At 42.3% G+C, this 144179-nt stretch overlaps 2 protein-coding genes across 2 annotated transcripts; one reads left to right on the top strand and one right to left on the bottom strand.

Annotated features, from left to right (window-relative positions):
• The first annotated feature begins 30677 nt into the window (after positions 1-30677).
• DLD (dihydrolipoamide dehydrogenase) lies at positions 30678-55149 on the top strand. Its single transcript, XM_056118025.1, has 14 exons — positions 30678-30788; positions 32387-32465; positions 38466-38545; positions 39228-39296; positions 40480-40549; positions 42505-42605; positions 43099-43242; positions 43645-43746; positions 50013-50203; positions 51193-51363; positions 52248-52437; positions 53198-53335; positions 54250-54339; positions 54432-55149. Exons 1-14 carry the CDS (start codon positions 30750-30752, stop codon positions 54495-54497), a joined length of 1530 nt encoding a protein of 509 aa, XP_055974000.1. The 5' UTR covers positions 30678-30749; the 3' UTR covers positions 54498-55149.
• A 1924-nt stretch (positions 55150-57073) lies between these two features.
• LAMB1 (laminin subunit beta 1) lies at positions 57074-143820 on the bottom strand. Its single transcript, XM_056118024.1, has 34 exons — positions 143754-143820; positions 143478-143610; positions 142164-142339; positions 138823-138958; positions 135357-135430; positions 127846-128034; positions 127688-127751; positions 123723-123925; positions 121595-121715; positions 119645-119833; positions 119218-119397; positions 118975-119087; positions 116812-116891; positions 103031-103166; positions 101254-101412; positions 100467-100594; positions 100131-100254; positions 99366-99570; positions 98400-98543; positions 97616-97847; positions 93302-93465; positions 91492-91716; positions 90265-90479; positions 89353-89449; positions 76844-77213; positions 73582-73766; positions 72028-72269; positions 68078-68281; positions 67345-67489; positions 64828-65035; positions 64381-64522; positions 59004-59180; positions 57514-57673; positions 57074-57372 (listed from the first exon to the last, which is right to left on the bottom strand). The coding sequence occupies exons 2-34, from the start codon at positions 143518-143520 to the stop codon at positions 57236-57238; spliced, it is 5367 nt and encodes a 1788-aa protein (XP_055973999.1). The 5' UTR covers positions 143521-143610; positions 143754-143820; the 3' UTR covers positions 57074-57235.
• Positions 143821-144179: the final 359 nt, after the last annotated feature.

Here is a 144179-nt window from a genome sequence, read left to right as displayed (position 1 = left end):
TACCGAAAGTAGTGATAGTGATAGTGATAGTGATAGTGATAGTGATAGTGATAGTGATAGTGATAGTGGTAGAAGAGCCCCCAGTATGCCATCAGGCTACACTAGCACGTGACAGGGACAAATGGAGACGTTACTGGTGCCCGCTAGAGCAAATCGATGAACAACAGGATGACAGTGATCCAGTGATCAAAGATTAAATGTTCATATATTTGAGGGTGTGTGTCAGTATATTCAACCTTATTCCATTGGTCTGCAGGTCTACTTCTATTCCAATGCCATGTTGTTTTAATTATCACCGTTTCGTAGTACAGTTTGAAGTTGGAAAAAGTTATGCCTCCTATCTTCTTTTTTCCAAGGATTGCTTTAGTATACATCTTGGATACATATTCGTGGTATATATTTTCATGGGGGTTTATTGTAAAGGGATATATCGGATAAACTTTCAGTATCTGTACTGCAAACCACAGTGTCCAAAAGGAAAGAGAAAGAGGGAGAGAGAGAGAGAGAGAGAGAGAGAGAGAAGGAAGGAAGGAGGGAGAGAGAGAGACAGAAGAAGGGAGGGAGGGAGAGAGAGAGAAAGAGAAAGTGAGAGGAAAACTGCCTGCCATAGAGGCAGGATGGGAGGGTGATGGAAGGGAAACTGGGAAACTGGTGCTGGGAAATGTACACTGGTAGAGGAATGGGTGTTGGAACACTGTATGACTGAAACCTAATTATGAACAACTTTGTAAAGATCTATCTCACAATGATTCAATAATAAAATCAAAATATTAGAAAAAGAAAAAGAAAAAAGAATAAAATAAAATAAAAGAGTTATTCCATATCATTCTTTTTTCCATGATTTTGCAACTTCCCCAACTCCATTTATTGAAGAGACTGTCATTTCCCTGTTGTATATTTCTTGGTACCTTTGTTGTAAATTGGTGTAGATTAATTTCTTGACTCTCAATTGTATTTAATTGATCTTTGTTTTTGACTCAAACCTATACTGCTGTAGCTTTGAACAGTGAACACATATGTATTGAAATACATGTAAGTCATGTGTTAGAAATAATTCTAGCGCAGTGTCTTAACTGATAGTGTATTTTCCACATTCCTAACCTATTGTTGTAATTATTTTTATTCATTAAAATTGATTTTATTCATTGAAATTACTTTTATTCACTAATAGACTTCATGTTTTTCTACATTTTTAGTTGTTGATTTGGTATAATTATAAAAAAAGTATGTATTGAGTCTGAAGATTATATTTTGAAATAACTGTATAAATAAATATAAATAACTCCTCTTTTCTATTTTGAAATACTCAGTAAAAGAAACAAGCACATTAAAAAGATACATATTGTCAAAAAAAACCCTCACAGATGGCTTGGTCTCTAAATTGCTCCAAATTTTACACAGAATATTTCATTTGAGAGGAGCTATTTGGACACTTATGGAACCAAAAAGTTCCAATAGTTTTATTTTAGCACTGTAGCACTGTCCTCCCATTCATTGATTTGCTCAAGCGGGCCCACTAATGTCTCCATTGTGAGACTTGTTGTTACTGTGTTTGGCATATTGAATATGTCACAGGTAGCTTGCCAGGCTTTGCCGTGCGGGCAAAATACTCTTAGTAGCTTGCCTGGCTCTCCAAGAGGGGTGGAGGAATTGAACTGGGCTCAGATTTATAAATTAAAAAATTAAATAAAAAATAAAAATGAAAAAAGTTTTATTTTAAATATTTAAAAATTTTATTATAGTTTAGGAGGTCTGCCGGGCTGCTGGGAGCAGGCAGAGGATCTCTGTTCCTGGGTCCGTTGAGCCTGGAGTCCAAGGTCACAGAGTTCTGCTTTCCTGGTTCTGTGGGGCTTCACTCGTGTGTGAGTCTCGGCCCGAGTGTCAGGAAAGCGTCCTGGAGCCTGATCCTCTGCCTGTTCCTAGCAGCCCGGCAGACCTCCACCACCTCCATTATCTCCACTACCCAGCCGCCACCACTCTCAAGGACGCTTTCCGGATCAAGTACGACATCATTGGTCTGACCGAGACAAGATTCCTCCGCCCCTCTTGGAGAGCCCGGCAAGCTACCGAGAGTATCTCGCCCACACGGCAGAGCCTGGCAAGCTCCCCGTGACGTATTTGATATGCCAGACACAGTAACAACAAAGTCTCCAATGGAGACGTTACTGGGCCCGCTCGAGCAAATCGACTGAGACAAGAAGGCATCAATAACATCACGCTGTTTTTGACACTGGAGAACTGTTCCTCGGAACATGCAACAAGTTCTACATGGAGCTGGAGAAGTTCTATAAAGAGGACCACACCTTCTACAAGATCATTGTCAGTGATTTTAATGCCAAGATAGGACTGAGAAGATCAGCCAAAGAACTCCACATCGGGACCCATGGCCTTAGAATGGAATGAACAGAGTGAGAGACTGAGTTCGTCGTGTTGACCAAGACCATCCATGGTAACTCACAATTCCAGAAGGCCGAATCTAAATGTTGGACATGGGAGTCTCCTAGTGGATGGTTCCACAATGAAATTGACCACATCATATTCAATCAATGTCTTGCCTGACCGACGTCGCTGTTGCTCCAAAATTCCAAACGGGATCGGACCACCATCTCCTTCATTCAAAATTCTGCTTCACAGAATGGGGAGAAAGGACTGCAAAGTTTAAGAAGTGAACTCCCAGAACGACCACCAACTGGGAGCTCTTTGGCACTATTGCAGCAACATGGGAAGATGCCGTCATTGACAACATTGACAAGGAATACGATCGACTGGTTCAACACCTCCCTGATTGTGTGAAGAACACCGAGAGAGAGATAGCCACAAAAGACACCTGTCTTCGAAAACTCTCAAGCTCATTTATCAACGTGGCTTGGCACAAGCCTCAGGCAACCACAAGTGAATGTCTGAGCTTGCAAAGCAGTGCAGAGAAGCAATAAAGGAAGACCTCAAAGAGAGAAGAGCAGCAGTGCTGGCAGATGCGGCAGAAGCTGGGAAAAACATTTGCAATGCCTGCCTGTCCTTTGCCAACTACAAGACCAAGATGACTTCCCTCCGATGTCCTGATGGATCTATCACATCTTCCAGAAGGGCAATGGAGAAGATTATCCATGACTTCTACTAGGATCTCTTCGATAGCCATGTCCACCTGCCCACATACCAAATTCCGCAGGATGGATATGTCATTCCCAATGTTCTCCCTTCCGAAATCTGACGTGCCATTTCATCAGTAAAGAAGCGAACAGCACCCGGCCCAGACAAGGTCAGACCCGAACACCTGCCTGCCATCAGTACTCATCAATACACTGGCTCGGCTCCTCACACGCTACCTGTCTGAATGCAAGTTTTCGTCCCAGTGGAAAATCAGCAGGACTGTACTACTGTACAAGAAGGGAGACATCCATGACATTGGCAACTATCGCCTGATCTGCCTGTTGTCTGCCATCTACAAGCTGTTCACTTGAGTCATGCTAGGATTGGCAGAACACTAGATGAAGGACAACCATGCGAGCAAGCTGACTTCCAAAAAGGATTCAGCACAATCGACCATATCCACACAATAACCAAGCTCATTGAGGTTTCTCGGGAGTTCAAGATGCCGATCTGTCTAACATTCATTGATTTAAAGAAGGCCTTTGATTCTGTTGAGACTGAAGTGGTCATTGAAGCCCTAGTCAAACAGGGCATTCAAACTCAATACATCAGGATCCTCCATATTGCAGATTCACTACCAGGATCTCACCATTCTACGGGGAGGTGATCATTGATGTCAAGAGAGGAGTTTGGCAGGGTGATACCATTTCACCAAAACTCTTCAGTGCCACCCTGGAGAACGTCATGCCACGACTGGAATGTGAAGGAATGGGAGTGAAGATAGATGGTCGGCAACTACTCCACCTCCGCTTTGCTGATGACATCGTTCTAATAACACCAAACATCAGCCAAGCAGCACAAATGCTAGCCGACTTCAACCATGAATGTGGAAAGGTCAGACTACAGCTAAATCTCACAAAGATAATGTTTATGAGAAACGATCTCGTTTCTGATGTTCCATTCGCTCTCAACGAGATGAACATCTCCAAACGCAACAGTTATGTGTACTTAGGTCGAGAAGTCAACATGACGAATGACCTGGCACCTTAGTTGCGTGGGAGGAAGAGAGCGGCTTGGAATACCTTCAAGAGCACCGAAGAAATAGCTAAGAGGATGAAGAACCTCCAGCTCCAGGCACATCTCTTTGACTCTACTGTTCTTCCTGCATTAACATACGCCTCAGAGACTTAGGCCCTGCAAAAACAGGATGAGAATGCTATCCAGGTCTCCCATAGAAGAATCGAAAGAGCTATGCTTGGAGTATATCACTTCACTCAAATGAGAGAATCCGGAGTTCCGACCTCCATCAACTATCAGAAATCAGGGATGCTGTCTTATTTGCCAAGACATCGAAAATCAGATGGGCTGGACATGTAATGAGATTGGGAGACAACCACTGGACTAGAGCCATTACCAACTGGATTCCACGGGACGTCAAAAGATCACGTGGCTGCCAACTTATGAGATGGTCAGACTTCTTCGTCAAGACCCTGAATGATCAGTTTGAGGTTGTTTGTTTTCCTAGAATGAGCAGATGCCATTGGGCTACACTAGCATGCAACAGGGACAAATGGAGACATTACTGGCTCCCGCTCGAGCAAGTCAATGACTAACAGGATGTCAAGTGATCAAGTGATTATAGTTTAGATAACATGATTACAGCAGTGTTTTCATTTCTGGTTTTGATGTACAAACTTACTGCACCTTTACCAGCACTAAGTCGCACAAGAACCTCCACCAATGCCTCTTATTTATTTATTTTTTTAAAATAGACTTGTGGACTGCTATGCCCTGCCCATCCCTAGGGTGACAGCATCCCTCCACCATTATCCCAACGTCCCTTCCCTTTCTTCCCCTCTGCACCCTTAGGTCACAGTTCTGTTGGCCATATTTCAGGGTTCTTTCCATTGGGGATTGTATAATTCCTTGCTGTAACTAGACCAATAGTTCTCTACTCCATTTTCTCTTTTTGCTTATACATCTTTCTCTGTGAACGTCCTGAACCCTACATAGATTTTTCTTTTGCTTTGGCCATGGTTTCTCTCACACCTCCACCACCCTCCCCCCCACCCCCCCACACACGGCAGTGCATGATGAGGAGAGAAAAACCTGTGGACAACTCTTCATTTTCTATCCCCATCCTCCACTTTCCTGCCACTTGACTGAATGTACATAGAACTGAAAAATGATCTTTGACATGCCATTGCCCCAATTCAGGATGACATCCTGTCCAACAGGTGTAGTGAGTATCAGAACAGAAAGTCTAAGGTGAGCTAAAGATGCTTAGGTCAGTTATAAACCCACCCTAAGACAAGACCAAATGAGCAAACAAAAAAACAGGGGAAAGATGGAGACAAGGGAAACCAGAGAGAGTCCCTCAGTTAATTTACTTCTTCGAGGCTGACCTGGCTGTCCATCGGGAATATGGAGTTAGAGTCATCCGGTTGCTTATTTCAAAATTATATATGCCATAGGTAATATTTCCTCATGTTCTGTCAAGTGAGATCTTTTCAGGGAAAACTGGTTTGGGCTAGAATAAATGGAGGTCTTATGTTGATTAAAATAACCCTCAGATGATATTCTCACAAAGCATGAAATATCTTCCAATGCCTTCCAGAGTAGAGAATGTAGAAACAAAACAAAACAAAACAAAACTGAAGACCATAGACATTGTGATTGTTCTGGTAATCTTTCACTTTAGCCAGAGGCTCACTGTGCTTCTGACTCATTTTCAAAATCCTATAGCCAGGTCTCAAAGAGTAGTCGTGGAAGGGGCTGATCAGGTATGGTCTCTCAGCAAGTCTCCTCTTTCTTGTTCTACTTTGGAATCTAACTCACATATACAGAATTGAGGGGCCCTATGAGTGACTTTAGACTACATGCTCTATATTCATTGCCTGATTCCCATGGCCCAAAGCAGACTTGGGTTAGTAAGCTGCCATTGGAGTCATTTTTTTCAGTGACTTTGTGAATCAAAATAATTATCTCACTGGAGATTATTTTGACCCCCTGTGTCTAGAACCACTTTACCTGTACAGATTAATCACAGATTTACCTTAGAAGATATAGAGTATCAAGTTTTTCTTCTATTTATTTTTGCATTACAGGTTTTAAGATCATAGCTTTTAAAAATAAATATTCACAACTTGATCACTTGATCACTTGACTTCCCATTAATCATCGATTTGCTCGAGTGGGTGCCAGTAATGTCTCCATTTGTCCCTGTTGTGTGCTAGTGTAGTCCAATGGCATCTGTTCGTTCTAGGAACACGAAGAGCCTCAAACCAATCATTCAGGGTCTTGATGAAGAAGTCTAACTATCTTGTAGGTGGGCGGCCACGCGGTCTTTTGATGTCCCTTGGAATCCAGCTGGTAACCCTGCCCTTGGTAAATTCTGGTTCAAACTCCCTACACCATACATGGTCTCCCAATCACTGACAAAAGTAATTCCTGAGAACATAACAAAGGAGTAAGTACTGAGCACTGCTGACTGTGGGCCCCAAAACCAAAACCCAAAAAGTAAATAAAAATAAACTCAATTAAAATTTAATAATTCAATTCAGTTAAAAGTCCAGCTTGGTCTCAAACTAGAAATCAGGGAATACACTTCCAGATACTTCTTTGTTGTTTTCACCTCCTAAACACCAGGTATCCATTTCCCCTGACTATCACTCTTGATGTATAACTGGTTTACCTATTTCCTCTTCACCTCTCTCCCTCAGGCTGTGTCACATAAAGATGAAGAACTCTGGAGTCAACCACACAGGTCCAAATCTCAGCTTTGTCCCTTCATAGGTTTACAACCTCGATCAAGTTGCATAATTTCTGTATTCATGTTTCTTCAAATGTAAATTGGGGACAATGGCAGTTCCTACCTCAAGGAATTATTATGGAGATGAGAAGCACTATATAAGCACTTAGAACAGTCCTAGCTCAGAACTTGTGATTAGCGCTACACAGTATGGGCTTGCTAAATAAGTCTAACTCGCAGCTTCTTTTGGAATTATCCCACTAGTATTTAAATAGGACCTTACCTACCACTTGGAGGAACCAGGCCCACCAGCCTAAGTTCTTTCACCCCTTCGCTAGCCTCCTCTGACAGCCCAGCCCAAGATGGAACTGGTTCCCTCTTGTTCCTTGTACTAACCCTTTTTATTACACCAGCTTATTGTGTTATAATTATTTAGTTAGATTTGTTTTCTCTCCAAGTCTGTGAATTCTTGGAAATCAGATAGGTACCTATCTGATTTATGTTTGCCCAGCACCTAAATGTCAAAAGGAGGTGATTAAATAAGACATTTTTGGATTGAGTGAAATGAACAAAATAGTCATGTCCTGTTCAATAAACAAAATAGAGGCTATAGTCTTCAAATGTACAGTAATTTTATTTAAAATCTAAACGCTGGTATTGCTCTGGCTATTCTTTTTATTAACATACCATAAAAATGTTAGGCCATAATATGAAGTGTTACCTCTGTAGTGCCATTTGATGGAAATCTAAAGGAATGGAGAGTAGGTGTGGCATCATCTGGTTAGCACCATGCAAAGGATGGAACACAAGAATCTAGACAAGTTGATTCACATGGACCTTGAACTTTGACTATGGTTTCAGTCAGACCCTGGGGAACAGACAGTTCCAGACTGTATTCCGAAGCAGGACCTAAAGTATAAAAATGCTGTTATTGATTGAAATAGGCCCATCATTGAAACTGCAGTCTTGCCAGCGAGTAAATTTATAACTTCTTGGGAAAAAAAAGAAAATGACTTGAATTCTTTCCTGAACGAGGAATTCTTTTCTTCTCACTTTACCCCAGGACATAATGAGAGGACACAGGCAAGGCTAGTGTTTTATTAAGAGGCTGCTTGGGGTTTGATTAAATACCTGAGCAAGTTCTTAGCTGGAGACCCAAAGTTCAGCATCACTGATCATGAGCGAAAGGTGCTGGCACCACCAAAGAGCATTTAAGACCCTCAATAAAGCTGGTGAGAAATGTTTGCTCTAGGAAAACAAGCTCCATCTTGATAGACACAGGAGGTACCAGTGGATAAATGCAGCCCAAGATAATGTAAACTTATTAGTATTGCATCACTGCACAGATTAAAACAAGTATCAATATCCAGATACTGGGTCAAACTCTTTGGTGCATAACTCTCTGGAGTTGACTCAAGATACCACTGTTTCTAAAAAGCTGTTTCTTTCGATGATTCCAATATATAAGCAGGATTGAAAATCTCCAGTGAGAGGGAAGGAAGAGTCCTCTTTCCTTCTGATTGTGACAGAGAGCTCTCTACCCAGTTCATTAAAAAAAAAAAAATTGACTCAAGTTATATAAGTCAACATGGAAGAGGGTGGTCCTGGACATTTGGGGGCTGTCCTGTTTTATATCATTGAAGGAGAATTCTCTCTATCAGGAATCTATCCTCACTTTGCTGTTTCTGGCAATACTATAACTCATAGTATTGGCTTATAAGAAGTAACAATTGTCTTGGATCGGTCCGTGGATTTTGGCTTAGGCTCAGCATTGCCTTTCCAATGGAAATCATGAGAAAGAAGGAAAGGGTGATTAGTCCCAGCAATGCTCCTGACTCTGCCCTCAGGAAATTTCTCCTGGCAGTGCCTGAGGGACCAAATGGGATGCCGGGGAAGGAACCCAGGTCTGCTGCAAGCAAGGCAAATATCCTACCTGCTGTATTGTCACTCTGTCCCTACAAGATAAATTCCATTAGATTTTTTATTTCTTCTTTTTTTTTTTTTTTTTTTTTTTTTTTGCTTTTTGGGTCACACCCAGAAATGCTCACGGGTTACTCCTGGCTCATGTACTTAGGAATTACTCTTGGTGGTACTCAGGGGACCATATGGGATGCTGAGAATCGAACCCAGGTTGGCTGGGTGCAAGGCAAACCCCCGACCCACTGTGCTATCACTTCAGCCCCTTTGATTAGATCTTAAGGTTCAAGAACAATACTCCTTGACTTTGGTTCAATGCTCTGTTTTCCAGGTCCACAGGGTGGCAAATGCACCCCCAGGGCTCTGCAGAGCAGACAGGTTCCTTCTTGACCCTGCCCATGCACTCACTGCCGTGGCCTCACCCCCTGAGAGTGGGATTCTACCTCGCCCACTAGGACTGTGTGGGAGAGGAAGGTCCTCTGATCTGTTTCCATTTACTTCTTCCTTTCCTTTCCTCTCCTTTTTTGTGTGCATGTGGCAGTAGTGCGGGGCAGGGCAGGGCTTAACACATGCAAGGCCTGTGCTCAGGCCACTCAGGCCACACCCCTGCCTGCATTCTTCCTTTTCCTTGCAGGGTAACTTGCTTACAGCTCTCAGTGTATCTGCTGATAGGTTTCTATCTCTGTTCTTAGCATTTGCTGTGGTGGCTGATTAGATCTGTGGTTTACATTTGTGTTGTTTGTTTATTTTTTTGTCACACCTGGTATTGCTCTGGGTTACTCCTGTCTCTGCACTCAGGAATTACTCCTGGTGGTGCTTGTGTGTGTGTGTTGTGTGTGTGTGTGGGGGGGAGGCATATGGAATGCCGGGCATGGAACCTGAGTTAGCCCTGTGCAAGGTAAGCACCCTATCCAACTGTGCTATCTCTCCAGGCCCTGTGTTAGCTTTATTAAACAATTGTTTAGCAGGACCCTTTGTCTTCTCTTAACAAGTTCTCTCTCTGTCTCTGTCTCTGTCTCTCTCTTTCTCTCAAGAATAAGCCAGGAATTTTCCACAGTGTGCCTCTCTTTCCATTCATGTGGTCCCGTGGCCTGCAGGCCTCTAGTTCCCCTCTCCAGGGCATGCCCTTGGTAAAAGCTTTGAGATAACAGCCGAGTAAAGTTAAATTCCTGCTATGACTCCTGCAGACACTCTCTCCATGCTCAGGCCTTCTGCTTGTGCACCTTTCACTAAGACGTTTCCCAATGTCTAGGGGATAATGAAATGTTTATGCATGCTAGACCTGTGTCCCACACCCCAGTTGATCCCCCGCACCACTCAGTTTTCTTAGAGCATTGCCAGGTTCAGCTCTAGGGGCCTGCAGGCCCCAGTAACACTGGGCTCAGCAGCATACGTCCCTGGTCCTTTGCATTGAACTACCTGCTTGACTGACCCTTTGCACTGAACTACCTGCTTGACTGGCCATAAATCCACAGTGGGGGACCTCCTGAGCATGATTTGAGAAGCCAAAGAAGATTTAAAAGTCCCACAAAGTTTTCCCAACCCCTTGCTCTGTTTTGGTAAGAATTGATCAATTGGCTCTTCGCCCAGGAACCTCAGTAATACAAGGCAGCTTTGTTGGCACTTAAAGGCAGTGCCCAGTCCCACAGCACTCCTGCCCTGACCTCCCCACATGCTCTTTGAGCTGTGCCCTGTGCCTCCTCCAAGGCCACTGAGAAATACATTTCTGATTTCACTTTCTGTTGAAATATTCTGTGGTATTGTGGTTCACCCTGTGATACCTGGGGCTCGACTAAACAAATAAGAGTTCAATAAAATCACAACATCCTCTTTTTCACACATCTCTCTCCTTTAGTATTTCACTCTGGATGATTTCAGGAAGCAAGTTGCTCCTTCAGCAGGGGACTTAGAATTGTCCTCAGTTGCCACTTCCTTACTCACAATTTTATTTTTATTTATTTATTGCTCTTTGGGTCATACCTGGCGATGCTCAGGGGCTACTCCTGGCTCTGCACTCAGGAATTACCGCTGGCGGTGCTCGGGGACCATATGGAATGCTGGGAATCAAACCCGGGTCGGCTGCGTGCAAGGCAAATGCCCTACCTGCTGTGCTATCGCCCCAGCCCCTGTTGCTCACAGTTTTAATCTTCAATACAATACTCCAACGCAGCTCAATCCTTTGCTGCTTTATAACAAGTGTTATTTTAACCTCAGTTTTTAATAACCTGTTCCTTATTTCCACCTTGGACCTCATGAGTACCAGAGCTACTATTTTAGCATGCACCTGAGAACTCTTCAAGCAGTTACGCATTATCCCATGTCAAAGCAGCATCCACACACTTAGGTATTTGTGACAGTAGCACCCTACTGTTAGTAGCAGAATGTGTCTTAGTGGTCTTGGGTTGTCATAATAAAATAGCAGAGGGGCGGGGCGGGGCTTACACAATAGAAACTAAGTCTATCACACTTCTAGAGGCAGGAAGTCCAGGGGTCCAGGGTCCAGCTGACAGAGTTCCAGAGAGAACTTTTTTCTGACTTGTAGATTGCCGTCTCTTCTCAGTGTTCCTACATGGTTGGGAAGAGAGAGAAAACGAGAAAGCTATATCAAGGAAAGCTTGATGACATTTGGGCTGAGACTAAAAGAACCAGGTTTTTCTTCTGAATTTTATACACCCAACCCTAAGAACAGTTCCAGGCCCAAAGTTTGTATGTCTTAGGAATGAGTGAATGAGACAAGAAAATGAAGTAGAGTGGGGAAAATAGTATTCTAGGCACAAGAACCTATGATGCAAAGATTTCACAGGAGGAAAGTCTTGAGTCTGATCCACAAACTCTGGTTTGTGGATCAGAAAGAGGGCATGGATGGCCTGATGTTCCTTAGAGATCTATATTTCAGTATAATGTGGTGTTAAGAGTTGAAAGCAGAGCACCGGGATTCAAATTCCTACTCCATTACTTTTGTTATGACCTCTGACAAACTGGTCAGTCTCTCAATGCCTGTTGATAGAAATAATTTCAGGGGCTGGAGCGATAGCACAGCAGGGAGGGCATTTTCCTTGCATGAGGCCGACCCAGGTTCGATCCCTGGCATCCCATATAGTCCCCCAGCACTGCCAGGAGTAATTCCTGAATGCAGAGCCAGGAGTAACCCCTGAGCATTGCTGGGTGTGACCCAAAAAGCAAAGCAAAAAGAAAGAAAGAAAGAAAGAAAGAAAGAAAGAAAGAAAGAAAGAAAGAATATCAAATACAATAAATATAAAAAATAAAATAATAGGCACATTTTGAGGACTAGAGAATGCAACTTAAAGATTGACTAAAATGTCTCCAATAATTCTTCTAAAATATTTTTTTATTTTTATTATAGGTTAGGTAACATGGTTACAATAGTGTTAACATTTGTGGTTTTGATGTATAAAGTTACTGCATTTTCAGTAGGTGGAACTTTTTATGGGGTTTATAAATGGATAGAAGACTTAATGTTCTTTTCTTCCCTTTGTATTCCATCATCCACGAATTATCTTTTTTGTAATTATTCATCAATTCATTTGTTGGAATTTTATGGTTTTTCAAAACTCTTTTCTAAGCATCCTTTAAAATGTTGCATTTTTGAAAATATTTCCTTACTTTTATTTGCCTTTTCATAGTATTTTCTGGTTGTAATTTATCCAGAAATCTCAAAGGTTTACATAAACACTTAGATTTTGAAAAGTTTAGTTTTTAATCGCACAGGCATGAGAAAAATTTCACAATGCACCTATATTTCTTCTAATATGGGTTTACATTATTGGAGCTCAATTTTGTTTCAGTAACATTTTTTAAAAAAAGGTTATATAGAGGTATTATCACTGCTGGCATTTCAGTAAACAATCTTTCCAATGATATCTTTCAATGAATGCTCACAGATATATGCATATAATTTTAAGTGTGATCAGAGGAGGCATAAACATTCTTATTTCTATCCAGCAACCACATTACCATGCTATTCCTCCTTTAAATATGGAATATCAGGGACATGGAGAGATTTATTGTAGAGCAGGAACCAGCAGTTCTTAGCCTTCTGATAATTTTATTCTTCAATTTATTAGAAAGGTTCTTCTCTGCCTCATTCCCCATGTGCTGAGTTTCTCTAAGTGGGTCTCATGAGTAGGGACCATATATCTCTCTTTGTGATGCCGGAGATGGAACCAAGGACCTCAGACATACAGATCATGCCCCTAATCATTAAAATACATCCCAATTCAGAAAACTTACCATCTCTTTGGTCTTTTATTGGATATCAGTAGAGTACCACACACAAGTCCACTCTAATGTTATTGTGAGTGAGGTGTTAGTTAAACATCTTAGGAAAACTTGATAGGTATTCCTGAGGGTGAGGGATTTCTTGTGTTGTGGAGACTAGGGTCCAATTGCCCAGAGGCTTAATGGAGTGTCCTATTGGGAATAGCAAGAAGCAATGACCTCCAGTGAGACTGGAAGAAGATTAGGGCATCCTCACCTCTGTGTCTTGTGGCTCTTGGTGAGGGCAGAAATGACCTAGCTCATTTAATCATGCCTTCACCCCATACCCTATCATATCTGCTCTCTCTAATGTATCCCTAGAGGAAAAAAGCAAAACCATAAACCAAGTGTCCCAAACTCAAGAAATGGAGGCACATTCTCCCACTCTTTTGGGGAGACAAGTCTCTCTCTTGCTTTTTCTCCCTGACCTCTAGTCAACCACAGCCATCTGTGCATTATTCCCATTGCTTCAGTCACTCCTCTCCATCTCTGTCAACATACTTCAGACACGAATCCATTATTGTTCTGGTTACTTTAAGAGACTGTCTTGTAGGATGAGGAAGGCCCAGACATAAAGCATATACACTCTTGTTTGTGAGAAGTCTCCTGCTTCAGGCTGACCCCAAAGGGCTCCGAAGTGAGAATATTCCAGTTCTCTCCAAACCTAATCAAAACAAAATACAGGCAAATCGAAAGTGCACTTCCGTTGTCTATTCTTCACTTGAGCAGACCATGATCTTTCTTTTTCACACAAAATACCATTTTTATTTCTTTACCACTCAGATTTAAGTCTGTTGAATTGTGGCTTTCACTTTCATTTGATTGAAATTCACTTGTTTTATTTAAGGAAAATCAGTGTCAAACAATAAGGTATGATAATTAGAAATTTTTCTGTTACGAATAATAGAAATTCAGAGAGAGAGAGAGTGAGAGAGAGAGAGACTATATTAGCTTAGACTTTTAAAACAGGTCACTTAAGGGATAGAACTAATTATAGGCATAGATACCTTTATGTAGGATTCCCAAAACATCATCAAAGGGCATTTCTCTTCTTGAATTGGCTCTAAGCGCTTGGTGTTTGCGCCATCTTGGGGCCTTGCATGGGAATAGTTAACAATGTCTCTGACATCTTTAAGAAATAGTGTGGCTTACTTTCTAGTTGTGTGCTAAGTTCCTGAACCAAGTGCTGTGGGCACTAGAATGTATCACTCTGATTGGTCAACCTTGATTCCTTTTTGTTCGACTTCTAGTAATGGATAGAGCTGATCGATATAAATATAATGAAACCCACAAATATAAGACACAGATGTAAGCCTCAAAATATAATTTTAAATGTTCTAGTAATGACATTGAAAAAATGTAAAGAGAAACAGAAGAAATTAAATATAAAGATAAATTTTATTTAATTATAGCCCAAGTAATATCATTTCAACATTATCCAATTACAAATAAAATATTTTATGCTCTTTTATTATGAGTTTTGAAAATCCCTTTTTAATAAGGCTTCCAAGTGATGATAATGAAAGGATGGCAGCAATTGATTGTCTATGGAAGATACTGTGAGAAACTGTCCTATGCTCTCTTTAATTTCTCCTAAATAAAATAATTTCTTATTATGTCACTGTCACTGTCCTCCCATTGTTCATTGATTTGCTCGAGCGGGCTCAGTTACAATGTGAGACTTGTTACTGTATTTGGCATATCAAATACGTCACGAGTAGCTTGCCAGGCTTTGCCGTGCAGGCGAGATACTCTTGGTAGCTTGCTGGGCTCTCTGAGAGGGGCGAAGGAATCAAACTCAGGTTGGCCAGGTTGACAGCGTACAAGGCAAACGCCCTACACAGTAACAACAAGTCTCACAATGGAGACGTTACTGGGCCCACTCGAGCAAATTTCTTATAATAAAAATATTAAATTTTATTTGCTCCCCAATTTTTCCTTCATCATAATTGGATGTTGGTGCATAGACAACGAAGGTAGAAACTGCCTGCAGTGAGCCACATCTATTCAAATGTAAACGTCCAATTCGGATTGTTAGGTATTCGAATGAATCAATGCTCATGGCCAAGTTCGTGTTGACAAGGAAACCGACACCTCTGACACCTCTTTTATCACGTTCCGAGGAACAATTCTTCTCCAGTGTCGAAAACGGCATGATGAGATTGGTGCCTTCTTGCCTCAGCCAGACCAATGATGTCGTACTTGATCTTTTGTGCTTGTACCATCAGGTCCTTGATGGATGCATCTGATGCTAGCGTACGTGCATTGAAAATGCAGACGATCATTTTTGTCTTCCTTCGTTGTGGCAGCCTAGTTTGGCCTTGAGATTTTATCGGCCTCTCCTTTCTCATTCTTCTTAATGCTGCCATATTGGTGATGCCTTCAGGGTCAGGGGAACGAGACCCATTGTAATTGCTGGTTTTGGCATATCGAATACACAACGAATAGCTTGCGAGGTTCTGCCGTGCAGGCGGAATACTCTCGGTAGCTTGCCAGGCTCTCCGAGAGGGATAGAGGCTTTTGGGGTGGCCTTTAATCACCCTTGTTCCCATGGTTCAAACCATATTTGAACCTTATCAAATATGGTACGGCAATTCGGGAAGATGGGTATTTAGTGTCTTATAAAGTGTCGCGTGGCTGCTTTGCAGCCAAGCAGTCCGGAAAGCGTCCTGGAGCGTGGTGGCGGCTGGGTAGTGGAGGTAGTGGATGAAGGACAAATTGAGAAGTTCTACATGGAGCTGGAGAAGTTCTATAAAGAAGACCACACCTTCTACAAGATCATTGTGGGTGATTTTAATGCCAAGATAGGACCGAGAAGATCAACTGAAGAACTCCACATCGGGACCCATGGCCAAGAATGGAACGAACAGGGTGAGAGACTGTCTGAGTTCATCGTGTCGACCAAGACCATTCATGGTAACTCAAGGTTCCAGAAGGCAGAATCTAAACGATGGACATGGGAGTCTCCTGGTGGACGGTTCCACAATGAAATAGACCACATCATACTCAATTGATGATTTTGTCTGACCGATGTCGCTGTTGTCCCAAAATTCCAAATGGGATCGGACCACCGTCTCCTTCATGCAAAATTCTACTTCACAGAGCGAGGAGAAAGGGCTGCAAAGTTTAAGAAGAGACCTCGCAGAACGACCACCAACTGGGAGCTCTTTGGCACTATTGCTGCAACATGGGAAGACACCTTTGTTGACAACATTGACGAGGAGTATGATCAACTGGTTCAGCACCTCCATGATTATGCCAGGAACACCAAGAGAGAGATAGCCACAAAAAAAAGCCTGTCTTCAAAAACTCTTGAGCTTATTCGCCAACATGGTTTGGCGCATGCCTCAGGCAACCGCAAGTGAATGTCCGAGCTCGCAAAGCAGTGCAGAGATGCGATCAAGGAAGACCTCAAAGAGAGAAGAGCAGAAGTGCTGGTAGAGGCGGCAGAAGCTGGGAAAAGTATTCGTAACGCCCGCCTGTCCTTCGCCAACTACAAGACCAAGATGACTGCCCTCCAATGTCCTGATGGATCTATCACATCTTCCAGAAGGGTAATGGAGAAGATTGTCCATGACTTCTACTCAAATCTCTTCTATAGCCATGTACACCTGCCGACATACCAAATTCCACAGGATGGATATGTCATTCCCAATGTTCTCCCTTCCCAAATCCAACACGCATTTTGTAAGTAAAGAAACGAACAGCACCTGGCCCAGACAAGGTCAGATCTGAACACCTGAAGAACCTGCCATCAGTAATCAACAATACGCTGGCTCGGCTCTTTACACACTACCTGTCTGAATGCAAGGTTCCTTCCCAGTGGAAAACCAGCAAGACTGTACTACTGTACAAGAAGGGAGACATCCACGACATTGGCAACTATAGCCCGATCTGCCTATTGTCTGTCATCTACAAGTTGTTCACTCGAGTCATCCTAAATAGGATTGGCAGAACACTAGATGAAGAACAACCATGCGAGCAAGCCGGGTTCCGCAAAGAATTCAGCACCATTGACCATATCCACATGATAACAAAGCTCATTGAGGTTTCTCGGGAGTTCAAAATGCTGCTCTGTCTAACGTTCATTGATTTAAAGAAGGCCTTTGATTCTGTTGAGACGGAAGCGGTCATTGAAGCCCTAGCCAATCAGGGCATTCAAACTCAATACATCAGGATCCTCCGTGAGCTGTATTATGGATTCACTACCAGGATCTCACCATTCAAAAAGAAGTAATCATTGATGTCAAGAGAGGGGTTCGGCAGGGTGATACCATTTCACCGAAACTCTTCAGTGCCACCCTCGAGAACATCATGCGACGACTGGAATGGGAAAACATGGGAGTGAAGATAGATGGTCGGCAACTACACCACTTCCGCTTTGCTGATGACATTGTTTTAATAACACCAAACATTAGCCAAGCGGCACAAATGCTGGCCGACTTCGACCATGAGTGTGGAAAGGTCGGACTACAACTGAATCTTACTAAGACAATGTTTATGAGAAACAGGCTCGTTCCTGACACTCCATTCGCTCTCAACAGCACGACCATCTCTGAATGCAATAGTTATGTGTACCTAGGTTGAGAAGTCAACATGACAAATGACCTGGCACCTGAGCTGTGCAGGAGGAAGAGAGCGGCTTGGAACACCTTCAAGAGCATCGAAGAAATAGTTAAGAGGATGAAGAACCTCCAGCTCCGGGCACAACTCTTTGATTCCATTGTTCTTCCTGCATTAACATATGCCTCTGAGACCTGGGCCCTACGCAAACAGGATGAGAATGCTATTCGGGTCTCCCAAAGAGGAACTGGAAGAGCTATGCTTGGAGTACCACGTTTCACTCAAATAAGAGAAAGAATCCGGAGTCTCGACCTCCGTCAATGATCAAGAATCAGGGACTCTGTCTCATTTGCCAAGGTGTCAAAAATCAGATGGGCTGGTCACGTAATGAGATTAAGAGACGACTGCTGGACTAGAGCCGTTACCGACTGGATTCCACGGGATGTCAAAAGACCGCGTGGCCGCCCACCTACCAGATGGTCAGACTTCTTCATCAAGATCATGAACGATCGGTTTGAGGCTCTTCATTTTCCTAGAACGAACAGATGCCATTGGGCTACACTAGCACGCAACAGGGACAAATGGAGATGTTACTGGCGCCCGCTTGAGCAAATAGACGATTAACGGGAAGTCAAGTGATCAAGTGATTTGCTCCCCAAAAAACATTTGTAATGTTGGGAGTTCTGAGAGATTTGTTGAAATCTATTTGAGCAACTGAAAATTGAACAGAGTCCTTAGTGGTTAGAATAAGAATGGTAGAATGAGTGACATGTCACATTGCTTGCACATTGCTGCCACCTGTTGGTTTATGTCATGTAAACAACAGTTTTGGTCTTGTACATTTTTAACAACACATTTCACAACTATGTCTTAAAGTGTCTTTTATTTGAACTTGCCATTCATGCCAGAGCATGGAAAGTTACAGTTCTTTGTGTTGCAGCGTTGATGACCAATGATTATCAGTAAGGGCTTCTGTCTGCTGATGCACCCATAAACTTCTCTTTTCTTTAATAAATAACCCTTGTTATCCATCTAAATCAGTAAACCATTGTAAATGTTCCAATTTTTTGTTTCCACATATTCTTTCCTTTTTGGTTTTTTTGGTATGCCTTCTCAAGGCAGTTACACAGAAAATTTCTTTTTGAAAAAGTAAAATTGTTTTATTTAGAGAAATATGAAGGGGGGAGGAAGAAAGAGAGAAACTGAGATATGGAGAAAGATGAGTCCAGAGAACACAGGCTTCTCCACAGGGAAGACGATTGAGAGTGTACATCTCAGATTGAGATGGAGGCACCCCCAGGATGGAGAATGTGCCTTAAATTCAACGGAAGGAATTGTTCTTCAGCTTGAAATGCAGGCATACCTCAAGATGGAGAACGTGCTCCACTTGCTTTACAAAGTTGGTTTTCTAGAAGGGCTTTTTCCAACCTGCCCCCTGCCTAGGGCTTTCTCTTTGGGGAAGAATCTGTTGTAGGACATTATCAAGGGGAAGAGACTGGAGTTCTCTGCAGTTTTAACAATTAATCTGGGTGTTGAGGCAGGGGAGGAGCCTTGGCCTCTTGATGGTTTTCTCATATCATAAGCACAGCCTTTTTTTTCCTGAGGGAGGGATCCACCCTTCTCTGGATAGAGCCTCTATTTCACTATCACCAAATAACTCAGTATTTGCAACAAATCACAAATTCGTCGATTGCCTCGAGCAGGCCCCAGTAACGTCTCCTTCATCCTAGCCCTGAGATTATATTCAAGGCTCTTTAGGAGAATGAGACACATCATTGTTACTGGTATTTGGCATATTGGGTACGCCACGGTGAGTCAGTATTTGTATCAGGGAAAATTCATTAACATCTAAACCTTAGTGACTGTAGCTGTAAATTGTAGGATATACTTCTTCGCAATCTTTTTGCAATGACTATAGTGTGCACTGTAGGCAAAGTGCTTGGTATAGAGGATGACAGAGATTAAGATGTCAAAATATTCATTATGATAGGTCTAAATTAGAGGTTTCAATTGTTATATTAAGGTATTAATTTTTGTGGCGGGGGCACACCTGGTGGTGCTCAAAGATCACTCCTGGCTCTGCACTTAGGAGTTACTCCTAGCAGTGCTCAGGGGACCATATGGGACACTGGGGATCAAACCTGAGTTGGCCATATGCAAGGCAAACACCCTACCTGCTATACTATTGCTCCAGCCTCTACGTTGTTAGATTTTTAAACTTTTATGTTTAAAAATTCTTAAATTTTGCAGATACATATCAAGATGGGCTGGAGCAATAGCACAGCGGGTAGGGCATTTGCCTTGCAAGCGGCCGACCCGGGTTTGATTGCTCTGCCCCTCTTGGAGAGCCTGGCAAGCAACCGAGAGTATCTCGCCCGCACGGCAAAGCCTGGCAAGCTCTCTAACGTATTTGACATGCCAAAAACAGTAACAAGAAGTCTCACAATTTGTTGTGAGATGTTACTGGTCCCCGTTCAAGCAAAATCGATGAACAGTGGGAGGACAGTGCTACAGTGCTACATATCAAGATAGTTAAAGATAAAATTCTACTACTATAGGAGTTTGCGTCAAAATAAAACACAAGACATTTTCCTCTCTGGAGAAGCCCATGTTCTTTCTTGAACATGTCTCTCTTTCTCTCCTCTCACATTTCTCTTAAGTAAATTTCTTTAAATAAGATTGTTTTATGAGGTTGGAGTGATAGTACAGTAGGTAGGGTGCTTGCCTTGCACACAGTAGACCCAGGTTCAGTCCCTGCACTCCATAAGAACCCCTGAGCCCCACGAGGAGTGATCCTTGAGCAGAAAGTCAGAAATAAGCTCTGAGCACCACCATATGTAGACCCCAAACAAAAACTACAATAAATAAATATTGTAAAAAAAACTACAATAAATAATAAAAACTACAGTAAATAAATAAAACTACAATAAATAATATGTTTTAAAATTAAAATAGTATAAAACAGAAGGAATGAAGTGAATGGTGGTATAAGTGAAGCATATTGGCCTTGAGTTGGTGGTGATAAGTGATCAATGGTTCAAGTGGTATAAGTAATCAATATTGGCCTTTAATCACTGGCACCATATATGGTTTCCTGAGCCCTTCGGGAAGTGACTGCTGAGTAGAAAGTCAGGACCAAGCCCTGAGCACCTCCAGGTGTGGCTACAAACAAACAAACAAAAATGTATGAATAGTTATGTTATAAACATACATATATAAACATAGACATATGTTCCCCCCCTTCCCTTAGTTGTCTTGTTGCTGGGAATCACACACTTGAGCTGTGATGCTCACACACATGGTTGTACACACAAGATCACACGTGTCCTTTGGGCTCATGTGACTGGCACCGGGAATGGAAACTGTGGCCTCATGCGTCAAGGCAAGCACTATGCCACTGAGCTATCCCCCAGGATCCTAAGAAATGTTTTTAAGTATGCCTTATTTAGATTTCTGTCTTACCACTTAATTCTAGAAAACAAATACAAAAATATCTACTTTACCTGAACCATGTAGAAATGTTTGATATGTGCAGATAGTAGCTAGGTATAGTTGCTTAGTACATCTATTTCTATGCTTAAGAGAGCCTGTGTGATCATGAGGCTCTCTGTTATTCCTGTAGTATTTACAACTCTAAATGCACTTTTCACCTAATCCCATTTAGTCAAGTTGTTTCAGAAATCTGTTTCTATCTTCCTATTCACACATCCAATCTTGTCAAAAACAAGGTCCTATACCTCCGTGCTTAATGAATTTTCTAACAATCTACCAAAAATTTCTTCTACATTATTTCTTGCTCCATTGATTCATGGATCAAATGATAAACCTCTCATCTCAATGTACTTTTATTTCTGTACCCTCTGTGTTTTGATCATTTCACTTCTTTTTCAGTTTCTTGAGGCTTGGATGAATTCCTTCTTAAATGGAAATGTTAAATGAAATATGGTGAAGGCAATAAAGAAAAGGATATTTTTTATCTCTTTTCTCCCTCAAGTACTATTTCCACCTGAAGAGGTTCAAATTCTGAGAAAACAAAAACTCTGCAGAGGAGATTTCTACACTCTGGCAGAGAGTCCTTGAGAGATATACTCCAGGCTTCAAGTTCCTCTTATCTCAGCCTCAGAGTGGAAGAGTCCAAATAAAGCTAGGTAACTAGATTTGAGAAGCTTCAGGAATTTTTCAATTGCTTGAAGATATTGACAATGTGTACTTTGGAAATCTATTTTTAAATTGGCTAGAAAAGAGCAATGGACTGGAAATCAGAACTCCTGGAGATGACTTGTGCCTTTATCACTTAATGGCTTGGTGAGCTATGACAAGTCATTCCAACTCAGTGAAGCAGGGATTTCTTCTTCATAGCCAGAAATGTTAGTGCTAATAATCTTGATGCCAGGATCACTATTATACAGTGTGTATAAGAGAGACAAAATTTTATAAACTGTACAATGCCATTCACCCACTTATTTTTAGAGATCCCTAAGAATTTATACTTCATATCTATCACCTAAATCCATGTTAAAGAAGATTCAGTAGAATGACTACAGATTCGAGACAAGTGATATAAATGTGTTTTTTAACAAGAATTCAAATAATCTGCTTGATAATTGTCTCCTTGATTATATCACTGTAATAATCTCCCTCTCTGAATACATTTAAAAATGCTTCTTTATAATCTTCAAAATAGGTGTTTTACTTTCCATTTTATGGATGAGAATAGAGATTTTAACAATTTTTATCCAAACAAATTGCAGAAAGAGATTTGATGACTTTGGAATTCATGCCTCTTTCCCGGCACCAGGCTGTAAGTTATTATGCTTTTGCCTTTTGTTTTATTTGCCCAGTTTTCTCTATGCCTCAGAAATATCACACTCCCCTTGATTTTCCCTTTTTGAGTTCTCAAAATTCTACCTACCATTCAAAAACCAAATTAAATGATGATTCCATGGGTGAACTCTTCCCTCAGACCCCCTAGACCATTAGGATCTCTCCTCTTTCTAATTAAGCAGTGCTTATTTTCCCTACTCACTTTCTTGCACTCAGCATTTAGGTGTCTGTTAAGTACAAGGCAATGTTGTAGGTGTTTGTAATTTATCAATGCAAAAAGCTCACAAAAATCCTAGCACTCATAAAGCTTAGATTCTTTCGGGAGTTAGAAAACTTCATAAAGCAAATTATGCAATATGTTAAAAGTAGACTCATACTGTTGGAGGAAAAATATAAGCTTATTCAAGAAGAAGCATGAAGGGTGGAGAAGGCTGTATTGTGATTTTAATTAGGGTGACCAGGATAAAGTCTCACTGGGGAAATGACAACTGGAGCATTAAAGGAGGAAATGAATTATTAACTAAAGGTTGGGTGGCAGGGGGCATTTAGCCAGAAAGTCCATCCTGAGTAGTGTGTTATGTTATACTTTTCTTACTGCTTGCATGTGTCTTTAATCTCTGCAACTAAAAATTCTGACTTTAGGGAGATCTGCTGACAACAGGTCTTGCATTTTTTATAACAACACTTGTTTTTAAAAATTGGTTTCATTTTCATTTTCACTGTGTCATTGAAAATTGCTTTCCCTATTGGCCTAGTATATTTGTATTTAGGATTTTTCAGAAACTTTAACGGTGACTCTATCATCCCTGCCAGCACACCGCTTTCCTTAAGGAATTTTCTGCTTTTCAAAAATAACCATAATGTAGCGCTGGAGAGACAGTATAACAGGTAGGGCAGCTTGCCTACAAGTAGCCAACCCAGGTCCGATTCCTGCCACCCCAGATGGTCTCCTGAGCCCTGCCAGGAGTGATCAGTGAGCACATATTCAGGAGTAAGCCCTGAGCACAGCTGTGTGTCCCCCCCCAACATAAAATCAACAGCATATTCAACCACCATAAGAATGATATGAGAGAACACTGTCCCCTTCTGGGAAGGTAGCAACATAGATTCTAGACAATTTTGATTTAAGCTACATATTGTTAGCTACACTGTAATATTATTTACTCAAAATGCTTAGATTAACATTTTGATGTGAATTTTTGTTTTCAAAGCGTTATCTAAAAGTGACATTTCCCAGTTATTAAAGGGATGATTATAAAATACAGATAGTCTTTGAATAAAAGGTTTGTATTCAAGGGAGGGCTGTAGTAATTTTGACACTTACTTGGATTAGGTTGCTTCAAAATGAAAGAGGAAATTAATTGAATGAGGAAATTCAATGCCAGTAAACCTGATTCAGCAATCAAGGCAGAATAATGCTGGAGATGAAAATTTCCATGACAAAAATATAAGGGAGTGGAAAGAAAGGACCCAAAATCTCTTCCATGGCAGTTATGTTATTATTATTATTATTATCATATTATTATTATTATTATTAGCATTAATTTTTGCTTTTTGGGTCACACCCAGCGATGCTCAGGGGTTACTCCTGGCTTTGCATTCAGGAATTACTCCTGGCAGTGCTCGGGGGACCATATGGGATGCTGGGAATCGAACCCGGGTTGGCTGCGTGCAAGGCAAATGCCCTCCCCGCTATGCTATCGCTCCAGTCCCCATGTCAGTTATATTATGTCTGACCTAATAGAGGTAGCATCAAACTGTGGAAGGAGCAGAAGCAAACTGGTGTTTATTCTTTTTTTGACTTCTTGACTTTAGCCCTGTGATTTAAACTCTGAGCTTTTGTTTCCTTTCCCTAAAAGAGAGGAGGAGGTTAGCAAAGTTAGGGATGTAGCTCAGTGGTGGGTTCATGCTTTGAAAGCAGGAGGCCCTGAATTCAATTCCTGACACCAAAAATAAAACAAAAAATGGGGTTTAATAACTTTGGTATGTAATTTTAAAAGATCAAAAAGTAAGTAGTTGGGGCCGGAGTGATAGTACAGTGGGTAGGGTGTTTGCCTTTCACACAGCCAATCCAGGTTTAATCCCTAGCATTCCATATAGTCCTCCAAACACTGCCAGGAGTAATTCCTGAGTACAGAGCCATAAGTAACCCCTGAGCATTGCTGGGTGTGACTCCCCAAAAGCAAATAAAGTAAGTAGTTAAAGATTCTGGGACATGGTAGATTTTCAATAATGGATAGTGACCAGTCATTATTCTAGCTTGCAAGTGGTGTCTAGACTACAAAGCAAACTTATTTTTTTGAGCCATTTAATAGAAACAGAACCAATAGGCAGACTGGTCAAACTAGCAAAGCTGGAGATTTTGGGATCATCTTCAATTTCGCTATCACAATCAGAACTGCTATAAATTAGTATGTTTTGCACACCTTATTGGTGCGTCACCTATATCCTTTCAACACTCATTTTATCTGTACTTGATCTCCTAATATCCCTTTCTCTGGAACTTTTTTTTTTTTTGCTTTTTGGGTCACATCTGGAAAAGCACAGGGGTTACTCCTGGCTCTGCACTCAGGAATTACTCGTGGCAGTGCTCGGGGGACCATATGGGATGCTGGGAATCCAACCCGGGTCAGTCGCATGCAAGGCAAATGCCCTACCCCCTGTGCTATTGTTTCTCTGGGACTCTTTGCCGAAGAGATTTGTTCACTTGCTAGTGCTCAGAGCTCACTGATGAGGCAGGTGAGAAGTGCCAGAGTGATAATCTCTGAGAGCAGTTCTTGGCCAATGACTGATAGAAGCTGATGGAAATACTTTAGGACAACTCAGAAAATGTAGAGTAACTTAGCTTACTCTACGCTGTCTCTTAGTGATTTTCAGCCAGCCTGAGCCCTAGTTGCCCAGAAAGGTAATTTCCTGATTAATGGATCTGAAGTTTCTATTCCCTTTTGAACCATTAGTAGTGCTTCATTAGATGACCTCTCAGACAAACTTACTGCTCTCAAATATTTGCTTTTGAGGGGGCTTCTAGGAATAGTCACCTAAAACAGTGGCCAAGTATATACTGGAATAAAGCGGGGAGGGGAGTGGAATATGGCTACAACATTTAAATTTTTCTTTATTTTATTGAATGGGCTGAAGTGATAGCATAGCAGATAGGGCATTTGCCTTGCACGCGGCCGACCAGGGCGACTCAGGTTCGATTCCTCTGCCCCTTTTGGAGAGCCTGGCAAGCTACGGAGAATATCTTGCCCGCGTGGAAAAGCCTGGCAAGCTATGCGTGACGTATCCGATATGCCAAATACAATTACAACAAGTTTCATGATGGAGATGTTTCTGGGCCCAATTGAGCAAATCGATGAACAATAGGAGGATAGGACAGATTTTATTGAATCACTGTGAGATAGAGCATTACAAAGCTGTTCATAATTGGATTTCAGTCATACAATGTTCCAACACCCATCCCTCCACCAGTGTAATTTCTCATACCAATTGTAGGATAACATTGGTTTGTCTTTTCTGCCTTGCCACAGGGAGATTAGGTTTATTGGGTTACTCCCATCACAGTGCTCCCATTCCTCTGTGTTTATTTGTAACCTCTTTCTTTGTGCTCTGCTTTCCCCAACTTGTGAATCACCTTTATCTCCTAATCAGAGTCTGTTAACTTGTAAATATTGCTTTTCTCTTCTCCTTAAGTCCTTTGCATAGTTAATTCAGAGCAATGTCCTTTTTGTATGGACACAGGAAGACAGTTAATGCTATGCTCTTGTAACTTGGGAGTTAACTGACTCCAAATAATATTCACTCCGGGGCATCTGTTCTCTTGATTTAAGCCTCAGTTTTCCTTACTTCCTAGCACCCCAAAAGAAGGGTCCTGACAAGGGACTGGGTGGGCCCAGGGCAAGCTGTGAGCTACCCTGGCATGGAAATGGGCCAGGCCAAAGTGCCATAATACTTAACCATAAGTTACAAGCATGGTCATGGACAAAGTCTGTCATGATCCAAAAAGTAACAACTAGATTTGGACCCTGCTAGCGTTAGGACTGACTAATCTGGCCTGAGCACTGTAGTCTGAGATCTATAGAGATCTATAGCAAGTTGTCTCCAGGAGAGTCACCCTTCAAGCTTAATGTGTCTCTTACTGTGTCCATACAAAATAGCTAAAATTAAGAAGTAGAATTAAGATGTTAACTAAGTGATTATTGGACTAAGGAAAAGAGAAACACACCCTAGGTGGTATTTCACCCTAGAACGGAGAGCTTTCATATGTTGATTGTGCTACTGGATCTGGGTCAGGTTGCTAACCCCAATGAGGGGAGTTGGAGAGAGACTAGAGAGACCCAGGCAGCAAGTCAGAGGGTAGAGAGCCGAGCAAGGGAGACAGGAGGAGATGGGAATGAGGGGCTTAGTGAGACTGGAACAGGCACGTGGTGGAAAATGGAATAAATGGCAACTGCCCACCAACCAGCCTGGCCCTTGTTTCCTCCTTTGTCCACCCATGGCATCGGCCGTCCTGGGTGGGGAAGTGGCGCGAGACCACCAGACACAGGTGGTGAGAGAGAGAGCCTGTGCGATTCCTAGTTGTTTGATGATTATACACCAATGTCCCCAATATTCCCTCCCATGCCCCAAACCCACCCCCAATCCCCGCCTGCCTCTGTGGCAGGCACCTCTCTTCTCTTCTTTCTTTCTCTCTTGCCCTGTCTGCCCTCTCTCTTTCTTGTTTTAAAATAATGTAGGAGTGCTGCTATTTTTTCAGTCATTGATTAAGCTGATTGAATTGGGCACTAATTTCACATTTTTTAAATTGTATCATTGTGAGAGCTACAAAGCTTTCATATTTGAGATTCAGCCATATAATGATGAAACACCCATTCCTCCACCAGTGCACATTTTCCACCACCCACATCCCAGTCCTCAACCTGCCTCTATGGCAGATAATTTCCTCAATACTCTCTCTCTAATTTGGGGCATTATGTTTTGCTTGAAATTTCCCACTACCATTCAAGCCTACCTGCCACGGGCAGACACTAAATAATTTATTTTCCATTGCTTATCAAGAGAGATTGCATGGCCATGATTGTAAATGTAAATTTCTAGATTGTAAATGATTGGGTTCTAGAGACAGCTCTGTATGGCACCAAACATTTTGGGATTCAATTGGGAGTCTCTGGGCCAGGGCTCTTGGCGCACTGAGATGCTGCCTGCAGGCAAATTGTGGGAGTGACAGCCAGTCTGCTGGGTGGGTGGGGACTCAGGGAGGGACAGCCTGGGTCCTCTGCCACCACGTGGCCTGGAGATTCAGTCCAGGTCCAGCTAAGCAAGTTCTCTCTCTATTTCTATCGCTCATTTTAGGCATTATGGTTTTCAATACAGATGCTGAAAAGTTATCATGTATATTCCTTTACCTACTTTCGACACTCTGTTCTTGTCCAGAGTGATCATTTCCAACTAATGCTACAACATTTTTATTTAGACTAGTTGGATATTTGGAGATATTACAACACATATGTGGGAGAAGACATGAATTTTACCTTTTAAATATTGGAATCATTGAAACAGAGTTGCTAACAGGACCACCCAGTTTGGATGTGCTCAGTAGACAATTGAATATATGGAAGTGGACATCAGAAGAGACAGGTGTAGAGATTGCAGATGATGATGCAGAAGTTATTAGTGTACTAGACAAAACTAAGACCACAAAAGAGTAAACATGGATAAAATGGAATGCATAAAGGGAGGAAAAACAAGGAGAGTGGACATTGGGCAATTAATCCCTACAACAAATGCTTGTTATCATCCTTTATATCCTCCTCTAAATCTGACCTTACTTAGGGAGAAGTAATTTTTAATAAGTGTTTCAATACACAGAAACAAGCACACCACCTGGATAGTACACTTTTAAGAAATGTACAATTATTTTACTTACATTCTCTAGAGTTAGAGTGAAAAGCAAAAATCAGACTTAATACTCCTGTTGTGATGTATGTTAAGTAAGGGAGGACAGATGGCAGCCTCGAGAGGGGATTCTCTTACTTTCCCCTCTACCCACTTTGGTCGCTGGGCTGGGAGAATTTAGGACTAAATGCATCAAGCACCTGTATCATTGTCCAGACCTTTTGTTTTACCACCTTCACGTGATAGTCATCAAACTGCACCTGAGTCACACTGGATCTGAGCAGCATGGAAATTGATCCCTGTCACCTTATTTCTCAGCAACCCACAGAAGTAAGGCTGGAGCAAGGCATTTCCTACATTTTTCCTTGTAGGAAAGAAAATTCAACCCTAATGTCTACTTAGGTTTTCTTCACATCTGTCTCTAGCTCTCGCAGTAAAGAATTTCAGAAAGGAGAAGAATAGGGAAGTAAGGTTAAGTTTACTGGGGAAATGAGGGGAGAGTTTCTCGCTTAAGAGAGAGTAAAAGCTTCTCCAGAGCAGAGAGGGTCAAGTACACATCCCAAGTAGAACTCAGTGAATTCCCAAGATACACACCATAATGTACCTATCTCAGGCATAGATGCTAGACACTTCTGCAGAATGAGGAAATGTGAACCTTTGCTTCTGTCAAGTTATTACACACACACACACACACACACACACACACACACACACACACCATAGTTTCCCCAAACTGCACCCCTCCCCCCGAATCTGTTGCTAGGTATTGTCAAGGGTAAGAGCTGGTCTTCTTTGATTTTTCTTAGCATGGCCTCTGTTCTAGTGCTGGGGCTCTCCTGGAGCCATAATCTGAGGCTGAAATTCTGCATCTTAAAGCATACTTCCCCCATACACACCTCCACTGTTACACACATCTCAAATGGGTCCTAGTCTCAAAGGCCTCATGACTTTGGGTTGATTTAGGATTCAGTGTTTTTCCCCCCAAGCATCACAAGACACCCTATCTCTCTGTGCGCAACATATCCAGATATACTCTTAAAGACAATATTTAATATTATTGTGATAGTACAGTGGGTAGAGCTTTTGCCTTGCATGTGACCCATCCTGGATTCGATTCCCAACACTCCATATGGTACCCAGAGCACACCTTGAGCACTGTTGGGTGTGTCTCCTTAAACAAAACAAAAATCTTATTTCTTATAAAAATCTAAGACTTCATCCACCACTCCACCCAATCTGATTTGTACTACCAGAAAGGTGCATTTTTCTGACAGAGAGAAAATAAATGTTGCACACACTGCCAATAAATTTAGCAGGATGCAGGTGATGCCTCAATCTGTGATTGTACCCCATCTACTCATTTTACATTTTGATATGAGGAGGAAATGATAAAGCTATAGCTTAGACTGTGGATTTCGGATGCAGACATCACTCCTTTGGGAGCTCTTCCAAGGGTCTCGTTTAACCTAAATGCAGAGCCCATCCAACAAATGAAGTACTTGGAAATATAATAATCCTTCCTCATTTAGCCCTCAGAGTGAAGCCAGCTAATGGGGAGAAAGTGCCACGATCCCTCAGCAGAATCAAAGTTCTGCTCAACTCACCTATGAGGGAATCTATTCCTGGACAACTCGTATTTTACACTACAAATATACCAAGAGTAGCACACCACATTTGATTGGGTTTAAAGTAGAAGGCAACCAATCTGACGGGGAAATATTTATACATATATAGATCAACCACACAAGGCTCAACCTTTAACAATATGTTATTAATGTCTTATAGAAGGGTTTAATTGCTCCTGGGTGAAATCCAACAATCTTCACACACTTTCCTCTAGAAACCTTTTTTTGTCTCATTTTCAGTGGATGATTCATAACCAGCAATACAAAATAAACTATTTCGGTTCTGCTTTGGGGGCAGGGTTTGGGATTCGGGATGGCAATATGGTGGCGGGAAGGTGTAATGCGGGTGTGATTGGTGTTCAAATATTAAATGTAATCAAATACTATGAACAACTTTATAAAAATAAAATAAATAAAAAGTGCTTAAACAAAATTCTGCTCGAACTTTCCTTTCTGTGCATGATGCAAATGACCGTTTGCCTCATTCATTTCCTCTTCCAGGTCTTAAAAAATAATCATTAAAAAAAAATCACACTGCAACTCCAGGGCACTTGACTAGCAAGCTCAGGAGCCGGAGCCAGCAGCGCCGGCCGCTACGGAGCCTGACGCAGGGAGCATCCAGCTTGACGTTCGCCTCCGCCGCGGAGAATGCCGGGAACGCCCCTTCCGATTGGCTCGCGCCGGCCAATCGCGCGCGCCGCGGCGAGTGACGTCACCCGCGCCGTGCATGCGCAGGGCGGGGAGACCTTGGCCAGGCGCTGAAGGCGTTTCGCGGAGGTGAAAGGTTTGGGCCAAAGGGAAGCAGCAAAATGCAGAGCTGGAGCCGTGTGTCCTGCTCCTTGGTCAAGGTAAGGGCCCAGCCGGCGGGGTCGTGCGCGGGGGGAAGCCGCGGAGGGCGCGGACGGTGGGCGCGGGGACACGGCCTGCCCGGGTGGGGGGTGGGAGAGGCCGGCGGCGGCCTTGGCGGCGGCGGCTCCGCCTTAGGAACCGCCTCAGCCCTGCTGGAGGCTCCGGGGGTGACGGTGCCCACAACTCGCGGGGAGAGCCTGCAAAGACGCCGTGGATGGCAGTGCCACCCTCCGCCCCCAGACCGGCGCCGTGGTGCAAGCCCGCGCCTTCCCGAGGCTTCTCCACCCGGGCGGAGGAAACCCTGAGCCAACCCCCCTGAGCCCGGATGGTCCGGGCCTCGAGCCCCTTGCGACCTTTTTATTTTTTTCTCCCTCCTAGTGCTGATCCCTATCCTCGCGTGATCTCACTTTTTGCAGTGGGCACGCAAGATAACCTTGAGGCCACTCTCTCCACCATCCGGGTCAGTTTTGAGAGAGAGAGCCTTCGGCACCGTCGCTCCGGGGTGGGGTGGGGTGGGGTCGGGGGTGGGGGGGCTGCGAAGCGGTGCTGGCAGGTTTTAAGTTGGAGGCCGTTGCCTTTCCTCCTAGAGGTTTGCATTGTTAATTGCAAGCAGGTTATGATCAAGATAACTGTTTCCCTTTTCACCTACTTACCAAACACCGCCCGATTGCATGTACGTAGGATCCTGGCTGGATCCTGCGTGGCAATAGACCTTCAAGGTAAGGATGGTAGTGATCCATTCCTGGATTCCAACGAGGAGAAACCTGTGCTTCCACAAGTTTTTTTTAAGAGAAGGTACTCAGAGCCGGGCTTTGATCGCCAAGCGGGGCTAGGACTGAATCTCAACAAGGACCGACTTTAATCTGCTGCCCTGGCCACAGGTGCAAGCATTGCCTAGGAATAGAGAATCTTACTACCAACAGGGTATGTTTTGTGGCTGCAGCCCATTTCTCTTCTGTGATGTAGCTTTTTTTTTTTTTTTGCTGTGGTTCTTGGTGCCTTACTGTTCTTAAGAAATAACCATATGTGTGCTAATTGTATATGACACTACTTGTATTTTGGGAAGCAGCTGTGATCACCATAGATCCATCAGTGCTGCAACCATCCCTATTTTGGGATTGCCCTGAGGATTATGATACAGTTTGCAGAGCTGTAAGAACGCATAGATGACTTAGTAGGTTTTCCTAAATGTGCTTGGCTGATTCCCCCACCTCCCCTTGTGGATAGTGACATCTTCATTGAGCCTTCCTGTAGGATTAGGAGATGATTACAAGTTTTGTAGAATTGTCACAGCGTGGATTATTCATGTACACAAATTAAGATTTTCAGAGCTTTTCTTAATGCTTTCTGGAAATTTATTAAATGCCACCGAATAAATTTTGTATTAGGTTAAACATGAGAAGGTTAATGGACTCTTCAAAATAAAAAGGTAGCATAGCGGCTGGGATTGCCAGGTTAAAATAATTGTTCCCTAGAGGGAACAACCTAGAAGCAACCTCTAGTTCTGTCACCGGAAGACATATTTGCTCAGAAGCGTATTTTCATCAACCTTCCATAGTTCTTTTTTTATGTAAGGTGAACCTTCCTTCTTTTCCAGAGAGGCCATTTCAGTCGGATCTCCCATGGCCTGCCCGGAGTCTCTGCAGTGCCTCTCAGAACTTACGCTGATGGGCCAAGTAAGTATTTTTGTAAAACATTTTCTCTTCAGAATCATCTATAGCACCTTTGTGTTTAAATGTCAAGCAAGCGACTATTCTCGTAACTTATAATGGTCTGTCTTAGTGTTCATTTGTCCATGTATTTAATCACCAAATCTTCATTGAGCAACGTGTATGTTCAAGTGGTGAACGAGACCCAATTCCACTGGCAGTATGTTGGTAAAAGACAGTAAATAACCCAAGTAAATACATGTTGGGGCAAACGATTGAAAGTTAAAGGCAGAAAGAGATGCTTTGAAGAGGCTGTGAGCACTTTTTCTGAGAAGCTTATATCTGAGCAAGGACCTGACTGAAGTTAGGAGTGAAGAGCTTCTCTCAGGCAGAGGCCTCTGCAGTGAGAAGAATCTAAGGAGAGAATTTGTTCATGCGGATGATGCGGTTCCAAGAAAGCTGATGTGGTTGAAACAGACTGTAAATCAGAGATGTAGGCAGGGATCAGGTCCTGGAGGACTTGTCATGCCAGGGAGTTTGGGTTTTACTCCCAAAAGGGATGGGGGACCAGGGAAAGGTTTTGTCCATAGGAGCAGTTTGGTTATTGGAGGATGTTTGGGGGTAAGCATACCCAGTGGCGGTTTGGTCCTATTCCCTTGGTGGTGCAGGGACGTCACTCCTGAAGGTGCTTGGGGAACCTGTGGTGCCCTGAATCAAACCTGGGCCTCCAGCATGCAAATCATACAGCCCCGTGCTCTGAGCTGTCTAGGAGCAACTCACTTTATGTTTATCTTTAAAAAGATAAACAGGAGCTACTCACTTTATGTTTATCTTTAAAAAGTCAATTTTGTCTGCTGGGTGAGATCTTCAGGGCTTATCCAAAGCAAATTTTAAAGACTAGAAAGATTTAACCTAAAAGGAAGCTGTAGATTATGGCTATCTTACACTTTCTGTCTTTGAAGTTTTTATACAGGAAATACATATATCTTTAAAAGTATTCCGAACAGGAAATGAATTAGCTAGTAGTAAGCAGTTTTTGGCCTTGAATACCAAGCTTATTGTTTGAAATGACTTGTTTTGATAATTGATTGGACAATTCACTCTTAGCTTGGATGAACTGTGCCCTGTACACTCTAAAATAATTTCGGGGGGATTGGTAGTGGGACTCTGGGGGCTAACTGGGTTCAATGCCAGGCGACCAAGGATGTGGTGTTGCCCAGACCCTGTGGTGCCAGGAATTCCCTCGGCCATCCAGCTTCTTTTTTGAGGGCCTCCAAGGCCCCACCTGGAAGTGCCTTAGGGAGCTCAGGGACATGTTAAGCCATATTCAGGGGACCCTATGGTGCTAGGGATCCAGCTGGGTTTCATGTCGTTCATGGCCTAGACCTTAATCCTTTACTGTACACTCTCTCTTCAACCTGTAGTGCCAGGATTGACCAAGCATGCAAGGCAAGTACTGCTGAGCAGTAGCCCAGCCCTCTGAAATAATTTCATTCTGTGTCTTTACCTTTGTCAAACTGTTATTATTCTGGAGATTTTATTTTATTTTATTTTTTTGACATTCTGGGTCACACCGGTGATGCTCAAAGGTTACTCCTGACTCTGCACTCAGGAATTACTCTTGGTGCTGCTCCGGGACCTTATGGGATGCCAGGGATCAAACCCAGGTTGGCTGCATGTAAAGCAAATGCCCTACCTGCTGTATTATCGCTCCAGCCCCCTATTCTGGAGATTGTAGTAGGGGAGCTGGAGCGATAGCTCAGTGGGTAGGGCGTTTGCCTTGCACACAGCCGACCCAAGTTCAATTCCTCCGCCCCTCAGAGAGCCCAGCAAGCTACCGAGAGTATCTTGCCTGCACGACAGAGCCTGGCAAGCTCCCTGTGTAGTATTCAATATGCCAAACACAGTAACAACAAGTCTCACAGTGGAGACGTTACTGGTGCCCGCTCGAGCAAATTGATGAACAATGGGAGGACAGTGCTACAGTGCTGCAGTAGTAGGGGAGAGGATTCTGGTCACCATTGACAGTGAGCAGTCAGATTTTGAAAACAAAAAATGATAATTTAATGTTGGATGCAAATGTTACACCCAGTACAGCTTTTGTGGTGGTGAGGGGGATTGAATGCAGGTCAGCTGCATGCACTTTGCATGCATGTTACCTCTGAACCACAAGTCTGGCACGTATCTCTCTCTTAGACTCTCAGACTCACTCTCTCACACACACACACACACTCTCTCTCTCTCTCTCTCTCTCTCTCTGATATAATTAACACACACCTTTTGTTTCTTGTTTAACTGGAAATATTACTAATTTTTCTCACCTCACATGACATGAAAAATACATGCAATTAAAGACTTTCCATAGATAACTCTGCATCTTTGGAAGCATTTGCAGAGTGTTGAGTGCTTTCTGTATGCCAGGCATTTCCTGATCAAACCCTTCAATTTTTATGAACTAAAGCTAAGTAGCTACTAACTCAGTCCAATCATTTTAATGACCTTTTGACATTGAGTAAATCTTAAATCCCTTAGTACCCATGTAGATTGAGTAGCACTATAGCACTGTCCTCCCGTTGTTCATCGATTTGCTGTAGAGGACCCAGTAATGTCTCCATTGTGAGACTTCTTGTTACTGTGTTTGGCATATCGAATATGTCACAGGGAGCTTGCCAGGCTTTGCTGTGCAGGCAAGATACTCTTAGTAGCTTGCCAGGCTCTCTGTGAGGGGCAGAGGAATTGAACCCGGCTCGGCCAGGCTGGCCATGCGCAAGGCAAACACCCTACCGGCTGTGCTATCGCTCTAGCCCGTAGATTGAGTATGTAAAATTTTTGGTTAGATGAAGCAGTATGCATTTCACATACATAGGTATAAGACCTGAGATATTTAATTGCTTTGGGGTCACAGTTGTGGGGCTCATGGCTATTCCCAGCAGTGCTTGGAGGCCAGGGTGGGTATGTGTACTGAGGATAAACCTGGAGCTCTTTTTAAAATTTTTTTTTGTATACAGACACATATATATGTATATATATACACACATATGTATGTATATAATATAAATATAATCATACATACACATATATATTTACCCTTGAGCCACATTCCCATCTTCCATACTGATTTAGATATTTTAAAACCTGGGCCTCCTGCCTACAGAGCAAGAACTCCAGTCTTCTGAGCTATCTCTTCCCAGGCCCTAAGGGATTTAGTGAAAGAATGCACACTTCATTAAGATAAAGACTGGCATAGGAAAGGCATGCACCCCTAATTCTCAGTTCTTCCTTTGCCCAGGGTGTGTTTCTTAAGGAGAGAACTTAAAATCACCATCTGCAGAGATCAGAATGTAGTTTTCTTATAGCAAATATATATGCTTCAGATACTGTGCCAAGGTCTATCTGTCTTCTCTCTCTCTCTCTCTCTCTCTCTCTCTCTCTCTCTCACACACACACACACACACACACACTCACACACGTTCTGTTTAGTTTACAGTTCTTTGAGGTAGACTTTTTTTGCGTGATCTTTATTTTAGAGATGAGAAAACTAAATGGAAAAATATTCTCACCTTTTTGTAATATCAGATAATTAATATTACCAAGTTTGACTATTGTTCTTTGGAATTTTAGGTAATGATAGTTGAAATTGTGGAGGAATGGAGGACTAGGGACAAGGCTCAGTGTTGGACAGGTGTCTAACATTTGAGGGTCACACAGGGGCTGGGAGGAGAATGAGGAGTAAAATAGCATAGAATGAAAGATAAAGATCAGTGAAAATAGAGACACAAATCTTAGTTTTGTCACTCTTGCAAAATCATCTTGGGAAAGTTAATCGACCTCTCTGAACCTTGTTCATTGTCAAAGATACCTCATTTTTACTTTCCTCCTAAGCAGTTCTCAGAGTCAAACTTGGTAATATATGTGAAAGCATGATCTGGACTGCTAAATAATAGAATACTTGGATTTTAAGGACAAAGAAGTGTGTGTGTGTTTGTGTATTTGTGCATTTGTGTGTGTGTGTGTGTGTGTGAGAGAGAGAAAGAGAGAGAGAGAAAGAGAGAGAGGGGCTGGGAACTGTCACCTAACTTTATTATTGCTTTATTAGAAGTCATATTGAGATTGGGAGTAATTAGATTTATTTTTGTGCATTTGTATTATAATTACTAAAATATACGTAAGTCTGCCAATCAAAGTCAGTATGCATTTTTTTTTTTTTCAAAAAAGGACACAACTGGCCATGCACAGGGCCCAGGTCTACTGCTTGTTGGGTATGCCGTGCTGTGCTTGATGTCACTAGGGCCGCCCTCAGTAGTGTGCAGTGGCCGTGAGTGAGTGCCAGGAATTGCACTTGCGCCTTGCACAGGCTGGGCATGTGCTCCACGGCGTGGGCTCTCCTCTGGCCCAGTTTTATCTTTATAGGGCCAATATCCAAAAGAGTTCACTGGATGTCCTGCCCTACCCATTTTGTTCAATTATACAAAATTTATCCGTACTCAAATTAAGTCCAAAGGGGTTAAGATGCAGCTAACGGTGGAGCACTACCTTTATATAAGTGAGGCCTTGTGTTCGATTCTCAGCACTCCCCTTAAAGTTCATACTTCTTATTGCAGAGGAGTTGATCCCTACCTCTTCCATACACTCACATCTCAGAAATTAAGGACCTGGAATTAGTTTCAAAGTGTTTTTTGTTTTGTTTTGTTTTGTTTTTTTAATAGCACAGCAGGTAAGGCGTTTGCCTTGCATGCAGCCAACATGGCCGACCCGAGTTCGATTCCTCTTCTCCTCTCGGCGAGTCCGGCAAGCTACCGAGAGTATCTCGCCTGCACGGCAGAGCCTGGCAACCTCCCCATGACGTATTCGATATGCCAAACACAGTAACAACAAAGTCTCCAATGGAGACGTTATTGGGCCCGCTCGAGCAAATCGATGAACAATGGGAGGACAGTGACAGTGACAGTGTTTTTTTAATAATGGAAAAGTAGCACTGCACTGTAGCACTGTCCTCCCGTTGTTCATCGATTTGCTTGAGCAGGCCCAGTAACATTGTTAGACTTGTTACGGTGTGGTAGCTTGCCAGGCGTTGCTGTGGGGCAAGATACTCTCGGTAGGTTGCCGGGCTCTCCGAGAGAGGCGGAGGAATCAAACTTGGGTTGGCCAAGTCAGCCGCGTTCAAGGCAAACACCCTACCTGTTGTGCTATCACTCCAACCCAATGGAAAAGTATCATACAAAAATTATCTTATGTTTAATTCCAGTATCAGTCATTTAGGGGAACATATTGTTCTTATGGAAAAGTTATTTAGTCACACAATTATTATTTTTTTGTGTGTGGGGGAGGAGGCCTCCCAGGAAAGGTCTAGGGGTCCCAGAAGTAATTCTCAGCCTGCTGGGCCGTGTAAAGGTCCCAGGATGTGAATCTCAGTTCCTGCTTGCAGTGATGGGGATGCTCAGACCACCCAGTGATGTGGGGGTTCCCAAGGCCGCACCTTGCTGTGTTCAGAGCCTTCGGAACTGTACCTGGCAATACTCAGGGACCACGAGGTGCTAGGTATCCAACTCAGCCAGGTGCATGCTGAGAATAGGCCCTAACCACTGAGCTTGCTCCTGGCCCCAAGACACACAACTCTTTCCTGTATGGTAGTGCTGAGATTTAAAATCAGGTGTGGGGGCTGGAGCAACAGCACAGTGGGTAGGGCGTTTGCCTTGCATGCGGCCAACCTGGTTGAGGTGTCTTCCATTGTTACTAAGTGCCTATGTTACTTTCTGTTAAAATTATGAACTTTAACAAAGTGGATACAGAACTTTGTTATATTTCTGTATGCCATAATGAACACAGAAAATGAAATGGAAACCTCTGTCCTATTTCAGTTACTGCAAATGACATCAAAGTACCTACGAATAAAATACTTTGTAGCAAATGATAGTTATTGAAACTATTTTTTTTAAAGCCAGGTTTAAAAATCTTGGGTAAAAAAAAGTCTTGTTTATGTCTTATGATGCACTGTTTCACATCAATTTTTTTTTTTTTTTATTATAGTTGATGCTGATGTGACAGTGATCGGTTCTGGGCCTGGAGGGTATGTTGCTGCTATTAAAGCTGCCCAGTTAGGCTTCAAGGTAAGGTTTAGACTCCTGCTAGGTCTCGGTTCCTTTTTATTGGGAAGAGTTGATTATATTCATAAACTATTCATAAACTATTTTATCACAATAATTTCTCAAATTCTATAAATTGTATGTACCCCCCAAGTCTAATGGAGAGGGGCAGGGTTCATTCAGTTGTTATTTCCCATGAAATGGAAACTGGGTCGCAGTGTTCTTTTGCGCTCTCTGACAGTATGTTTTAACTTCTAGTCTCGCTTTTTGTTTTTGTTTTGGGGGCCATACCTAGTGAGGTTTGTGGCTTACTCCTGGCTCTGTGCTCAGGAATTGAATCTTGGCCGGGCTTGGGGCACTTTCTGGGGTGCCGAGGATTGAACCGGGCTCAGCCGCAAGTAAAGCCTTGCATTCTGCACTCTCTCTCCAGCTCCTGTAGTCACACTTTTAAGAAACAGTAATAGAAATAAAGGCATATATTTGGTAATTAAAAACAGGAAAAAGTCTTTTAGAACAATTAATTCAATTTTGGGTTAGCCTGAATTTGACATTTTTCAGATGGTAATTTAAAACAGTACTATTTCTTGCGTACAGATCCAGTTTGAAAGGTATGTTTCATAAAATTAAGATCAATACATTCAGAGCTTTAATAATGCAAAACATTTGCAGGTTATATGCAGTTAAGTAATGTTTTCTTTGATTGTAGACAGTCTGCGTTGAGAAAAATGATACTCTTGGTGGAACGTGCTTGAATGTTGGGTGTATACCTTCTAAGGTGAGCGTTCATTTTCTATAGTACAGAGATATTTTTTTGTTAACTATCTAGGTGGATGTATTGAGACTAGACTATTATGCTAACAAAGTTAATAGAAATTAAGCACCCCCTGGAGATAAAAATACTTTATTTTGTTTGGTTTTTTGGACCACATCTGGTGGTACTTGGGTAGTTACTCCTGGGTCTGTACTCAGGAATTATTTATGGCAGTGCTCAGGGGACCATATTGGATGCTGAGACTTGAACCTACCCACTGAACTCTCACTCGACCCCTAAAGGATACCTTTTCTTTGGTAAAACTTTTGAGTTCTGACACCAGTCTGCCATGCTGCTTTTATTTTTTTTCCTTTTTTTTGCCACCATACTCAATAGTGCTCAGAACTTTCTCCTAACTCTGTGATTAGGGATCACTCCTAGCAGGACTCAGGGACCATGTGGCGTGCTGGGGATTGAACCCAGGTGACTGTGTGCAGGGCAAGTGCCTTACCCACTATACTATCTCTCTGGCCTTGCCATGCATTCTTGTCTTTTGATTTGTCTCAGAATTCCTGATGTTTCCATTGAGTCAGACATCATATTCCCTTAACATTGCTTTCCCAGTGTAAAGCGTAACAGGAAAGAGTCACACCTGGCTCTTTGGTCAGGGTCAAGCCTGATAGTGTTTGGGAGATCAAATGTGGTGTTACAATTCGAACCAAGGTTACAGCTGCAGCCAAATGCCAGGCAAGTGCCTGAAGTTTGTATTGTCTCCCCTGCACCTAGTTCCTTTCTTGCATGTGAGCTGACTGCCTTTTTCACCTGAAGTGTGTACTTACTCACTTGCTTTTAGGACAGTAAAGGCATTCTTATTTCTTGTTTTTTAAGGGGAGGGAGTGCACACCTATCTATGCTCAGAGCTTACTCTTGGCTCTGCCCTCTGGGATCATTCTTGGTGGGCTTGGGACCATGTGTGATACCAAGGATTGAACCCAGTTGACCATTTGCAGTGCAGGTGCCCTACCTGCTGTACTGTCTCTCTGGCACCTTTCGTTAACTATTTTTATCTCATTATTTTCATTAAATTAATGACAAAAACAGAAGCTGATGCTCTATACTTTTGTACATACTTATACATAGCGAATAAAATATCATAACTACTTTCAGTTGTCTTATTTCTAATTCTTTTTCTTTTAATTTTCTTTAGGCTTTGTTAAATAACTCTCATTATTACCATATGGTCCATGGAAAGGATTTTGCATCTAGAGGAATTGAAGGTAAGTACACTTCATATTTAGTGATTTAATTGGTCATACTTTACTCTGTGTCTAAAGACTCCTGTGTCTAATGTGTATATGTGTTATTGACAGACTGGACTGATAGTACAGTGAGTAGAATGTTTGCCTTGTACATGACTGACCTAAATTCAAACCTTGGCACACCATATGCCTTCCAAGCACCGTCAGAAGTGATCCTTGAGCACAGAGCCAGGAGTAATCGCTGAGCACCTCTGGGTGTGGCCCAAAAAACATTTCTGTGTATATTATTTGGGCTGGAGCGATAACAGTGGTAGGGCATTTGCCTTGCACACAGCCGGCCTGGCTGAGCCAGGTTTGATTCCTCCACCCCTCTCGGAGAGCCCAGCAAGGTACCGAGAGTATTCTGCCCGCACGGCAAAGCCTGGCAAGCTACCTGTGACGTATTCAGTATGCCAAACACAGTAACAACAAGTCTCAAAATGGAGACGTTACTGGGCCCGCTTGAGCAAATCGATGAACAACGGGAGGACAGTGCAGTGCTATTTGAGGGAAGAATAAGGAAACAATCTTAAACGTGTAGAAACTTAAGTTAAAAAATGGCTTCATTCAGAGTTCTACCATAATCTCTTCTGTTTTTTTGTTGGCATCTTTTGTATGAGGTCTGGGAGGGTGGGTGTATGTGTGTGTTCATGTGTTTGTGCGTGCATTGTGTGCACGATCAGTTTTGATTTCCCTGAAACCTGAAGATCAGCTGTGGAATAAGGGCACTAAATTCTGAATACTGAAGACAAATGATGAAAGGTGGCATGCTTGTGGAAATTGTTGGTAGTGGAAGTTGCCAGGTAGATGCAGGAATTTCATGAGTGGAAAGGGACTTTTTAAATTTTTTTATTTTTTTAAATATTTTGACTTGTTAAATCTTATCTCCTGCCCTTTGTTTTGAACTGTCTTTATTTCGTACTTTCCATCATTATTGTCATGTACTTACAGAAGCACAGTCTGTTCTAGACTGGTCTTAAGCTTACCTGGGTGGAGGCGGCGGGGGTGAGGGGACACTAATTTCCTTCATTTGTTTCTGAAAGAAAGGATTATAGTGATTATAGCATGAAGATTAAAGAGGAAGGAATGGCATGTTAAATTCAATGAAAAGTAGAATCAAGACCTACTTTCCTTACCTAGAAAGAAAGAAGAGACTGTATTAATCCAGAAGACCCGCATTGTAGGCAAGGCTTCATGTTCTATCTCTGCCTCCCAGAGGAAATGAAATCTCTCAGGATCTCTAGTTCCTCATCTTCAAGATCAGCACCATGTGTTGATCACATGAGCTGATTTGGGGGAGTGGGGTGCGTACTTGGCAGGAGCCATGCCGTGCCAGGCATCAAACCTGGGATTCTCACGTGGAAAGCAATGGGAGCCAGCCCTTTGAGCTATCTCCCTAGCCCTCATGAGTTGATTTTTAAGGTAGCCGCCTTTTTAAGCTCTACTGAAGTGAAGTTTTTGATTGTCTTATATTGTTTCCTCAGAGTTCTTAGTTTAATGAGTAATTAAGAGCTAGTTGATTAATTTTGGTATTTGGCTTCTCTATGTAAAGTTTTCAAGTGGATATGTTTGTTTCTGTTTTATGAAGAGAACATTTCTCTGTAAAGTATTAGGTATTTGACTTTTCCATTTCTCCTAAATCTCTTTCAGGCTCATAAGGTGTTTGGTGAATATGTTGTCCCAGTGGGAGATAGAATATTTTATTTGAGAATGCTTTTTTCCTGAAGGTGGACATCTTAATAATAATTGTCTGTTAAGTATTGTGATAGAATGTTGTTGGCCTGTTGCCAGCTGAGATTGTATCTTTTATTAACTTAAAACATTTCAGTACTGCCTTTTTATAAGCGTTAGGTTATATAAACTTTTCAAATCATGCGTAGTGGAAAATGTTGAGAACTTAGCTAAAGCCTAAAGATGTATTTAACAAATTACAGTGCCTGAAGTTCGCTTGAACTTAGAGAAAATGATGGAACAGAAGAGCACCGCAGTAAAAGCTTTAACAGGTGGAATTGCTCACTTGTTCAAGCAAAATAAGGTTAGTTATTAAAAAATACGTGTACTAAGCCCTATGCTGATAGACATTGCTATTATTCTTTGGGTGGGTGAGAATATTTATTTGCTTAAAACAAGCCTAACCTGAAATAAACTTCCCTGGCATGAATATTTAATACATTTTTTATTTTTTTAAATTTGATTTTATTTTTATAAAGTTATTCACAATATTTGATTACATTTAATATTTGAACACCAAGCCCACCACCATTACACCTTCCCACCTCCATATTTTGGATGTTTCCATCCAGAACCCCAACCCCCACCCCAAAGCAGAACCGAAATAATTTATTTTGTATTGTTTTCAGTACATTTTTTTAATATAATAAAAATTTTGCTGCTCTATGTACAGTATTTTAATTAAAGGAAACATCTTGTGTTGGATGTATTAGGACACTTTCTTCAGTAAGCCATTGTTTCTGTACCAAAAAAGTTACTTTAAGCTTTATGAATCTATATACCTTATATTTTGAAAGGTTGTTCACGTTAATGGGTTCGGGAAGATAAGTGGCAAAAATCAAGTGACCGCTACTAAAGCCGATGGCAGCACTCAAGTTATCGATACAAAGAATATCCTTATAGCAACTGGTTCAGAAGTCACTCCCTTTCCTGGAATCACGGTATTTATTCTTTTTACAACTGCCTGTGCCTTCTTGCAAGAAATTCATTTTGTGAACTACCTTAGTCACACTATGAACTTTGAGAGATTTCTACTAAAATCTTACTAGATAGTCATGCGCCTTTGTGAAGTTTTCTGTCTTCATTCTGCAGTCATTTTAATTAGAAATAAAACAGGATTTAAGGACATTAGGTTATAAGATTGACCATTTGCTTTTGAAATGCTTATAGAATTTTAGGTGAGCACTTTACATGTGATTTGATCAGGTGTATAGATAGAAATCTTAGATACCTTGAAACAAATAAATGATTTAGTATGTTTAGTGATTATACCGAGTTAAATCATGGCTTAATAAGTCAGTAAGTTTTTAAGTAATTTTAATTTCTTTTTTTTTAAATACTAGATTGATGAAGATACAATAGTGTCATCTACGGGTGCATTATCCTTAAAAAAGGTTCCAGAAAAGATGGTTGTCATTGGTGCAGGAGTAATAGGTGTGGAATTGGTAAGTGATAGCTCCTCCTACCCCCTTTATTTCTTATTGTCGTTTTGGAGTAGGAAGGTACTTGGTGGTTCCCTCTGCTTTTTGATAACATTGTAGATAAATTAGCATTTAGCACTTAAGCACTTTAGGTAGTAAAAAGTTCTCAAGATGAACTATTATTGTAATCATTTGTCATTAAAACATTTTTATTTATTTTATTTCTGAGCTCTATTCTCTTTTTTTTGGTCATTAAAACATTTTTACAATTTTTAGGTTGGCTATCCGGTGTATTCTGCCTTTCCTGTTCCTTAGAACTAAATTTTTCTAAATTTGTTTTCTAAATTAACTGACTGCATCTAAATTTAAAAAAAAAAGTATTTGACAACCCTTCTGAAGGCAGCTCTCGTTCTTGAGCAAATTGCATTTAAGATGAAGATAAAATTTAAATGATCTGGCGCTTTCCTTCCTTTCCATCTTCATCTTGACCATGCTTAAATTTTAGAAATAGCAAAATTCTCTAAATTCCTTGCTTCCCCTCCCCCCTTTGGATTTTTGGGTCACACCCGGCTATGCTCGGGTATTCCTGGCTCTGCACTCAGAAATCACTCCTGGAGGTGCTTAGGGGACCATGTGGGATGCCGGGGATCGAACCTAGATCGGTTGCATGCAAGGCAGACACTCTATCCACTGTGCTATTGCTGCTTCCCCAAATTCCTTGCTTTTCCATACCTTCTGTCCGCCTATTCTCCTTTTTCCTGATCTGTTTCTAATGACCTCATTTCTTCTGTATTCGGTCACCTTTTCCAAAGTGCTAGACCTGTAATCAAGAATTTATCTACTTCCATTTAATTTCTTAACTGTAAAATTCTTTCCTCTCTCTCCCATGTTCCATTACCTCAGCTTCCGTTCACTGCTCAGTCTGTGTGCCACCAGTTGCTCTTGAGAGGAGGTGAATGGATTTCTTGCTCAGTTCAGAGGACTACTTGCTTTACTGCTTGAGAGTAACAGTCAGCATTGCTGATTTTCTTGCTTAACCCTAGCTTCTCTGGTTCTGTGCTCTGTTTATTTTCTGTTTCCCAGTTGGGTTGACTTCTCTCTCTTCTATGTAGTTAGTTGTCCCTTTCTCAGCCCTTTACTGGATCTCTTTTTAAGTGATTATTTGTATGTGAGAATGATCTGGCTGAGACATCCATCACCCCCTTGATCTCCTGGGGTTGATTGAGCTGATGTGGCTGGTTAGGTGGGTGTCCTCTTCCTCCCTGCTCTCTGTGTGTCTGTCCCGAAGCTTTGTGTGGTTAAAGATGATGGCCTTCCCCCAATAGATATGAGCCAGTGTTGGGTTGAGGGTATACAACTATCTGTGCTCCCCCTGCTTGAATCTGTGTTCCCCTTCCTCAACTTCCTGACAAGCTCTTAGGCTAATTTTTAGTTCAGGGGGTGCACCTGGCAGTCCGTGCTTGGGGGTTGCACCCAGTGTTGCTCACATAAACCAATGTTTATGTGAATCTCTGAACTAGCTCTGGCCATTTCACCTTTGCTTTATTGTAATTGTTAGTATTTGCTTCCATTCTGTCTGAGAGTTCTATCCAGACCCTTTTGTCTTTCTAGAAAATGCTCTCTTAGCTCCGCTTCAGTTGTCACTCCAAAATTTATTACCAGAATTTCAAAATATATCTTTGCCCCTGGACTTTTGTATATATTTGAGTGTCTACCTCTCTTACTACTTATATGTCTTTTGGGATTCAGTAAATGTGTTACTTCACCTTATCCTCTTTCTCTTCACTCCCAGTCAAAGCCTCTTTCTTTTCTAATATTTCCCATCTGAATGAATCCTACCAGTGCCTGCCTAGAGCCCAATATATAGATGACTCCATGCCTGTGTGTGTGTGTGTGCACCATAGTTAGTCACTGGGTTATGATGTGATACTACCAGATACACACAGTGAACATGTCGTCCTCTTTCCATCGATCTCTTTAGATCTGTGGCTTCTTTTTGTTCTCTTATTTTTCTCTTGTAGTGGTTGGAGTGTTTTTTCTCTAGCACAGATGTAATCTTGGTTCTTCAGTGACTGCTCTTTAATATTGTTTAAAGGTCTTTGTTACATGTGTATAGAAATAAGTAGGGTTTGACCTGGTTGTGCTCTTTTCTTGGCTTCTCTTCCATTTGGAATGTTTCTTTCCTCCAGTCTCTGCACTCTGCACTCTTTTTTTTTTTTTTTTGCGGGGGGTGGGGGATAAGGTTGGGGACTTCCAATGCTTTGGGGGCTTAACTCCTTTCTCTGCGCTCAGAAATGACTCCTGGTGGGACTCAGGGGGCCTTATGTCGTACTAGGGTTCAAACCTAGGTTGGCCATGTTTAAGGCAGGTGCCCTACCCGCTGTACAATGGTGCTACTCCCCAGGTCTCTGCACTAAGAGCCCTCCCTGGCTCCCCTAGCTGTCTTTAGGTACTCTTGCTGAGTGCTCCATTGCGCCCAATGCTTCTTGTTATTTATCTCTCTTACGGGTTCTAGTCGTTCGCTTTTTTTCTTTTTTATTAAATCAAAAAAGGGTGGAGCGATAGCACAGCGGTAGGGCATTTGCCTTGCACGCAGCCAACATGGCCGATCCGAGTTCGATTCCTCCACCCCTCTTGGAGAGTCCGGCAAGCTACTGAGAGTATCTCGCCCGCACGGCAGAGCCTGGCAAGCTCCCCGTGACGTATTGGATATGCCAAACACAGTAACAACAAAGTCTCCAATGGAGACGTTACTGGGCCCGCTCGAGCAAATCGATGATCAACGGGAGGGCCTTTACCTTTACCTTTATTAAATCATCAGTGCTGGGTACTGAGATTAGGGCTGTTTCAGTTACTGGGTCTTTAGCCCCTTGTATAGTGGCTGATAATACAGTAAGTGTATGTGTACTAATGTCTAGTGTTCTCATATTATCATTGCTGTTCTTTTCATTAGCATAGTATTCTATAGCAGAGGCTTAGCCATGGTGTTTGCCAAGGGACTGGTGGTTGTCGTCAGTTAACTGTGGCACATGTGCACATCCTATAGCAGAGGCTTAGCCATGGTGTTTGCCAAGGGACTGGTGGTTGTCGTCAGTTAACTGTGGCACATGTGCACATCCCTGACCATGGTGTGATGGGAATCTTGAATAGCAGAGCTGCCAGGCTCAAGCAGAACAGGCCCCAGTATCACCCTAGGTGCTTAATGCAGCACCAGGGTCCTGCTTGCAAGGCAAACGCTTTCACCATGGAGATAGCTCTTTATCCCATGAATGCTTCAGTATTTTTTTTTTTTTTGCCAAGTATAATTCCATTCTGTGGATGTGGCTCTTTTTATTTAGCCATTCATCAATTGATGGATATTAGAGGCGGGGGACTGTTATAAATATGCTGCTGCTCTGAACACTTTGCATGGGTTTTGGTGTGGACATCCTTTTTTATTTTTAGTGTTGTTTTTTGGAGTGTAAATACCCAGAAACATAATAGTTGGATCAAATGGCATCTCCATTAACTGTTGAAGGAACCCTCTTTTTCAAAGTGGCTGTGCAGTCTCACAACCCTGCTGCCAACTTCAGGTCTCAGTTGCTTGACAGTCTCACCAATGGTTGGTGTCAGCTTTTCTAATTAGAGTCTGTGTAATATCTGTTTTTGGTTGTTTATTTTGGGGGTCATCTCTAGCAGTACTCAGGGGTTACTCCTGACTTTGCATTCAGGAGTTACCCCGGTGGTGCTTGGGGAACCAAATGGGATGCCAGGAATCAAACCCGCTCAGCTGTGTGCAAGGCAAACACCCTACCCACTCTGCTATCGCTTCAGCCCCAGTGTTTAGTATCATATTTGGTTTTAATTTGCATTTCTTCTGTGACTTGACGTGTTGAGCATATTTTTATATGCTTGTTTTTCCATTTCTTTATTTTTGGTGTAGTGTGTATTTAATTATTTTTGTCTCTTTTTCTTCCCTTTTTTGGTGATGCTGGAGCGCTAGCACAATGGTAGGGCATTTGCATTACAAGCGGCCAACATGGCCGCTTAGATTCCTCCGCCCCTCTTGGAGAGCCCAGCAAGCTACCCAGAGTATCTTGCCCAGCCTGGCAAGCTACACGTGATGTATTCAATATGCCAAACACAGTAACAACAAGTCTCATGATGGAGACGTTACCGGGCCCGCTCGAGCAAATCGATGAACAACGGGAGGACCGTGACCGTGACCGTTGGTGATGCCAAAAAAAAAAAAAAAAGTCAGGACTTCACATATGGAATGACAGGAGCTCTGCTGCTGAGATAACATCCCCAGGCCCTGTGATGTCTCCTTTTGGGGGGCTTCCTAAGTAGTGCTTAGGTGACTTGGGGGAGTCCCACCTGCCTTTCGATGTAGAATGCATTGGCTCAGGGATGCAGTGCTTCTTGAGCCCTGTAATACTGGGCATTCCCAGGTCACCTTCACCTACAGCCAGAGGTGCTCCGGGGCCTCCAGGGCTGTGCCTGGTGGGACTCAGAGGACCGTGTGTTGCTAGGATTTGAACCTGGGTTTATGCACAATATGCACCCTTATCTCCTGGGCCCTACTGTTTTTTTCTTCTTTAGTAATTTTTCTTTCTGTAATATGTTATTCATGTCTGTAATACTAATTTTTGAAGAGAAGTTGTTTTAATTTTTGATTCCAGTTTATTTATTTTAATGGATTGTACTTTATTGTGTCTAGGAATTTTGGATAATCAAGATTACAGAAAGATTCCTGTATTTTCTTTTAGAAAAATTATTTTTGGAGCCACCCCCAGTGGTACTTAGGCTTTACTCATTGGCTCTGTGCTCAGGGGTACCATATTTGATGCTAAGGATCAAGCTGGGTGAATTGCATGTGAAGCAAGTTTCTTAACATCTGCAGTTTCTCTGGCCCATCTTTGGGAATTATAATTTTGGGCTTTACATTTTGGATTTACGTGATCAGTTTTGCATGTCGTTGTATTGCTGCTACTAAACTCAGCTCTCAAGAATATTAATGATTTTTTCCACCCTGTGTTTAAAAGAAATATAATTGGAAAGGTAAACTCTTGTGGTAAATATTAAATAGGGGGCCTGAGTGATAGTACAATGGGTCGGGTGCTTGCCTATCATGCAGTCAACCTGGGTTTGATTCCTGGCATCCCAGAGCCCCATCAGGAGTGATCCCTGAGCAGGGACCCAGGAGTAAGTCCTGAGCACAGCTGGGTTTGACCCAATCACAAAACAAAAAACAACCCATGACAGTAAAAACACATTCCATTGAATTACAGTGTTTTTAAGCAGTAGCCTGGAAAAAGAACCAAATGAATTTAAAAGCTTTTAGAATAGGGGCTGGAGCAATAGCACAGTGGGAGGGCATTTGCCTTGCATGCGGCCAACCTGGGTTTGATTTCCAGTATCCCATATAGTCCCCTGGCAACCACCAGGGGTGATTCCTGAGTGCAGAACCAGGAGTAACCCCTGTGCATCACCAGGTGTGACCCAAAAAAGCAAAAAAACAAATAAATAAAAGCTTTAAGAATAAAATGACATGTTAAGTAAGATAATATGTAATTAAATAGTGCATAAAATTTATATAAAATGAGCAATTAAATAATAAGAAATGACCCCTGAGAACTGCTGTTTGTGATAAAAAAATTTTTTAAGAGGTAGAAATTAATTTGTTACAACCGGTATTTACTTTAAATTACTGCTTGAATTAAAACATTGGCATATTTTTCTTGAAGGGAAATAATATTTGTAGCCATTTTAATATTTTGCAAACCATCATTAGCAATCTGCTCTTTACCCTCATTTCTTTTCCATCTGCTTTTTCCTGGACCAATCTTTTTTACTTCTAGAGTTCTTCTTTTTAAATCTTATCTGAAAATGCTTTTCCAATTGAGGCCTTCCCCTGACTACAATATTTAAGATTGTAGTCACTCTCATTTCCATCGTTCTGACTCCTCTTACTCCTTGCTCTAATTTTTTCAAAGCGTTTTATTGTCCTCAGCATGAATTTTATTAATTTGTCTCACCAGCCAGAATATAAGATCCGTGAGGGCAGTGTTTCATTGGCTAATGGCTGAATGTAGCACCCAGAATGGTAGATAGACATTAAATGTTCAATGAGTGAGTGAGTAGATAGATGGAATTTATGTATATGTTCCACAATGCTCTTTTTAAACTTCAGAGCTGCTAATAACAATGTTACTGAAAGAAAATCTCTTCACAATCAGCTACTGAATTTAGTAAACCTTTGCTATAAAATTATTCATTTTTATGATTATTGGTTTTAAATCTATTTGCAGGGTTCAGTTTGGCAGAGACTAGGTGCAGATGTGACAGCTGTTGAGTTTTTGGGTCATGTTGGTGGAATTGGAATTGATATGGAGATATCTAAAAATTTTCAACGAATCCTTCAGAAACAGGGATTTAAATTTAAGCTGAATACAAAGGTGACTGGTGCTACCAAGAAGTCGGATGGAAAAATAGATGTTTCGTAAGTTATGCTATATTTATTTTTTATGTTTCCTTGAGAAAGAACTAGCAAATACCTGTTTGGAGATTTTTTGTAAATTGGGATCATTTTATTGCTTAGTGTAACTCAAATTTAATTGAGTTTAATTCATTGAAATTCATGATGAAGAGAATGATAGAAAAGTTCACCCATTTTCTAAATATTATGGCCTTCTTTATAATATCTATTCCGGAATTGGATTTGTGGGTTGTTTCTTTTTTTTTTTTTTTAAGTTTTTGGGTCATACCTGGTGGTACTCAGAGCTTACTCCTGGCTCTGCACTTAGAAATCCATCTGGCAGGGTTTGGGAGACCATGTGGGATGCCAGGGATTGAACCTGGGTCAGCCACGTGGAAGGCAGTGCCTTACCTGCTGTACTCCAGCCCCTATATCCAGAAAGTTTTTAATTATCAACACTCAGTATAATTTTTCGGTAGATCTGGAAAAATAAAAAATAATAAATTTCAGTTAGATTGCATATGATTACACCTGGCACTCTATTACATAATTGTCTAACTGAATACAATAATTTTCCCAAAGTCAAATAATAATTTTCCCAATGCCAAATGCCTGGTATTTAGAAGAGGCAGTGCTTGAACTTGTTTTTTTCTTGACTCTAAGGTCATTAAGATCTATATTTTTTTTTTGTGATTTTTGTTTGTTTGTTGCTGTTTAGACAATTCGTATCAGTGTGCAGGGGCTCAGTCCTGGACGCCCTGCTTGTACTGTATGCAGTCAGCCTGTTGAGCTGTCTCTCCAGGCCAGGGTCTGTCTAATTCATGCCGTACTACTTGGTTTTTAGGATTTAATAGGATCTTGTTATTTTGTCCCTCCCTGACTTTGTGTTTGTTATATTTATGGTGGATTGGCACTATTGGAAGCATTACCAGTACCTGAGAAATATGTAGTCTTAAATTTTCAACTCATAAAGGTGTATATAACAGATTATCTGTATACTGTGTTTTGTCTAGTATTGAATCTGCTTCTGGGGATAAGTCTGAAGTCATCACCTGTGATGTACTCTTGGTTTGCATTGGCCGACGACCTTTTACTCAGAATTTGGGCTTAGAAGCACTAGGAATTGAACTAGATCCTCGAGGTAGAATTCCAGTCAATTCAAGATTCCAAACCAAAATTCCAAAGTAAGTTTAAATAGTCACCTATATTTTCAGTACTTTTAGAATTGATTTCAGACACCCTTAGTGAAAAAAAAAAAAAGCAAACTTGTTATGCTTAAAAGACGCATCATCTTCAGGGAAGAGCAGTAAACTCATGTAAAATTGAAAGTGAAAATTTTTTCATTCCTGAGAAACTACAACTTGGACTCACCTATTTTTTAAAAAAATTTTTTTATTATTGAATCACTGTGAAACAGAGCATAACAAAATTTGGGATTGTATTTCAGTCATGCAATGTTCCAGCACCCATCCCTCTACCAGTGTAATTTCCCGGCATCGGTGTCCCCGGTTTCCCTCCCACCCCTTCAAGTCACCTCCACCCCCACCCCACCCCAGCCTGCCTCTGTGGCAGGCAACTTTCTTAACAACCCTCCATCTCCCACACCAGTGATCAACCATTGACCAGCTGTCCTGGTCCATTTTTCCTGGCCTTATACTGTTTCTATCTGTCCTTCTCCTTCCGACTCATTTCACTCAGCATGATGCTTTCCAAATCCACCCATTTATAAGCATATTTTATGACCTTATCTTTCCTAATAGTTGTGTAGTATTCCATTGTGTAGATGTGCCATAGTTCATCCATACATCTGTTTCGGGGCACTCAGGTTGTTTCCAGATTCTGTCTACTGTGAATGGTGCTGCAATGAACATATAAGTGCAGATGCTGTTTCTGCTGTGTGTTTTTGGGTCCCTAGGGTGTATTCCCAGAAGTGGTATTGTTGGGTCTAATGGTATTCCCTATTTTTTGGTATTTCATTAACTATGACTTTTAGTGTTATCATGGCATGACCGAAGATGAATGTATTTGTGATTACAAAAGTTCACTGTGTTTCTTTTGGTCTCTGTAGTATCTATGCTATCGGTGATGTGGTTGCCGGCCCAATGCTGGCTCACAAAGCAGAGGATGAAGGCATTATCTGTGTGGAAGGAATGGCTGGTGGAGCCGTGCACATTGATTACAATTGTGTGCCATCAGTGATTTACACACACCCTGAAGTTGCTTGGGTTGGCAAGTCAGAAGAACAGTTGAAAGAAGAGGTAATTCCAAAGGGGCACAGGGTGGATGCAGTCGTAATTCAGTTGTACACTCCTGAGTGAGGCTAATGACACTGGTGACTGGTGGCAGAGAATCATTCTATTGATGCATTGATGCATTTTAGTAACTATATGGAAAGAACGTTATCTTTTTTTTTAATTCCCCCATGTATTTTTCCCATTGTATCCTAAAGGAGATCATTTTCTTACCGATATTCAGAAACTGTTAACTCGTTCCATATTTTTTTATTTGGCTCTGAAATATATCCAGGTGGGTCCCAGAGAGATAATACAGCAGGCAGGGTGCTTTCCTTGCATGTGGCTGACCCAAGAATGACTCCTGAATGCAGAGCTACTAGTGAATCCACGATATAGCCAGGCATGGCCCAAAACACAGAGAAATGACATATATGCAGGTGGATCGATATTTCTATTTTTTTTTCCCTTTCTTTTAGGTTTTGGGGCCATATCCATCTGAGTTCAGGGCTTACTCCTGTCTCTACTCAAGGATCAGTCCTGGCTGTGCTGGGTGACCATATGGGGTTATGGGGATTGAACCCTGATTAGCCACAAGCAAGGCAACTAGCTGCTGACTGGCCCGTTTTCTTATTTTTTATGTCCCCAATATATTGCATTAGCAAAACTTTGGGTTTTCTGTATGATCTGAGAAGAATTGCCTTCAGATTTTTTTTTTCTAAACAATTGGAACATGATTTCACCAGTGGGAATGATACTTCTCATAGCTTTCTATCTCTCATTACAGGGTATTGAGTACAAAGTTGGAAAATTCCCTTTTGCTGCTAATAGTAGAGCTAAGACCAATGCTGACACAGATGGCATGGTGAAGATCCTTGGGCAGAAATCAACAGACAGAGTATTGGGAGCACATATTCTAGGACCGGTGAGTATGACCCCGAAATCACCTAGTGATTTCTGAAAAGCATTGCTGTTGTACATTGTTTCTAGCGAGGTATCCACAGCACTCACACCCAATTTTGCCCCCCAATACTTTGAAAAAATGTATGCAATTGTTCAGAGTTTGCACTTCTTAGCATGACATTGACCTAGTGTATGCTACTTGCTCCTTGGAATTCAGTCCTGCAGTATACTTTGTATACTGCAAGTAAGATATCTTTTATAACAGTTGCTGGGTCTTTTCTATAACAGTTGTTGGGTCTTCTCTGCCTTTATAAACTCCCAATAGAACTTTTCAAGTTCCAGCTGTTACATACAGGCAGGCCGCTTCAAATTTTGCCCTGTTTTCTGCCTCCCCCCCCTTTTTTTCGCAACAAGCCAGATGTTTCAATTATCCTCTGCCTAGAATGCTCTACTTCCAGATCTTTGCATGATTGACTTCATGTTTTTTTTAGGCGTCAGCTCAAATGTCACCTTTAAAGAAGGCTTTCTTATCACTAAATCTAAGCATGTCTTTCCCCTAGGTATCATAACAGTAGTGGTAATAGTGTAAAATTACAACTCAGTAATACTAATAATAGTGGTAATAGTATAGAGATAATAATTTTGGAGTGCTTTTTTTCCCTAATTGCATGCATTTACTTTTAAGTTTTATATGGTTAGATAAAGGTGTTCCTATTCTTACCTGAAAAAACTGAATGAAACCGATACTGAGTGGTTGAGGTAGTCAATGGGTGGTTTGACTCTAGGCCATCTGGCTTGGAAGTCCAGATTCTGCAACTTCTGTGCCACCTGTTATGCTTTTCATGTCAGGAGGCAATTAATCCATTTTACTGCTCACTTATGAGAATAGAGTTGTTGTCACAAAGGAAACAAAAGTCACTTCTCAATTTATTAAAGGGTGCTGGTGAAATGGTGAATGAAGCTGCTCTTGCTTTGGAATATGGAGCATCCTGTGAAGATATAGCTAGAGTCTGTCATGCGCATCCGGTAATTATTCACTGTACACACAGATGTCATATTTAAATTTTCTTCTGACCTATACACACTTCTTCATTAATTCTTCTTGTCTTTCTTTGCAGACATTATCAGAGGCTTTCAGAGAAGCAAATCTGGCTGCATCATTTGGCAAACCAATCAACTTTTAAAATTAGTAGAAGACTATATTTTTTTGAAATTTCCTGTTAGCTTTTATAGATGTGATGTTTCTGAACAGGAAATGCTAACAGCTTCAAGAATTTCCAGGACTGAATTATAAAACCGTTCGAAGGCGTATAATAGGCTTGGACAGAATGGGATAATCTCATATCTATATTTTAAATAAATTTAAATATTTTTTTCAGTACTTTAATATAATGCAGGAAAATGCTACTTGCAGTAGCATTCTGAAAATTTCATCACCCCATATTTTCATGCTGCTTATGATCAGCTCAATTTCACTGAATTTATGTTAAGTAAACCTTTATCTGATATAATAGTTGGATTTACGTGGATGGAACTGGAGAATGGTTTGTAAACAGCTGTGCTTGAATCAAGGTGATTGTATTATTTAAAACTTGGTTTTCATATTGGAAACAAAGATCCAGATATGTATAAACTGAACTGATGTAAATAAAAATGGTCTCATTTGTTCTGAACTGCAAGAATTGGGTGAATAAATGAAAGTAGAAATAGTATTTTGATTTTTAAGGTTTCTATAGTCAGTAGTTATACAAGTATCTATGAAATTCAAATCGATGAATACTCAAATATGTTACAATGGGGAATGAACTATGGAAATAAACATGTCTTAAATATTCATTTACTAGTTATGAATGGATGATGGTTCTAGTTTCCTTATGACTTAGACTGTGTATTCTTATTTATTGCTCTTATAGGCCAATGTCTTTTCTACATTGTGGAGTAATATTAAGGCATCTAAAAGGTCATTTACCCTTTGATATACTGCAGTAATAGCTACTAAATTTTTAGCATATACATTGGAGAAACTGTATAAGGAAATCTTTAACTTGTGGATTTCCATTGTATCTTTTGCAGGGTAAACGACTACTTCAAGAGTGTATAGGATTGTATTTATAAATGAATGTTTAAAGTGAACACATTTCTGCCTTTTGGTGGTTCTCCAGTCCCTTTACTTTGAAAAATTGTACATATTTGTTCAGTTTGCACTCGTTAGCATGAAGTTGACCTAATGTGTGCTACTTGCCCATTGGAATTCAGTCCTGCATTTAAAAATAGCCAAGTTTTAAGTGCTGCTTTATTTAAATCTTGAACATGTCTCCTACTTTAGGGGAAAAGTTTAACTAGGGAATAATGAAATCTATTCAGTGTGAGAATGCAAATTCTGGGTGGGAATGAAGTCCTAGGTACAAAGCTTATGTAACTATTGGCTCATGAATGATGGGGCTGATTAAAGTTAATAATTTCAAAGTGGGATCTTTAGTTCTTTAGCTGAAAAGAAATAAGGCACAGTGAAAGTTTCTACTTATATTGAACAGGGAAAAATTTAATTGCTATAGTAACTATGGTGCTAGTTCTTAGTGTTCCTACTGAAAAAGGGACAATTGCCTTGGACCAGAGGATAATTTTGCCTTATTGTTTTAATTCCAGCTGTATACATAACTTGTCCAGGCCTATATTCAAATACAGCTGTGTTGGATGTGTGGGAGGTTGTTAACTGGTATAATCAAGCTTTTAAGATGACTGTGAAGAAACCACTGGGGCCTAGCTTTCCTTTTCTTATGGGATAGGGGATTGTTCTATGTTGTTTTTTCCCTCACCTACAGATCACAATAAGATCTTACATAATGAAATAAAGTCCAATATGAAAACAGAAATTACAGCAGCATTCCGCTCTTTGAGTAGTTCTGCTTGGTTGGCAAGGAAAATGTCCATAAACTCTGGCCTGCTTAATTGAAACTCCCATCTCCTGGCTCCCAGCAGCCCTGTTCTAAGCAGTAATACTAAAAGCCATAATTTTCCCTATTAGAAATTGCTTTTTGTTTGTTCTCAGAGCAAGGAATATTTATGGGAGTTTTGGATGAAGGTTTGGAGGTTCTAGCAGGGGAGCGCAGCTACTCGTATACCCTCGACCGAAGACCGGTCCGTCTCTATCGGGGAAGGCCGTCCTCTTCGACCGAGCGCGCAGCTTCGGGAGGGACGCACATGGAGCGGTGAGGGAGGAAGGGGACACCCGCCTAGCCAGCCAGATCAGCCGAATCAACCCTGGCGATCAATGGGGTGACAGATGTCGCAGCCAGATCGCCCTCACATCCTGGAGCGATAGCATAGCGGGTAGGGCGTCTGCCTTGCACGCAGCCAACATGGCCGACCCGAGTTCGATTCCTCCGCCCCTCTCGGAGAGCCTGGCAAGCTACCGAGAGTATTCGATATGCCAGACACAGTAACAACAAAGTCTCCAATGGAGACGTTACTGGGCCCGCTCGAGCAAATCGACGACCAACGGGAGGGCCTTTACTTACTTGGATGAAGGTAACTTAAGCTATCTCTTCTTCTCAAACTCTCTTTGAGAATTTCCTTGTGGTTTTTGGGCTGTTTTAAAGGATACTGACCTCTCACACAGGTGAAAAAAGTAGGTTGTTTATAGAGGTAACAGAAACTAGGTTCATGATGTAGGGAATAGCTCACTTATAAATCCATCTTTAAGAGAAAACAGTGACTCAATAAACACTAAAGTAAGAGTAACAAAAACACTTCTGCTAAATTTTATTTTTACAAAAGCACTGTACTTTATTTAACTCCGTACAAAATGTGATTAAAAATATTAAATAGGTAATGGGTTTTATTTGAAAACCACTAAGTCAATAATTAAAATGTAGCAGTTTTACTTTGGTCACCTCAGTCACTTTACAGCCTTCTTCCTTTGTTATAAGCAGGTGCTGTAAACGGCGACTTTCTGGCTTATATCCTTCAGGAGTGTGCGAACTTCTCCTTCCAATCTTACTAATTCTTGAGCTTTATCTTCTAAATATTTTTGATTGTCCTCGTATTTTTTTTCTAAATCTGTAGGCGATAAAAACAAAAGTGTGAAATAGGTATTTTGATCTCGAAATTAATTCAAGTCCTTCTTGCCTAAAAAGTCGCATTTAAATGCCCAAGACATGAATAGATTGTGTAGACATGAACTTTGGTGAGCGGCATTACCTTGCAGCAGTTGTAGCTTGCTGTTTGCTTGAGCCAGAAGAGTCTTTGCTTCATTCTGCAGCATTTCAGCCTTCCTTCTGGCATCAGCCGACTCTTCTGATTTTTTGGCAATTAAATCTTCTGCTTTCTTATACTTTTCATCAAGTTCACCGTCCAGAGACTGCAGTTCAAAATTTGACCCAAAGAAGTAATAATGTTAAGAGCCAGAGCAGTAGTTTATTTATGGCAAGCTTGGGTCATAGTGGTTAATTTATGTAATGTGGGTTTTTGGGTACAGTGCCACTTCTAGGGCTTCAAGCTAATCAGTGATGAATAAAACTTCTGGGTGAAACTATTAAACCCAGCACTGACATGACTTTCAAAAATGAAAGATTTAAGACATTCTTGGGCCAGTGCCTAAGAGGGGCACTTTTCTGTAAAGAGTTTCTAAGAAATAGCTTTTCTCAAATGCAGATGTTTTGAGATCTAAAAATATACAGGTGGGAGAAAGTACCATTTTAAAGAAAGAGAAGGCCAATCTAGACCTTGCCTAATTTAGGGTTGGTAGAACAATACTGGATATCCAGTGCAAAAAGGTGAGACTGTCATAAGACATGTGGAAAGTTTGGAATAATAGCTACAACTGATTCTCAAGTTGAGGAAACCTGCTTAACCACTGTTGTATGAAGTTCATGCTGAGGGGTTTTTGTTTCTGTAATGTCCTATTTTGCAGAGTGCTCTGTAAGAATACCTGGGAGATACATATTCAAAACCCTTGGGAAAAAGACACGGCAGTGAACTTTAGTGCCCCCCCCCCCCGCCACCCCCCAATCCAGAGCCCAGGGAAGCCACACTTGAGTAGTGTATTCAAAGTTACAGTAACATGGGGGGGTCTTTCTTTTGGTGGGTGGGTGGGGGGGAAACTAACAATTCAATGTCTACTCCCTATTTTTCATTCAATAAACTTAAGAGGGTCTCTTTGGAGATAAATATTTGCACACACAAATTCAGAAACTGCATGTGTGGTTTAAATTATTTCTTCTAGTTTAAATTGGTGAAATCTTAAGGTTTTTCTCTTTACAGTATAATGTGTTCCAGTCAGAAGCCAGGGGGTAGTTAATTTAAAAATGAGGGTGGGAGATGAACTCTGTAAGCTTTTTCTACCCTGCTTTTAAGAACTGTATGCTTTAAACATCTTCCTAACTGAAATACAGAAATGCCAGCTCTTGCTTGCTTTGAGACTGCCAACCTACATGAATTTAATTTTTTCTAAACTCATAGCCAAGGTTGGATTTGAGAGCCAGGTTAACTCTCCCACATGCTTTCATGTCTTCTTCCATTCCCATTATTTTCCATCAGTGAATCGAAAGGTTGCTACTTAATACTTCAAATCGGATCATTTGGGACATTTCTGATGAGTCATTATGCTAGATCCCATCATAAGGGATGTGCCCAAGGAAAGCAAGGAGATTAACTGCTCCTTTAATCGACATAACTGAAACTATAGTTACCTTCTTCGCATCATCTGCACTTTGCTTCACAGTATATACTACTTTTTCAATATATTCTGCCTCCCCAGAGTTCTGAGCAGCCTTCCGCTTAAGTTCTTCCACATTTCTCTCTAGCTCGCTGATGCGCTGGGAGGCATTTAACAGCGTTTCTTCAGATGCTGCAGTTTCTGATTCGATCTGAAAATACAATGTTGATCATTCAGCAAGTCATTGAGGAATGGCAGGAAATAATAAATTTACAGTAAGGTATCCATCAGGTATTCCCAAAACTGCAGGGTCCAAGTAGCAACTCAGCCTCAGGCCCTTGAGCTGAACCTGACAGCCTCACTGGCCAAGAATTGCTCATCAGGGCCTCTGGATCCTGGATCTTGTGAGCATCACTTAGCCACTCCCCATGTCTAACTTTAGTTCTGGCTATATCATATATATTAACTTAATTATTTTTGGCACTTCATGTTATCTACTTGAATATTTTAGGGCCCTTGCTTTGTACATGGCCAACCCAGGTTTGGTCCCTAACAGCAAAATGACCTTCCAAGTCCCCACCAGGGGTCATCCCTGAGTGCAGAGCCAGGAGTAAGCCCTGGACATTGCCCGGTTTGGCCCAAAAAACAACATTTTAAGAGCTACCTGCAAACTGGGTTAAACCATGTTCACACGGAGGTAAGAGAAATTTTTATGTATATTTTCAAATGTGATGGGAAAATTATGTAAGTCTCAGTCTTCTTTAGTTTTTCTTATCAAGTCTAAATATTAAATTCCAGCTGTGGAGATTACTGGCACTTTTGAAACCTACTTACTACTTAGAAAGCTGATTTGATTGTTTCAGCTAATTGGACCAGGATGGATCTTTAAACGTATGAGAAGTTTCTATGGGATTGAGAGATGGCTTATGACCCAGAAAAGTTATATGTTACAAATCCCACTTTGGGGGAAAATCTCTCATCTAGATAACTAAAGAGCCACATTTGATCTCTTTTTCAGTCTAATCAACCATTTTTAAAAAAAATTTTATTGAATCACTGTGCGATAGTTATAAGCTTTCATGTTTGGGTTACAATCACACAATGATCAAACACCCATTCCTCCACCAGTGTACATTCCCCACCACCACTATCCCCAGTATACCCCCCTTTCCCACCCTCACCCTGCCTCCATGACAGACAATATTCCCCATGCTCTCACTCTACCTTTGGGCATTATGGTTTGCAATACAGATACTGAGAGGTTATCATGTTTGGTCCTTTATCTACTTTCTGCACACATCTCCCATCCTGACCAGTTCCTCAAGCCATCGTTTTCTTAGTGATCCCTTCTCTATTCCAACCGCCTTCTCCCCTTTGCTCATGAGGCAGGCTTCCAGCTATGGAGCAATCTTCCTATCTACTGTCCTTAGGTGTCAGCCTCATGTTATGTTGTTTTAAACTCCACAAATGAGTGCAGTCCTTCTATGTCTGTCCCTCTCTGACTCATTTCACTTGGCATGATACTCTTCATGACTATCCATTTATAAGCAAAATTCATGACTTCATCTCTCCTGATAGCTGCATAGTTTTCCACTGTGTAGATGTACAAAAGTTTCTTTAACCAGTCATTTGTTCTAGGGCACTTGGGTTGTTTCCAATTTTGGCTATTGTGAACGATGCTGTAATGAACATAAAGGTACAGATGTCATTTCTACTGTGCTTTTTTGCATCCTCAGGATATATTCTGAGAAGTGGTATTGCAGGGTCATATGGAAGGTCAATTTCTAGTTTTTGGAGGACTGTCCATATTGTTTTTCAGAAAGGCTGGACTAGTGGGCATTCCCACCAACAGTGAGTGTCCCTTTTCCCCACATCCACGTCAACACTGGTTGCTTTTGTTCTTTTGAATGTGTGCCAGTCTCTGTGGTGTGAGATGATATCTCATTGTTGTTTTGATTTACATCTCCCTGATAACACCAGTTTTTAAAAGCTAGCCAAAGTAATCAGCCTCACCTATGACAGAAGGTAGTGTACCTGAAACATTCAAAAGAAATTATCTTTAAGAATGGTTTCTCATAATTATCTTTAAGAATGGGTTTATCCTACAGAATTAACCCTGAATAGCAAATCTGTGATTAATATGTCATTACAGACCTAGGCTAAAATTTTATTTTCAAATTAAATTACTATTTTTTGCTTTTGTAGTCACACCTATCATTGCCTTTGCCCTACTTCCAGCTCAGTCGTGGCCATCTTGAAGTGTCAGTCGTCTAACCCAGGACTCCTGTGCATGGCCAGCATTATAGACAGCCTTTTCAGCAATCCCTAGGACCCCCTCCCAAGTAGTTATTCACCAATGAGTAGTTTTTGGAAAGCTTTCCGCAACATAGCTTTAGAAGTTCTCTTTGCTACAATGAGAATGTACAATGCTTTCTGCATTCTGGGTTCCAGGAAAATTAAACCAGTATTACTAACTTACATCACCCAACAAAATAGCTCACCTATAATTTCTCTAAGTCAACTAAATAAAGTTAAATTTTAACAGTCCAATGAGGAATTTAGAAAACCAAGAATAAATGTGGCCAGAGAAAGTGCAGCAGGTAGGGTTCTTCCCTTGAATGTGGCCAACCTAGATTCAATCCCCAGCATCCCATATGGTTCCCTGAGCCTTCCAGGAGTGATTACTTGCATGCAGAGCCAGGACTAACTCTTGAGTACTGCCAGGTAAGATCCCCAAACAAAAGAAAATCAGGTGAAAAAAAAATGTCCTCAACTTATAAGTATCCAAAAACTAACCAACCAAACAAACAAATAAACACTGTCCTCCCATTGTTCATCAATTTGCTCTAGCAGGCCCAGTAACATCTCCATTTTGAGACTTGTTGTTACTGTGTTTGGCAAATTGAATACATCATGGGTAGCTTGTCAGGCTTTGCCATGTGGGTGAGATACTCTCGGTAGCTTGCCGGGCTCTCTGGAAGAGGGGCAGAAGAATTGAACCCAGCTTGGCCAGGCTGGCTGCGCACAAGGCAAATGCCCTACCGCTGTGCTACTGCTCAAGCCATCCAAAAATAAGGGGGGGCTGTAAAAAGACACAGTATTTTTAGGAAAAATGACTGAAAAACTTCCTTTAAGTTGTTGAGAGTAAAAATGAAAAAAGGAAGACAGGTTTGGATTAACCCACAGAAGGAAAAAACACAGATTAAACCTAAAAACCTGTTTCTTAGGTTTTAAATTATAGGGGATTGTTGGATGGAGAAGGCTGTTAGCATGGAGTACTGGAAAGTTCTAACTCCAAAATTGGATTCTGCGAAGGCTGGTGAGACCTCAGTGGCAAAGCACGTGCTTTGCCTGTTGTTTTAATGGCCGGGGATCAATTCCCAGCACTGCATGGTCCCTCCGAGCATCATCTGGAGCAGCCCGAGCCCAGGGCCAGGAATAGCCATATAGCTGTGTTCTGTGAAGGTACTGAGGGAGTTCACTGTGGGGGAAGAAGAAGAGTGAATACACACTGGAGGCCAGTGCTCCCATCGGTGCTCAGGGGGCCATATGTGGTGTCCGGGATCAAACCTGGGCTGGCTGTGTACAAGGCAAATGTCTTACCCTACACTATCTCCAGCCTTCCTTTCAGCTACATTTGAATTTTATTAAGTTTTTTGCTTTTTCGGTCACACCCAGCGGTACTTAGGGGTTACCCCTGGCACTGCACTCAGAAATTACTCCTGGCAGTGCTCGGGGGACCATGAGATGCTGGGAATTGAACTTGGGTCAGCTGCCTGCAAGGCAAATGCCCTACCCGCTGTGCTATAGCTCCAGGCCCTCGGCTACATTTTAAAATTTGTCTTGGGACTACACCTGGCTACGCTCAGAGCTTGCCCCTTACTGGCTCTATGCTTAGGGGTCACCCTTGATGGGGCTTTGAGGACCTATATGATGCTGGGATCGAACCCTGGTCAGCTGCATGTAAGGCAAGTGCTCTACCTGTGGGTTGTTTTGTGGTTTTTTTTTTTTTCAGTTTTTTTATGAAACAAATGAACTTTCCTAAATTTGGAAGAAAAACGTTTTGTTTGTAAACTAAAATAGAATTGTATCATTTTTGAACAATGAGAAGATTCAGAATAAAGTACTAAATTCATGTAAAAAAACTCTTAATGAATAACTTGAATAATTCGTAGTCTAGATTTTTGCTTATAAAAATTACTTACCAGGAGGCTAGACAGATAGTACAGACTAAGGCATATGCCTGCATGCAGCTGACTCCTATTTAATCCCTGGCCCCCAAGCATTGCCTGAATCATCCCTGGAGGCCTCCAAGCAACACTGGGTGGTTCTGGGTGATTGTTGGCACACTGGGGCTGGAGTGATACAGTATTCGTGGGCCCTCAAATTGGACTGCTGGCCTCATTATGCTCTGGGAGGGATCCTGAGTCTTTTGGTCACCACTTGTGAGGTCCATAAAAACGGTCGGAGAATTAACAGTTGTTAGGACTTTCTGTGTATACATCTATCTAACACTGGTTTGATCCATGGAACTGCAATGGCCCACCCAAGCACCATCTGGTGTGAGACAAACACCCCCAACCTCCAACAAATCATGAAGGGGGCTGGGTGGATAGCTCAAAGGACTGGAACACATGCTTTGCTTACAGAGGCCCTGAGTTTGATTCTGAAAACATGTGACCCCCATCCCCCCAGCATGGACCCCAATACTGAAATGACAGGCCTGGGTACTATGGGGGATGGGTGCCGATCCCTAAACACTGCTGGGAAAGGGCCCAAAAATGTAAAAAGTTTCAGACATTCTAAAGCAGATTGTTTTTCTATTAGGTCCCAGTAGGAAGTGGGCACTGCAAAGTGACATTCTTACCTTGGTTGCTTTCCATTCGGTTTGAGAAACTCAGATTCTTTGCAAATTATTATATTACTCTTGACCACGTATGCTGTTTTTAATATATAACGAGCTTGTAAAACTGGATTCTGAAATGGTTACTTCATACTACTTACCCGTTTGCTTTTACTTGGACAAACAGGAGACTGTGTTTTGTTTTGTTTTAATTTTTATTTTTGGGTCATACCCGGTGATGCACAGGGAGTGTATCCTGGCTCTGCACTCAGAAATTACCCCTGGCAGTGCTCAGGGGACCATATGGGATGCTGGGAATTGAACCCGGGTCGGTCGCTGTGCTATTGCTCCAGCCCCGAGAGTGTGTTTTTTTTCATCTTCAGTTTTTTTTTTTTTTTTTGTGGGGGTAAGAGCAAAAGAGCCCGGCAGAGCCCTCTCTCCTCAAAACACATCACTTTTAGCATCAGCATCTAGGGAGGAGTGCAGATTCATTAAAATAATCCTTTAATGTTCAGCTGTATTTTCACAGCTCTCATCAAATGCACTCACTTTCTGGTACCCATCTTACCGAAGTTAGCACGTTCTGCGTTCCCTGGATGTCCTCATCTGCTTGTTTAATTGCCTTCTCTGCTGCAATCTGGGCCTTTTCTGCCTCTTCCAGAGCTTCCTTCACCATGTCTGCAGTGACCTTAACATCTGTTGCACTTTTGCTGTAATGAGAAAAATGATAAGTGTATGTTAATGTGGAAAGAGGATTTCCTCTTCAAATTTTTCTCTCCCATTTTTTTGAGGGGGGGAGGCACACCCAGTGGGAGTTAGGGCTCGAACCCAATTCTTCTGAATGCAGAGCGTGTGCTTAATCTGTTGGACTATCTCTCCAGCCCTTTGAACTTCTCTGTCAAAGAACTGCCATACTAAAATGACCCAGAGGAACTCACAGACCATTCTGAGAAACTTCAGAGATGAAAGAAATATTTTGTTACTCTCATGTAAGGTAATGAGCCTCTTCACATACCTGGCTTTTTTAGCTTCTCCTAACAATGTTTCCGCTCTGGCGATGTCAGCTGCACTTTGCTGTAGAATAACCTCGACTTGAGACAGGCTTTCCACTCTTTCACGGATGTCGTCTGTCAGGTTCTGTAACTGCTCCGGGGTGCTAGGCATTTCCATTTTCAATACTTCATTAGCAACTGCTTCAATGCTGTCCAGATCAGCACTGTCCTCTGTTAAAAGCAAAGAGGTCTCATAAAGTGGTGAAAAATCACATGCGGTTCATTCATTTCAACTCTTCCTCCTCGTCCTGATACTAAGTCATCTACTAAGTGAAGAGTTTTGTGGGATTACATGAAGATACCCATATTTCTTGTCGCGTACTACCTGGGGGTAGTGGGTGAAGACTGAGGATGAGAAACAGATGGGATTTTGAAGGATAATAGGGTTTGAAAGAAAAAGAACCTCTTCCAATGAGAAATAATGGAAAGTGCAGGCTATGTAGTAAGTCCAAGAGAATGACCAGTTGGATGGCAGAAAACCTTGAAAGTATAAAAATGGGATTTTATTCCAAAAGATAAAACCTTCAATTGAAGTAGGAACAATAAGAATTTTAAGTGCAGATAAGGAAGAAAATTCGGTCAAAGCAATAAGAAAATCCTGAGTGTTTATCAGGAAAAAGGCAAACGCTTTAGGAGTTTCAAAATTATATGTTTAAAAAACATTAAAAATATTTAAAAAATTGAATTAAAAATTTTTTAAAAATTAGAAGACTATAAAATTGGTCCCTTTGTTTGGAGGATCCTCCCAGGATGGGAGATGCATGTTGAAAGTAGACTATGGACTGAACATGATTGCCACTCAATGCCTCTTTTGCAGACCACAACACCCAAAAGGAGAGAGAGAACAAAAGGGAATGCCCTGCCACAGAGGCAGGGTGGGATGCGGGGGATGGGGGTGGGAGGGATACTGGGATACATGGTGGTGGAAAATGGGCACGGGTGGAGGGATGGGTACTCGATCATTGTATAATTGAAACCCAAGCACAAAAATTTGTAAGTCTACAACTGTACCTCATGGTGTTTCACTAATAAAAATTTTTAAAAAATGGTCCCTTAAGGCCAGAGTAATAGTACAGTGGGTAGGGAACTTGCCTTGTATGTGGCTGAACTGAGTTCAATCCCTGGCACCTCACATGATTCTCCGAGTCTGCCAGGAATTATCCTTGAGCAGTGTCACACTACCAAGTATGGCTCCAATACCTTTCCTCCCTGAAAAAAATGGTCCACTAAGGTTTTACGCACAGTTAAATGTGATTAAGTGATGGCTTCCACATGACATTTCAAAAGTTGTCTATGGCACATACCACTGGATATTTATTAGTTGTTCCATATTTTCTCTTAATGTACAGGTTACTGTGCAGGTCTTTATAGGCACCTATATTATTTTTTTGTTGTTGTTTATTTTCGGGACACACCCAGAAGCAGTGCTCAGAGCTTATTTCTGGCTCTGCACTCAGAAGTTACCTGAGCTCAGGGGACCATGTGGGATGCCAGGGATTGAGCCTGGGTCAAGACAAAGGCTCAAGACACGTGTCAAGACAAAGGCTCTACCCACTGTACTACCACTCCAGCCTGGCTCCTACTTTTAAATAAGATAAATATTTCAAATGGAGTTAAATCCTGCTAAAGACAGTAAATCATTTCATTTGCCACTGATTTGCATGAGCTTGGGATTCAATCCTGAGCAGTTCATTATCAAGGGACGTGACTACTCAGAGTCTTCTGGGGATTTCGATTTCCTCCTTTTTTAAAGGTAAGTAAGTGACCTCTTCTCTTATGGGATAGTATTGGTTCCTTGCCTTCAAACCATAAGGAGTGAGGCTGTGAAATCAAAGCTGAAAATGCTTAAAAGAGTGAAGGAGAAAGCTTAAAAGTCCATGAGGTTCCCAGGTCATGGCGTTATCTTACCATGAAACTTTCTACTATGTGACAAAATACAAATCTTTTGTGAGTCAGTATTTCTGTGGACAGGTTTTCTGTAATTGGAGCCAAAACCATGCTTATTGGTAACACTCAGAGCATGACCAGCAACAGTTTGGAGCTGGGCCACAAATTCTAGAGTTCCCCTCTACCTGCCCAGAACACTTAAGGCCTGTAACAACTAGCCACAAGTATGAATATCCTATAAATAATAGAATTCTAAATCTTTGAGGGCCATGCCAAAATAAACTATACTTACTTCACTCCACGTTCTCGTGTCACTATATGTAATATCTTTTACAGTTCAGTTCTCCTGAACTCCATGATACTTCTGAGTATCAGCTATGTCTGTATCTACATAACATAAAACACATCTATAAACTGCTTATTGGAAAAGCAACATTTCTTTTGAAAATCTTATTATATTCTCTGCCAGATTCTAGTTTCATCTAAAAAGTGGATTTGAATATTACCTCTTAAACACAGACCCTTATACGACAGTTCTGTATTTCAAGGTACAAAAAAAAAAGTTTAAAATGGAAATAAAATATATTTCTTACCAGTCAAAAAATTTCTGATTTGCTTGATCAGATTTCTCAGATCCTCATTGCTCCTATCCACTTTTTCTTTGGTAGCATTGGTTTTCAACAGAACATCTTGTGCATTCTGTTTTGCTTCATCTGCCCTAAGTTTTGCTTCAGAGACCTATATGGGAGGCATGAATTACATATAGAACATTTTCACTTTAACCCAGAGAAGACTACATTAAGGACTCCAGAAAGTATTCTGAAAATTAAACATCTGACATTTATGGTTTTAAGAAACAAGTGGCTCCCATTCAATACTTCTATTCCAATACCAACTGAACATACTCAGTGTATAGACTTCCAGACAGTATTCAAGAGTTAGCATCATGTTTTAAATTTCAACTCTTCTGAAATGTATGCTGATCTGTAAAATTTTACTTAGACTTTTTCTCAGGTACCTACTCTCAAGCTGGGTGAAATGCTTATGTTTTTGTTGTAGAGCTGAATGTAGACTCAATCCCTGGGCCTCTAGTAAGAAATATGATTATCAGACTATGGCTGGTGAGAAGCAAACCAATTCTAAAGTACTCTCTACAAAGAAAACCTCACCCAATTCCCTGACCTCAAAAAAACTTAGCATTTCAGACTTGAACTATAAAATGTCCTTTTCATTTCAGGCTGTATTTAGAATTGTTTTCTCCCTTTCAGACCCTCCAGGTCATCAGTGAAAGCAAACTACACAGGTTGAGGCCTTGCGCCCAATTACCATCTTGGAGAGCTGCTCCACTTCAGCCAGGGCACTCAGGACTTCTTGGTCAAAGTCCATGGCTTTTTGCCAGGCATTGTGTGCGACAGTGACGAGACCACCACAGCCGGGCCCTCCGCATTTCTTCTCTCCTTCATCGGTTCTGCAGTTTGGACCGCCGCATTCCGTCTCAGAGCAGGAGGCTCCTGGAGGCGTTCCACAAGTCTGCAAGAGCCAAGGAGCAGGGAGCAAAGTTCAGCGTGGAACAGCTGTGCGGGATCTGGGTGGCCCCAGAGAGTAGGTGGTCTGTAGCCACGGTGTTTGGAAATCATGTTCAGGACAGAGAGAGGCACGCAGTTGAGGAGTCAGTTAACACAATAATTTTTTTTCTTTTTTCTTTTTGGGTCACACCTGGCGATGCACAGGGGTTACTGCTGGCTCATGCACTCAGGAATTACTCCTCGAGGTACTCAGGGGGGACACTTGGGATGCTGGGAATTGAACTCAGGTCGGCCATGTGCAAGGCAAAACTCCCTACCTGCTGTGCTATCGCTCCAGCCCCACAATCATTTTTAAGGAGATAAAATTCGTCGCCCTTCATCAATACCATCTCTCTACTGAATATGAAGACCCATCTATTTGCCTAGGAAGCAAACATTTGCTGTGTCAAGTTGAAGTCAAAGAATGCTTCCTATATATTCTGACCAGTTAGTGTTTCTTTTCTTTCTTGGTTTTGCTTTTTTGGTTTTTTCAGCTGTGCTCAGGGCTCACTCCTGGCTCTGTGCTCAGAGATCACTCCTGGCAGTGCTTTGGGCCCCACATACAGTGGCGGGGATGGAACCCCACGTGCTGGGCCAGCTGCATGTAAGACAAATGACGAGACCACCACAGTTGGGCCTTCTGCCACCTTACCTAATGTACTATCTCTCCAGTCCATAGGTTTTCTCCTTTAAAAAGGGTTTGAGAACCTCTGCTAGATCTACCATCATCTTAACTTCTGGTGTAAAGGATGCCATAAAATCATTTTATCCTGGTGTAAAGGATGCCATTAAAGCCCATTATATAAACTTATAACAGATGAGTAACTTCTATAATTTGGAAGGCAGGACTACTTGAGATAAAACAACCCAAATAGGTCAGATGCAGTAAGAAAAAAACTCCAGTAGCCTGTAAGAAGGTGTATTTGGGGAAGAAGTGTTGGCTTGTGGGATTTGAGCAGAAAGGGGGGATATTCCAGAGGTGAAAGGAAGAGAGGGAGGAGGATACAAGTTCCAACTCCACCACCCCACTGACCCCTCCAAACTTTTACCTACCAGAAGCTTGAGAAGATCAGGGTGCCTCATGGTAAACAAGTACAAACTGATAAATTACAAATTTTCAATATATGCTTTAAAAGACTGTTCTGGGAACATTTTTAGTTAGAAAATGTCATTTTGGGGGGGCCGAGTGATAGACAGTACAATGGCCGACCCGGGTTTGATTCCCAGCATCCCATATGGTCCCCCAAGTACCACCAAGAGTAATTCCTGAGTGCAGGGCCATGAGTAACCCCTGAGCAACGCTGAGTGTGACCCAAAAATAAAAAATAAAATAAAATAAAAATATCGTTTTGTAGAAAACACACTAAAAAACAAAAGATTTACTACAAGAAGTTAATATAATACTTTTACACAAAGAAAGTATTCTCTAAATAGCTTTTGTTTTTTAAAAAAAGCAAATGCAGTCAACTTTTTAGTCATCATTATAATTCATTATAATCCCCTTATATTTCAAATTAGCAACTACATTAGGTTATGCACCTCGTTTATAGTACCTAAAAAGATCTAAAAAAAATCAAGTTTATTCTCAGAAACCTGAGAACTGAACCACATGGCCACTTTCTAAAAACAAACATCATTCTGAAAGTACTGTTTTATTTCACCAGGCAGGTGGGCATGAACTATCAGCATGGTTCCAGCTAAATCCACACAAAAACCGAAGGTATTTGATAAATACAAAGGACGAACATCTCTCTACAAGAGGCAGGATGGAACTTATAAAGGGAGTTCACCGAGGTCAACCAACAAAGACTAACACACAGTTAGAGACGGGGAGAAACTGGCTACTCTCAAGATAGCTCAGCAGATGGAAAAGCCAGCACGAGCAAATGATGCTGCCAGGAAATCAGCCCCTGGCCACCCACTAAGCTCGAGGTAGCTCCTGCAAAAGCTAACATCCTATCGCATTCTAAGCTTCTTCTAATTCTATTTTGTTTGTGATTACGGATTTTTATTGATGGAAGTAATATGGAAAGGAAAGAAAAGAACTGGCATTTCAGGCCTCTGTATAATCCTATTAGGTTATATTTACACATTGTTCTGGGCCTCCAAAGAGCTTGCTAACTCTGTTTTTCTCCAGAGGCTCTGAAGTTTCATTTCATATCCATTATGATAATGGATCTACATTACCCCGTGAGTACGCATCAGTTCGGTCTGTGGAAGTAAATTAGAGCATGTTCTTGTCTGTTTCAAAGAAAGGGAGAAAGAGATAGAGTAGGAAGAAGAGGGCTGGGGATGCGGGACCCAAGACAAAACTGCAATCAAATATGAATTCTTCAGTCTCCCATGAACCCCCCTTCCCTCTTTTATTGCTATTCTGTATCCCTGATATTCTCTATCAGTCTAAGAGAGACAAGCCTTGGCTTATGAAAAAATACCCTTCAAATTCTCTGATAGATAACCTTCCCTGAAGAACAAAGAGGAAGAAACAGGTTCAGTTTGACTTTATTTTGCTGGCCCTCTGCCTGATTTTCAGTTAACGCCCTACTCAATTTCATTTGGCTCCAGAGTTACCTTTTAAAAGCTTCTGGGAAATCAATCTACTTTCTGGGCTGGTCTCAGAGCTAATCTTCAGCAGGTAAAATTACCAGAATAAAGAAACATTTGCAGTGCACCCAAGGAAAAATTCATTTGCTCCCTTTAATTTATTTTCTAAAGGGGTCCCTCTCAGAATGAGTCTAAATTGCTTCATGTTGCCTTGCACGCGGCTGACCCCGGTTCGATTCCTCTGCCCCTCTCAAAGAGCCTGGCAAGTTACCGAGAGTATCTCACTTACACAGCAAAGCCTGGCAAGCTACCCGTGAGGTATTCAATATGTCAAACACAGTAACAAGTCTCACAATGGAGACATTACTGCTGCCCAAGCAAATCGATGAATGGGAGGACAGTTCTACAATGCTGAAGTTTACACTTCAAATCAGAAGAGGGAAATGTCCACAGTATGGAATGGATCGAGTTTAGAGGTCTGGGGCGATAGCTCAAAAGGTTGGAGCACACGCTTTGCATGAGGGAGGCCCAGATTCAATTGCTGATACTGTATGATTCCCCTAGCACCACCATAGGGAACATCTCCTGAGCACTAATTTGGGAGTAGCCCCTGAGCACCCTCACTCCCAAAAATATAATAAAAATAAAACCCACCAGGCTTAAATCAGAAGTCATGAGTGAAGAAAACAAAAAGGGAAAGTAGTATCACTGTCATCCCATTGTTCATCTATTTACTCGAGCAGGTGCCAGTAACATCTCCATTCGTCCCAGCCCTGAGATTTTAGCAGCCTCTCCTTACTCATCTTTCCCAATGCTGCCATACTGGAGGCTCTTTTAGGGTTAGGGGAATGAGAATCTGTTATTCCCCAGTACCAATAACAATAACAGGGATAGTAACAATAACAGGAAAATTAATACCGATTTTTTTGTCGGTCCAGAGGAAAGCACTGGCAGAGACATGCTGAGAGACATGAGAGACATGAGAGGTCATGAGAGACATGGTGCTGTTTCTATTTTTTTTTTTTGCCTTGGGCATGAGGACCCCATAAGATGGGGCCTAGGACTAGCATCTACCCATTCATCAATTAGGTGAATCACGAGAAAGGCAAAACATCCTGTTTCTACCTTCTTATAGACCAGCCTGGGGGGGCAAAACTTAAACCTTACCAGTTCTGCGGCAGCCGAAAGGTCGAGACTCTGCAGTTTGCCTGCCAGTTCATCCAGAAGGCGGGCCTGTTCCTCTTGCTTCTCCCGGAACTGGGACTCTCGTTCCAACATCAAGTCTTCCACCTGGTCGCGAGTGAGAGCCGACTGCTCCACAGTGCTGCCGGGGTCCGTGGTGGAGGCATTCACCCGCTGCTCGGCATCCAGAGACATCTGGAAATACTTGGTGATGCTGTCTAGGGCCCCTAAGGTACGAAGCGGAATAGCCAGTCAGTCCCCTTATCCCCAGTGTCTTTATCAAGCAATCACCCTTATCTGCTGTCATTCAGGCCTATACTGACTTTTGGGTTTTGTCTGAAAGTTCAAGACAAAAGAAACTTTACAAAGAAGTCTAACTTTTCTCTCCCGGGATCAATGCTTTATCCTGTTAGCACCTCCTCTGGTTCTGGAAGAAGTCAGACATCTGGGTGAAAAAAATTAAATCACGCAATGTTTCGACACGCAAGCAGATATCCAGGGCTTCCTAAGTAACTGGTAGCAGGCAAGCTTTAGATTAATGCTCTGTAATATTTTCCATTTTTCAGTTCAATAACCGCTTAGATCTGCTCAAATGGTTAGTATTATGCACAGAAAGCAACATGACATATTCTGGCTCTTAGGAATCCAGTCAAAAACACAAAGAATGCCCTGGCTGGGGGTGGGAGAAGAGAGGAAACCCAAGCTAAACAGTGTGATCTGACATATTTCTACTTTTTTGCTTTAGACATGGTCTATGTGTTATCAACAAATCAATGATCTGCATGTTATTTTCTGACCAAGCAACATGAATGACTAAAAGAGAATTTGCAGAAATAGCAAATAATTTCTCCCCCCCCCTTTCTTCTTTCTTTCCTTCTTTTTTTTTAAATTTGGGTTTTGGACCACACATGGTGGTGCTCACAGCTTACCCCTGGCTCTATGCTCAGGGATCACTCCTAGTAGGCTCAGGAGACCAAATGGGTCACCAGGGATTGAACCTAAGTCAGCCATATGCATGGCAAGCACTCTATCTGCTATACTATGGCTTCAATCCCCAAAATTACTGTTTTTGTTTTTGGACCACACCCATCAGTGATTAGGAATCATATCTGTTGAGGGTCAGGGGACCAGATGGGTTGCTGGGGACTGAACCCAGGTTAGCCCTGTGCAAGGCCAGCACCCTGCCCACTGTATACAGCATTGGCCCCTCAACTTAATTTCTCAGTTATTCAAAAGAGTTCCTTCCCTAAGGAACTCGAAGGAGGCTAAAGAAGTATCTGGGAGAGTTAAGAAATAGCTGTCATTCTAATGCAAGAAGAGCTGCTAGCTTCCGGGGCTCCCTGCCTCCTAGTCTCATGTCTTCTGGCAGCACTATGAAATGAGGACTTTCATCTGTATCATGCCAGAGACAAAATGAGAAAAAAACCGTAATGTAATTAGAATTTACCTGGGTTTTTTTTTTCCTCCTGATGAGCTATATTAAAAGATTAAGTAAAGATTAAATCCACTGCTGAGATTATTGGTACAAGAAATGCTCACCCCGGATATCTGAGTTTTTGATAAATTCCAATTGCTCAGAAAGCTCCTTTATTGTGCTGTCCAAGCTTTCTGCTTCTCTCTGTAAAGCATCTAGTTCTCTGGCTGTGCTGTTGCCTTGTGAAGCTGTGTCAGATAATTTCACTTCTACTTCAGTCATCCTTTCAGTAACATCTTTGGTTAATTTCCTGTAAAGATAAAGACCAGTGTAACTTAAGTTAAATAAGCCAAAAAGAAATTCTAAAATTCCTTTTTTTTGTATTTTTTACTGATCCTGTATCCATTACTTTTTTATTTCAAACTGATCTAGCAGTTTGTAGCAACTTGTTTCTAAATGCTGGTTTCATTCTCCTTACCACTGACAGTCTCTATTAAATTCAACAATTTATTATTGGGTAATAATAGGAAATAATCAAATTATTTCCTTGAAGACTGATAAGAAACCCAAAAAAGATGCTCAGCTATGCAGTGGCCAATGAGCATTTGAGGTATTCTGATTATTGTAACATGAGATCAGGCCCCAAGTGAGGTGCTCTAACCCTGAACATAAGCCACTACAAACTGTACAATTCCACACACAATGAAGAAGTGATTCCGGCATAATTAATGCCTCCCAGGAAATCTCAAAAAATGCTATCTGCACCTCCTTGATCTTCATCAAGTTGGAATATAAAGAAAGGAAGCCACACCACTAGAAAGTCACCCAAATGAGATCGTCACACTCGGAGCCAGATTCTGCCAAAGGAGCTGCCTACCAAACAAGTACATTTTTCATAAGAATAAAAGTTCTATCTAGGGACCAGGAGGTAGTCCAGTGGTCAGGACACATCCTAGGCATGCACCCTACGCAGGTTCAAGGCCTAGCACTGTATGGTTCCCTGAACACCACTGGGTGCAGAAGGCCTGGAGTACGTACCAATGGCATGGCCTAGGTAACCACAGGTAACCACAGCACTGCTGGACACAAGTAGCCATTGCATCCTTGGGCTAATAATCATCTCTAGACCTCCCTAGGCACTGCTGAGGGTGGCCCCTCAAAATAAAAATAGATTTAAAAAATTTCAAAGCAGTACTGTCTACCAAGAATGCAATGCAATCAACATTTAACTTTCACCATATTACATCTGGACTCTAAACCCAATTTTGTTTTGAGTTACATTACCCATGTATATTCGTACTCTATCTGCCCAATGCTATATGTATACCATGAAAGTAGTGGCTAAAAAGATGCTAGCTCTAGTCTTACTGGGCCAGTTAACTGAATAGAACTATCTCCTCAAGGGTACAACAGTATTAAAAACAGAGTATCTGCAGAGATGCTCAAGAGCTGAGAACCATTAGAAAGATGTTATTTAATGCCGAGATAACTTTATGAACCCAACTCAAAGAAAAAGGTCTTCAGAGAATTGGTATGTTTAATGGCTTTTAAAAATTTAATTCCTTTTCTTGAGCTCATTTTCTCTTTTATTGCCAGTGCCTTCCATTTATTAATCTGTTGATAATATCTGTTGATAATCTTCATAAAAGGCTCTCATTTCTTCTCATTACATCCAATGTTATAATAAAAGAACACCATGTAAAAATAATGCTACTTTGATCCTAAACAGATGCCTTTGGATGCTGTGTTTAAAAAAGATTAATGAAGCCAGCTTTCCTGAGATGGTCATAATCTAGCGGGCTGAATTAATAGCGAGGGCAGAAACAAAGCTGTTTCAGAAATGTAGTATCTCTTCTGGCGGCCTCTCTAAGGACAACAGATTTTTTTCCTTTTCCCTTAGGTCCGTGAGACCAAGCTAAGTGGGCCTGTTGATTCAGGCCTCTTGGCGCTTACTGCCGTGTGTCAGGAGGCCAAGCTGAATGACAGCTCTCCACCTTCAATGAGGTAAAGTTCCCCATCTGATCCACTATTACTCCACATAAGACATTTCCTAATACCCTGATTAACCAAGTGGCCTTAGTTACAAAATCCAAAGGCTCAAAATTAAGAACTAGTTGCTTAAAATCTAGAAGGTTCACTCTCTAAAGAATGATTCTAATGTATGTGTTGCTTTCATGCTTCCCACCTAGACTGTTAGGATAAACATTCACTTGGCTTTTTAGAGATGCTGATTCAAGTCTCAGCACACAAGAAATGTTTCTGTAATTCTGTCTGTGTGAAAATCTCTCCCACAGGGGATTTAGCTCTAAAAGTCCTCTTGCCCATGTCTTTAATGGAGAGACTACAGTGAAAAATCTATGGCATAGGGGAAACATTCTTACTTAAGAATTTTTTGTCCTACCACCTAGATCTTTTTCTGCTATTTGTTGATGGCCATATTCGTAAATACTGTATTTGAACACAGGGAAGTGGTACAGAAATGAACATTTTCCCTTCACCTTGGGACACTGGTGAATGGAAGTGAGCATTTTGATGGTGGGTCTGGTATTGGACAGCGTATGCATGAAAGTATCATTAACAGTGTTGCTAGTCACTGTATTTCAATGAAAAATGGAAAAATAAAATAAACTTGAGAATAAATTTGAAAAAGAAATAACCACTAAGAATACTGGCATCATCCAATTCTGCCTGATTTCACGGCAAAAAACAAATAACAAAATCAAACTCATTATCTAATCAGAGGCACAATTCTCCAGAGCTTGAAAATCACTTTTCTTGTAGAAAATCTGCTAAAATTAGATAATGTGGACCAACAGCTGAGAGGCAGAAATAATTTGGAAATAAATCTTATTCGTAGTAATTTCTCTGACAGTAGCCTAACTTTGCATAACGACCATTTATACTGGTGTGTGTGTGTGTGTGTGTGTGTGTGTGTGTGTGTGTGTGTCCCGTTTACAGTGCAGTTCCTTTTCTAACTCCAGAAAGCAAAGGCCAGTAGGACTGGTGCAACTTTATCCACAGGAGCGGAAAAAAAAGCAGGAGCTCTAGAATGAGCGTCATCTCAGCTTACAAGTTTAGCAAGCAGCCAAGTGGAGACTCCATTCAGGATTCCCGTGTCCAAATTCATTCTGGGCTGTCCGAATGCTGGACAGCGTTACTGGCAGGAGTGCCTGGACGCTGAGAAGCACCAGACTTTCCACTCATCCTGCATAATCTCAGTACCCAGTGATAATTTCACCCACCCAAATGCCCCAGGTAGGGGGACTACCAGAAGACGAAATTGCCTAGTCTCTCCAGCCTCTCACAGGGTTGGCCCCACAGCCTACACCACTCACTCATCTAAACTGGAACACTGTGAGCTGTCACTCTGGCTCATCCACTACTTACTCTGCTTCCTCAAACAGAGCCCCAATGTTCTTCAGCGGCTCTGCAGCGGGACTCTGGGCCAGGATGTCTTTGATCTCATTGACTTTCTTCTCCACTGAGTCCACCGTCTCTCGGTAAGGCCCAATGACTCCGCTGATCTTCAGGGCCTTCGCTTTCTCCAGAAACTTCTGGGTCCTGTTGGTCAACTCACTGATGATCACGTCCCACAGAGCAAAGCACTGGTGGCAGGGCGTGCAGTCTGGAAAGACGCCCGAGTACCCACGAGTGCATTTGTCACAGCGCGGGCCCTCGACACCCTCAATGCAGACACACTGGCCCGTGGATTGGTCACACTGTGGCGTCTCAATGCCCCTGGCATCACAGTCACAGGCTGGAAGAGGAACAGAAACACTCTGAGATACTTGACTGGGCTTAGCCCTGAGAATGCCCAGTCACTATTACCAAAGGAAGATGACAACTGGTGAAAACTGCCCAAGGCTCTCAGAGAGGACCTGGCAGCCTCCTTTCCTCCTACACAAAAGCTACCTCAGTCCTTGCTAGTCTCTACTTAATAACTTAATAACAACAATAAAGGGTCAGGGAGCTAGTACAGGAGTTAAGGCACTTGCCTTGCATGAAGCTGACCTGGGTTTGATCTCTGGCACCCCATGTGGTACCCCAAACTCCACCAGAAATAAGCTCTGAGCAAAGTCAGGTGGGACCCAAACCCAAAATAAAACAAAAACAATAATCACAACAGTTTTTAAAAAGTGAACACTTCCAACGCCACATGTCCTAGAAAAGGCTTCTATCCATTGTTCCATAATTTACATCTCATACTATTGGTGTTCCAGTTGTTTGTTTCTGTTTTGTGGGGCCACATCTGGCAGTGCGCAGGGGACTATGTGAGGTGCTGGGGATCAAACTGGGGTCAGCTACGTGCGAGGCAAGACCCTTGCCTGCTGTACTATCTCTCCAGTCCGGAAAATGTGTTTTAATAGTCACAGCTATGGAAAATGATACCGTGCAAAAAGAGGCGACCCTCTTAAGCCTTACAGCAAGGAGGCAGTCAAGCAGGGTGCAATTCAGCATTCTGCAGAGCCAGAGACAATGAATCTCTCTCTGTCTTCCCCCGTCTCCCTCTCACTGTTCCTCCTGTCAGGCGATGCCCTGATGTGAGGCATCTGGCCTAGAAGACACCACCAGAGAGCAGCTCCTAACCTACCTTGCGTGCCTGTGACTTTATGATTGTTTTCTTTTTATCAAGCCGAGCACATCACATCAAATACTGGCTGTGCAGTTTCCTAGACCTCTGACCCTCCAACCTTGTGTGTCAGTTTATCTTCATTGCCTCTGTTTGCCAAACACTACTCAATGAGGAGTGCTCTCTAATGGTCAGAGAATGAGCTAAGGACATAGGCTGCCTGGTTTAGAGCCCAGATTTCCCTACACTGCAGCTATGCGGCCCAGGGCAGGAAGGCAAGTGAGTCTTGGGTTCCAGATCAATAATAAGGAATAGGCTAATGATTATATGTGCATCAGAGGATTGCTTTCAGGATGAACTAACTTAGTTCTACGGTGCTTAGTGGGGTTTTTAGTAAGTGTTCAACAAATATTTTTTGATATCATCCACTTCTCTGTTCCCTAGAGTTGGTCCCAGAGTGCCGCTTAATCATATTTCCACGGGACAAAGGAAAATGAAAGCTGTTAGGGCTAAATGTTTGACAACAACACAATTTATTCAAACATTAGGTTAGAATATTACAGTCCCCCAGTTTCAGCATTTAAAACATACAGCAAGTCCCTGACATCTTGAATTTCTAACTCTAAAGGTTTTATCCTTAAGCATATTATTTTTAAAAACATTTTACGGGGCGGGGGTAGCTGGGCCAGATCCAGGGGTACTCAGGACTTAGACTTGGCTCTGTGCTCAGGGATCAAACCAGGGTATACTGCATACAAGGCAAACATCTTAACTTCTGCACCATATCTTTGGCCCCAAGTATATTATTTCTAGAAACCTCAAGAATGGTTTTTATTTATTTATTTTTGGTCATGCTTGGCGATGCACAGGGGTTACTCCTGGCTCTGCACTCAGGAATTACCCCTGGTGGTGCTCAGGGGACCATATGGGATGCTGGGAATTGAATCAGGGTCGGCTGCGTGCAAGGCAAACACCCTGCCCGCTGTGCTATTGCTCCAACCCCAAGAAAGGTTTTTAAAGTTTTCCTATTGAGTCATTTTTACCAATTTAGGAGAGCTGTAGTTTACTTTTAAGTGTGAAAACTTTCCCCCATCCACACCTCCCCTAGACCAACGTAGTGTTAAAAATGCTCCTGGAAATTAGGGTTCTAAGGAAAGGGTACTCAGGAAAGTCTGCACCCTCCTCACGGAGATCTGAAATAATCAGCATATTAAAGACCTGAAGGAGTTCTGCAGGGAAAACTGTTTTACCTGGGTTTTACCGACTTGCATAACAAACTCAGTTGACCATGGCATCTTTCTCTACTGAAATCTGTAGTGAGCCCTCAAGAAAAAATAATGCGAAAGGCATGGAGAACCATTCCCTTCCAACTTTTGAGGCAGAAGTAGGGAAACACTTAAATAATGATACCTTATAGGTTCTCAAGCTTCTTTGTTGAGAAAAAAAATATCACTTCACATACTCTGGAAATCGATCTTCTTTAAATGAACATACAGAAGGCGTCCCCCAGTGGTACAGGAGGCTACTACTGTCCTATCCCCAGATTATTCTAGCACATTCCAGGGAGTCCACTTTGGGCACCTTCCACTGCCCACTTTGTACATAAAATACACAAAGTACTTTACGTACTTTAGATTTTAAAACCAAATTTCCTTACCCTGTGGTGAAACTGCCCTTTTCTAGACAGCTCGAATTTGTGTGGGTTAATCCTCAATCATTATGATGGGGTAAAACACAGATTGCTTCTGAGATGCTTGAGACCCCAAATTTTGGATGGGGCCTGGGAATACGTATCTCTAGAAGCTGCCAAGGAATGCTGACAGAGTCACTCCAACCCAACTTGCGGGGAGAACTGACTCTTGTTTTCCCAGCTGTTCCAATCTTTCTTCTGTTGATGTGCCTACACAGGGGTAGGAGTATGTGTGTGTGCGCGCATATGTGTGTGCGCATGTGTGTGCATGTGTGCATGGTGTGTGTGTGTGTGTGTGTGTGTGTGTGTGTGTGTATTTACTTACTTTTCAAAGGCTGGTGCTGACTCATGACATTGGATATTCATCAGCAAAGGCTCCATAAACCAAAAACAACGATGCTGTTTTTCATCAATGGGATTGCTTAGTTTGCTCCTGGCCAACAAGTTCAGCTAGTGGTCAGAATGCTACCCCCCAGACCTGTGTTTATTTTACTATCTCCCTTGGGATTAGGTCAACTGAGGCAGAAGCTACACAAGCTTTTAGTTTGCTCAGAAAACTTTGTCTTGCAGAAAATGCAAAGGGACTTTTCAGTTCAGTCCTAAGATTCTATTTTTCCTTTCTTTCTTTTTTTATTTTTGTGGGGGACGGGGGGCACACCCAGCCAATGCTCAGGGGTTATTCCTGGCTCTGAACTCAGGATTCACTCCTAGCAGTGCTCATATGGGATGCCAGGGATCAAACCTAGATCAGCCACATGCGAGGTAAGTACCCTACCCATGTACTATATCTCTCCAGCCAGACTCCTAAATATTCTTACTATACTCATGCTTGGGAAAAAAAGAAATATGCAGAGTTCAATCTATTTGTTGTTGTTTTGGGGCCACATCTGGTGGTACTCAGGGGATCACCCATGGTGGAGCTTGAAGGACCATATATATGTGATGTTGGGAAAAGAACCCACAAAGCAAGTGCCTACTCACTGTACTATTGCTCCAGCCCCAATTCAATATATATATATATGTATATATATATGTAATATTTCTCATCATTGTTCCTGATTTCATCAGTAAAGGTGTGACTTGCTCTCCTTCTGTCATGCCATCTTTGAGGAAGAAAATACTGGTTACCAGGTATAGAGAGTATACTAAGTATTGTGGGTTTTGAAAAGCAGGCAGATTCCTATACAAACTTTCCTCCTTATCCTGTGCTGGGATTTAGTGGGGCCACCTTCTCATGGGCAGACAAAGCTTTAGCTCTCTCTGGACACAAGGACTAAGTTCAGCCCAACTAACCAACGTTCCTTTCCTCCAACTGAAAAATAATGACTCAAATTTCATATATGGTGGGAGTGCAATTTTATCACTGAAAGTCAATTCTGAACTTGATCCGAATCAAACGACTGAAAAACATCAGGTTCTTATTTCAAAAACAGAGGCTGTGAAATGGCTAACATTTCTGTGGACACAGGGTTTCAATCTGTCCTATTCAGTTTCCAGAACTACCTCTCTAAAAGGAGAAAGTTCTAGAAGGCTCACTTTTCCAACTTTTATTAAAGAAAGATAGCCCAAGAATATCTTTAGCTGAAAATTTGGGCCTCACCTGACATTTTCTTCACAAACACTACAATTGTTTGTTTTTTCATTTTGGTTTTTAGGCCAGAATTGGCAGTTCTCAGGGCTTACTCCTGGCTCTGTGCTCATACCTGGTGGTACTCAGTGGTCACGCCTGGTGGGCTTGGGGAACATATGGGGTAAAAGGACTGTACCTGGCTGGTTGCATGCAAGGCAAGCACCCTACCTGCTTGTACTATTCCTCTAGCCCGTGACCACTATTGCCATAAGCAAGGAGGTAATCTTTCACAGTTCTAGTTCTGGGATCTAAAAAGGTGTAACTCGGGGGCTGGAGTGATAGCACAGTGGGTACAGTGTTTGCCTTGCACGTGGCCGACCCGGGTTCGATTCCCAACATCCCACATGGTCCCCCAAGCACCGCCAGGAGTAATTCCTGAGTGCAGAGCCAGGAGCTGAGCATCGCTGGGTGTGACCCAAAAAGAAATGAATGAATGAATAAATAAATAATAAAAAGGTGTAACTGAGCTGTTCAAGCACAGCTGATGCTGTAAGAACACCAATGACCCCCTCCTCACAAGACAAAGAGAGGAGTTCAGCTCCGCTTACTTCTAAAATGGAGATTACATTTAGAAGAGATCAAAAACTTTCTCAACCTTGATGTAATTGACTGTCAAACTTTCATATATGATAGATAAATAATCTGCTTCATAACTTTTGTCCTTTCAAAAAGGTTTAAAATCAAAATCAGAAAATAATTATAAATAAAATGTCACAATGTACCTGACTATATTCCATGCTGCAGTGACTAATAAAGTGATTGTGAGAATAAAGAACAACCTAAGCTTAAAAAAAAACTTCTCTCAGAAGGAAGATGGTATACTACAAAAGTTGTTGCCTGATTTTTAAAATGATTGTAAGGAGGAAAAATAAAGGTAAAGGTAAAAGCCCTCCTGTTGATCGTCGATTTGCTCGAGCGGGCCCAGTAACGTCTCCATTGGAGACTTTGTTGTTACTGTGTCTGGCATATGGCATTTAAAAAATCTGAGTAATTGGGTTGTGCAGTTAGCTCAATGGTCTGAGCATGTATTTTGTGGATAGGAATTGAGGCCTAAAGGAAAACACTAACAAGTCAATGCCAGAATGGAAAACAGCCTAGACACGTGTTTTTAAGTGGCTAAAAGATTTGTCTCTCCTCTTTCTTCTTCCTTTGCCTCCTAAAAGACTCCATCCTCGATAGTGTGGCATTCAAGGCTGTTCACGGTGTAGTGGAATGGAATTCTCCACTAGAATAGTTCCCTGAGGCATCTTCCTTCATGGCTACTCCTTCCTCCCCCTGGCATAGCCTTGCTGCTCAATCCTATCCACATAGTCCTTTAGCCAGGAAAATAATTTCATCTTTCTAAATAATTAATTGTCATCAAGGACAGCTTTTTTTTTTCCCAGAAAAAACAGAGCTACTGGGCCACAAAAACCTGTCTTCTACAATCCCAGCTCTGACTTCCTTTGTAATTACTAAACCTCTCTTAGATTCCTAGCTTTGCTTGATTATTTGGAAGGAGTGGGTGGCACACCCACTAGTGCTAAAGGTTTACCCCCAGCTCTGTGCTCAGGGATCACTCCTGCGGATGCTAAAGGGAACTTATATACAGTGCAATGGTTCCAACCAGGGTCAAACACATGCAAGACAGGCACCTTACACCCTGTTCTATCTCTCTGGTTCTGAACCCGGTATTTCTGAACTGTGAGACAGAGACGATATACATCCAATAATACTATATATACACATACATACACATATATACATATATATGCCCATTATAATATATACAATGTCTATATATTATATATTTACAATATATTATGTAAATGTAATATAATATAAATTATATATAATATGCCATATATATATGTATGCCTAAACAATAGGTTCTGTCTCTTGGTGCTTCTATGAAACTTTGCTAAATGAATTCTATTCTTAGTGGTTCTGCCACTTCTGATACAAAGAACGGTCAGTACCACTTCATCCCTGCCTCTGCCATCACTCCTAAGCATACCCTATCCACCAGGCACCAGCTGCCCCTTGTCCAGATAGCAACTCTTCTCTTCTGTGCCACACCCCACTTGGCACCCACGGGCAGTCACTCAGTGTTGTGTTGATATGTTTCCTTTTGAATCAAAACTGCTTGGGGGCATAGAATGTTATATTCTAAAATCAGGCACAGTAGGGATTATTTTCTTCTGCCATGGATTTTACCTCTAAGTATCACATGACTCCAGAATTTGCCAACAGGTTTACCGATACTTTGGCTTGGCACTTTTACTTCATACAAGTGAAAGAATATAAATGCTTTTCAATTCCTTAAATGCTATTCATTTTAAATTCTCTACCTTATTTGGCCCCAGCATTTCTTGGCCTCAGTAACAGGCCAAATTTTGGGACAAAAGCTTGAAAACGGACATGATTTCCCTCGATGAAATGAGTTGGCTGTCTTTATAGATCTTTCTCTACAAAGTTAAAAAGATGAATGTTTGAGGCTATGTGGGCCATTTGGTCTCTGCAATGATGATTTGACTCCAGCTTTATAGCATGAGGGAAGCCATGGACGATATGCAAATAAACAGGTACACTGCACTTCAACCAAATGTTATGAAAATGCAGTGAGCTAGATTTGCACACAGGCTAGAGTTGGTCCCTTCCAACCTAGTCCACTACTTTAGAGACACAGTGTTCTGTGAGGAGGACCTTTAAGACAAGTCTTCCCTCTATGAACAAGAGAATTCGTGTTTCTCTAAAGATTCAAATTAGGGGCTGGAGCACAGTGGGTAGGGCATTTGCCTTGCACAGGGCAGACCCAGGTTTGAGTCCCAGCATCTCATATGGTCCCCTGAGCACTGCTAGGGGTAATTCATGAGTGCAGAGCCAGGAGTACCCCTGTGCATCGCTGGGTGTGACCCAAAAGGCAACTAAATACACAAACAAATAAAAATTGCATTAAAAATAAAAGAATCAAATTAAATCTGATTTCCTAATAGGAAAAAAAAGATGGTGGATAACTGTAAGTGAATCCCAGCCTAAAGAACATAAGCATTTGTAAAAGCACGATCACGATCACGATCATGACCATCCTGTTGTTCGTCGATTGCCTCGAGCAGACCCCAGTAATGTCTCCTTCGTCCTAGCCCAGAGATTTTTTTAAAAAGTGCCATATTCAAGGCTCTTTCAGGGTTAGGAGAATGAGACCCATCATTGTTACTGGTATTTGGCATACTGGGCACGCCACGGGGAGTTTGCCAGACTTTGTAAAAGCACATAAGCAAAAATTTTAAAAAGTAAGTAATTTTTATACAGAGAGAGAAAGAGAGAGCGAGAGCAAGAGAGAGCGAGAGCAAGAGAGAGAGAGAGAGAGAGCGAGCAAGAGAGAGAGAGAGAGAGCAGCTATTTACTCAGACCTCTTTTCAGATTTCTAGTTTGCCTTCATTTAAGAGACACAGATCTTCTCCAAGAGCCAGAGGCTCCAAATGGAAATGTTTCACTCCCTTTGCTATCTATGGATCAACAGAAAGATTCTTCCTGTAACCCTCTGACTCCTTAGGGGCACAAGCCAGAGCTCCAAGCTGAGGTTTCCTCTAGCACGTTCAGTGGTGGGTGGCTGAGATTCTCCTCCCAGCACAGTTGAGGGCTTGTTCAGACTGGGCAGGATCGGCCAAGGGCCCTAGCCCGCCTGGACAATAGGAACATTCAATGACTCATGAGTTTGAGGCTCAACTCATTTGTCCTTTACATAACGACATTATTTTTCCCATAAGGGGAATACTTAGCTCTGACCTTAGTTTTTCTATAAGCATATTGTTAACTAGATGGTTCCAAAGAGTCTAAATTTGTGCCTTCTGACATAGCTGTTCAACTGACAAATTTAAAACTGAAGCTATATTTGGGGATCAATCTTGTAATCTGAGAAAAGCAGTCATGTCCTTTGCCCATCATTTCATCTAATTTGGGATGACATCTCTTCTTTGCCCTGCTGAGCTTGGGTCCTGGCCCTTCAAGCTCTTGGCTTCCCATTTCCATTTGTGACTCAGGTCCTTGCACTACAAGCAGATCCCCGGGTCGCTTGCATGTAGACTTTTGTCTCTTATCTCATTAGCTCATGCTGGTCCTGCTTCTACACCACCCATAAACATAGGCCATTCTCTAGAAGGCTCCTTAGAATGACTCCACCAGACTCTGGATGCTCTGAGATCATCCGTTTCTGCCACAGGGTGTCAGAGTACTGGGGGCTCAGAACATTCTTTGAAAGCCAGTTTCACACATTGCCAGATGCATCGTATTCTTGGCTCTGAGACACCCACTCATATAATGAAGATGACCCCAAACACCACCTCTCTCTGTCCACCCCACCACCACCACTGTACACACACATTTCCACATGGCCCCACTGAAAATCAATAAGCTTGGGCACAAAGGTCACACAGCATAGACCTTAACATACCAAAAGACACTGCATTTTAAAACTTGGAGCTACTCAAGTGAGCATTGAGGTCAGATGTCGTCAACAGAGATTTTAACACTTTGGGGAAAAGGACTTTCTGGTACTCATTTTAAAAAAAAAAAAAGCTAAAAATGAAGTTGAAGAGATGACATAATTTAGCAGAAAGGCCAGAGAAGACAAGAACCTCTGATTTGAGAAGTGGACTAAGTTTCTCAGGATATTTTCACTAAAACCACATTCTTGGAAATGTTTTCAATACCTCCAGAGAATTTAAAGCCAGCAGTTTACAAGCTGGGAAGGGCGTTAACAGATATGAATCCATTTAAACCACAGTAATGAATCCATCTAGACCACAGTATTAAATTCAGGAATACGGAAAATTCTAGAAGAGATTAAATTTTTTAATAAAAAAAATCTTATGTGTATTTTAAGAGACACAAGACCAGGCCTTTACAGTCCCTTTAGTGAGAAAAATCTTACGGTTATCTAAGAGAATTATGAAATACCAAGGAGAGGAGTGGTAGATATAGGGTGCACCTGGCTTTTCTACGTGCACGCGTGCGCGTGCGCTCTCACACACACACACACACACACACACACACACTCTCTCTCTCTCTCTCTCTCTCTCCCTCTCTCTCTCTACCTCTTCCCTGAGACTTGGCTTGCCTTTGGGTTGCTTGTTTGTTTTTCCTAATACTCAGTTTCTTAGGAAAGGCACTGATCTTTCTTTAGGATAAAAGAAACAACAAAGTTGGCCTGAGGTCAGGGATTTCACTCATTGCAGTTTCTAAAACGCCATCTATGTTTTTTTTTTTTTGACCTAAACAATGTTCCTGTAAGTCACAATTTTCCTGGAGATTTGTTGCAGTAGGTTTAAAGAATAGATAAAAAGGTTAGGGATAAAGTTCTGTGTTTTAAACGAGCAATTCTCTGACTGACTCCGGCACAGGGTAACAGGTTTTTCACTCTAACAAAGCTAAGATGGGTCAAAAGGTCAGAAAGTTTTGGCAGTTGGAGCTCTTTTGCTCATGACACGTGCAAAGAGAATCAGGCTATCAGCAATGGTGGATCCATTACCTGGAGAGAAGTCCCTGGGGACGTTAAAAATCAAGAACCCTAACAGACTAGAAATAAGAGCACTGGAGAAGCCAGGTTTCCAGGAGGATTTCTCAATGAGACACCTAGGGGCAAGTTTGATTTCTGGATCTTTTCATGAAAGGAGAACATCCAATCCCATTCAATAACCATCTGGGGCTGAGCCAGGGATCAAGCTCAGGGAAAGCACTTGCCTTGGGTGTGTGAGGGTCTGGGTTCAATCCCCGGCAACCCCCAAATTAAATAATTAAATAATTAAAACCATCTGGGACTGGAAGACGGATGAATGAAAGAACTTGTTATCCACACAACACTCTGTGGAATAAATTTCATTTCAGTCAAGGCTGTTGGTACAAACCCTTCTGGCCAAGTCTCAGTTGAAAAACAAAAAGTATGTCATTTGTTCTGGTTTTGTCCACTGTTGGACGCCTTCCCCAGACTCTGAAGGAACACATGGTACCTATCTCCATTTCTGATCTCTGACGAGATTCTGAAGGAAATACTAACTTTAACATCTGATTGAATTCTTGCTACAGCTGCAGACAAACAAGAAAAGGGTCTTAAAAAAACACCACAAAACTGAGAGCCTAACCAGGACCTATCCTTTCAGACATGCAACAACGGAACTCTATCAAAGACATATCAAGAAATCACAGAAGACATTACCCATAGGGATAAGCTTCAAACGGGGGTAGAAAATCAATATTTTAAAAAAAAGGAGATAGCAAGAGTCTACTAAATCTTTTTCACAAATACTTTTGAGATCTGAAAACTATCTGGCAGGACAAAAAAAATTGCAACAGCATAAAAATGAAGCAACTCTTATGATTCACATGGTTTTTGCAAGCTTTTGTGCTGGAGAAAATGTCAAGTTTTCCCTCAGTCTTATTTATCATAAGCCTAAGTGAAAATCTGGGTTTTATTCATACCCTAACAGACTTGGAACCCCTGATACCGGCTGCCCTTTGTTCTGTGTGTTGTTCCTACACCCACACAAATGCACTGAGTGTTTTGACTGTCAGCAGTCACATGAGAAACGAATCACGCGATCTCACCAGAACCACCATTCAATTCTGCCAGCAACAACTCTAGTCACAAAAATACTGTTCAGAGGGAGAAACACTGACATCCCATTGTTCATCAATTTGCTTGAGTGGGCCCAGTAACATCTCCATCTTGAGAACTGTTGTTACTGTGTTTGGCATATTGAATACGGCACGGGTAGCTTGCCAGGCTCTGCCATGAGGGCGACATACTCTTGGTAGCTTGCTGGGCTCTCTGAGAGGGGCGGAGGAATCGAACCTGGCTCCGCCAAACTGGCTGCGCGCAAGGCAAATGCCCTACCACTGTGCTATTGCTCCAGCCCAGAGGGAAAAAGAAAAAAATCTATAGAAATATGCATTTAACCTAAGTCTATTTTTAATTATTTGGGGGCCTCCAGGCAATATTTAGGGGGTCTCCTGGTGACAGCCAACTGTTCAGTCTAGGCATGTGAGGAGTCACTGAGGTCGCCCTGGTGGTGCTGAGCGGACTCCAGGGTGTGACCAAGCAGTCTGCAGAGGTCCTGTGGCATTATTTTTGTAAGGACAACTCCAGTGATGCTTATCCTGGCAATAGGGTCTCATGGCATGGTGCTGAGGGCACCTCTGATGATGCTCAGGGGACCATGTGGCACTGGTTTTCACACTCAGGGCTTGCACATACCAGTCATAGCATCCACCACTTGAAGTACCTGCTTGGCTCTCATTTATTCATTTATTTATTTCTTTTTAGTTTTTAATGAATCACCATGAGGTATGGTTACAGACTTACAAACTTTTGTGCTTACGTTTCAATCATACAATGATCGCGTACCCATCCCTCCACCAGTTTGGCTCTCATTTTAAGAAGCAAACCAGTGTCTGTGAGGTAGGGGGTGTGTGTGTGTGTGTGTGTGTGTGTGTGTGTGTGTGTGAGTGTGTGTAGGTAGGTAGGTGTGATTGTGCACGCGCCCCCATTTAAAAAAGCAATTCTGTATTTTTGAGTGTGTATATCTGTGTACATGTGTGTGTAAATATTAGTCCAAATACACCACTTTTTCTTTTCTGACTTCCCCCATTTTATTTTTCTTAGTTTTAGATTGACTGATTGATTGGGCTTTGGGTCACACCCGGCTGTCCGGATTTACTCCTGGCTCTTCTTTCAGGCCTCAGGCCTGGAGGAACTCAAGGAACCACAGAGGGTGCCCAGAATTAAACCCGGATTTTGTCACGTGCAAGATAACTGCCCTAACTACTGTACTATCACTCTGGTCCCATGACCTTCTCTATTTTAGAATTAAATTTTTTGAAACAAGATTTCCAAATGTAATCATGCTGTTTTTTTTTTAAATAAACAGTTTGTAATGGATTTTAATTAAGAGTTCACAAAAGGTTCTTGCAGACATCTGCTTCCCCCCAAGTCTGAGCAGACAGCCACCCAACAGTGCCCTTGCTCTCACCTCGGCACTCCACGTTGGGGTCTCCCCAGAAGAGTTCCTGGCACTCGCTGCAGGTCCGGCCTCCAAAGCCAGGCATGCACTGGCACTGTCCTGTGAACTGTAGTGGGAAGACAGGGCACAGTCAGGTGGCTGCAGGGCTGACGTAGGTGCCCCTTCTCCCTGTCAGCAGCTGGTCAGGGCCGAGAAGACCCTCCTTGACCAGCAAGGGAAGCCTGATTCCTTGCAAGGTCGCGGGCCAAGGAGGCACCTCCGACTGCTCCTCTTCCCAGATGCTGTCACACTTGACTGCTTCCTTTCACAGTCCTCATCGGGCACTGAACCACCATGGCCACCCTGGGCCCACCTGCGGTAGGGAGGAAGCACTTCCTGCCGGACACTGGCTAGTGACAGCAGCACTCTAAACAGCACCAGGCACTGCGTCTTGCTTCTTTCCAAGCTGTGAAGCTAAGTCAAGAGGGACCCACCCAGTAGGACCAAGAGCCCACACATCCTAGCTCTTTCCTCTGGGGCCTGCACCACCATAGTCCCTGTGAGGGGATGGCACCCAATTAGGGCCAGGGTGCTGAGCTGTGTGCCGTGGTGCCAGGCCATAACCACTAGGAGACTTTCCTTTTCTGTTTCTTTCTTTCTTTTTTTTTTTTTTTTGCTTTTTGGGTCACACCTGGTGATGCACAGGGGTTACTCCTGGCTCAATCACTCAGGAATTACTCCTAGCGGTGTTCAAGATGCTGGGAATTAAATTTGGGTTGGCCACATACAAGGTAAATGCCCTACCCACTCTGCTATCACTTCAACCCCTGAGACTTTTCTTTAACGGGACCAAAAAGCTACCGAAGAAACTGTCTCTCCATCAAAGTATGTCCCTTGCACCACACATTCATGAAAGCCTCTTTCCTTAGGCCTGAGCCTCACCTCGTTACAAGATGGCCCGAAGGAATGAGCAGCATCGCAGCTACAGGGTTCACAGCCACTCCCACTGGCCAGCTGCCATGTGTTGGGTGCACAACGGTCACAGTTCTGCCCGATGACATTGGAAAGGCACAAGCACTGCCCAGTGGTCTTGTCACACTGGCAGTCGGAGCCGTTGCAATGCTCCTGCACGGTGCCCAGGTAGTTACAGACACACTCTGAAAGAGAACACTATAATCAGACATGGTCACTCTCTCTCTCTCTCTCTCTCTCACACACACACACATACACACACACACACACACACACACACACACACACACACGATGCGGACATATGCTATTGCCACATTCCAGTCTGGAAGCATCAAGACGGGAAAGGAATGGAGGAAATTACATTTTTTCTTTCCCCACAAAACTGTTGCTTTCCACAAGTTCTACACTGTCCTGGATTCCCTTCCCCCACCCCCTGGCAGAATAACACAGTGCCCAAGCATAGTTTAAAAAATTCCTCAGATTGAATCACTTGCTGGTGGATCACTGAAAAAAACAAAAAATGTGAGGGTTTTGCTGTGATGTTAATAACTATGCTGGAGGAACTGAGCTCTCTCTTCAGACCCCTGGCAGGGAAGAGCAGGAATGAATGTGTCAGACAGGGCAGGTACAAAGCCTTCCAACTAGGAAGGTTTTCAGGAATCCAGCGCTGCTGGCCCTGATGTGGCATTCCACACATGTTTGTATAAACAAAGAACGGGGGCTCCTTCCCGGGGGCTGGCTGCCCAGGGGTGACAGAGGGGGAATACTGGCTGATCCCCTGATAAGAGAAATAAGGAATTCCACAGATCATCTCCAAGATGTTGCTTTCTTTTTGGTGGAGCTGGAAGGCTCTACTGCATCTGGGACTCAAGAGAACAGTGGCCCACAGAAGGTTCTCAGACTCTGTAAGGCCCAGCAAACTGAGGGACAGAAGAGAAAAATCAAGGAACTTTCTCAAACTGGGTATATCAGGGCAACAGCTACATGATTCTGCTGTTTGGATGTTCTGCTTAGGCACGTTGACCCCCCCCCCCCCCCCCCCCGTCTTTCTACCCTTCCAGAAACTGAGGCCATCAAGGCAACAAAGAGATGAGGGTCTTGTCAGTCAGAGGTGAAATGCTGCCTTCTGCCCCCTGGAAGCAGCCGTGAGCACGCACAGGATGGAACTCCCCAGGGCACATTGTCTGTGTCTTACTTCGACAGTCCTGGCGGAGGGCGTCTCCATAGTAGCCCAGGCGGCAGTGCTGGCAGTGCTCCCCTTCCGTGTGGTACAGGCACTTGAGGCAACGCCCTGTCTCTCGGTCACAGGCTCCAGGGTCTGTCATGTCAATGTTGTGGTGACAGCGGCAGGGCTGGCACGTACCACCCACCTCCGAGGGGTTGCCAAAGTAGCCAGAGGCACAATCCTCACATCGGGTGCCTGTTGTCCAATGAAACCCAGAGTCATCAGTTAGCTTGCTGATGAAAAGCAGGGGTGGGGGGTACTCCCTTTTGTGTCTGCTCAGAGAGCCAGGTCTCGAAGCCTGGGCACTCCCTTCTCTGCTCCGATTTAATAGCCAGGGGAATTTTTCATGTGAAGAGAGAGAAGTTCGGTGGGCTTCTGGTGTTCTGTCTCAGAAGGGGCCATATCTGGCAGTGCTCAGGGGCTACCCCTTGCTCTATCCTTGGAGGTCATTCCTGGCATTGCTTGGGGAACCATATGGTAGCAAAGATCAAACTGGGGTCAGATGCCTGCAAAGCAAGTGTCTTAACTCCTTAATTGTCTCTCTAGTCTGGTGATTTCTGTTTTTGCTTGCAACATTTGCAACTACACCCCACATGCCAGGCACATACTCTACCACTGAGTCGCAGTTCCAGCCCAGAAAGTATTTTGCAGTAACAGCCTGTTACAGCTGGCTCAGAGGTCACAGCTTTCTGGCACTGATGGTTATCGTGGTAGTTCTAGAACTGGAGACTTAAGTTCCTCAATATACAGGGATGGAATAGGGTGGGAGTTTAATAATGATCAAATACTGTCAACTTCAAAGAGGTTGTAAGGTGCTTAGAAGGAACAGACTCTGGTTCTATGCCTGCCACTGCATGATCCCCTGAGCACCCCAGGAGAGATCCCTGAACACAGGGCTAGGAGTGATCCCCGAGCTCAGAGCCAGGATTAAGCCCTGGCAACACCACATGGCCCTCAAGCCAAATCCCCAAAAGGACCAACTTTAGCTTTCTCTTAGAATCCACATTCAAGAATTTTATCAACCAAAAAACTGTAACTCCTGTATAAGCAAACTGAAAATTGGGGTCTTTTATTATAATCAAATTTCTTTCCTAAAAAAATCCTAAATTTACATACCAATTTTATCAAACTATGGCTAAGAATAATCAGTATTTGGAACAGTGGCATTAAGAATGAAGTAAAAAGAAATTTATTTACACAACTAGCTTTTAATGACAGACAATATGAGGATAATTTGACAGCTATCTGCAATATCTTTTTCTTCCTCCTGCATATCATTTGGTCACTTCTTTGAGATGTCAGAATTTGGACAGGGAAGGAAGAAGTAAAATGTAAATTAAACTTTCTGCTGCTGAATTGCAGAAAAGTATTCACAGGATTAGTTTATTGATTTAAATGAGTTTGTGGTCCCTCTCTGCATTACAACACTATCATCTTAGAGTCAAAGATGGGGTAGGAGTGATAATACAGTGGGTAGGGTATTTGTCTTGTATGTAAGTGACCTGGGTTTGAGCCCCTGGTACCCCAGGTTTTGTGACCCCTGAGCATATAGCCAGAAGGAAGCTCTAAGCACTACTGGGTAAGGCCCATAAACCAGAAAAAAGGAAAATAAGAAGACTGATTCATAGTCAAATATGAAAAGAGCATCTTTCTTTATTTCAGATTTCCTTCCATTTTCATTAAGGATTATTAAAATAAAATTAAACTGGCCTACTCCATCTATTTTCTTCACTAACAACTAACAACACATCTTTTCCTTCCAAATCTGTATATTACTTACCAATGTATCCTGGATTACAGACACACTCAAGCTGGAGAGTAATGGGATCTTGATAACAGCTATTGGCAAACTGGCGTCCACTCTCAGGACCATCTGGGCAAGGACAAGGTCGGCAGTGATCTCCAGATCCAATGATGGGATCACCATAATAACCAGGCAGGCACCTATATGAGTCACAAAAGAGAGTTCCAGGCATCACAGTCATAAGATACCTGTTTCAAGATGAAAGTCTCAGAAAATAGATACTCTGCTTTGGAACATTCATGTCCTTGTGTCTCAATTTGGAGAACGTGATATTAAAGAAGTGGTCACCATGTCCATAAGAATGCCCATCCAGGCTTGGCATGGTACAGATGGCAGGGGTCCTCTCTAAGTTACTGATTTATCAGGTTCTTAATAACGCTGATGCTTCTGCATCCCTGTGGTCTAGTGGGTAACTCTGCTGGCACTACCGTATGTAGGTGACATCCCCAGCCTCAACCTGACATCTGCTCCTGCAGAAAAATTGCTCATGTGCCTGTATGTTCTCTACTGTCCCACTCCCTGCCTCTCCTCCCCACAGAGCATTCTGCTGGCTCCTTCCTTGCAAAAAAGATTCCTACTCTTGGCTAGTAGTTTGTGGTTACCTGTCTTTGCCTCTTCCAGGAGGGATAATCTATTAGTGAGCCCACAATGGCCCTGGATCTAAGGCTGCCATAACCAGTGATAAAAATAGGGACCTTACTGTCCTATCACTCATGTCTGTCACTCAGGTAGGTTCAAACTCCCATCTCCTCTCTCTCCAGGTAAGGAATCTATGTTTAAATGATTTACAAGGCTTACACAACTAAACAGTAATGAAGTAGGATTTGAATTCAGCCTCCTGGTATTTAGCAACCACTTTTATTGGATCGTTCTATTTCACGTCAAAGGTAATTTGGTTACTTTTTAAAATTTCCTATAAAGGAAGCAGGCTCTTGAGAAACTTTGGAAATCATCAACCTACTCTTTTCACAGAAAAGATTCTTGGAGAGTGAAACGAACTCATCCAAGTAAGAAGCAAGTTCGAAGCTACATGGGAAGTAAATCTTCCTGAGTCTAGCAATTTCCAATTCAGCTTCCTCTCTCTCTCTCTCTCTCTCTCTCTCTCTCTCTCTCTCTCTCTCTCGCTTTCTCTCTCTCTCTCTGTGTGTGTGTGTGTGTGTTTCTTTGAGTAGAGGCAGTATTTTTCTAATAGGAGGAGGAAGAAGAAACAGAAGAAGGATCTTCTTCAGGGGACATTAATTTTCTATTTACTTAGACACAGACAAACTATAAGAACATTCCTGGGGCTGGTGCAATAGCACAGTGGGTAGGGCATTTGCCTTGCATGTAGCCGACCTGAGTTTGATCCCCAGCATCCCATATGGTCTCCCGAGCACCACCAGGAGTAATTCCTGAGTGCATGAGCCAGGAGTAACCACTGTGCATCACTGGGTGTGACCCAAAAAGCCAAAAAAAAAAAAAAAAAGGAACATTCCCTAGTTAAGCACTGGGGAAATCATTGGTGATGATGCAACATTGTATAAAGCTTTGAGAAAGAAAAGCCTCAGAGAAAACTAGGTAAAATAAATCAGGATTGAAACTGACTACTCATTTCCTGCCTTTCCCTTCTACCCTCCCCTTGGGAAAGATCTAGAGATTCTTTTTTATTCACAGGATTGAAACTGATCATCCTAGCATGAGAAAAAGTATGATGAGAAATTGGCAAAATCCCAAATATTTCAATAAAGCTTTGTCTTCTAAATTTAGGCTAAAAAGTCTTGCCTTTTCTCACACCCTTTCTCATTCTCCTGAGGATACCAAAATGCCTTGCAAATTAAACCTAAAAGCAGTCATAATACCATCACCAAGTCATGCCCACAGGCTGTTCCTTCAAAGTATCTATCTAGGCTGGGCCTGAATCCACTTGTGGAGGAATCCTCCTGCTGCTGACCTGGGCCCTCCAACCCCAACGCTCTTCTCCTTAATATGCTTTTCTCATCTCCATGCATCTCTTTCTCTGATTTATTCTCCATCACCCATTGAAAGAACAGTATTAAAAACAATGTGGGACACAAAAGAGAACCCCAAGAGATTCATTTCTTTCTCATTCCTTCCTTGTGTAACTGTCTCTTGATTATTTATCTGCATTTTTTTCACAACCTGATTTAGTGGTTGGAAGAAGTAGCATTTACGCAAAGGAACAGTCACTGGAACTTCCAAATTCTTGCATCACCACACCAGCATACAGCCAAGAGCCCCATAATTGTACCTCCTCATGACATAAACATCAGATTCAATTTTAACTCACAATTTATTTCATTTGATGTGCAACTGGTAGAAGTGCTTGCTGAAAAATTTAAAACAAATATTCCATAGAGAGTAAGTGAACATTAGAAAAGTGAAACTCTAAGCATAAAGGGTGGAAGATATACTAGAACAAGATAGATTCTATAGCATGCCTGCTGGAACTGCACACATCAGTGGCCACTTCTTTCCATACGAACTCATCTGCTCAGGGAGGCTGCAAAGCTCTAAGAGGCATTTCTCTGACCTCTTATGACAGTATCGTACGCAGTGCTATTTAGTCCCCAAAACTGTTCAATTAACATCTGCTAACTGGTTAACAGATCTACGTTCCCATGTTTTATGTAGTTTCTCAGGAATTGTAGCTGTGTAAAAAAACGTTTCAAAAAACGAAGTCATTTAAAATGACTAATCTGGAGCAGACCGATAGCTCAATGGGCTGAATGCATGCTTGCATGTTGAAGGCCAGGTGAGTTCCTGGCACTGCATGGTCCCCTGAGAACTGCAGGGAGGATTCCCAAGCACAGGGCCAGGAATATGCACTCCCTCCTAATCATCACTGGGTATGGCTCCCCAAAACAATAATAAATTAAAAAAGAAATTAAAAAAAAACAAGCAAAAGCTAATCACATTTGGATTTAATTTCTACTTGGACCCAAACTGTGCATTAAGATTTCCGTTTGACTGAAGTTAAAATCTGTTGAGATGGAAACAATTTCCATACAGACTTTTATGGTGAGCCCTGTGTTTAATCCAAGAGGACAGATTCCTGTTGCTTTCATCCTCCACTCTGTCCCCAGCACCATAACAACTTCTGGCTTTCAGCAGGTGGAACTTAAGTAAATATGTGTTGGGTAGGTGCACAGATTTCTAGAAAACACTGTGATGGTCAGAAATGAATGGGCACTTGACATAGCCATGCCACCGGACCCCACACCAGGCTGTTTCATTCGGGGCAAACTGAAGGGGGTGGGTGAGGGCCCTCCCCAACCGAAGGAGCCAGCCCCGGCAGCCAAAAACCTCCAGAACTCAACCATTGTCACATCACAGCTGCTCTCCACATGCTCAGGCCAAGCCTCACCCACAAGTGATTCCATAGAAAACCCCGGTATGCAGGACTCTGTGACTGAGAACTCTGGGTTCAATGGAATTGGGAATGGGCGGCCTACCCCGTCTCCCCATTTCTGGCAGGTTGGGAGTCATGCCCACGAGCCACCTCTGGCTGGCGCCTGATAATCTCCTCAACAGCCATAATCCAGAGACTCATACATCTCTCAGAAAAGAGCATAAACCGACTTGCCATCGCTATGCCACCGGACCCTGCACCAGGCTGTTTTCATTTGGGGAAACCAGAAGTGGGGCAAGTGGGGACCCTCCCCACGTGGCAGCCAAAAATCTCCAGAATTAAACCACTGCCACACTCATAGCTGCTCTCCACATGCTTGGGCCGAGCCTCACCCACAAGTGAACCTATTCTTGCACATCTCATACCTCACACCACTCATATGCCAAGAGTAATGCATCACATTTGATGGGGTTTAAAGTAGAAGGCAACCGATCTTAAAGGGAAATATATTTTTAAAAGCACACAAGGCTCTACCTTTAACAACATGTTTAGTAATCTCTTGTAGAAAGGCTTAATGGCCCCTGGGTGAAATACAACAATCTTCACGCACTTTCCTCTAAGGAAACGTTTTTGGATCATTTTCAGCAGTTTATTTATAACAAACAATACAAAATAAATTATTTAGTTCTGCTTTGGGGCAGGGGTTTGGGTTCGAGGTAGAGACATCCGAAATATGGTGGTGGGGAGGCATTAACGGTGGTGGGATTGTGTTCCAATATTGAACGTAATCCAATATTGTGAACTACTTTATAAAAATAAATAAATAAATAAATAAATAAATAAAAGAAAATGGTCGCTCCCCTGGGAACCCGGGAGAGACTAGGCCTGAGGTCTGTCTAGGAGGCTGTGCGCTCAGCCCAAACCCGACTCAGTCCTGGTACCTTTCACAGTTATGCCCTGCGGTGTAGTCCTGGCAGCCCAAGCACTGCCCCGTCACAGAGTCGCAGTCCTCAGCATGGCCATTGCACTGGCAGGGCTGGCAGCTTGGAAAGCCCCAGTAGCCGGGTAAACACCGGTCGCACTGTCGTGTGTACACGCCCTGGAAACAGTGGCACTGGCCAGTGACGGAATCACAGAAGGCATTGACAGATCCTTGTAGGTCGCATTCACAAGCTGGAAAACACACACACACACACAGGTAACCAGGCAACCTCCTTGAGGAAGTCAAATGCAAACATATCTCCTGTTAGAAGGATAGGGGAGATACATGCAGAGGGAATGAAGGTAGGGTGGCTAGGTGCTTGGGGGTCACTCCTGGTGGTCTGGGTGTGGGGAGCATGCTGTGCTAGGGATTGAATGCTGGGTTCCCGAACACAAAGCCTTCCCCCATCCTTTGAGCTGTCTTTCCCATCCCCAAAATACCTCTCTTTAAGCACGCTTGCACCCAGCTCAGAATGTTCTGGGGCTTATAGGATCATACCCAGTCACAGAACCCCACCACTGAATCAACCCCAAGACAGACAACTTTTTTTTTCCTTTTTGGGTCACACCCAGTGTTTGCACAGGGGTTACTCTTGGCTCATGCACTCAGAATTACTCCTGGAGGTGCACAGGGGACCATATGGGATGCTGGGAATTGAACCCAGGTTGGCCACGTGAAAGGCAAATGCCCTACCCATTGTACTATCGTTCCAGCCCCAAGACAGACAATTCTGATGAACCTACGTCTGCATCCACTGGGGCCGAAACCAAAAGTGCCGGGAGCACATCTGTCGCAGGTTCTTCCCACCACGTTGGGCCGGCACTGGCACTGGCCTCCGTTGGGGTCACAGACGGAACTTAAGGAGCCCTGAGGGTCGCATTCACAGGCTGCAAGGAAAAGAGAAGTCAGAACCTGTGACACGGAGCAGGTGCTCTCTGCTCAGAACCATCACCCCAGCTCGAAACCGGTTCAGCCCTCTCCTTGCGCTCGCCTCCCTGTTCCCTTCTCTGCTGCTTGGCTTTTTCACAGTTCCCATTAAAAATAGCATCGTGCCTGGGACAACTGGTAAGCCAGAACCTAGAAGCACCACTGGCACAGGAGAGCAGATGTTCTAGAAAAAGAAAAACCACTGAGCGGTTTTCTCCTCCTTTCTTTCAAAGCTCAAATACCACAAGGCCTCGGACAAAAGACCAGATCTGGGTGATCTGACCTTTTAGGGCGAAAACCAAAAAATTTTAATTAAGTGATGTGCCTGATTACCTCCCGACTCCCTGGCCTGTCTATAGAAATGTTGCATCTTCCTGAACTTTCTCGAGTCTTTTTTTTGGAGATCGCATGAATTCTGATCTGGTTTACATTACTAGCTCCATTGCTAAAATGTTTTATTTTATTCCTTGTACTTTCTAAAACCGCATGGCAAAGCGTGGCAAGCTTCCCGTGACGTATTCAGTATGCCAAAAACAGTAACAACAAGTCTGACAGATTTGTCATGAGACATTACTGGTGCCAGCTAGAGCAAATCGTTGAACAATGGGAGGACAGTGCTACTTTCTAAAAAACAGAGACAATCTCTCAAGATTCAATTTTCTTGATCTGGCCGTCCACCTAACATCAGCGTGCATCATACATTAGATATATATTCCAAAGCACCGTGGGGTGCCAGTATTCTCCCAGCTCTCAGAAGAGAGAGGGAGGGTGATAATACCTACCCAGGCCTGTTTGGTGTAAGAGGGCAGAAATGCTAAAGATGATGTTTCTGCAAACGTCTGTCATTGGTGTTTTCACCACACTTCTGCTGTTCTCCAGACATCGGTATCTCTGGAAGGTCTCCCAGGCACTGTTGGTGACTACCGCATCTCCCGAAGTTCCCACCGTAAAGATATCCAGCGATTGGCAGAATGGCATGAGAACAAGCTATAAAGACACCAGAAGGGCAAAGTGTTCTTATGGTCATGCCCCATGTCAGCCACGAAACAGCACACATTAAAATCCAAAAGACTGCTTCGGCCCTTGAAACGAAAAATACTCTTCCATCATGCCATACAACAAACCCCTTAAATCTTCTTATTCTCACTCTCTTTCAGATTTTTGAGCCATACCCAGAGGTGCTCAGGGATTATTCCTGGTTCTGAACTCAGGAGTCATCCCTGGCAGTGCTCACTATATGTGATGTCAGGGATTCAAACCAGGGTCGGTGGGATGCAAGGTGAGCACCTTAACTCCTGTACTATCTCTCCAACATGGACACGTTTGTCAGGAATGTTGAGTGAGAACTCTCAATATCTGATCCTTTTTGAAATGTCATTTTAAAAGCACTTTATCTTTTCAGAACCAGACATTAGAAAAAGCCCTTTCCAGAGGGTGAAAATCGGCAAAGTGGCCTTGGGTAATTTAGTATCTCAGCATCACCCCCCAACACCCCTCCAGGGAAGCGCTGGGTGTGTTTTACATGTCAGAAACCCACTTCCACTTACTGAGTCTATCAGCGTATAGGGGCTTTCCACATCGCTGTCGTAGGAGGTGTATTGGGGCAGCTCTAGCCTCACTGTGTAGTTCACACCTTTCTCAAAGCATACGGGGCGAGGCAGGACCACATACCTGCACCCAAAGAGAGAAAGTTACAATCACCTACAAAATAGTAACCCTTAATTATCCATCTACCAAAGCTCATTCCAGAGGCAGCAAGTCAGCCCATGGTCATTTTCCAGTTCTTAAAACGGTGACCCTACCACTCACAGAGCAAGGCGTCCTGGAAAAACATGAATTTGCGTTTTGAGTTCTATTGAGTTGCAAACCATGGCCATACTGACCTAGAGCCAGGTGAGAGGGACACCACCTGGTTGTCATCATCGGGGACAGTATTACCACATCGGCTGCTGGTTGGAATCTTTCCAGGTCGCTGCACTGTGATGACAGCTTTCTCCCACTTGTCGGGAAGCTGGAACAAGAAACAATCAAAGGACTAACTGCACCAGCCCCCTCCTGATCCATTAGAGGCCAAAGGTAAATGGAAAAATGTCATTTCTGTTCCTTTCCCTTCCCTCTGTACCATTTCCTCTGCAAATGCCCCAGTTCTAGCCCTGACGATCCTTCCTACCAAAACAGCAGCCCAATGGTCTCCCCGTGTCTCCCAATGTCCCTGTCCGTCCAACTAAAAATGCAACCCAGATAATGACAATCCACTACCCCAAGTCTCTTACTAGCCTCTTGAACACAGACTCTAAACTCCTCTCCGACCCTGGGCTTAAAGGCATCTTTCTTTATTCAGCTATGTGGGATGGCTCTCCAAACACTGCTCTTTTCTACTTCTCTGCTCACACTCCTACTTCATTTGTAGCAAGATTCCATCTACTCTTTCTACCTTTGGCCTCTTACTCCAGTAAGTGCTAAGTAAGAGATTGCCAAATGTTTGCAAAAGTGAATGAGAAGAATGTACATTTGAAGTCCTAGGGAAGAAGTTAAAGAGTCAGGGCTTGTTCTGTTCTAATGCAATCTCCAAATTCTACAAATCTATGGTGCTCGTAAGAATAGATTTTTCTGTTGTTCTACTGATGTTCTCCCAACCTCAATACTCCACCCATGGAAATGTTTCTTTACCTGTGGCTCATAGCGAATCAGAATCTCATACTCCATAGAATATGGTATGTTGTCAATGAAAAACTCCAAATAGGCTCCTTCAGGTACTCGAACAAAGCCTGCTCCAGTCCAGGAAGGAATCCGGTCCTCGATATATTGTCGCTCCACTATGCTGACACCCTGAGGAGACAAGGGGACAGTAGTTAGGCTGGACCTGGAATAGTATGTAACTAAATACAATGTTTAAAGAAATCCTAAGTTTCCCAAAGGTCCCAAATGACAGCGCCCATAACAACTTTTTAGACTCAGTTTTCCTAGTAGACTGTCAAAAGTTTTGTACATCCAAACAAGATAAAGGTTTCTTGCTTAAGGGTCATGTGGTTGAGTTCATCTTGGGGAACTGGACAGGGGCTCAAAAGCTTGACAAAGGCCAAGATTTGGCAGTGAGAAGCCAACTTCTACAAGGGGATCTAGAGTCTGGAAGACTTGTTTCTTTCTCACTGCAATTTGTTTCAAGTTCCAAGACACCAGATACAATCATGTGTGTTCCCTGTAATGGAATGAATTGTGACTGAAACTGACACTTGATGGATTTGAGTTGCATAACTCAAGTGTGCATTTGAGTTTGTTGACTCAAACTGTTATGTAATATCTGTGACTGATCCAAGCTCTTTGTTTCTTGAATGTATGTGAAAGACAGAACCGATGAGGCCCAGCTCTTGAATCTGCTTTGGTCTTGTGACTGTGACCAGCAGAGCTGAGTACAGAGAACTGCCAATCAAATGTCTTCTAGAATACAAAGGTCATTTTGGGGAGAGGGGAGAGTGTATAAGGGGACCCTCCCCCACCACCAGGCATATCCATCTATGTTCAGGATTTACTCTTAGATCTGTGCTCAGATATCATTCCTAGCAGAGTCTAGGGACCATATGCGGTACCAGTGATCAACCTTGGGTTGGCCATGTTTAAGGCAAATGCCCTACCTATGGACTAGCTCTCCAGCTTCTGTAAGAGAGCTGCTTGAGGACACAGTCTGTAAAAAAATACCTAGTTGGTCCCTACCTAATTCAACCACCCCAAATGAAGTGCCAGACATACATTTCAAGCCACTACATTTAGGATTTCTTAACAGCAACAGAATTACTATACAGACCTGTTATATAGTCACAGGAATGACTTGTTACATAGAAATAGAAAACTAAAGCAATTTTCTTGGAGGAGGGGGTGGGGGAAGGGATTTGTGGGGTTAAACTAGGGCTCTAACACAAACACATAGGACACAAGTGTTCTACTGCTGACGACATCTCTTATCCCTTAACCCTTACTTTATGATCACAGACAAAAGTTATAACATGTATTTTCTATTTCCTTTGATAGTCTCACATGTTACCTTTTATAAGGTTAAGTAGTAAAGTAGATTGCTTTAAAGTCCTTTATACTGTGCTTTACAAGCTGCAGAGATTGCCACTGAAGCAGTATTTATCACATCACACATTATAGTATTTTCCAGTCAGGCATCGCTTAGCAAGGCTTGGGTCACAGTTGGCCTGATACAATTCTCTGAAGACCACATCATAATAAAAACTGCCTAACGACTAATTTCTCACATCCCTATTATTAAGGGGTGAATGGATATCAGACTGTCTATCTTTATTTTACTGTGCATTATATGTCAATTGCTTACTTAGGACTCATAAGAAAAATTGCTACTCAAGTAGTTTCTTTATAAAAATGTGCATACACCATTCCTGTTCCCCAAATGCTGCTTTGTCAACCTGCCAAGCACTCCCCTACTTACAGGTCCAAAGGTGCCTTCCTCGGCTTCATAGATGTAGTGGTCCAAGTTGATAAAATAGTAACCAGGTTCCACTTCATTGCACTGACGCCCGATCATGTGGGGTCGGCAGGAGCACTGGCCGGACTCAGGCGAGCAGCTGCAAGTGTAGCAGAGCAGGTTAGCGGTGGTCAGCACAGTGATACACGAACTACTGCCTAAAGCTCTGGGTTAACTAGGACACAATACAGGGGAGGAAGTTTTCATGTAGGATTCTCTTACTTCCTTCAGAAATCAAATGTACAGAAAGAAATCTTGCCTGCATATTAATTCCAAACTCCAAAGCTAAAACCACTCCCTGGCCAGGTCTCTCGGCTTTCTCTCCCTAGCTTTCTCTCCAGTCAGACTTCATCTCGACTCTGTTGAGGTTTTCAGTAGCTTTCCTGGTCATTCTTGCTTTGATATCTTCTCTCTTTTTCCTTATGTTCGATTGCAACTCCTTTCCTGCAGCTCAGCCCCAAATACCTAACTCCCTGTAAGACAGGTCATGTTCCAGAAGCACCCCAAACCCACAGATCCAAGAGGGCTGGTTCACTCCTTCCCAGCAACCTAGAGCTGATGTCTCTACTGTCCATCAAGTCAGCTGGTCACAAACCTAGAACTCATTCTCCAGATTCCTTCTTTTTGGCCTGTCAGGAACCAAGTTCTGAAACTTCACTTGTCAGCATCTTTGTATCCCTTCCCTCCCCACCACCAGCTCTGCTATGTCTCTCTTCTCCCTCTCAAAAAAAAAAAGCAGTTTCCCACTCAAGATCACTACCCCAATCTCCTTCTCAAGGATCCCCAGTGGGGCTCAAGAGGACCAGGGGCAACTCTGGTAATTCCTGGCTGGCTGTGTTGGCTTTGACAGTTTGATGCTCAGGAGGACAATGGATGGCGAGTCAGTCATGTGACCCTGGGGACCACCAGGTGACACCCGCTGTTGTGGGGTGCGGTATGTCAGAGCAAACTCAGTCTCACATATCCCAGGTATGTATCCTACCTTTCCCAGATCCCACAGTGACACTCTTGTTCGACTTCCCAATTAAGCATCACCCCCTACATAGCTGCCCAAAAGTTCTAAGATGCAATAATTGTGTCACTTGCTGACTCACTGGTCTCTGGCAAATGTCCCAGGCCTTCCCCAGTCTTGTTCTTCTCTGCCATTGCAGCCTCCTGCTCCTCTCACCTTACTCAGTAAACTAGTTACTGACAGTTTCTCAAGGAACCAGGAATTCACTGGCCCTTCTCCCTCAGCTGATGTTGTAGGACATCTGAAATGTTCCTCCCTTCCCCCTTCAGTCACCTAGCAAAGATCCATCACTTTTTTTCAACAGTCAATTCATAAATGACTTCTGCTGTGGCTTTTCCGGGCCATCACTCACATGCCCCCCTCACTCCCCCACCCTCTCCTCCAGGAAGAACTGTCTTCTCCTTCACACCACCTCCTGCAGAGACGTTCTACAGTGAAGCCTGCCATGCAGTGGCATGTAAGGCAGAAGCACTACACCTTTAAATATCATTGTCCAGCTCAACCTGCATCCTGTCCAGTCTCACTGGCTTCCTTCCTTCTACCACTGTCAAGGGTGCTCTACACTGTCAAGGGTGCTCACTTCTCATGAGAAATGTCTGAACACTAAGATGAGCAACGGTTGCGACTCAACAGAATCAGCAGGCCTCTTCTGGGGCACTGCTCCTTCACTGGGGACCTTAAGTTCCACGTGGGGCCACTCGTGAAAATCTCACGGGTAAGGGAGGGTACAGCATGCAATCAAGAGGCCAAATGATAGTATGGGGGGGGGGGTAAGAGGAATGGTGGAGAAAGGCCGAGAGACACTAGTCTAGGCTATGAAGCCTCAGGAACTGCATCTCACTCCCCATGGTCACCCCAGGAGATGTGGCCTAGTGTTCCTTACACAGAGTATACCTGAGCGCTGCCTGAACAAATAAACACAAAGGACAGGCATCCGAAATGAAAACAGAAAAGAAACAGGTTTTAATGTAAATAATGAAATTTTAGTCATGACTAAAAAAAGCCATTATGACATAGTCAATTCTGTTCTTAGCCTACTTCTTTTACTTTAGCACCATGATTTTGTATACCCAGTAAAAATCAAAGCACATGTATACATTATGTCAATTGAGATAAATTTAAGGAACTGCACCCTTAAATTCATCCCAAGAGTTCGTTTGTTTTTGTCCTCATCACAGCGAAGTTCCCTTTAAACTAAATACCTTAAGCCACTTTACTCACAGGAAGACCAAACACTCAAGATTATATCCCGAATAATCCTGTCACAGTCCAGCTCAAGTCTTCTTCGTGTCCATGTACAGACTTCTATCCTAAAGGAGTAGGAATTCTTGATTCCTTGTGGCAATTCCCACAGAAGGAAAGCTTGTTCCAATTAGAACCTCGCCCACTTCAGGCCCAGACCACCACCACGGGCATTTCAGAAATTACAGGCATCAGATATTCCATCACATGGACTAAGGAAAATCCCTTCCTCCCCAGCAGACGTTTACTGAGGCAACAAATATCCCAAACAAAGAAAACAAATGTCCCACTGGAGAGGAAACAAGTATAGGACAAGCAGGTGAAGCCGAGGACAGAGACAGTGCCAGGTTTCTTTCTTTCTTTCTTTCTTTCTTTTTTTCTTTTTGCGTCACACCCAGAGATACAGAGGGGTCACTCCTGGCTTTGCATTCAGGAACTACCCCTGGTGGTGCTCAGGGGAACACATGGGATGCTGGAAATCGAACCCGGGTCAGCCACATGCAAGGCAAAATGCCCTACCTGCTGTGCTATCGCTCCAGCCCCAAGATTTCTTAATCTGCCTTTTACCTGCAGCAGAATTGTACAGAATAAATCACTCCCAAGCGCCTAATCCTGAGGAAAGATTTCCCTTAACAGCAGCCTGGGTGATCACAGGCCTCTTTGTGTCTACATACTTGATTGGCTGTCACCAACAGGCCCTGCCGCAATGCCACACCCCCTCCTTAGTGATCTTAGTGATGTGAAGTATGTCAGTGCTGTGATTTTGGGGCTTTCCTGATGCCCTCAAATGCCGGCCAGGGTACCTGCAGGTCCGGAATCTCCCTCGGCTACACTGAAAGCATATTTCCGGTGATCAAAAGGGCCTTTGCCTGGAATTCAAGCTGTCTTCTCAGATTCATCTTGTCCCAAACTGCAAGCATTATCTTACTCTTTCTAGAAGCAAGTTTTAAATTCTTCCTGGGTTGTGAGAGAGAACCATCCCTTTCTTTCATGCTTGGCAGCCAAAAGCCTCACCTCATGCTGTTTCCGAGGCGAGCAGCTTCCTCTCCTTACAACTGTCACCCATCTAGTCTATGACTCCATCTTCTCACACCCCTGCCCCCACACTGTCCTCTCCAACTGCTCTCTCCTCTGCACAGTCCACCCTGCTTATATTGGCCTAGCTGACCTTGCCTGAGCATGGTGCTCATCACCTCACAAAGACTCACCATGGTTTCTTCTTCTCCCATGTGTGACGCCCATGTGTTTTCCGGCCGCCTTGATAAACCAACCTTTGAAAGCTACTGATTCTTTTTTCTGATGCCAGTCCTTTGCGGATGAGCCACACTCCTCATTCGCTTCCACAAATATTTACTGAGAAAATATTGGCCCTAGGACCTGGGCTTCCTGGTGTCAATACACTTGGACTTTAATTAGTCTATTGTCAACTTCCCTCTGAATCAACCCATACTGCTTTGCAAAGACCACTCTTCCTGGTTAAGTGATAGGAAAAAAAAAATAGGGGCTCTAAAGAACTTCTGATATAATTAGGAGAATAAAAAGTAAAAACAAAACAAAAAAAACAACAACAAACAAAAAAAATCCATGGGGCTGTTGTGATAGTACAGTGGGTAAGAAGTTTGCCTTGGATGCGGCTGGCCCGGGTTCAAACCCTGACATCCCATATGATCCCCCATTCACTGCCAGTAGTAATTCCTGAGCGCAGAGCCAGGAGTAATCCCTGAGCATCAAACAACAACAAAAAAAAAATATACAAAAAAACACCCACAATGACCCAAACAATTAATCAAAATGCAGTTATGGGGGCTGGAGTGATAGCACAGCAGGTAGGGCGCTTGCCTTGCATGCGGCCAACCCGGGTTCAATTCCCAGCATCCCATATGGTCCCTCAGCACTGCCAGGAGTAATTTCTGAGTGCATGAGCCACGAGTAACCCCTGTGCGTTTCTGGGTGTGACCCAAAAAGAAAAAAAATGCAGTTATGCAGCAATATGGGGCTGCAATCAAAGAATTATGGGCACAAAGGAAAACACTGCCCATCTGATGGAGAAGGCTGAGGTGATCAAGAGATGGTGATGAAGGTAACAGAGGATTTTGACAGGTAAAGGACCAGATGACAGGAGCACAGGGAGTAATATGTGAGCAGTGATTGTCAAAATCAGAAAGATCTTGACCTTCCACACTCATTCCCATTCCTGTGCTTTCATACATCTTTTCTCTTTCAGCTAAACCTGAGGATCATCAAATTTCTCTCAGCTTCCAAAATCAAGCTCAAGTCCCACTCCTCCACAGTATCACAAAAGATTTATTGTAATTATTCTTTTCTGTATTCAAAGAAAGAGCATGACAGAAATGGTACAGTGTACAAGTTTAGCTGTTTCCCCTACAAACTTTTCTATAACTAGTCACAAACTGAATGCATTGATTCAGCAGAGAGATCTCTTACACATAGTTAATCATTCCTGTGTTCACAGAAAATCCTAACAGAAATGGTACTCTTTACAAAGTGTCTCTTCTATAACTGTCTCTAGCTAGATACATTCATTGGATCAGTATGGCAAAAAAAACCACAAGATAAAATAAATGAGTCACTGTCATAGGGAGAATGGCCCCAACAATGCCCAGATGCTCATTTCTAGGGTATGTGCCATAAATGTTCACAAGAAGCTCAGACGATTTAAGATGATGTGATTAAGAACCTTGATGAAGAGGATACCCTGAATTATATTAGGCGTGCTCAAGCTTAACCACATGAGTTCTTAAAAGTGGATAAAGAAGACAAAATAGTGGGTCAGAGACATAACATGAGAAGGATTTGACCCACTGTTGCTGTTTGGAGTGATAGCACAGTGGGTAGGGCATTTGTCTTGTATGCGTCCTACCTGGGTTCAATTCCCAGCATCTCAAACGGTCCCCCAAGCACTGCCAGGAGTAATTCCTGAGCGCATGAGCCAGGAGTAACCCCTGTGCAATGCCGGATGTTACCCAAAAAAAGAAAAAAAAAGATGGAAGGAGAGGGCCAGAGAAAAAGTACCGGGAGTAAAGCACTTGCCTTGACTTGTGTGTGACTGGTTCAAATCTCTGGCACCATACACAGTGCCATGAGCATTGCCAGGAGTGATCTCTGAGTACAGCGCCAGGAATAAGCCCTGATCATTGCCAAGTGTGCCTCCTGCCCCACTCTCCTCCCCAAATAAAGATAGAGGAAGGAGGCCATGAATCAAGGAATGTGAGAAGCCTCTAGCAGCTGGGAATAGACTTTTGCTAACAGTCAGCATAAAACTCATCCAATACCCAAAAAAAACCCTGTAACTCTAATAAGCAGGAATCAGACTCTCCCTTACAGACAGAAAGGCAGCACTGACCACATTTTTATTTTATTTCAGTTCAGTGAAACCATGTCTGACTGTAAGACAGTGCCTTATGTTATTTAGGCCACAGGTTCTCACTACTGCTGGGAAGGAAGGGTTGGGCAGTGGTGACCAGAGCCTATTCCTGATTGCACTCAGGGGTCTTCCCAGCAGAGCTCAGGGACCATACTGGGAATGGATGCATGTTAGGCAAATGCTTTAATTCTGTAATTCTTTAATTCTCTTTCCAGTCCAGGTTCTGGTTATTTTTAATGGCACATAGAAACTAATATAGAAATAATATTTTTAATGGGTGATGGCCAAGGTTGTTATTATTTCCATTATCATTAGTTGGGGGGAGAGGGCGCATCTTGCTGTACTCAAGGCGTACTACTGGCTCTGCACTGAGAGATCACTACAGACAGCACAATGGAACCATATGTGGTGCTGGAGATTGAACTGAACCTGGGTTGGCTGCATGCAAGGAAATTCACCTGCTATAATCTCTCTCTGACCCCCAACAAGATTATCTTCCAAAAACAGATTTTTTATAAATGCATAAATAGTTTGTCACTTAAATGGTAATGAAAAGAGAAAATACCAGTTACCATAGTAATTAACAATAATTGGGCATAATCATTCAAAGGATGGTTCATTACACAAATTTATATATTTAAGAATTTTTCAACCACAATTTATTCTTGCACTTAATCCTATCCCTGACCAAAGTTAGTAAGGGATATTTCAGATCACATGTAGACATTGCAGTTCCTATCCAGTGGTTATTAATTTCATACATATAAAAAAACTCTCAATGTCTTATACTTAACCAATATTTCTGCAATACTTTCTATGCATTTGGTGGTGGGAAGGTGTAATGTGGGTGGGATTTGTGTTTGAATATTAGCTGTAATCAAATATTGTGAACCACCTTATAAAATAAAAAAAAATTTTTAAAATACTTTCTCTGCATTCACAATAAAGCAATGGAACACTATCAGGCAAAAGCTATTTGAATGTTTGTCACAAATCAGTCAAGTACCTCCTGAGGATCTGCTATGCACCTAGCATTCTAGTATAATTATTGCTTCAGTTGCCCCAGCTTTGTCATCCCCATGGAACCTATAGAGAAAATCTCATGGGGAAGGCGGAAATGTTTAAAGGGATCACCTCAAAGCACTCTTTTAAAGGTTCTTTGTCTCCTCTATCATTGATGCCAAAAGATCAAGCATCTCATCAATCATGCCAGGAAGATCAAATTACCTGCATTAAAATCCTCACTAAAATTTTTTGCTTCACAAATTCTCTTGATTAGTACATCCTAGTTCTCATACATTTTTGCAGGCGAGAGTAGCAGTGGCGCGCCTGGCGCTATTGTGTGGGTGGATTCAGAGACAGGAAGCGTGTGTGAAATAGAGACAAGGAGGAAGAGAGCTTAAGAAATAAACCATTTAGGGGAAAGGAACTCAGAACATTCCTGAGTTTATGGTATAATTTGGAGAAGTATATATGCCCCTTTCAAGAGGGATCTTAGTAGTGGTGACAGCTTTGAATTGAGGAGTCAATTACTAAAGGGTTCAACATGTGTTCTGGGAGTCACAGAGGAAATCAAAAAATTGAGTCCATAAAGCAGATCAGGAGTTTGTCTTTCTTCATTGCTTTTATGGAATAAGACTTGCTTCCTTCCACTGGAGGTTTTCTAAGAACAGACATTCACTCTGGAGAGTTAGAGTTTACATGCTGTACTGAGTTCACTGCACATTCTGGACTACAATAAACCCAAATACTGAGGCCAAACAGAGTGTTCTTGCTGCCTAAAATCCTATTCTTCTCTAGCCAGCTTACTATAATGTTGGGAAATCATCTTCTAAGACGTTTAGAGCACATGAGACATGTTCCTTCCGGGAAGATTTAGGGCCACAAGAAAACAGCTGTCTCTCCTCTCAGCAGTCACTTACACTCTCTTAACCAGATGTTCTGAATCTGATCCAGAAATAAACAGAGACTAAAATTCTCTTTGACTCAAGGGTGGTTAACTAAACTCCCACAAAGTTAACAGCATGCCAAATGTGTATTATGATCACTTTTGGTACAATTTTTTTTCTAGTCAAGGAATGCCAACATCTTCAAGTGAAAATCACTTATTATATATTATTGCTATTCATAGACTTAAAGCTAAAAAGAGGAAAGCAAAAAGATTCTTCACACAAATAAAATGGGAGTTCATTTTCAATCTTTAAACTGGTGGAAAATAATTTTTTTTGCTGATACCAATCGCTGCTGGATATGTATAAAGAGGTACTTTTATAACCAGCTGGAAGAAAAAGAAATGAACACAACCCACCTATAGAACAATGTACCATTCTCTATAAAAGTAAATGCATTTGTACTTTAACAGTTCCACCACTAAGACTCTTTAGAAGTATCTATAAACACTCCTCAAGATACAGCTACAAGGATACTCACTGTAACATGTTAAAAGAGTTTAAAAAAAACACCCTGGAAATATATAAATCATGGCACTTGCACAAAGAGAATACTAAAAAATGGTTAAAAAATAAGCAAATAAGCATCAAGATAGGCTGATGTGATTAAAAAAAAATCTCAAGATTGAAAAAGGCAAATGGAGGGCTAGAGTGATAGCACAGGGGGCAGGGTTTTTGCCTTACACATGGCCGACCCAGGTTCAATTCCCAGCATCCCATATGGTCTCCTGAGCACCACCAGGAGTAATTCTTGAGTGCAGAGCCAGGAGTAACCCCTGTGCATCGCTGGGTGTGACCCCCCCCCCAAAAAATGGTAAATTTTAGGGACTAGAGAGATAGAAAGTACAATGGGTGCTAGTCTTCTGTCTTGCACAAGGCCAACCTGGGTTTGATCCCTGATACTACATATGGCACCCTAAACTTCCCAGGAGTAATTCCTGAGCACAGAGCTATGAATAATTCTTAAGCATTGCCAGGTATGACCCAAAAACCTAACAAAAAGAATTAAAAGGCAAATTGTAGAACAATGTATCTATACTCATTACTTTGATTTGCAAAATGTATCAGTAAAGCTCTGTTGGAAATCACTGGATATTTCTAAATTTTTGTGTTGTGCTAAACAAACCATAAATAGCACCTAGAAATAAAGGGGGGGCAGGTGAAAATGGTGCGAGAGGGAGAACTTGTGTCTATCTTCTCCCACAATCACAAGAAATAAGCACCAAAACTTGGACTAACCTACACTGAAACCCAAAACCGTGGGCGAACAAAAACCCTGACAAAGCTTTCACAGCAAGGGACAAAAAGATAGCACCCAAGGAGACAGATACACCTTGCCAAGAACCAGTCACCCCCACAATACACACACACATACATACACACACACACACACATACACACACACACACATACCAACAATTGTAAAAAATTGCAATTGGGGAGACAGTTCTGATGTGCAGAACTTCACCCTGGAAGAAACAAGGGGAGTTATACAGAACACCTGGCATGCCCATCCAATGATCACCGAAATGGGAGGCAAGACATTATAGGGTTTAAACAGGGATCAGTCACTGGCAGGTGCCATCATGGTGACATCTTGTAATTTTGCTGTTAGAAACCATATTGGATCTTAGTTTCCATAATAATAGACCTTCGGGGCAAATTCCTTAGGAGAGCTCCACCCACCACTAGCAAATAGTTGAGCTAGCTGGGAGATGAGAGACAACTGTCAAGAGGACTTAACACTGGCAGACAAACAGACCTAGTTTCTGCCAGTCTACACATGACTGTCAGCAAGCAAGTGGCACCCCTACACACAGAAAGTTCTCCTGGACCTCCCTAAGCACAGTCAGTTAGCAAGGGAACCCTTGCTGGCACATGGCCCTCCAGATTCTGCCTCTGCCAGCTCCTACGAGCACTCTCTGTCACCAGCTGGGATAGAGGCCCCAGCCTCCTCCTCCACCTGCACCACCCAGGTCTACATGACTACAACAGTCACGTAGCTGCCAGATACCAGCAACCCTGAACTCCTGGTTGCCACTTCAACCCCACAAATGCCACCAGGCACTCTGATAATTAAACCTTGTCAATGCCCAGGTCCATTCAAATTCATAGTTACAGTAGGGCCAGATACTCGTGACTAAGAATCCCCTGGTCACCGCCAGGACCAGCTGACTTGCTGCCAAGCATCTCCAGTGTTCAGGACTGTTACAATTCTGAGCCCCAGACAGGATGAGACACCCGAGGATGCAGATTACCCAGTTTCAGCCCAGGCCCACTTTATTATTATTATTATTATTTTGCCTTTTTGGTCACACCCAACGATGTTCAGGGTTACTCCTGGCTCTGCACTCAGAAATTACTCCTGGCAGTCCTTGGGGGACCATATGTGATGCTGGGAATTGAACCCGGTTTGGCCGCATGCAAAACAAGCGCCCTACCTGCTGTACTACTGCTCCAGCACCCCCAGGTCCACTCTAACATAGCCAGTCCTTCCTGGAACACCATCCATAATGGGGAGATGGAAAAACTTATCCACACCAATGGACTAAAATAGCTAACAGCCTGGAAATAAGTTTTAATACAATAGAGCTATTTGAGTTATCAGAAGAAGACTTTAAATCACCAGCCTGATTCTCACTGAAGTCAAGAAGAAACTTGGAGACAGACAAAATTTTAAAAAAATCTAAATGGAAATCAAGCGTTAAAGAGAAACCAAATTTTAAAAAATAAAACAGATGAGATTAACAACAGAGTGAAAGAACTCAAAAACTGAATCAGTGGACTTGAAGGGAAAGTAGTTGAAACCATCCAAAGACCATCAAAAAGAATTAAAAACAGTGAAGGTAATGTAAGAGCAATATGGGACAACATCAAGAGGATTAAGATTCACATTGTAAGCGTTCCAGAAGTACAGAGAGAAAATGACACAACTTTTATTTAAAGAATAGCAACTTCCCCAAGCTGAGATAAGGGTTAGAAACCAGAAAGTTCAAAGAGTTCCAAAGAAAACAGAAGCAAATAGATGCACACCAGGACACATTATAATTAAAATGGCAAAAACAATGTTAGATAATATAAAAAAAATCGAAAGATAAGGAATCATATATAAGGAAACCTCTAAAGAATATTAGATTGGGCACAGAGGGAAGGGCATTTGCTTTGAACATGACAGACCCACATTTGATCCCTGGCATCCCATATGGTCCCCCGAGTACCACCAGGAGTAATTCCTGAGTGCAGAGCCAGCTGAGTACTGCCAGGTGTGACCGCCTTTCCCAGAACCAACCTCCGCCCCGCCCCCCCCAATAGATTTTAGAATAGAAATTCTGCAGGCCGGAAGGACACTCTGTCTAAATACTGCTACACAGATTAGTACTCCAACCAAAAGACTCTACCCAGGGACAGTGCCACTCAGATTTGAAGAAAGAATAAAGAGCTTTTCAGACAAACAATGCTTAAAAGAATTCATTGTCACTACACTTGCCCTTCAAGCAATATTTAAGGGACATCCAGAAAAGGCAATGAAACTCCACTTGGAAGTAGTAAGCAACCAAAAAAACATAATGAGGTAAAGGAGAGTAACAATATGTACTTTTTATTTTCAATTTTAGTAATTTTTTCCTTATTATCTCAATTCAGTTCTAAGAACTTTAAATTTCATATATTATTTTTTAAGTTCTATAATTTAGATTTTGTTATTTTAAATCTTCTGTTGAGATTGATACATATTCATCTATTAGCATATTTTCCCATTGTCTTATTAAATGTAGTTATAATAACTGTTTGATATTTTGCTCAATTCAACACTTGGTTCATTCAAGTCAGGTTGGTCTATATTGATTTACTTTTGAGAATGGATCACATTCTCCAGATTCTTCTTTTCTTGAATGGTTTTAGGTTGTATTCTAGATAGTTTCTACATTCAATTCTGAGTCTCTGGATTATATTTTATTCCTCTGAAGAATGTTGTTTGTTTCAGATTTTTTTTTGGGGGGGGATGCAAGAGTTCTGGCCCACACTCAGCTCAGAAAACACTCTGACTCTATACTCAAGGATCACTCTTGGCAGTGTCTGGGGACCATTATATGCTACCTGAGATTGAACCTCGTTGGCTGTGTGCAAGGCAAAAGCACCTTACCCACTATCCTACTGCTCCAGCCCAATTTTCTGGTTTTTAACTCAGAAGGATTCACACTGCAAAGTCTGATGCTTAGGTAGCAGTTCCAATTTCTGCTCAGTTGTTTTGAAACAAGAACGATGAAATTCTTTACTGGGACACTTTGACTCTAATGTCTTTGTATAATTTGGGACTCAGTAATATGTTTATGCATAACTCAGATAAAAAATTTGTTATAGTCTCCTTTCCAACCCAATGCCTTAGTTACTGAAATGCTATCTTGAATTTTCAATTGCTCTAGTTGTCTTCTCTGATTTTGGCAGGCGAAGAAAAGGTCACATTTTCAAATCAAGCTTTAGTCAAACTATATGTTGAACATGTCCTGTCCTCAGCTGAGAAACTTTCAATGGAAAGCCTACCGAATGCTCTCCCTTCTGTCTTGACATCTTTTCAAGTCTGCCTCTATTTCTCTATTTTCCAATGACTTTAGCTGTAGCATATATTGTATAGCTTAAAGTTCAGCTAAAGCAACATGAATTATTTTAAACACAGAAATGACACTCTCAGAATAAAAATTCTTTCTGACAAGGTATAAGGACTATAAGAATCTGACTTTGGGTTGGAACTACAGTACAGCAGGTAAGGTGCTTGCCCTTAATACAGAGCCAAGAATTAGCCTGAGTTCAGCCAGGTATGGCTCCCAAAACAACAAAGAATCTGACACTTCCCATTTCACATCATGTTCCACTTTTGCTTGCTCATAAATCTACCACACTGGCCTCCTACAAACACTGCAAACTAGTTCTCCTTTAGGTTTTTATTTTGTTTATTAGTTTGTTCTCTACTCCCGCCCTCTCTCTCCACCTCCCTCTTTTTTTTTATCTGCCTGATAGTTCTGATCCCTAACTCTTTCTTTATGTGGTTGCAAAATGTCACACAATTATCTTTTCATATGTCAAAATAAAAACAAAATTTTAAATGTCAAAAACACCCATGTCCCATGTTGTTAAATAAGAAATAGAAAGAAATGATCTCTTTAACAGGTATTTTGGAAACTGTTATTAATTTCTAGAGCTATAAAGCAATATTCACAGTAACACTTCTAGATTATGGACTAGAGAAGTTACCTCTTATCTGCGTATACTGTTTAAAAGAATAAAATATTAAACATTCAGACAGTTTCTATAATTTAAACTGCAGGAATGCATTGCTTCCCATAATTCTTTAAATACCTTTTGGAGAAGGGGCCACTGGAGAGATAGTATAGCAAAGAACGCACTTGCCTTGCATGTGACCAATCCAGGTTCAATCCCTGGCACCCCATATGTTCCTCAAAAGGAGTGATCACTCCAACAGGAGTGATCCCGGAGGACAGAGCCAGACGTAAGTCCTGAGCCTCACTGGGTGTGGTATCCCCGACAAAAGTATCTCTTTGGGGGGTATGGCCTCCCAAGCAGTTCTCAAGTGCCCCAGGGGCAGTCTCAGAGACTCTCAACTAAAAGGGCCAGAGAGTTCAAGGCTAGGACCTGAAGCTGTGTGGCTTCAAGGCTCTGCGGTGCTGAACACCACCAGGGTCACACTCAACTGGCATTTTGGGGGTAACAAATAGGTGGTAGCTGGACAGGGATCAATTGAACCAGGGTCCTAACCCTTGTGCTGTCATATTTTAAAGTAACAATATAAAAAACATACTGGAAGGCTTAAAAAATAATCCCTGGGGCTGGAACGACAGCACAGGAGATAGGGCGTTACCTTACATGCAGCCGAGCCAGGTTCGATTCCCAGTATCCCATATAGTATCCCAACCACCTCCAGGAGTAATTCCTGAGGGTATGAGCCAGGAGTAATTCCTGAGGGCATGAGCCTGGAGTAACCCCTGTGCAACGCCAGGTGTGACCCAAAAAGCAAAAATAAAATAAAATAATTCCTGGAATGAATAAAATTTTGAAATCATTGAGATAAGAGGTAAAGGTGAATGCATGTCTTAAAAGACTGGAAAGTCATACCCCCCGAGGTCACAAGTGAAGTTCCACTCACCTATTGTTCAAGGCTCCCCCAAGGTCACAGTCACAAGGTCGACATCCATCCAAATCATTGCTTAAGCCCCAATGCTCTGGCTGCAGAACAAAAGATTAAGCTTCTAAAGGTGGGTTCCTGTAATTTCACAACAGACTCAGCAGGAACAAGTTAGAGCCTGTTTTGGTTGTTCCACCAGACATTCATTTTCACCGTGAAAGCAAAAAGCTAACACCAGCAGTAAGTGTGAATATTCTGAGTAACAGAAGGCCAAGCTGTAGGCCACTGGAGTCTGGAGGGTTAAACATAATTACATCACACACATCACAAAAAGGTTTCCTTGATGTTACTCAATAATTAATACGAGCAACAGTTAAGATACTGATTTTCTTCATGAGATTTACTCAAGCAACAAGAGTTTTGGCAATTATTGGGTAGACCATTAAATTTTCCCTAAGGTATAGTCTGTCATATGGTCTGTCTGGAAAGCTCTTTACAGATTTATCTATGTGGAAAGAGCACAGAGAAGGAGAATTTTCATAACTGGAAGGTGAGGAAATCATTGAGTCTTGAGAGCACTGGAGAAGATGATAAAAAAGAAAGGGCTTGGAAGATTTCTTTGTATTTTAACAAAGAAATGCATTTTTTCCTAGTGGGCATTTAAAAATCAGATTCACCCATTTAAATCCAACTTTCAGAAGTTGACTTTAAGAAACTATCAGGATCTGAGGCCGGAGCTATAGTACAGCAGGTAGGGCATTTACCTTGCATGCAGCCAACTTGGGATCAATCCCTGGCATCCCATATAGTCCCCCAGCACCACCAGGAGCAATTTCTGAGTGCACTGTAGCACTGTCCTCTCGTTGTTCATCGATTTGCTCAAGTGCCCAGTAACGTCTCCATTGTGAGACTTGTTACTGTGTTTGGCACATTGAATATGTCACGAGTAGCTTGCAAGGCTTTGCCGTGCGGGAGAAATACTCTCGGTAGCTTGCCAGGCTCTTAGAGAGGGGTGAAGGAATCAAACCCGGCTTGGTCAGGCTGTTGGCTTGTGAGGCAAACGCCCTACTTCTGTGTTAATCCCTGATCATTGCTAAGTGTGATCATCCTCCTCCCCCAAAAAGGAAAAAAACCTATAAGGATCTATACATGTATTTGTTGGTCATAAACAAAATGTAGATCCTCCATGTCCACATATATAGGCAATCACCAGAATACTATAAAAGATATAGAATATTTTTTAATTACTGAAGCACTGTGGTAAAGTTATTGATATATTTGCTTTCAAATTATGTGTTTTTAATTTTTCCCCTACATATCAAAATACTCTATTTACATCATATATATGTATACATACATATATATGTATTACTATACTAGCATAAACTGTTTCTCATGTTACTATCATTTTCAGTGATAAACAATTACACTGCATATAAGCCCCAAAATTTATTTTATGATTTCTCCTCTGGTATTCCAAGGTTTTTGTTTGCTATGATCACCAAAAGATGCAGTGGGTCTTTTCATGAATACATCTTTGTCCGTTTTTTTTATTATGTCATTAGGAAAGATTCCCAGAAGCAGAATACTGGGTCAAAGGGCATTCACATTTCTACAAGCTACTGATACATAGCTCCCAAATACTTTAGCCAAAGAGTCAACCATTTTGCATTTCCCTCAGCAGCAAATGAGGACCAGCTCCTCATTGTCTGTTCATTAATGGTATTACCATTTTTAATTATTTTCATGTGTTATTTCTGTGAAATTGGTATTTCACTGTGGCTTTATTTTAAAATTCAAGTTGTTTTGGTAAATATTTCATTATAATTATTAATTGAAATTCTTCTGTGATTTGTCTACTTATATCTTTTTGACCTTTCCATGTAAGGGTGATGAGAGAAAACCTACAATGGTGAAAAGCATTCTCTATTAAAACATGTCAGTTTGGGGCTGGAGTGATAGCACAGTGGGTAGGGTGTTTGCTTTGCATGCAGCTGACTTGGGTTCGATTCCCAGCATCCCAGGTGGCCCCCTGAGTACCACCAGGAGTAATTCCTGAGTGCATGAGCCAGGAGTAACCCCCATGCATTGCCAGGTGTGACTCAAAAAGCAAAAACAAACAAACAAACAAAAAACATATCAATTCACAAGCGACCCACCCCATGTCATTAGGGTCTGACCTACCAGACACTGGTCACAACGCTGTCCTGTCACCAGACGCTTACAATAGCAGTGGCCAGTCTCCGAATCACAAGGATTCCTACCAGGAATTGTTCCCAGAGGATTGCAAGCACAAGCTTTATTGAAGAGAAAATAAGTAACACAAACCAAGTGAGTCCAATGTTGTAGTCCTGATGATTCAGAATTGCAAAGAAAATGGGAATTACCAACTTAAGAGAATTCCCACATTTTAGCAAACATACTTACATTTACAACCATATGGGTCTTCAGCACTTAAACCATAAAAGCCTTCTTTGCAAACATCACAATGTTCTCCTTCCACGTATAATTTACAGCGACACTGGCCAGCAATGAGACCAACAGAAAAATCTGTGTAACTGTCACAAATTCCTTCATTCTGAGAACCAGCTGGATCACATGTACATTCTAAGAAGAAAAGGCAATCGAAAATGCGTGACTGTTTGCATAAATCTCTCTGATCCCTCCAAACCTCAGAAAAATAACTGAGGCTCAACTACCAAGTAAACTCCACTCCCAGGGTCCCATGTGGCCAATAAAATAACAATGCTGGATCTGATGAGCTTTGTTTGAAAAATTGGAAACTTCCAGACTAATCAGGTTGAAAGGGAACTTAAAAACGTTCTCCAACTGGATCTCTCCCTCATAGACTTACTTTCACAGAGATTTGGATCGCGGACATCTCTCTCTGGGTGCTGATAGTAAAAGGGTTTGCACTGCTCACAGTTGCGTCCCATTGTGTTGTGCTGACAATCGTCACATACTCCTCCACTGACGTTTCCAGTAGCCAAGTAAACTGCTATGTCAAAGTGGCATGAGCTGGAATGTTCATTGCAGTTACACTCTGCATGACAAGACCAACATGGAGAAAAGTCTTTTAAGTCTGTTAACCAATGAAGGATAGGGGTGGAAGGGTGGAAGAAGCCCATTCCAAAAACTCAGGACAAAGTTCAGGCAAAATGGCAGTTAACAAGAAGGCACTCATGATGGAAAAGGTCATAATCACTTATGACATCAGTTTTAATCCTAAAGCATGCTGGAAATCTTCAAAGTGTGAACTTTAGGAAAGAAATCTAAGAATCTGCCCTCTGAAAGAATGGGCTATAAAAAGTCAAAAACCCTTGGGGGAAATTCCTCTTGGAAGCTAATTGGCAGAATCCTGCCACTTAATGGAGGCGGCCTTTGGTCCTGCTCAGGGAGGGAATGGAGAAAAGGACATCCATGAAGAGCTCTGGAGGGGCCGATGTTCTTGGAAAACCAGTTTCCCGCTTTGAGGAAATGGCAAGAAAGCCTCACTGCTCTTCTCTGTATACAGAGCTCTCTAGGTCAGGGCCCTTAGCGAGAACTGACGTCTGATGAATAGCCCAGACAGCCTGCTTGAGTGCAGGCTCTCTCTCCTCTTGCCTCTTGATAGAGGCTTGATCTACGCCAGCTTTAATCCTTTTCTTCCAGGAACAACACTTTTTCCCTTCTTGCAAGGATATTCAGTTCAATCTGGCCTTCTATACTCTAATCTTGTCTGCCGTTTTTGAGAGCAGATCTGCCGAGAGGAGCTACCTTAAAGACTGATGATACCTCAGTGCCTAGCAAAGCATCATTCTTGATACACTGGTTGCATGAAACAAACCTCAGAGCCTAGATTTCCAGTGACCACAAGAATGTCCTTGGGGGTTCTGTGCCTCATTTCCCTTTATCTGTACTCTCACTCTATCTCCTCATGTACCACCCCCCACCCCCACTGCTCCCCACACTCAACTTTCCTCTCTCTTCTCTCTTTTAGAGTGTGTGGTGCCAGAGATCAAACCCAGGAGACATCATACATGCAAGATACATGTGCTCTCCCATTGGGCTATATCCCAGTTTCCTCTCCCCTTTACCTCAAGCAACCCTAAGGGCCAGCTGGGTTGTACTAACTAGCAAAACTTGGATCGATCCAGCCCTCCCTGACCTCTGAACTTCTAGAACAGTCCTCAGAAAGGACAGAACATGCCTACTCCTTGAGGGGAGGATTATATATTAGAATCACAGCCTGGGGGTGGTGGGAGTGATGTGTCCAACTACACCTCTGCCTGGACAATTCCACTGGGATGCATGGAAGTAGGCCAGAGGCTGCAGCTGGGCTGGCATAGAAACAGGATTGAAAATGATATCTTCAGACCATAATGTTCCGCTGCACCACAGCTTTCTTTCCCGTTCATCTTGCCTTAAAAGCAGATACAATGTGAGTGATCACCTCTCAGTCTTCTACTCAATCTGCTCAGTGAAAGTAAATATAAGTAAGTTAATGAATGAATGATGTTGGTTTTTTGGGCCTGTCCACGTCAAAATGGGAAGGAGTAAAAACTGTCTTTCATTCTGCCAAAGTGTGTCCTTGATCTCAGTCTCTGAGTCATCCCAGCAATGCTCAAAGACCACTCTCCACTTGGTACTCCTAGCACTGCTGAGGGACCATATAGTGCTGGGGATCCAACGTGGGCAAAGCATGAACACTAGCCCTTCGGACTCTCTAGCCCCCCAAAACTGTGTCCTATTATGGCTCCTCTAACCAGAAAATGGATATTAGAATCTACATTGATTCCAACTGTCCCTTTGAACTGAGACTTACTTTTGCAGGCATGACTGTTTCGGCCTTCAGCAGGTCTCCAGGGTAAATCATGGTAAAAATCCATACACTGTTCACAGTTCAAGCCCTTGGTATTATGCCTACACATGCAATGTCCATGGACCTTGAAAGTTATAAAAACAGGAAAGAGCAAAGGAAGAGAGATTAAACTCATGACTAAACTTCCCTCACAATAAGGGACAATACAAACTCTTTCACACTAGGCTTCTGTCTACTATAGTGAGGGAGTCGGTCTTGATTTATCTTGCTCCTCCCCCGAGTGAGTTCTACTGTCTGGGTTGCTAACGCTCCCACCTCAAGCAGTTTTTATTACATCATGGAGGGGAAATGGCTGTTCCATTGTAGCCTCTGTTAGAAGCCAGTTGAATAAAATTAGTCTCTTGAGAAATAAATTTTCTTAGTTTTTTTTAAAAAGCATTACAATAGAAAATCAACAAAAGTAACAGCACAAAACTAAACAAACTCACACCCCCTGGGAACCAGCTTCCATTTTTGTAACTTTTATCACTGTGTCCCATAAAAGAAAGGAGTTTGTTTGCTTGATTTGATTTTTACAGTAGTTTTTTTCTTTTTTGTTTGAACTGTACCACGCCAATGCTTGCTTAAAGCACTAGAGGCATGGGCATGATAATGAAAACCTTTCAGAGCCCCAAAACACAGGTACACGACATCATACCAGTCTCTACAGAGTGGAATTCAGGGTCAGGATAGGTAGGTCACCTCGAACCCATTCTGACAGGAGTGTAGTTAGCAGAAGACTAAAATGCTCTTGTTACAAAGCGCGTTTAGGCTGAAAAGCAGGTCCATAGCACATACCACAGACTCTATAGTGTCTGAATTAACAGCATAACATATCACGAGAAGAGTAATGATAACATGACTACTAGACATTAACTACACACCAGATTTATTATAGTGAAAAGTAGGTATGATCCACTAAACACTCTCTGAAAGCTGCACAACTGGGTTTGAAGGACACATTCTTCCCTTTAGTTGCTGTGGAAAATTCAACTTTATCCATGCAACATTCTTTTTCAACAGGGGAGGACCCACAATTGGTGCTTGGGAAACCATGCCATGCCCGGGACCAAAACCAGGATTCCCACTTATAAAGCATGCTCTCAGGCCCATTAAGCCATTTCCCCAGCAGAAAAGGGATGTCTCTTTGGCTCAGTGCTGGGGTTCAAACTCAAGTCTCATGCATGTCAGGCATGTACTCTATGCTGAACCACATCTGCAGCCTACAATAAACGTTCTAACTGGTGTGAAGGGAAGGTTGAATACTACTCAGTCCTGCACTTCCTTTCATGAGGAAAAACATCTTTGGAAAGACAAGTGTCTAGTTAGCAAGGCACACCCTCCACCAAGAAGGGGGCCCTGCAATTGATGGAAAGGTCACAGGGTCTGAGTTGGGAGACCCAGATATGAATGTCTTTCTGCCCTTTATTAAGAGTTCTTTATCATGTCAATCCTTGGTCTCTTCCCAAAAAGAATTGGTAAGAACCTGTAAATTAACTAGCTAGAAACTACTAAATTCCATCCTTTAGGCAAATCACCCAAATCCTAAACTTTTATAAGTACCTAATTTGAAAGCAGGTCTAAAAATGGAAAGAGAATGAAACTGGAAGATATAAAGAAAAAAATTCCATTTGATCCCTAAATGATAGCCTGTGGGTCTAGGTTCAAATTTCCAGTTTCTTTGGGTAGGAATCAATTTATGCCTTCTAGCATAAAGACTGAAATGCTTGTGGTTTTTAATCTCCCCCAATGTAAAGAAAGATGTGATTGTTATTTAGACAACTTTTTAATCCCTGTTGACTAACATATCTACTTTAGCAGGAGCCTGTGAGCAGCAGCAATACCTGAAAGCTATTTGAGTTTCTATGAAATAAATTCTCTTTGCATTCTCATTACTCAAGAAGTGGAGCAAAAGGAGTGTCAACCACCAATATGGTGCCAGAGGGAGAAAGGCAAATCTGGTAAAATAACTCAAAAAAAAAAACCAGGAAAGGTTTATGGACCCTTTGTTCTTTGCTTATGAACACTTGCTTTACTTTGCCTTTTAGAATCTGCATAGAAAGAAAAAAAGCCACACAGAGTGTTTGCTTACCATTCCTTCGACTTCTTCATCGAATCCATGCACAGGGGCGCACTCACTAGCATGGCCATAGCAGAAGCAATTTCCTCGCACTACCATATCATAAACCGCATAATAGTACTTCTCTCTGATTTCCATTCTGGAATCCAAAAGGTTGTCTCCCAAAGTATGCAGTTTCACAAACTTGATTCTCAGGTTGGTAATTTTCAGGAGATCTAGGGGTATCACCAGGAAGATGAAAAGTCTGATCAAATAGGCAAAATCTCCTTTGTAATTATAGTACATCATTTCTCCTGTAAAGGCATGACAACTGAGAGTGCTTTCCGAGAAGTTTAGCCCTCGTGTATGACCTATGTGACCTACCTCTTAACATTTAATGTAACCTGATAGTCTCTGGAAGAAAAATTCCTCCTACCTTTGTATCAGTTTAATAAAAATGTCTACTTTGTACTTTTTGCATGCAGAATGACATTTTAGGAAGAAATGTAACAGCTGAAAAACTTAAAAGGGAGAGAGGGAGAGAGGGGGAGTAAGAGAGAGAGAGGAGAGAAAAAGAGAGAAAGAGAGAAAGAGAGAGAGAAATATCCTGTTGCATGCCCGCCAGCACCCACTCGCACAGAGAAATCTAAACCAATGCAATCCCATCTGCTTTCCATAACAATGCATGTCAGTCTCAACATCAGAAAAATTTGATTCAGGTGGGTAGGTGGGAAAGGGTTTATCAAAGTTCTCCCAATCTCATTATTTTAATAAAATAGTTAGAAATATTCATTTTTGTGCATATATTTTTTGAAGAGGAAAATGCTGTTTGAAATTTCCCCCATTGAGATGAAATCCAATGTACTAAAATAGATGTCACACTCTATTACTCTACAGAATAACCATAACTCAGTAAGATTATGACTCAAGCAAGTTGTTAAAAAACATTTCAATCTGCAACTCTTTGTATTACTTTGTAATATCACTTTCCAATATAATTGGTAGCACCAGGATAGAAGATATTAGGATACTGGAGAAAAATTAAATTTTTTCTCATTATAAGGTGTTTAGTGCTCAACTTCTCTTTCCTTTGTCTTTTCTCCGTTTCCTCCTGGGTCATCTAAGACACATGCTTATTAGGGAAGCTGAGCGATAGATTACATTCTCAGTAACTTGATAAACCAAGAGCCAGTCAACCTTCTCCGCCAGTGTTTTCATTAATTACTAAGCTGCTCTTTCTGAAGCGAACCTCGAAAGATTGATTAGTGCATCTGCCCTTTCATTTCGTTCTGTAGCTTTTAATTGCTCCTTAGCTTAACTCTAATTTCTGCTGATGTGTTCTTATAATTTCCACCATGGGACAAGAGTATTGGCCCAGTGCAACAGCTACCTTCAAAGCCCAAATCCAACTTAAATACTTACAATACATGCATAACTTAGAACAAAGACCTTAGAAATAGTTGGTTGAAAGAGAAAATCCATGCATTAAACTTAGGCTCTTTTATAAAATCCAAAACTAAACAGAGGAACCGTGGTACTACTGAGCTGAATGGAATCTGTGAATGCCAACATTTCCTCCTGCACAAATGTTCCTGCATAGAATGAGCACAAGCGCCTATTGACAAGAGGCCAAACAACGAACTTGAAGAGCAGCTGGAGTATTTAGAAACCCTTGAACTGATCTTTGTGGAAGCCCTCAGAAGAGCAAATAGGCTCCTCTGCTCTCCTCTGCTATTCTGAACAAACAGCAAGCCTCAGACTGACTGCTGTTCTAAGAGGCAAAATCACTTCTGAAGTGAGTCTTGAGGTCTCAACAATGGCAACAACTAAAGAGATATATTTTTCTTGATCGTAAGTGTATCAAAAGCAGGCAGAGGCAAAATGCATGCTTCTTTTATACAAAAATACTTTTTCTGATGACACTTAAGAGTAAGAGTTGAGAATTCTCCAACACCCACACATTCCACGTAAAAGGGAGAGGATTATTGAGTTCCTTCAGGGGCTGAGGAGGTATCACTGCTGTAGAGTGTAAAGCTCTGCAGCTCGGAGCTGAATGTGTCATTAAATATTTGGTTTACAATAGAATGAATGAGTATATTGTAGACCAGAGACAATCTGGACCACATTTAAAATTAATTTAAGGGAGGAAATAGCACTTTTCTGGCAATGACCCCTAGATGTCTTCCATTCTACCCTTCTATGCTTCAAGCTGGATGTTCGTGGGACCTACATTTACAAATACGGCTGCACACAGCTGGGAAAGATCATCAAGAATCAGTCCTGCTTCTGCTCAACTGCCTGCATGTTGCAGGAGAGAGTGTCCAGGAACCAGGTCTACGCAGACTTAAGTCCAGTGGATGGAAATAACATTAAAGCTGTCATGACAGCAGCTTTAATTTATCAAATACTTCCGATGTGACAGCTGCTTCCAGGTTTTTTTTTTATTTATATACATTGACTCATTTATTTCCATAATAATCCAAAGGTCAGGATTACTTCATTTCTTTCTATAATGACCCAAAGGTCAGTTATCATTACCACTGGGGGCTGGAAAGATAGTACAGCAGATAGTGTTTGCCTTGCATGCAGCCAACCTGGGTTCAATCCCCAGCATCCCCTATGGTCCCTTGAACACACTAGTAGTAATTTCTGAGTTCATAGCCAGAAGTAACCCTGGAGTATCTCCATGTGTGCTTCCCCCCCAAAACCAAACAAAAAATATTACTACCGTTGTTCAGAGATGAACAAACAGAGGCAAAAAGAGAAAAGTTCTAAGTAAATAATTTGCTCACAGTTATATAGCTACTACATGCTCAACTGAGTCTTAAACCCAGATCTAACCCCAAAGCTTACTCTTTTTCATGGCTGTATATCCTGCCTCCCAAGATCTAAATATGATCTGTAATAACAGAAGCATAATTACTGAATGCTGCAAAGTAATCTGAATTGTGATTTCTAATACCAGCACTCTAGATCTGACTGACAATAAAAAGTTGTATCTCATCATAAATGTTATTCCATCTCTCACCTTACTGAGAGTACTGAGCCCAACTAAGACTTCTGACTTTCTCCCAATATCTCTATTCTCATATTTTGATAATACAAGCCCTAGTAGGGAGTGCATGTCACCTAGCTAGAGACGTATCTCCTGCAGCAGTGATTTTAACTAAAGGAGGTGAACAGAATAATCTAATAATTCTGTTTCTTGTCCTTCATTTTCTTCCTTCCCAACTCTGGGACAAGGTCTTGGTGGTATTGAATAAAGACTATAAGGCAGCAGGAAACTGGAAACCCCAGGGATGAGATTCGGTATGCCAAATTTACAAATAAAAACACAAGATAATCAGTTAAATATGAATTCAAGAAAAAGTCATTTTTTTAGTTAAGAACATCCAAAATCACCAAGATCATAGTCATACTAACCATACATACAGAAGATATACATGTACTAGTCACAAGTATTACATGGAATAGAGCTAAATTTAAAAAAAAAATCAGCTGCTAACCTGCAGTTGAAAAGTATTTATATCTGATGAGCCTACCTCTGGCAACTGAAATCTTTCAGGGAGATTTTGTAAGAGAAATAGATTTTTTGGGGGGGTCACACCCGGTGTTGCTCAGAGCTTATTCCTTGGCTCTGGTGCAAGGTAAGTGCCCTACCTGCTGTACTATTTCTCTCACCCAAAAGATACATTTCTATTTTATTTAGTCACTATTTGAGAACACTTTGTTGCAATAATACAATAATATAATTAAGCATTGTGATCAACATGCTTATTGATCAAGAGTGTGGTCATGATCACAATATTGTTTAACTGTCATAGACACAAATCTTTTAACATGTTCCCCATCAGTGATGACTTGAACTACTGTTGATTTTAAGAGCTTCTAGTAGAGTATTGCAGAGGAAAGTAGAAACAAAGAGGGCAGAATATTTAGATTCTGGGTAGCATGCCTCAGGTATTTCCACCAAAGCTTTTATTTGAAAACAAGCTTACTCTGTATCCTTGGACTGTAAGGATCTTCAATTTTGAAGGCAGGATCTAAAGCACGAAATATCACCTAAAAGAGACAGAAGAGTAATTGGCATTTTTGTATTGATCAAAAAGTAGATTTGCAAGTACAATGTAAAATTTTTAAAAAAATAGAAATATACCTCTCCTTCTGTTGAGGGCTCAATGTCAGAGTATCGGGAGTCACAAATTATATCATCAACTTTTTTCATAGGACCGGTTGAAATGCCTGGAAATGAGCTCTCACAGTCATAGGCAAAATATCTGTACACACGCCAGGTGGTCCCAAAGTCGGATGATCTTTCAATCAGCATAGCAGCTGGACGGAATGTCTGAAGACAGGGAGAAAAGGCTCATTTGACATTTCCTATTGGTAACACAAGGGGTTTGTTCCCTTTTAATTTCAAATAAAATATCAATCAACTCTAGATCACAAACCCTGACTACATGTGGCTGGTATTTCAAACTGAGCCCAGGTTTCAAATACTTTCATGCTGTTCCATGACAATTCTTGCAAGGAAAGTTTCCAGTCATAAATTCTATACTTTCTCCTGTCCTACCAGAGATTATAAACTGTTTTCCATTATAAACACACTGTAATAGCGAACACATTTTGATTTAGTCATTATGCCCATCATATATAACCATCAATTCCTGATTGATTGATTGATTCCTTCACTGGTTCTTTTAATTATTCAACAGATACAGTAGTGGCTGTAGATGATCCAGTGAAGTAAGGACATAGCTTTAAATCATTTACAATATAGTAGGTCAAATAAAAATGTGGAATCACAAGTGTGTTTCAGGAAAAGAAAAGGAAAGAATTCCCAAGGAATTTGGGGAATTTTATAATTCCACTTTTAGTATATACCCCAGAGAACTGGAATCAGGAACTCGGACACATCTGGTACATGCATGTTTATAGTGGTTTTATTCATGAAAGCCAAAAAGTGGAAACCACCCAAGTGTCTATCAACGGATGAATGGATAAACAAAATGTAGATATACAATGAGTTATTATTCAATAGCTCAAAAAATAATAAAGTTGTAATATTTTCCACAAGATGAACTTGAACATTATACTAAGTGAAATACACTAGGTTCAAAAGGAAAAATATTGTTATGTTCTGCTTAAATGAAATATCTCATATGTCTTTTACATTTACAGAAAGTATATTTGAAATTACCAGGGGCTGGGGGAAAAGGATAGTAAGTCGTTGTTGTTTAAAGGGAACTGAGTTTTTTAATAGTGGTGATGAAAAAGTTATGGGAATAGATGGTGGTAATGGTTGCAAATGTCATGAACATACCTAATGAATGCAGTGGCTTGCATGCTAAAAAAGTTAAAATGGATAAATGCATTATAAATACACTTTACCACATACACAAAAAATGAGCAATGCCTCATAGAGGAGACAGCATTAAACCAGCTCCTCTACAATAGTGTTTTTTATTTATTGAGTCACCTATGCAATGAGAAGCAAATTCAGGTTTCACCTAATAATTGTTAATAATTATAAATGTACTCAAAATAGAGGCCAGAGTGATAGAAGACCAGATAGGATTCTTGTCGGGCATGCAGTTGACCTGGGTTTAATTTCTGGCATCCTACATGTTGCTCAGAGCATTGCCATGAGTAATTCATGAGTGCAGAGCCAGGAGTAACCCCTGAGCATCACCTGGTGTGCTTGCACCTTCTCCCAAGAAAACCAAAAACAGAAAGTACATAAAAATTAATAAATAAATAAATAAACAGTGTTTTTCAGTGTAGTGGGGAAGGAGACAACGGGCTCATTTGATATTTCCTATCGGTAAGGGATAAGTTAGCATGTAATTTAAAAGGAACAATGAAAGATAAAAATTACAGAAAAAAAAAAAAGATTTTTTTTTTTTTGCTTTTTGGGTCACACCTGGTGATGCACAGGGGTTACTTCTGGCTCTGCACTCAGGAATCATCCCTGGCAGTGCTCAGGGGACCATATGGGATGCTGGGAATTGAACCCGGGAAGCAGATTCTATTTTTGAAAAACAACTATTGCAACACTACTGAAGAGGTAAAGTTGGGGATGGCTGGACACAAGAGTTCATAAAACTAAGTGATAGAAAAAAGATGAACACTTTCATTTGGACAAGTAAAACCTGGATAAAGAGAAAGGGATGGAATTCACTGCTCTGACCAACTGCATGATAGTAGAAAGGGACGAAGCTGCAGCTGAGCTTACATAGCAGGGGAGGGGAGAAACTGTGCAATGCAACTGTTGACCAAAATGAAGAAGAGAGGTGAAAGCATTTGGCCTTGGAGTAAATGCATGTGACGCTGCACACGGAGACGCCTCTGGATAAAGAGAAACAGCATTTTGGTGCACAGTTGGGAGATGAGCTTGAAACATGACTTAGGAGAAATGCATACACCCAATATCTGAAATCTTGCAGTATATACCTCCTCCCCAAAACTAAAGTGCAAAGAACAAGATAACAGAGTCAAGCTCAGTGCTACAAGAAAACTCATCAACAGAGGAACAGAGGGGCTGCTTAAACTTTTTCTACTTGCTACCTTTTTGCCCAAGAAATCTTTACATAACCCCAGTTATGTGAATCAAACATTTATGGATAATAAAACACACATTTATTTTAAAATAAATTTTTCAAGACCCCACTTTTAGTTACATTATAGTTACCCCATATAGTCGTGACCCAGAGAGTTTAAGAAGTGATTGGGTACTGTATTGAAAACCATAATGCCCAAAAGTAGAGAGAGAGTATGGGGGAAATTGTCTGCCACAGAGGCAGGGGGCGGGTTGGGATGGGGGAGGGGGGATGCTGGCGACATTGGTGGTAAAAAATGTGCACTGGTGGAGCGATGGGAGTTCGATCATTGTATGACTGAAACTCAAACTGTAATTGTATCTCATGGTTATTCAATTTAAAAAAAAAATCAATAAACTAGAATGTTTATCACCCTCCCCCCAAAAAAATCACCTGTGAGAAATGTACACTGGTGAAGGGACAGGTGTTGGAACATTATATGACTGAAACCTTAAAAAAAAAAAGCAATGGGTAGAGTCAAGAAGAGTGGTGTGGGACCAGGGACTTGAATTGCTTTTTCTTGTTTCATCATCAGTTGGGTCTTGCCCAAATATCCATAATGAAGACCTAATTAGACCCATACACCTCAGAAAGTGACAATAGGCGGAGACAGGGTTTTCCAAGGGGTAACTAAAACTAAATGAGAATAGTAGAGTAGGCTATAAGCCAGTCAGTCCTGTAAAGACTGGGTTCAGGCCAGAGCAATAGTATAGCAGGTAGGGCATTTGCCTTGCACATGGCTGACCCGGCAATACCCGGCATCCCACATAGTTCCCCAAGCACCACCAGGAGTAATTCCTGAGTGCAGAGCCAGGAGTAACCCCTGAGCATCGCTGGGTGTGACCCCCCCCAATCAAGAAAAAGCAAAAAAAAAAAGACTGGGATGTTTACAAGAAGAAATAAGGACAGACACCCGAGAGGCAAGTCTACATGAAGACAAAGGTAGAAGACAACAACCTACAAGACAAGAAAAGGAAGCACTCACAGATGAATCAAGGCCACTAACTTCAATTTATAGCTTCCAGAACTGTAGGAAAATACATTTATGTTGTTGAAGTCACCTTGTTCATGTGCACAGCAGCAAATGAATACACTATCACAACACACTTGTGTCACTGACAAAAACATGAGAGTCAGACACATTAACTCATTTCCTAACTCCAGAGAGAGCACAGATGAAAATCCAAGTTAATTAAGACAAAACCCATATTTCTGTCTAACTGGCAAAAGGCACTGAGAAAGACTGAAACATGGGTATCAACAGAGAAAAAAAGAAAAGAAAATTTGGTCAATAGAGAGATGAACCAGTGATTCAGGAGGGTATGTGAACAGGGTCAATTAGGAAATAAAAGATGAAGCAGAATGTGCTCCAAAAATGGGCAAAAGTTCCAATCACAGGGTAAGTGAATTTGGGGAAATGAAGTCATTACAATAGATGAAAAAGCAAACCAAAGTTAAGCCAACCTGGCAACCGAAACATAATAAAAACATCATGTGTTAAAATCAATGCTTGACAGAAATGTGGGGTAGCAGCTAAAGGTGAAAACCCAGTATAAGAAGAGCTCTCCTTCCACTCTCCTCAATAATCCTTATAGTCTATTTCACCACTAGAAGTTCAATGCACTGGAGCTATAGCACAGCAGTAGGGCGTTTGCCTTGCACGCAGCCAACATGGCCGACCGAGTTCGATTCCTCCACCCCTTTCGGAGAGCCCAGCAAGCTACCGAGAGTATCTCGCCCACCCGCAGAGCCTGGCAAGCTCCCCATGATGTATTCGATATGCCAAACACAGTAACAACAAAGTCTCCAATGGAGATGTTACTGGGCCCGCTTGAGCAAATCGATGAACAATGGGAGGACAGTGACAGTGACAGTCTATTTCACCAATGAACAGAGATACAAAAAGAAAGTGAAGGTCATGTTTTGACTGATCCTTTGACTTACATATTTACTAGTTATTCAGGTCCTCATTTTTTGTCTCCATAGAATATTGGAAAATCACACTATAATAAATTCTCGAAAGTATCAAAGAATCTAAAGTGTGTTTATGTTTGTTGGGAAACCCAATCACCATCTGAACCAGGGAAAACTCCCCATGAGACTGGACTGCTGGTTGGTAACCATTTGGGAGTCTACTCTGATGTCTACACCACAAGAGAACAAAAATAAAAGGACTCACAGTGTTGGCTGTGCTTCCTTCTCCCTCCCTTCTAGAAGCTCACTGGCTCACTGGCAAGTCATCCAATTAAGAAGCTACTGGAACTGAGAGACACACATTTACCTACAGAAAGGAATCTTTTCCATGCTCTTAGCTTAGTAATCAACCTTCTCAGCTTCACATTTACTGTACAGATGTTTCTGGATTTATACTAAATAAACAAAGGAACTTTGGGTTTGGAAACATCTGACTATTTGCACAAGCATCCTGTTTATGTATTACATGGATTTTGCTAGCCTAAGAAAATCCAATTAACTGTGCATTAGCCATTTCTGTGGAAGTCATAGGAAAGGATGTCATCAGAACATATTTTTTATCTACCTGTCCTGCTTCACTACTAGCAACAGTATCATCACCTTCCTGGTTACTCAGCTGGATAGTTCAGGAATCTTTGACTTATCCCTTTTCTTACCCTTCTATTGTTAAACCTACTTTTTTCTCCAGATCCTGATTTAACTTTTTCAATCTAAAGAGTATAACTGACTTAGAAATCAAAGGCCCCTCTTCTCAACAATGACTCTTAAAGGCAGTAGCAGTAATGGCAGAGGGTGATATTTTAATGAATATGGAGATATGTGTGACCCAGAAAAGCTTTTCAAGCAATACTTCTAGGATTCCTGGGTTGCAGGAGGAGAATCCCTTCTCAGTGAGAGTCACAGTCAGCTATTACATTAACACAATACTTCTGACATTGACCTTCCATGAACACTGACCCCCAACAAGAGCCTCCAGCCTGGTTTCTCAGGCCCATGCTGGTAATCCTTTCTGGGCTCCCATCCTAATACACAGATTTCATTTCCTGTCTACATCACCTCCTATTTCCTAAACAATCCTCACTCCTCTGCAACAAGTTAAGGGACTTCTTCTCACTGTAGTCATATTTCCGCTTCTCCTTTACCATCCCAAGTTCCAGGAAGACACAGATTTAGGCCAGAGTAAACCTAGATCAAACTGTCCCACCACAAAAACTTAGCTCTCAGACTGTTTGCTCTGTGAGGAATGACTTTACTTCCACCTCTTCTTACTAACATCCTGCTCACTCTTGCCCTGGCCAAGGGCAGTCCCCAATCTTGCCTCCTAAAGTGTTCTTCTTTGAACAGTTAGCAAGTCACTTGCATTATATCTTTCTCTTCTTTCTAGAAGAAAGCTCCATGGAGCTGTGATCATACGAACTCTAATAGTCATGATAGGACAGTTGCATACAAACAAACTAACTAACAAAAAAGAAGCTCATTTCTTCAGTAAATATTCAGAGAGCAATTCTTACATGGCAAGCATCAGTATATATAAGATGATAATGCTTCCACTGCACACCCAGATAATCAGGAGTTATTTTTATTACCACAGCAGAGTGGGTATGTCATACAACCCCATAATGCAGGTGTTATCTCTCTTCCCATCTTACCAGTGAGGAATGCCAAACTCTGGCTATACTGTAGTAAAGGGGAGGCTAGGAACTGAGACCCAACCCCATGAAGTTACTTGACAGAGGAGCTAGAATCCAAAGGATGGGTTTTATAAACTAAAGTCTGACAACTTATACTCAATTCTTTATGTCTCAGTTCAATTCCCGCCTTCTCTGTTTGACCTCCTGTACTCTTGGGCAGAATTTCATCTTTGGCCCATTGTATTCACTTGAATGAGTATTCAACTCCAGAATATGCCCCCGAGGAACTTTTGAATATAGATGAACTCAGAACAACACAGGCATGCAGATGCCCTCTGCCAAGTGAAAAAATAGGAAAACAATATTGATAAAGACAATTTTGAGTATATTTAGGTTTCACCTAACATAGAAACAATGTGTGGCATGAATCAAGTTTCATATCCAATCACTAAGGTGAGCACACAGTGAATGGGGAGTTCCAAGAAGTTAGGTGATAAGTTGAGAGAATCCTCCCAGCCCTTCCAATATATCAGGTATCCCAGTATAAATTTTGCTCTCCTGTACTCACAGCAGCTTTCCAGAGAGGGGCCAGAAATGAGGGGTTTGGGTCTGGGAATGAGCAGCCCCTAAGCAGGCCTCCCACTCACTTCTGACTTCCATGCCCACCTGTGCTACTGACTTTCAGATTTCAGTAGGGGACACAAGTGAGACTTTAATGGCTACCAGTCCACATGGTAAACCCACCAGTGGCACCTTCCTGAACCTGACAGGCTAGAGATAAGGCCCCCCAACTCCAACTGAAAACTATGCAAAAGTGATTTCAATCTGAGAAGCAATAAGTAAATTATGGGTTTTATGTGCACCAACATGTACTTTAAGCCCTGGGAAGTCTGTCATTTCCAGGCAGCTGCTTAAGAAGAAACAAAGGGACTTTGTACAGAGACATTCCCTAGTCCTGGGGTCATTTTACATCTCTAAAAGAAAGAATAAAAAAAATACACATGTAAGAAGGCATACATATTTCTTAAGGAACTATAGAACTCTTCCCACAAATTCTGCAAAACCTTGAAAACCAAAGACAATACACTTCCTTTCAGTTACCAAATGCAACATTAAAACATAAACACAGGGGATCAGGGATTTACTCTCCAGATGTTTTATTGTGGTTTGGGAGAGAGTCAAAGCAGCCTCTCTCCCACAGGGAAATAAAAGATACCTAATTAAAAGTTTACAGTTGAATTACTTCAGAATAGTGGCTCATTCTGCTTACTTCTGCGAAGATAAGAGTATTTGTTAAACCCTGTTATTGGTGCCTATGTTTTAAAAGCTCCTCAATTACCCCAATTTATGGCAACAATAATATTTTAAGTTCTTGCTGAGGCCAACTTGCAACAGACATTCATTCTGAGAGGGGGATTACAGAGCTCTTCCATGTCCCTTGCGAGAATGTTATGCTGCCTTACCTTGAAGGTCATTATGAGATGAGTAAAATGAAACTCTGCTTCCAAATCCAGTTGGATCGTTACATTCTCCACACCTAGAGATTAGCAACAACAAAACGGAACAGTCAGGTGAACACCTGCAGTTTGGGACCAAAACAGTGAGCTGGAGCATTAGGGGCTCTTTTCTTAATTTCTCTTTACTTTCCTCCTTATAAAATTCTCTCTGCATCGCCTTTAAAGCCGAGGAAGCTCTGTAAACAGCGAAAGCACAAATCAGAATCATTCCTTCATTTTCACAAATCACTCTGGAGTTCTGCATGTGGAACCTGCTCCTGGAACAAGACCTGCCAGAATGTCTCTAGCTGCTGTCGAGAAAGACCTTAGCTCAGGGAAAGTGAATCATCTTCCCAACCCTTGAAGCCAGGGATTCTCAAAGGGGAGAGCAGGGCACTTCCTGTGCGCAGGAGGGGCCCAGGGACACAATCCTCCTCCAGCAGAAACACAAATAGTCCTTTCTCTGCAGCAGCAAAGAAAATAAATAAGAGTCCACACACATGTTAGTTATAGAAAAGCTCATCCCTGGTGGGGAAGCCTTTGGATGCATTTCCAGAATTGAAAAAACAATGCGCCAAGGAGACAAAAAGAATCGGTCAAATAAATAAACAGGCTCAGAACAAATACTAACATCTTCCCTTTCAAAGGAAGGTTGAACAAACAAATGAACCTTTGCATCATGCCCTGAGGGTCAGTGGGCCCCCCCCCCCTTCCCCGCTTAATAGGTTAAAAAGGCCACTGGAATTCTAGGGGCAGAAAACACCTCCTTTGACAGTCCCCAAGCCTTTCAAAGCCTGCCCTTGTGAATTTAAGAGACATCTGCATGTTTCCTGTACTTAAGAGCACTTTTGGGGGTCCAATATCAGAGCAAAAGAAGTTTTAAGCGCAGGAAGATAGGAATGTGTCAGAATGTATCACATCACAGTCTAGTGTATTTTCAGGAAATCAGTAGGACCTTTGGAATAAAACACTCCCTCTGGCAAACAGCCAGGTCATTTGAGGGGTTGGGGGAAAGAGGCCAATGGAACGATATGAGTTAGTTGGAATGTTAAAGGAAAACATTATAATCAACCTAACTAACCTTATCTAATGCTCTTAAAAGAACTGTATTATAAACCTACTCTGGACATTTCTGTGTGTGTGAAATGTTAACTAGGCGGCTAGCTGTATGTCCTCTCCTTTCCCAGGCTTTTAAAAACCTGCACTATTTGCCCAAAATTAAGAGATAACAAAACAGCATAAAAAGCAAACAAGACTAGTACCATTCTGTAACATAAGAAGCAAAACTACCCCTAAAGCACATTCCCAAACTATATGACCCCAAAGCACCTTCTATTTTGGATTCAGAGGCTGATAAAGCACTGTCATTGTTTTAATGTGGGGAGAAAAACCCATGGAGAAAAGAATCACGAACATTCTTCTATGGTGTATTTGATTTTTGTCATCCTGAGAGTAAGTTAAGAGTAACTGCATCTGCAAAGCGATTTCTATGGTGAAGTGCTGATAATGTCAGCTGCCAAGTAAAGCTCAAGATGGACAAAACACACAAAGTAGCTAATATCACATTCATTAAGTAAGTCTTTAATTGTGAACTATCAGACAACAGGGAGATAAGGGACAGTAACAATAGGTCTGACTTTCTAAAGACTAAATTCCATCAGTCTAATCTCATCTAATCTCTGGCAGCAGAGTGACAGAGAACTCCAGCCTCTGTTGGAAAACCCCTTCCTTTTTGCCATTAGGCTTCTCTTGCCTCACAAATTCAAACTTGTAGAAATTAATTCCTGATGGACTGAGAAAAATCCTTCTTCTAGAACTACAGCAATAATAAACGATTCTGCTGCCTAATGCCAAGAATGGGAATAGTCATGATCCAAATATCAAGGATCCTTCTTAAAAGAGTCTTTCTGTCCTATGGCTGTCAAAAAGTGCTCTAGATCCTGGTTCATGGCAAGCTCTATAATGGTGCAGAAATGCTCTGCGAGCCAAGCATAGATTTTTTTTTTTTGGCTTTTTTGGTCACACCCAGTGATGCTCAGGGGTTACTCCTAGCTCTGCACTCAGGAATCACTCTTGGCAGCGCTGGGGGTCCATATGGTATGTCGAGGATCGAACCTGGGTCAGCCGCGTGCAAGGCAAATGCCCTATCCACTGTACTATAGCTCAGACTCCAAGAAACATATCTTTCATAATAAACTATCAACCAAGATACTTCTTTAAGAATATATAAGGTTTAAACTAACATGTTAGTTTTTGAGATCCAGTCAGTCTTAATGTGATAACCAATCAAGTTTCAAAGCCAAGGAATAATCAGTCCCGCCCAGAACTCAGTCGTTTACAACCATGTGTGGCTTCATATTCTATGGCAAGAAAGTCTATTCAGGGACGTTCTGTCTTTATATGATGATAAATGACAATCATACAAAAACTTCCCAGGTTGAAGCATATAATAAAGAGATTTAGTATGTACTTCCTCCATGATCAAGTGTAGGTCACTTCTTTGAGATCCGTTTGCTATAATTCTTTTCAAAGATCTAATGGTATATTGTTAATTAACAAACACAGTAACTCTACACTTGCTGAATTTCAATATTACAAGTTTGAAACAAAAGCAGAACTAATCAGGGCTTAGTTTCACAAGCAATAGTAACATCACAAATGGCAAATGTATTAAACTAAAACTAAGGTGGCAAAGTCAAAGTGTTAGACTGACACAATGATTGAAGAAATGATGAGTTCTTAACCATGTTGATAGTCTTTGGGAAAAGTACATCTAGTGAGCTGGAGTAATGGTACAGCGAGTAGGGCAGTTGCATTGCATACAGATGACCTAGTTTCAAACCCTGGGTCCCAGTACGGTCTGCCAAGCCTTCCTGGAGTGATCCTGAGTTCAAAGCCAGGGATAAGCCCAGCTGTGACCCCCAAATGAAAAGAACTTTTAAAAGTATGTCAAATGTTTACTCATGGTATTATTATTACATTTCTCTAGCTGTTGGAAAGTGGGGGTAGGGATGTGTACTGATTCTGCCCTTTCATTTGGGTAGGGTTGATCAAAATCAAAGATATTATGCTTTGTGTAAAACCAGAACTTCAGAGAGCATAAGGCTGCCCAAGCCTCCCCAAGTCTGCTCCCAGTATGTAAACATGTACCCCAATGAACCCTCCACCCCCCACTCTCAATCCAAGACAAGGACTATGCACTCCTCCTTTGGTTGAGCGTGAAAGACTACTTTCTTCTAGGAATACAAGCTTCAGGGGAAAGGATCAGGTTTTACCAGGACAAGTTAGCACTTCTGGCAGTAATCATTCAAAGGCCATAATTCTAGCAACAGAGAAACCAATCACAATTACAAATGCCCAGGAGTCTATAAAACCCTTTAGGGGTGACCAGTTACACTGCATGGAACTTGTCTCCACACCAACCACCACATACCATTTTCAGACTGCCACCAAATCTTCAGGCGGTTTGGAGCAAATGTAGTGACCACATTTTCAATGAGATGACTGTCAGGATTGAGTGTTTCATGATAAGGATCTTGTGAATTGCATATGAAGCATTTTTTGTCCTCCTGAAAGCAAAGTTTCATAAGTATAAGAAGCAATTTCTCTTACACACACCACACACACAGCTCACAGAGAAAACAAAACATAATCAAGCCTATAAACCCAAAAATCAAACCTACTTGTTTCAAGAAAAATGAATGTGTCAAAATCATTTAAATGATATATCACATGCTTTTCACTTTTTAACTTATTGAATATGAAATACTCCTGAAAATGTCCTCCTCCCTTGCAAATTCAAGGTCAAAGATAAAAGGCAGCATTGTTTCCTGAGCTATTAATTTAGCCAAAATGAAATTTCGAGCTTAAGCCTTAATCTCAATAAATAGCTAGAGAAGCTTACTCTTCATGTAAAATGCAGAAGAGGCATTAGAGAATTTTTGCTGACGTAAACTAAACATGAAAGAAAAATGATAATACATTTGGCCTGGTTTTCTAAGACCTACATGAGGCAGAAACCGCTGGGCAGAAGTATTAGCCAATTCTGCAACTTGTAGAATGACAGAACAATGGCTCTTAGCTTCAATTTTGCCCCCATGAATCAGGGTTGGCCATACGCTGCTACCCTACAATGGGTGACTATCTGAGAAATGGTTAGGAGGCTTCGAGGTCCTGTTATGTGGGAGGGACTAAAGACGAGGATCAATTTAAAGAACACCAAAATGCATCTGAACTGGACAGAGGGTATAAACTATTAAGCTTTAGAATAGCTGTAACTATGTCGCAGCTAAGCCATGAGGGCGCAAAGAACCTTTTTACTCTCTAGGCCAACCAAGGTGGGTCACACAGAGCACAACTAAATAATTCCCTTTTACACAAGGAGCTTTGCTTTCCATCCACATTTTCTGAAATGCACATTATTCTGAAGTCTGAAAATGTTTTTAAGATTAAAATAGAGAAGCACATACATCTTACAAATATTTAAGAATATTATTGCTTAACAATGGCATCATGGGCTAGGGAGATAGTACAAGGTTAAGGCATGTGGCCCAACAACAGTTTAAACCCTGGCACCATGTGGTCCCCTAAATACCATTGGAATGATCCTTACACCCCAAACTGGCAGTTTCCCATAAGCACTACTGGTTGCAGTCCCAAACATTCCTCTCCCACCCCCCACCAAAAAAAAAAAAGAAATGAAATCACTGACTTTATTAATTTAGCTATGAGTTATCACCTTCTTCCCAAAAGGATTTGTAAACTGGTAAGATGTACTAAGAAAAGAAGAGATGGGGGTGCAATGGGCAGTGTACTAAATGCTTGTGTTTCTTGCCTCAAAAATGTTCAGACGCAAAACGTTTGAGTAAAAGCACAAGAGCTAACTATTCTTTACTGGTATCCATGAAGAGTACTCAACAACTTTATGGTTTATCATATAAGAGAGTCTGACTCTAATTGCTTTTAAGACAATAGTCTAACTCATTGTGGTCAAAACTGGTTTAAGGATCTGGTGATTCATTTACAGGATGTCCTGGCCTCTGAAGTAAATGTTAGCATAATATTTTAGGTTAAATTTACAAGCTAATATTAGAAAAGGTAACATCAACTGCCTTCATTAGCTTGTAGTCAAGGAAACTAACAATGGAAAACAATTACCAGAACTTGTGAAGAGGGAAAAAGGTTAATTATAGCCTCCCTCCTAATCAGAAGGAAGCAGTCTAGACATCTCTGTACAAACCTGGAAGCAAATGAGTGGAATCCACTTTACCACATTCCTTCAGTTTAATTTATCAAGTCTATAGGGGCCATTTTTGCTTTGTAAAAGTGCCTCCATTTTAAGGCATCTTGCGGCAAGCTTCAGAACACTGTCGTTTTCCTGAAGGGCCAGACTACACATGGGTGGAGCATCAAAAATGTGAGCAATTAGCTTGAAACTTGCCCTTCATGGGACCAGCTTGCATCAGAGGCCAGAGATAGTAGTCTCTCTTTTAAAATGATTTGTTTGCTGTTGTTTTGGTTTCTTAGGCCACACACAGGGGTGCTGGGAGGTATTCCTAGCTTTGGGTTGGGGAGTTGTCCCCTGTTCTGGAGACCACATAGTTTAGAGAGATAGAAGCTGGGACTGCATTCATGCAGAGGATGCAATCAGTTCATTGAGTTCTCTCCAGCCCTAGGACCTCCCTTTTAAAAATCAAGGGGGGGGGGGGGGCGGCTGGAGTGATAGCACAGCGGGTAAGGAGGTTTGCCTTGCACAGCAGACCGGAGTTCAATTCCCAGCATCCCATATGGTTCCCTGAGCACCGCCAGGAGTAATTCCTGAGTGTATGAACCAGGAGTAATTCCTGAATGAATGAGCCAGGAGTAACCCCTGTGCTTCGCTGGGTGTAACCCAAAAAGAAAAAAAAAAATCAAGCAGGCGGTATGCTGACTGACTTTGGAAAAATCTGAAATTGGAAATCTAAAATCTGGGTGTACTGTTTACAAACTAACATCCTGACTTTTTGTACTGGTCCTTTTCTTTCAAGATACCACGAAAACCAGGGACTTTTGAAACCAGAAGCATCCCATCCTGATAAATAATAAATGACACAAACGCACCATAGGGGGAGAAAAATATTGGTTCAGTAGTTGGAGCAACCTTGCCAAAGCATCTGTCAGGGGTTTCTTGTTTGTTTGTTTTTGCTTGTGGGGGTCACACCTGGCTATGCACAGGGTTACTCCTGGCTCTGCACTCAGGATTTACTCCTGGCGATGCTCAGGGGACCACATGGGATGCTGGGAATTGAACCCGGTGCGTGCAAGGCAAACACCCTGCCCTATCCTACCCGCTGTGCTATAGCTCCAGCCCCTCATCTGTCGGTTTTAAAATATCCTTTATCCCAGTGAAAGATCTAGGGAAAACCAAGACCAGAGCTCAGCTTATTAACAAAACAAATAAAAATAAGAACTTTTATACACACTTCCTGAGAGGAAAGATTAAACAAAAGAACCCCGGATCTTTTGGAACCCCTGGGTCAGGGCTACCCGGCACGGGCCAGTTTGCAGCCCTGTCTTTCCATTCTGGGGAGGTGGCCCAGAGGTTGCAGGAAACGTTTGGCGGATGCAACTGTGCAAACTGACATGAGACGAAAGAGTGAGCTACCAGCCTAATCCCGGGACTCCCTGGCTGGAAGCACTTCCTATCTGGAGAATTGGCAGGATGCGGAGTCCGGCAGGACTTGAGTCTGGACCGACTGAGTCGCGGAGCTCCAGTTCCCCTCTCTGCGCTCTCACCTGGAGGTGGCTGACGATACAGTAGGGCTCGGGCTTCTGAAGCCCGCACGTCGAGGTCACCGACAGCTTGTGCGATCGGCCGATGAGAAGGTCGCCGGTGGCCGGGTAGCAGCTGCCCTCCGCACAGCCGTAGCTGAACTCGGGTTCCTGAGCTCTCGCTCTAGCCCCGCAGAGCGCTGCGTAAAAGACAGGCAACAGGACTTGTGGGGTGGACCGGGTGGTAGAAGCGCGAGGGAAGCATCGGGAGGCAGCAACGGGAGAGGAAAAGGATCAAGGAGGGGCGAGGACAGATTCAGAAGAAAGCAGAACGCGCAGGAAAGCGAAAACAATGGAGAGATGCGCGAGGCGCGGTAGGGGATGTGGACGAGAGGATTCCCAAAGAAATACAGATACCCCAACAGTTGGGTCCCATCATAGCCGGGAACATCACCCTGCGGGGAACACTTCTGAACCGTGCACCCAGCATCATGTGTACCCCCACCCAACCCCAACGGCGTAAACGCAGACAGGCCACACCGATGTGCCGGGAACCTGGGCTCCGGGAGACAGACAACCGCACGCGCGCGCACGTGCGTCCATAAACCCGCGTTCACGCAGCAGTTCGCGAGCCCCGGGTGCGAGTGCGCGTCTACGCGCGCGGAAATGGTGAGCGTGGTGGGGGAGCGTGAGTGCGTGCACGCGCCAAGGTCGCTGCGTCTGGAGGGGCGCGGGGGTGGGGGTGGGGGGGCTGCAGGGGGTGGAGAGGTGGCGATTTCCCGAAGCTAAGAGCCGTCCCACCGGTTTTGGAGCTGCTTCAGCGCGCGGTGGCAGGGCAGCGACCGGTCCAAGCTGTTTCTGGCGCCACCCGGGGGCAAACGGCTATGGTTAATGAAAGCCACATGGGCCCCATCTGGTCTCGGGACGAAGCCTGCGCTCAGCTCAGGCACTTTCCAAGGAAACGAGCTCCAAGAAGCCCTCCGCAGCGAACCCTGCTACCCCGAGTTGCCTGGCCTCCCGCGATAGAGACACCCAGTGTGAAGGGTGCAAGCCGGGAGTCCCCGGCCGCAGGAACCCCGGAGATCCCGAGACCTGGGAACAGACGGAGCCACGGGGATGCGGGGACGCAGCGAGCCTCGCGCGCGCCACCAAGGGCGCTGGCATTTCATCCCGGCGCACAATTTCCAACCAGTCCACAACCCGATCCTCCTAGGCTTGCTTGAAACCGGATCCAACTGTGAGGACTTTCTCCCCCACATCCAAACCAGCCCTTCCCCTGTCACCCCCCTCCCCACACACATACACACACATACGCACACCCCGGTTCCCCGTAATTACCTAAGAAACAGCAAACCAACACCTGCGGCAGCCCCAGGTCCATCCTTGCAGCCGAGGGGACGCAGCCGAGCAGGGGAGAGAGAGAGAGAGCACGCCCGCCGAGAGGTCTGCCCTTTCCCCGGGTTTTCTTTAACTGGAGAGGTAGGGAGGGGGGAAAAAAAGGCAAAGGTTCAGAGAGAGAAGAGGGGCCCTGCCATTTCCTGCCGCTCCCACGGAAGCGGGAGGTGGGCGAGTGGGGAGGAGGGGTGGGATCGCGCGGCCACTTTGTTCTCTTACCCCGCGGTGAGAGCGCTCTCCCGGCCGCGGGCAGCCCCCGAGCCCAAAGAAGGGAATTAGAAAGTTTAGCCTTGGGAGGAACCCGGGGAGGCGCCTCTGCTCATGCGCACACGCGCCGCCGGGGTTGAGGGGGCGGGCAGCGGGAGGCCACAACTTGGGGAGGAAGGGGGGGGTCCCACCCGCCGGGGGGCGCCTTCTTTTGTTTTAAGGACGCGGCTGCAGTCGCGCCGGGGCCGGGGCTCTTCCCGATCGCGGCCAGGGGGCGGTGCGGCTGTTGCGCGTCCGCCTCTGGGTGCGCGTCCCGAGCGGCGGGTCCAGCGCGGGGGCGGGATGCTTCGAGGCGGGTCTCCGGCTAGGTGTGGTGGGGGGTCGGGGGTGGGGGGGAAGGAAGCCGAGCGAGGCTCAGTGCGCGACCTACCGCCGACT

This window comes from Sorex fumeus, unplaced genomic scaffold (genome assembly GCF_029834395.1).
Source record: "Sorex fumeus unplaced genomic scaffold, SorFum_2.1 ptg000037l, whole genome shotgun sequence".
Taxonomy (NCBI): Eukaryota; Metazoa; Chordata; class Mammalia; order Eulipotyphla; family Soricidae; genus Sorex; species Sorex fumeus.
The sequence above is the reverse complement of the archived record's forward strand: the minus strand, read 5'-3'. Positions and strand labels throughout refer to the sequence as shown.

Excerpts from the sequence above, each read along its gene's own strand:
- DLD (XM_056118025.1), top strand. The coding sequence starts at position 30,750 with ATGCAGAGCTGGAGCCGTGTGTCCTGCTCCTTGGTCAAG. Across the intron at positions 42,606-43,098 it reads ACTTGTTCAAGCAAAATAAG|GTTGTTCACGTTAATGGGTT; the intron begins GTTAGTTATTAA and ends ATATTTTGAAAG. Across the intron at positions 43,243-43,644 it reads CTCCCTTTCCTGGAATCACG|ATTGATGAAGATACAATAGT; the intron begins GTATTTATTCTT and ends TTTAAATACTAG.
- LAMB1 (XM_056118024.1), bottom strand. The coding sequence starts at position 143,520 with ATGGACCTGGGGCTGCCGCAGGTGTTGGTTTGCTGTTTCTTAG. Across the intron at positions 123,926-127,687 it reads TTACAGTCCAAGGATACAGA|ATCTCCTGAAAATTACCAAC; the intron begins GTAAGCTTGTTT and ends TGATACCCCTAG. Across the intron at positions 89,450-90,264 it reads TCGGGCCATCTTGTAACGAG|TTCACAGGACAGTGCCAGTG; the intron begins GTGAGGCTCAGG and ends TTCCCACTACAG.